The sequence below is a fragment of the Telmatherina bonti genome, assembly GCF_933228915.1.
Source record: "Telmatherina bonti genome assembly, chromosome: 4".
NCBI lineage: Eukaryota > Metazoa > Chordata > Actinopteri > Atheriniformes > Telmatherinidae > Telmatherina > Telmatherina bonti.
Genome location: NC_136622.1, coordinates 6,086,619 through 6,230,797, shown reverse-complemented (window position 1 = coordinate 6,230,797; position 144,179 = coordinate 6,086,619). Strand labels below are relative to the sequence as shown.

Below are 144,179 nucleotides of genomic sequence, written 5' to 3'. Positions count from 1 at the left end.
TAAATACATATAATTTATACCGTGGTCACTAATATTTCCGCAACTTAAATTATTCCATTCAAATTCAAATTTATTCATATACACATTTAAAAACAGCCCCTGTTGACCAAAGGGTTTCACAAAACAGAATATACAGATAAAATCATCACAAGTATGATAAAAATAGAAAAATAAAACTGAAGATCATTAAACAATAAAACCTACTAATAAAATAGCAATAAAATTGTAAGTAAAAATATAAAAAAGATACAAAGTATGAAATAGTATAAAACAGTATAAATTACTGTCTTATCATTCTGTTACGTACATCACCATAGCAACATGTTAATCAGCTGGTTCAGATCAGCTTAGTTATGACACAAACGCACTACTTGATGATTGTGTAGCATAAAAACGACATTGAGGCCAACATAAAATAGTTCCTATACTTTAGCAAATTTAGCGAGGATGTAAAAACAGAAATAAACATTTGTTATAAAATGTTCACCATGTGGGACCATGGTGGGACGCTGCGCATTGTTCTAGACTTCATGTCACAGTGTGAAATTGTCACGAAGGGGTGGTGGAGGTGGACCTAAATGCAGAATTTGGAGGCAGGAAGGCTGAATGTTGACGTTTATTTTCAAATAAGAAGACTTGACACAGGAACGCAGGAAGCTAACAAAATGAAGCAGCAATAAGGAACAGAAACCAAGAGGTGTAAATCCACAGGAACAAAACGAGACACAGGTGAAGTGAATGAACTAAATGAGACCAGGTGAACTAATGAACAGGAAGACATGTGAGCACTAAACAAGGAAAACTACAAACTAAAACAGGAAACCAGAACTAAGATACAAAACAAGACACCAAAACTAAGATTATAATACACACATCATGACAGTACACCCCCCCCCCCCTTTCTGGCGAGGGCCAGAAAGGTTTCCCCAGAAGGGCCAACAAAGACGGACCACCAAGGCAGGGCATCCACAAAACCAGCAAAGAAAAGGTAGGAGCAGTGAAGACAAGGGACCGACCTCTCTGGGGACTGGAGGTGGAGGAGGAGCAACCTCCTCAGACAATGGAGCAGCAAAGGCTTGTGGAGGACGAGCGACCTCCTTGTCGGGCACTGGAACAGCAGGGGCCGGTGGAGGACGAGCGACCTCCTTGTCGGGCACTGGAACAGCAGGGGCCGGTGGAGGACGAGCGACCTCCTTGTCGGGCACTGGAACAGCAGGGGCCGGTGGAGGACGAGCGACCTCCTTGTCGGGCACTGGAACAGCAGGGGCCGGTGGAGGACGAGCGATATCCTCGCTGTGCACTGGGGCAACAGAGCACCGTGGAGGGGAGACCTCCTCGGGCACTGGGACAGAGGGGGCAGGTGGAGAAGGAGCAACCTCCTCGTCGGGCACCGGGTCAGAGGAGGAGTATCCGTTTCTTGGACCCCTCGGGCACAGGGATCTGCGGTGTCGAATGGGATCTGGGCCCTGGATTGGGAGCCTGCATCACCAGACGTTACCTGGGTGAAGGCGTGGAAGGGGCTGGCGGGCATTTTTCCCTCCCTTTTGCAGGGCAAAGAGTATGATTGGTGCTCCATTTCAATGGAAAAAGAAAAGTTGGATGATCCACGGTAGTCTTTGCTTGTTTCTCCTCCCTTGATAACACACAGGGATATACAGCTAAAACATGTAAGGCTAACAAGTTTGTCTCCTTTCAGCTACCTTATTCAAAGATGTATTTATATTGAACTCAATCTAAGCTACGAAAATTTGGTTGCAATTGTGATTTCACTGAGGTAAAATATGTGTTTATGAAAGCTATACATGATTTCTGCTCATAAAAAACCAAATCAGTAACAGACTGTAGCTTTAAGAACCACAATGTTTTAGCGTGATTTCAGCCGCAGTGTTGCTTGCTTAGGGTTAAGTAGGGTTTGGGAAATGTTGTAGTTCAGTTTTAACTTCTGTAAAATATTAAGCCGGTGCTTTGGGTCATTTAATCTTTCCACATCTGCCAACATCACATGTCAGAGTTCTTCTATGGTGAATACGAATCACTACTATCTAATTCTTGTCTCACTACTGTCCCGTTACTGTCTCACTATCATCTCACAACTGTCTAATTATTGTCTCACTACTATCCCGTTACTGTCTCACTATTGTCTCACTACCGTCTCACTACCGTCTCATTACTGTCTCACTACTGTCTCACTACTATCTCACTACTGTCTCACTACTATCTCACTACTGTCTCACTACTGTCTCACTACTATCTCACTACTGTGTCATTACTGTCTCACTACTGTCTCACTACTGTCTAATTATTGTCTCACTACTATCCTGTTACTGTCTCACTACTGTCTCACTACCGTCTCATTACTGTCTCACTACTATCTCATTACTGTCTCACTACCGTGTCACTACTAATTATTGTCTCACTAATATCTCATTACTGTCTCACTACTGTCTCACTACCGTCTCACTACAGTCTAATTATTGTCTCACTACTGTCCCGTTACTGTCTCACTACTGTCTCACTACTGTGTCATTACTGTCTCATTACTGTCTCACTACTGTCTCACTAATATCTCATTACTGTCTCACTACTGTCTCACTACTGTCTCACTACCGTCTCACTACAGTCTAATTATTGTCTCACTACTGTCCCGTTACTGTCTCACTACTGTCTCACTACTGTCTCACTACTGTGTCATTACTGTCTCATTACTGTCTCACTACTATCTCACTACTGTCTCACTACTGTCTCACTACTATCTCACTACTGTGTCATTACTGTCTCACTACCGTCTCACTACTGTCTAATTATTGTCTCACTACTATCCCGTTACTGTCTCACTACTGTCTCTCTACCGTCTCATTACTGTCTCACTACTATCTCATTACTGTCTCACTACTATCTCACTACTGTCTCACTACTATCTCACTACTGTGTCATTACTGTCTCACTACTGTCTAATTATTGTCTCACTACTATCCCGTTACTGTCTCACTACTGTCTCACTACTATCTCATTACTGTCTCACTACCGTGTCACTACTGTCTAATTATTGTCTCACTACTATCCCGTTACTGTCTCACTACTGTCTCATTACTGTCTCACTACTGTCTCACTAATATCTCATTACTGTCTCATTACTGTCTCACTACTGTCTCACTAATATCTCATTACTGTCTCACTACTGTCTCACTACTGTCTCACTACCGTCTCACTACAGTCTAATTATTGCCTCACTACTATCTCACTACTGTCTCACTACCGTCTCACTACAGTCTAATTATTGTCTCACTACTGTCCCGTTACTGTCTCACTACTGTCTCACTACTGTCTAATTATTGCCTCACTACTATCTCACTACTATCTCACTACTGTCTCACTACTGTCTCACTACCGTCTCACTACAGTCTAATTATTGTCTCACTACTGTCCCGTTACTGTCTCACTACTGTCTCACTACAGTCTAATTATTGCCTCACTACTATCTCACTACTGTCTCACTACTGTCTCACTACCGTCTCACTACAGTCTAATTATTGTCTCACTACTGTCCCGTTACTGTCTCACTACTGTCTCACTACTGTCTAATTATTGCCTCACTACTATCTCACTACTGTCTCACTACTGTCTCACTACTGTGTCATTACTGTCTCACTACTATCTCATTACTGTCTCACTACTGTCTCACTACTGTCTCACTACCATCTCACTACTTTCTAATTATTGTCTCACTACTGTCCCGTTACTGTCTCACTACTTTCTCACTCTTGTCTCACTACTGTCCCGTTACTGTCTCACTACTTTCTCACTATTGTCTCACTACCACATAGTTTGGACACATTTCCCATTCAGTCCACAACAAAAGACACAAGAGAAAGTCCCATGCCCTCCTCTTAACAGGGAAGTATCCCACATGGGACCAAGTAGGAAATAATGATCTAACATTTTAATTAAGTTTAATTTAATAATACATGTTTCAGGAAGTCCCATATTCTCCTGCTGTCTTCATCCAGTTGAAGAAGAAAGGATTCAGTCTTACTATGATACTTATTTACTCTGATTTTTATCAAGTTGTGGGAAAAATGTTTAGCAAGCAAATATATCTTTACTCAGTCACCCAAACTCAAAGCAGAAATTTCTCTATAAATGGGGCTCGATCCTTCTTTCTTCCAGGACCTGGGTGCTCTGATGAATCGGAAAGAAAAAAATGATATTCTATTTGTGATTCCTCTTGAGTTTTTCTTCCCATCCTGGTTTCTACTCTAGAAGAAGCATGAATATAGCCAAAAAGAGAATATTCATCTGAATATGCTCCAGAAATATATCAGACTCCCTGCAAAAGTCCTACTCAGGACTAAATGAAGTCGTGGCTTTTCTTTGTGGAGTTGACGTGTTGTTAGCAAGTTAAAGCTGTTATGGGATGTCACTGGTGTGCACTGGTCAGAAACTACTGAGCTGTTCTGTCATGCACATCATAGAGAAGCAGCTGCAGCTCCGACCGCTGAAGAGCTGGACCAGCGGAAAGTGGACCTGCTGTGGATGGTGGCTCTGGCTGAGCAGGTCCATGTGGGTTACCTGGAAAATACTTTGGACCAAGAAAACTGGAAACTCATTTATTCAGATGTAATTTAAAAAGCACCACTTCCCTAAATGTTCAGCAGGAATTTATGGTCTACGGGGATTTGTTTTGTTCTGGAGCCCCTAGTGGATGAAGGGGAGAACTGCAGTTTTTGGCACAACTGTATGGGTTCGCCTTTAACCGCCATAAGTTCCTTCTTGGTTTTACCTCAAAACGTTAAGGAACAGTGTGTAAGAATTATTTACATCTAGTGGTTGACAAAAGCCAAGCACAGCTGTAGATGTACGGTGACCATCAATGACCAAAATTCTTACAAACATAAAGAAATTTTCATGTGAGAGTGGATCCAGCGACGACTAACTACTTCAACACTGTGTACATGTGTGCTTTCTTGTATTATGGTCTATGATTTTATTATAATTTTATTTGAGTTTTCTTATTTGATGGAAAAACAAGAACAAGTTTTTCTACAATAATTAACATCTTTCTGTAGAGGTTTTCCACAGTAAACCTCAATGTAAATACAGGACTAAACAATCAAATAAACATATTCTTCATCCATTCATCAAATATAATGACAAATAGACAAATAAAATGTAAACTTTTGAACCCAGTAGGCATGTCCTCTTAGTTCCACTGGGCTAGAATCAGTCAAACCAGAGGTCTCAGTTCCGGTCCTCAGACCCCCCTCCCCACATGTTTTATTGGTGACCCTACTTTAACACACCTGAATGAAATAAAGCCTTAACAGGCTGTGAAGGACTTGATGAGGAAGTTTGATAATCTTATTCAGGTGCTTTGGAGCAGGATCATGTCTACAACATGCATGGTCTGAGGACTGGAATTGAGAAACACTGATGTAAACTGAAGTCCTACTCCTGAGGTCGCTTTAAGGCATTACTTACTGCAGATTTAAAGACACACTACTGAACTTTTTCCATTTTCCTGCCACGTTACCCCCCCCCCCCCATCGATGGCTAACTCTGCCTCCATCCTGCATCCTACCTGACCTGTCAGCTCTCTCCAGCCAGCAGAAGACCATCTTACCATGACTCCTGTTGTTTCTCTTTCTCTCCTTTAATCTTCTTGTGTTTTGTTGCTGAATCAGTGATGTTGCACATTGGAAACAGCCAGATTGTTTTCTAGAAAACAGACATAAATAAAGTTTAATAGTGTCTGTTTCTCAGCCTCTGGACCCTGCTGGGCAGTAGAGCCTCCAGAATGATAGACGCCACTTTGTGTTTGAACAAGTTTTAAGGTAAAAAAGTTACGTAATGCGTCTATAAGGGATTAAATACCAAAATTAAACAGTTTTCAGTGATCAATTAAATGATTAAACCTGTTTTTTATTTACTGAAATGATGCCAGACAGCAGACCTTCAGGGGCCAGTTTGGTCCACATTCTGATGGTTCAATGCTGTTCAGATGGAGAAAAGGGGCAGACAACCTCGGTATTGTTCAGGTGGTCATCATTTTACAGCTGACTGGTTTTACTGGTGTTAGATTGTTGCAGCTGATGATATAAGTACTGGAAACATCAGGGGTGTACTGGTTAAACTGGACCAGGTGCTTGAACGTACGAAATGGAAACAGAATCTGTAAATATCTGTTAAAACATCAGCAAGAATATCTGATGCATAAAAACCCGTTGTTAAAACTGCATATCTATCAAAGTCAGATGGTTGAACTGTGTGATGAAGCGTTGAAAAAAGTGAATGTTTATGTTTACTTCTCCTGCAGAAAGACGATGTGATCCTCCTCCCGATACTCTTCATGCAGGGGATGAGACGGATCTGCAGTCTGACAGACCATCACAGAAACAGCTCTGCACAGGTCAGAGTGGATGTTCAGCTGGACAGAGAGCCCACACATGGACCTCCGTGTTGCAGGAAGCTTAGTGTGGAGGATCTAAAAGACACAAGGCCCCTCAAAAACTCCTGGTCAAACCACCGGTGCACACACTGGTTCCCCTCCTGGTTAATACCAGAGCCGTGTCAGTGGAGAGTTGGATGAGTTGGTGGTCAGCTGCACTGATGACACAGTCGCTGGAGTAGATGGTGAGCAGCAAAGGTGAGCTCGCACATCCCAGTGATGCTGGGTGAACCCACAGACCTGTTGCTGACCCTCACCAGCTGCCGTCTGGAACACCAACGAATGAGATGTGGCTCAATGTCAGCTGCTGCACTTTGCAGAGAAGTAAATCTGTTTTGACTGAATTGAATGGTGAGGAAAAGTTGATAAACATCCCTCTGGATGTTCTTCTTGTGTCCGGATGTTTAGAGATAAGATGGACAGGCAGCTGCATGTTCAGTGCCACGTCCAGCCCAGAAGCAAGCTGATGAGGGTCGAGTTTGTGCTGAACTGACTGAAACAGCAGAGACGTGACGCTGTGGGAAAACATGGAATTACTTTTGTCACCACATACAAAATGAAAATTTGTCCCAAGTCTTTTAGTGTAATGAAAGTCTGTCAAAGCTGCTGCTGAACATGTGAACTCAGGTGCGCCACAGTGAAACACTGCCCCCTGCTGGCTGATCATCCTCATTCACAAAACTGATCTGAGCATCGTCTGAAGGACCAATAAGTCCTCTTATCAGCTGCTGGTTTCTGATATTTATTTAACTGGTAGATTGAAATCTGCTAGAGACATTTAACTAATGAGTTTAAATAGATTCTTCATTATGTAAATGAGGAAGACAATCAAACAGATTGATGACAATCTCTTCATCACATCATGCTGTATATTTTATGCTGCTTCTTTATTAAAAACACGTCTCGTTACCAAACAGTTGGCTTGTTTTAGACAGATAACACTGCAAAATAACGGATAAAATGCAAAATATCACATCAATCCCTGGTTAATTTTTATTAACATTAATTTGAATTATGTTTTTAAAAAAGACTGAATGATGACATTGGTTTTTTTTTTTATTATTACATTAAACAAAGTAAAATGCATCGAGTTGAAAATATTTTTAAATTTATCAGTTTCAGAGCTGCAGAAGACAATAAAGACAATAATAATGAAAAAAAAACAACTTTATTGTAATATACTACAACATCATTACAGGAGAATTTAAACAACATTAAAATATAAATGTAGGATATAAACTTAAAAAAAGCCGAAACGGAGAGCTGTAGCTGAAAATGAAAATCTTTGGCGTCCACTGTCACACTGACGGAAATGATTGACAGCTGCCCATCATTGCTGTTGGGATAAATGTGATACAGGAGTTTATGGTGGGGGCTGGAAGTTTGCTTCTATTTATTTATTTAGTTAGTTAGCTTGCGGTGTGATGGGTTGTGGCATGTAGGTGGATTATTAAGCATTGCTCCATTATCGAGCAAGCTCCATACATACACACATAGTTTCCATTTAATAAGTGTGAAAATGTTATTTTCATTGCATGCAGACCATCTTCCACCCGGCAGATCAGAGTCGTGGCTCAGGAGACGCAGCAGCAAAACCTGCAAACAGGAAGCCGCCTTAAAAACATCAGAAAACAGAGTAAAAACAAAAAGAAATGCAAGTTTCCCACAGCTGCTGGATATTATTTGATGACTTTTAATACTTGAATTGATGAAGTTAGGTCAGAATAAACTGGTCTAACAAACAGACCGGTAGAAAAACGGGACTGGAAATGAGTGAAAAGGAAGAAAATATCTAAAACCATAAAGAACCTCTAAAAGAAGACAGCGTCAGGCTTCTGGATCAGGACTTCTGAACTCTGACTCAGATATGATTTACTTTATTCTGTGCATAAAAACACAATCTTTAATGTTGGTTTACACGGTCCCTGCATCCAAAAGCCAACCAACAAGCCTAACATAGCAGAGCATCAACGTAATCCCCACTCGTTCAGATGCTACATGCCTCTTTTCACGCTTCTCTCATTATAAGACTTGTTTACTTTGTGTCTTCTTGTTTGTAACCTTCAGCTGTCTGTCAGCACGGCTCAGCCCACTTCATTCCCCACGAATCCTGTAATGAAGTCCCATCTTCTGTTTGAAGAAAAAGTTTCCTAAACAAACCCAGAAACCATGAACAAACCAGAAGATGATTCATATCTGATGATGTGTCACCACGTGACAGCAGACGTCTGTTTGAGCTGGTGTCTTTACCAACATAAAAGCCTCGGTTAGAGCTTCCTTTTCTCTCCAAATCTTTATGGACGTTATTTATTGAGTGCAGACCAAGAAGCCGAATCAGAAAGCACATTTTATTGGCTTGTATAAATTACACAGAGCTGTAGCTTCCTGCTCTAATCCTGCATGTGTTGGCCTTTATCTCCAGAGCACATAAAAATGATGCTTTAGGTTCATCTGAAAAGCATATGAGCCCGTTTGATTTAGGACGTGGCTAATATCTGCAGCTCCCGCTGATGGATGTGCTGCATCGCAGGCCAGACCACAGAGGGGAGTTGCATATATTTGGGAGGTGCATCTGTTGCTGGAAGCTCTGTTAAAGCAAATTAATCGAATAATTGTTATTCTCAACTCTGTGAAAAAAACTTTATGAGGATATAATAGTCTTTGTCATCTCTCTCGGTGCCTCTCTTGTGATTCGAGCTGCAAACAGCAGCTGGAGCAGCCATTTTTAACCTCCCTCGTGGGATTTTCTGTGTCATACTGTCTGGCTTCAGCTGGGACAAAGGGCTGTTTAACGTGCGGTTCTGGGAAGACGCTTCAGCTCTGAGGTGCTCAGCGGGATTAAAGCCAAACTGGTCGATGCAACGCCACAAAGCAAACTGTCTGATGCACCTCAGGGCTTTACTGCAGGTCAGAGGCAGGTTGTGAAAAGATAACAAGTCATTTATGAGTCAACACAGCCGAATGAAGACCTGGGGGTCCTCTCCTCTCACAGCAGGAGGGAGGGGATCATGGAGTCCATCTTTCTCAACTTCACACCCACTCTGACCGCTCCGCACAGGTCTGCATTTACACCGCTGGATGGAAAATTCTCTCATGTTTTTCTTTTCTGGATTTCAGGCTTTTACTTCCAGGCGTTTTGGATTAAATCCTGATAACGTTTATTTTATTCTTTTATACAAAAATCACCCATATGAGCTTTAATGTCTTTGTTATTATCTCATGTTTGGTTCTGTTTGCTGCTCCAGTTTCTGTCTCCTGTTTATTCAACCACACCTGCTTTCCACTTGTTGCACATCTGCCTCCAGCTGAGTGTCATTCAGCTTTAGACCGGTATCATCCAGATCCTGACGTCTCTATGCTGGTTCCCTTGTCAACAAATCTAAAAGAAAATAAGCGGAAATGGCACCTTTTGGATTGTTTTAAATGCAGAGTTTGTGTGAAATGTATGAAACAGTCATAATTGTGGAATGGCACTTTAAAGGTACAGCAGGTAACGTTCCTCAGAGACATGTTCCTCTGGGTGAAGCGGTTCCTCATCCTGATAGTAGTCTCTACATTCTGTAATCATGAACAATAAGAAATATAGTTAGACCCCTCAGTTTACTGTAAATCTGTAAAAACTCTGACCAATCCAAACGTTCCGACCCAAATGGAGTTGTTCATTTCTTATATTCCGTAGCTTCTTCTCCCGGCTCCCCTCCTCCCCCTCCAGCAGCGCATACCTGATAGCCACACCCTGCATATAAACAGCGTGTTAGGATGAAAATACAAAGTAGTGAAGAAGAAACTCAGAAGGCAAACATGGCTGAGAAAATGCAGGAAGGATTTCCCGACCCGGCTCGGTTTATTTGCCTCCTCCCGCTAAACAGCCGAGAAAGAGAAAATTGTTGGTGGAAAAAGCTGCGAATAAAAAAGCCTCAGATCACGCAAGGAGCGGAACCAGAGGGGGAGGAGCCAAGACAGGGCGCCACTTTCACATCATGCTGGCTTCCCAACATTACCTAGCCCAGCTTTAAGACACATTAAGACACTTAACAGATTTCCTGCCCACTAACAGTGATGTCATCAGACGGCACCCAGCAGACTGGGATGTGACCTCATGGAGGATGGATAGACGTTTTAGGATCACGCTCTGCTCATTCCTGGTTCCCAGTCTGTATCATCTCGATCTCATCTCAACCTGCAGGTTGTGTAGCTTCTGTATAAAGAGGCAGCAGCCGTCCAAACGGGCGTTATAAGGTTGATAATAAATGTAATAAATGAGGATCACTGTGAAAATCCAGTACCAGTATGTTTGTGAGAACTGCGTTTTCATCACTTAGATACCGTGCAAGCTTTTCACCTGTTACATGCATAATAATGTAGACTTTACTAATCAGAGGCAGGAAACTGCTTCTCTGCATTTCAGCCCTCCCAGCTGCGCGAGTTGCAACAGGCTGCCCAGTTGTACCACAGCTGGGTGGGACGGGCCTTGCTCAGGGTCCAGGGTGATTCGCCTTTGTTCCCAGTCCAGGAACTTAAACCTGCATCCTCCAGCCCCTTTAACCGCTAGACTACCACCCCCAAAATAGAAACGTGGGCATATGTGTCTCCATAGCCTGTATGTCCCAAAAATGAGAAAATTCTTCTGTAACCTCTCTCACTTGCTCTACTTTGTAGTGAATGTTTGCTCAAACAGGTGAGTCTGAAATTTTTCCCTTTGTGACCTCACAAAGGGGAAAAATGGAGGGGGTGGACAGGCACTACTCATTAGTATTTAAAGTTCAGATGCAGAAACACGCTGTTCTCTATAGGGTCACTACGGACACTTTTGGAACGACTAAAATTAAGAACCAAGGCAGAATTTAGGGTAAAACATTTTGAAAACAAAGTTGTTGGACCTCTAAAACCCAAATGAAATTGTTGAAAAAATGTATAATGTGGGACCTTTAAAACGTTGAACTTCTTATTACTTTGCTGGTTTCATTTATTTATTTGTTGTTCATTTTTACAAGGTTACATCCTCCAGTATCTGTGTTTGTACCATAGACCGTATAAGAAAGATTTAACCGCCTTTGGCGGTTAAAAGTGAAGCCTATGCGGAAGTGCATAAACTGCAAGTTCCCCCTTCATCCACTAGGGACTCCAAAACAGAGCAAATTTCCATAGACTCCCATGTTAAAAAGACCAACTTCACAGCAGAAATAAACATGTTTACAGCAGAAATAAACATGTTTACAGCCCGGTTCAAAAATCCATTTTTGCTTTAATAAGTCAGTCATGAAAAAATTTACTCCCCCCACAGTCATGAAGTGTACCTTCATGACTGTGGGGGGAGTAAATTTTTTTCTAACTCGCCCGTTTAAAAGTAATTTAATCTCAAAGTTCTGCATATTTAGGGTCTTGTCCTTTTGATGGACAGGTACCAGACCTCACCCTTCAAGTAAGAAGAACATAGAACAACCGGATAACAATGTGACTTAGCTTTAGCTCCCTTTTTTTTTTTCTTTTTTTTTTTAACCTGCCCTGTCCAGCATCTCAGCATACAGAACAGCAATCTGCGTGCCATATTTTTGCCAGACAGATTTGCTCTGTCAAGGGAGACATCTCATGCAAATAGCTGCCCTTGATAATCTGAATATTTTTATGATAATTATTTAATTTAATTTATTTATTTATTTATTTATTTATTTATTTTCCTTTTATCACTTTGCAATCATCATCAGTCTTGATATGGCCGAGCTGGACCTGGCAGGGAAAGAGGAAAAAAAAAAAAGAGGAAATGAAAGGAGGAAAAAGAGAGAGAGAAAAGAAAGGCGTGTCTAAGCTGCTAAAGTTACAGTATTTGCAAAATAATATAAAGTACTGAAAAAATACAACAAGACATAAGTAGGATAGTGACAATATTCAAAAACAGACTAAAAGTTAAAAAAGTAAATGAATTAATAAAATAACAATTCCAATACCAACCGTTATTAAACATAACTACAGAGAATCATCAGCAACATTTAGTAGCAAGCAGATGGGAAGATGAGCGCTTTGTGGGCGTGCACGTGTGACTGTTCAACCTGTGATCATGCAATCAAAGATCAGCTGAGTGCTTGTAGGGGAGCACGACCACGACCCGAGGTGTAGGGGAGGAAGCCAAGGCCCCCAGGGCCCGGCAAGCCCACCGCGCACAGAGCCCGGGCAGGCAAAGCAGAGAGAGCCTCCGTCCCCCGAGCCCAGAGCAGTGGAAGCCCCCAGGCAGGCGCCACCCGGCGCCACGAGGCAGGGGCACCGGGTAGCACAGGGCGACGGCACGCCGGCCCGGTGGGCGCCGGGTGCTGAAGCGCGGGCCGCACAGAGAGCCGGCAGCCCACAGGCCCCAGGACCACCCGTTCCCCCCGGCAGAGCCCCGGCCAAGACCCAGCGGGCCCCCACCGGGCGGGATCCCCAAGGACAAGGACACGTCCGTAGACCCTCCCCCCAACAACCCCTCCCCACAACCCTCCCGCTGCTTCCTATCCCCCCTCTCCAGCACCCTCCCCATCCCTCTCCCTCCCAAGCCCTACTGTCCCCAACACTCCCACCCCCCCTTCCTCCAACCCCCCCTCCCCGCCCCACCCCTCCCTCCCATTCCACACCCCCCCCCTCCCTCCCTCCCACACACCTCCTCCCATTCAATCCTCCCTCTCCCTCCCAATCCCCCCCCAGCGACAGCCGGAGCCGGAGGACTGCAGGCCCCAGATCTGAACTCCCCACATTCACACACACACACACTTATGCAGCCAACCAGAGACCCTGCCGGCCCCCCCCATGCGGCCCAGGCATCGCCCAGGACAGAGGGCCCCCCGCAGCGCCCCGTCCCCAACCCCCAGGCCAGCACCAGGCCCGCCCCCCGCACCCCGAGTGCTCCCCATGAAGAGGGGGCATAAGAAGACCCCGGCCCCCCCCACCCGCCTGCCTCTGTGGTGTGTGCATGGGTGGGTCGTGGTTGTAGTGCAAGTAAAAAAAGGGGTGGCCATGGGGGGGTGGGACCAGCTGCTGCCAGACAGCCAGACCCCCCCCCCCTCCCCAGTATTCCCTTGTTTATGTGAGTGTGTGTGTGTGTGTGTTAAGTGTGTGTGCTGCTTGTGTAAATGAAATAGTGTCTGAGTTGTGAGTAAAATTGGGGGGAGAAAGACCCCAATGGGAGGGGATGGGCAAGGGCCACCGCTGTAGCTCCTGTCCCCCCCCCCCCCCCCCCCATGGCCAAGGCGCCTGTCACCTCCAAACCCTAAATGTATATTGGTGTCTATGTTGCAATTAAAATTTAGTGGGGCAGGTGGTCGCCGGGGTCCATCGGAAAATGCCCCTTAGGGTTCCCGGGACCACCGACTTCACCCCCCCACCATGCCCTATATGCTGTATGTATGATGTCGGGTGGCAGAAGAGGAGGGGGGCGTGGGGAGGGGCACAACCAGGGGAGAAGGACTCCTCCCCTGGGCGACCAACTCCTCAGCTGGCCGCAGTAGGTGCCCCCACCTCACCGGGACAGCCCCGGGGCAGAAGGGCAAGTTCCGGCCCGCCAAGTGGAGCAGGAGGCAGCACCCCGGTTGTCCCCCCATCCCCAGCGGCCCAGCGCCAGTACTCCAGGGGCCGGAGAGTCCCCGGCCCCCACCCAGACATCCATCCAGGTCCGGGGCCCGGTGCCACCAGCAACGCCAAGACTGCCACCCCCCCTCCTGCACCGCCCCCCCCTCCCACGCCGCCCTCCTCCCCCCACCTCCTACGCGCCCCCCATGCCCTCCCCTTCTACGTCCCCCCTCCCTCCACCCCCTCCCTCTACCAACCTGCACCAAACCCCATCCCTCTACGGACACATCACAATCCCCAGGGAACCCGCCAGGTAGCATAGCAGCGCGACCCCGAGGGCATGCCCCAGGCGACCAAGGCCCCCCAGGTCCAGGCCAGGCCCCCCCATCCCGGAGGGAGGCAGCCCTGAAACCCGGGGGCCCCGGCCCCCCATGCAGCCCGCACAACAGCAACCCGGCCACCCAGCCCAGGCCAGCCCCCGACCGCCCCAAACTCCTGGCCGCCCCCAAGCGACCCCAGCCCCTGGGCCACCAAAGCTCCAAGCCGGGCAGGCGAGCAGCGCCCAAAGCAATGACCTGCCCAGACCCCTGGCCCGAGAGCTGCCCCGCCCCAAGGACCCCAAGCCCCCCCAATCCACCCCCCAGGGCCGCCAAGGTCCCAGCCCCCAGTCCCACTAAGTGATGTGATTAATTAGCAGGGTCCAGGGAGAGCGAGCATTGGCCGATTCATTTTTGATGGAAGCAGATGTGATCTGGAGACTTATGTGTTCCAACAGGAGATTTTTTGTAGTGATTAATACTTAGACTTCTTTTGGACTTCCAGTTTAATAGGATAGTTTTTTTTTGCTATACATAGGGCCACAAGGATAGTGTGTGGGTTGTTGGGGTCCATGTTGATGTCACTAAGGTCTCCCAGTAAGCAAAGCTTGGGGCATGCAGGAATGCTGCATCTGAGCCATGTTGATAATTCCCCACAAACCTTATTCCAAAAATTTTGAACAGGTGGACAGAGCCATAGAGCATGTAAATAATTATCTACTGCGTTACATGTGCACTGTGTGCAGATCTCTGAGTGATTTAGACCCATCTTGAACATTCTTTGTCCTGTGTAATGTGTTCTATGAAGAATTTTGCATTGGATGAGTTGTAGATTTGAACTGTCATATTAAAAGCATTTAGACATATTTGCAGCCAAGAAGGTTGACTGAGACTGATAGATAGGTCTGCCTCCCATTTGGAAGTTGGCAAGGAATTTGAATCATCTATTTTTGACATCGACCTGTGTATTTTTGAAAGTAACTTTGGGCTACAAAGTTCCATCAATTATGCTACTGTGGGAGGAATTTAGCTTTAGCTTTAGCTCCCTTACCTCCGTTAGCTGGTTAGCTCCTGGTATCTCCGGGTTAGCTCGGTTAGCTCTTAGCTACAGAAAGCTCGGCGTTCACTCGATGTCAATCATCCACCATGACGCTCACAGCCCCCCTCTCAGCTCCACCTCTTTGCCCATTTATGTATTTTCCGGGTGAGACGACACGCATGCCTCTGCCAAGAGGAACATGGTAGGAACCGCCCACCGAGCTTCAATTCAGCTCTTCAGAAACCTACGGGTGACGTCACGGAGGCTCCGTCCATCTCTCTATATACAGTCTATGGTTTGTACTGGTCACAAAAAGTAATAAATAAACAAGACTATTAATTAACAATAAAAATGAGAAATGTCAGATTTTTGAGATAAATTCAACAAGGTGGAAACATTAAAAATAAAGCTCTACCTATGTGGAAGTGCCAAAAACTGCAGTTCCCCGCTCACCCACGGGGCTCAAAAACAGAGCAAATCCCTATAGACTCCAATGTTCAAGTTGGGGTAGGTAATGTTGGCTCCTCCCGCTCTGGTTTTGCTCCTTGCGTGATCCAAGGCTTTTTTCTGACCTCCGACAAGGTGGTTATGTTTTTACCAAAGTTTATCTGTTTGTGTTCAAGATAATTCAAAAAGTTATGGACAGATTTTAATTAAATCTTCAGGAGTTGTTGGAAATGTGAAAAAAGAAGAACAGATTAAATCTTGGTGGTGATCTGGATCACCGTTTGGATCCAGGAACTTTTAAATGCCGTGGTGGAGGTTTGCGCTCTCCAAGTGCTTTTCTAGTTTGCAGCTTTTTCCACCAACAATTTTCTCTTTCTCGGCTGTTTAGAGGGAGGAGGCAAATAAACGGAGCCGGGTCGTCAGCTACGTATCCTGCTACGTTGCCAAATCAGTAACATTCAGCTTTTTTAGCAAGGAATGGATATGCTAAATATTGCACGGAGAAATGGCATTCTTATGCAACAGTATATGGTGAAAATACAAAATGCCTCCAGAATGTGGGCGTTTCTATTTCAATATATATACGGAGCTACGGACGGAGCTGCTCTTTGGCAGAGTTCAGTGCAGCTGAAATCACCCGAAACTGGCAACTCTGACAGGGTCAGTTAGGGCCATCATGACAGCAAAGTTTCTGCAAGCAGCCTGCAGCTCTTGTTTGTGGAGAGAACTGCAGCGTTGAGGATCATTATGACTTGTTTAGATAGCATTTTCAGAAAGCCAGCGGCTGCTTCACGAGCTACAAGTCAAGAGTCAGTGAGCCGCATGTGATGAGGAACACTGTCGAGAAATATGCAGTATGCTACATGCAGGACAACAACCCTCGAGGAGTGTGAGACATGCTTGGGCCAGATTTAGTGGGATATTGAAGGAGGATTATGTACATACATAAATTCTGATATGAAAGCTTGATGTTTTATGTTACTCTTACTGGACCAAATATCTTACTCTTATTTACTTTTGTATTACTTAAGATTGTATTACTCTCTCTCTCTCTCTCTTTCTCTCTCTAAAAGATTCCCATGTCTGTCTAAACTTTCTCTGCAGCAACTGAATATGGAAGAATACAGAGCATTGTGTCGCACAAGACTCAGTCAGAATAACAGGAGATAGATAACGCTAAGACCTTGAAGATAACAGGAGGAAGGATACGATTGACCGTTGAATACACGTTTCAGTGTTGTAGGGGAAAGGAAGACAATTCCATAAATGGTCATGTAGAGAACTTTTTGTGGGAACATTTATCCAACTGTATGTATCGCTCCACCTATGATGATTTAATAAAAACAGCCTGTTGAAGAGAGAAGGCAGAGTCCTGCTGCAGATCCTGGGATGTAGGGAGCTGCACAGGGCTCTCCCTTTGCAAAGGCGAAATATACCAAAGGTACCATCTGATTTTCTTCGTCCAGCATCCAGCGAGCCCTGAACCTTGGAGAAGGCTGAGGATTGATTTCAGCGCTTCAACAATTTGGCGCCCGAACAGGGACTCGCAAAAACGGATGAGCGATTGGCTTTGACTGGTGTGAAAAGACGAAGGAACACAGGCCGGTCACTCAAAGGTGAGCAGAACCTGTTTTATTGAATTCGCATTTGGAAAATCTAAATTGAACGTGTCCCGAGTCCGAGTAATACCGTGTTGCAAAATTTACGAAGGAAAATCAAAAAAACAGTGACGGGGGTCAAGGACCCTGGCAGTCTGAGAAATAGTGACGGGGGTCAGGGACCCTGGCAGTCTGAGAAATAGTGACGGGGGTCAGGGACCCTGGCAGTCTGAGAAACAGTGACGGGGGTCAGGGACCCTGGCAGTCTATGTGTGGGCAGGTGAGACCTGTCCCACAGTCCTCGAGTGTGGTGACTCCAACGTGGTTCGGACGCGGATGCGGTTTTAACTGGGTTAGAGGCCCGAGGAATTGAGGACCCTCAAATTCTACCTAAATTTTAGTTTGCACACATTGGAATGAATGCTGATGGGAAAAGGGACTGGTCAGAGAGAGACTAAGTAATTTTGGTGAAATACTGCCCACTCCTTTTTCCCACATCAGATCACAGATCTAGAAAATTCTGATAAACATAAATCAGAATTTAGCGAATTGGTTAAATGAACTGGATACAGCGTTCCAGGTGAAGGTAAAGATAATACATAAAACGGTGATGAGCTGATGAGCCCATATCAGACATATAAAGTTGAAAACACCAAAAAATATACACCCTAATGTGAATGTGTGTGAAAGGGGAGAAAGAGTGAGTGACTGTCAGATCGGAGAGTCGAAGCAGCAGCACGGCCTGAAACCTAACTGGTGACAACGTACAGCTGTGGTCTGTTGAAGTAGACCTCTGGAATCTGAATATTGTGGATTTATGGTGGACCAGGACAGATTATCATACTCCGATCTGCCTGTAGCTAAGAGCTAATCGAGCAAACCTGGAGTTAACGGAGGTAGGCAGGGTAAAGCTAAATCATGCTGTTAACCGGCTTAAAACTGCGGTAACATTCTGCCTTCTTTCAGGAGCATATTGGGTACTAGTCAATCAAAGGGATACACCCCTAATTATGCCGGATTTCAAGATGAAACTGGTTATAAACGGATAAGTTACAAAAAAATAACTTTTTAAACACTGATTGGTTGGTATTATTTATGTTTACGTATTCTGGTCTGTGAAACAACAATTTACAGTTTAAAGACATGACTTTGGTGTTCCTGTGCACCCAGGAACCTTGCATGGTCCTGCTGTCTCAAGTACAACACGCTTTTTTCAACCTCAATGGCAAGAAAAGTTGATCAATTATAGAAATATACAAAAAGAAACCCTTTGTTTTCCAAGGGCTACACTCTTCTATAGAGTTTTAAAAATTGTTCAGATTTGTTGCTTTACCTTCTAATTTTCTCTCCTTACTGTGAGTAATATCTACAATCAGAGCAAGAACGTTTGGATAATTAGCAAATAATCTCAGACATCACACGCTGCCACTGATATACAACCACACGCTGCCTTACGGTCACCTAAATACATCATCTTCAGTGGATTTAAAACCTTCTCTTTCCCTCTGCAGGTCGACAGCGCGTCACTAAATCAGACAAGATCCGAGCCAACCTGTCTATGGAAGATGAGAACTTGCCTTGGCAATTCATCTATGTGAGCAACATTGGCCTTATAGATAAGACAACTGTTACAAAGTGGTGAAAATATTGGAAAATCTTCCAAAAATTCATTGTGAAATCAGAAAATGAAAGAAATTTTGCAGTGTGTTGGTGTAACAGCAGCCTGTTCAGGTACACAGACATGTTTATGAAGGCAGCCATGGCCCAACAAAGCAGCTGCTGTGTAACTGGTTGTTTAGTGATGGCGCTCTTTGTGTGTGTGTGTGTGTGTGTGTGTGTGTGTGTGTGTGTGTGTGTGTGTGAGTGTGTGTGTGTGTGTGTGTGTGTGTGTGTGTGTGTGTGTGTGTGTGTGTGAGTGTGTGTGTGTGTGTGTGTGTGTGTGTGTGAGATGCGGTGCGCAGACGCGAGCATCTGCATATGAACACCACTGAATCACTGATATCCATTATAAACCAATAAAAACTGTGGATTGATGGTTAAATGCATCCAGTTCCTCTGAATCGTTGTATATTATTGTATCAGTACAGGTGTGTGTGTGTTTGTGATTCCAGTCGTACACACACAACCGCTCCCTCAACGTTGCTATGACAGCAAGGACATCCTGTGAATGCCGAGTCGCTCTGAAACAGACTAGGGGATGGAACCCTCAAACAAGCGAGCGCTGTGTGAGCGTCAGCAGGGTTGGAGGATCATGTGGATGCTATTTATTTGACCTTACTGTGAATCTAAACAGCAGCAAGTTAAACACATACAAACTGTGTTTTAGCATGAGAATCAGTGGGAGGAAACGTAGACTTTCCAACGCTTGGAGCATCATCGGTAAATCCCTGCTGCTTAGCAACCGAGGGACATTTAAAGCCAACTTAAATTCTTCCATTTTAACACATATTTTCCATATCTCTAGACTCAGATATTTTTGACTGAAAAGATGTATTCAACACATATTTATCATTTTTACTTATTTAATTTTATATCATTTTTGATTGAGCTGAAATGAAAGGAAAAGAGGGGAAGGTTGGGGTGGAGGGTTCAGAGAAAAGGTCAACTGAGCTGATTTATGTTGGAAATGCTTTGATCTGATTATTTTTTAACCATTTTCACCATATTTGACAGTAACTACACCCTCAGAGAGCAAAGTAGACAAGTGTACCTTTAGGAGTACAAGGGACTGCTACTGGGGTGGTACCCTTTAAGCTACAACTGTTGTACTCTCAGCAGTACAGCTTGTACCCGATGAAGACCAGACAGCTCCCAGAGGTCCAGTACTGGTCTCCATATGGTAGAAACTTTACTCCTGAGCTGCAACAGCAGTATCTATGAAGGTACCACTCTAGTAACGATCCTTTATACCCCTAAAAGTACATTAACGTACTCCATTTTCTGAAAGTATGGTTATTGTGAGATATAGTGAAAGTCTATATTTTTAGAAAAAAGGTTTTTATCAGTAAATCCATTTAGATGTCAATATTGTCCAAACAAACCAAACTATAATGCTCAGTAGGATGAAAGAGGGGGTCAGGGAGAAAGGTGAAGGGTAAGGATGAGGAAGACGACAGTGTGAAGCTGTTTCACTTAAAGCTTCAGGTCTCAGAAGTGGGACTGAGGTGGATTCTTCAGCCACCTTCCTCCTATCTGGAAGACGTCTGCTTTTGTTTTTCCTCTAGGAACTTCTCCAGATTTGTTATTCTTTCCATCAAGCCGTCCTCCAACTGTTCCTTCGTTTCTTCTTCTGCGAGGGTCTCTGTCAGAGTAGATATCATATTCAGAAGGGAGGACTTCTCGTTCTCCCACTTCTGCCTCTGGTTCTCCAGGAATCGTCGTCTCTCCATCGCTGCTGTTTTGATGATAGATTTGGCTTCTTTCTGCTCGGCGAGGAGTTCACACTCCTCCTGCTGCCACTGGTGCTGCTGGTCTTTCAAGTCCTGTTGGACTCTCTCCAGTGCAGCCTTCATCTGTGATGTTTCCTGTACTTGCTGGGCCAAGCGGGCCTCAGCTCTGGTAGTCCTGGTCCTCTCCACTCTGAGAGCTGCTTCCAGCTGGCTGACTCTACCAGAGACGTCTGCAAGTCGCTGATTCTGTCTCTGCATCTCTGCGTACAGAACAGCCGCCTCCTTCTCAGCTGCAGATCTCTGGCGTCTCGTCTGCTCTCTGAGCTTCTCCATCTCCGCTATCAGAGCTGAACTCGAGCTTGAGTCAGCTGCGTGTGGACTTGGTTTGCTTCCTCCTGTAGCTGAGCGAAGGAACTCTCAGCTTTGTCTTGTCTCATCTTCTCCTCTGCGATGGCTGTTCTCAGGTTTTGCTTCTTCTGGGTAGCCACTGAATGCTTGATGGTGTTCAGGTTAACCTGACTATGCAGCCTCTTCACCTGATCCAGCAGGTCCTTGTTCCGTTGTACTAGTTCTAAGATCTGCTGGTCCTTAGCATCCAAGGTTTGATGGAAGTGGTGCTCTGGGATCATGAGGAAACTTTGGGCCGGTTTGGCAGACTCCTCTGTTGCTCCGTTGGAGAGAAGAGCTTCCTGACCTGAGCATGGATCTGCAGCAGACTCTTCATGTGGGGCATATAGATGGTAGGGGATCAGTCCATGCTGGAGTCTTTGTGCTGTGGTCAGAACCACTGGTGCAGGAAGACCAGCAGGACTGTTGGACTCTGGTTTGGGTCTGTTGGAGGTCTCTGTCAGCTGTGGAAGTTTGACTGGAGTTGGAATCTGAGGTTGTCTCAGTGGGGGGAGTGGAGCCAGCATGGCAGATGGAGGAGCTGCTGCAGGCTTTGCTTTCTGAGCTGCAGATGAAATTTCTGCATTTTCACATAAATCCGCAGCTGATGTGTCTTCTGGGCTGCTGGTCTCTGATGGTTTTTCATCTGTTGGTATGACGGAAACCGTGGGTTCAACAAGGGGCCCAAGAGGTGTTTCTGTCCTTATGTTTGGTTGTCTTGAGGTTTCTGTTTTCTCTGATTCCTCTGTGGCTGGAATCCCAGATTCGGCTGGAATTTCAGCCGGCATTTCACATCCAGGATCAGGCTGCGTTGGGAACGCTGCAGCCTCTGGTTCCCGGGTTTCAGCAGAACATTCTGCTGTACCTTCAGATAAATCCATGTCTGATGAGACTTCAGGATTGTTGGAGGTCTCCGATGGCTCTACGTCTGTTGCTGGGACAGAAACCATGGGTTCAACAGGGAACCCAGCAGGTGTTTCTGCCAACAGGATTGATTGTCTTGAGGTCTCTGGATTATCTGGTTCTTCCTTTAATTCACTATGAATCTTCAAGCTACTTACCGGCTTCTTGGCTCTCCTGCGACGCCGTCTCTGGCCTTGTGGCTTTGCTGTTGGAATATTAACCGGCATGTCAGATCCAGGATCAGGCTGAGACGTGGCTGCTGCAGTCTGCTTATCCTGGGCTTCTGCAGAGACTTCTGCAGCATTTTTGGGGACATCCTCAGCTGAAGTGTCCTCAGGATTGCTGGTTTCTGGATTCTGTGATTCTGTCTTTGTGTCTGGAATTACAGATTTAGCAGGAAGCTGATCTGGCTTTTCAGATTCAGCTGTTGGCTGTGAAGCGGTGCGTGCAGGCTCTGGTTTCTGGTCTGCAGGAACCATTTTTCCAGCACTGTCTTGTACCGCCACGGCTAATACATGTTGAGGAACTCTGACTGTCATCTGTTTGAACAGATCAGACCAAAGCATGTTGGTCCCTGTGCCTGCAGGAGTTCCAGTCTGAGTTTTCACAGGTTCTTGTGGTTTTTCACGCATTTCAGACTCTGAATTTCTGTTCTGATTCTTGGACTCTGGAAGATCATCATTAATCATTGTGCTGGAAGTGCATTCCTCTTTGTCCTGGTACAGTGATGGATGCCAATCTCCAGCATATTCTTGGTCTGTTTCCTTCAGAGATTCAGGGCGAATCCTCCAGCTAGGCTCAAAACGGAAAAGCTTCTCGACTTTCACAGAACTCCATCTGTGAATCTGAGGATCAACTTCTGGAATTTGAGCCAGCATGTTGCTTCCATGATCAGACTGAGATGGAGATGTGAAAGCCTCTATCTCTTGGGTTTCAGCCAAAGTTTCTGCTCTACATTCATATAAATCCACATCTGATGAGACTTCGGGATTGTTGAAGGTCTCTGATGGTTCTTCATCCGTTGTGACAGGAAACAGGGGATCGACAAGCAACCCAAGAGTTTCTGTCCTCAGGATAGATTTTATTGAGATCCTTGGAGTCTCTGGTTCTTTTTCATCCTTTAAATCACATTGAATCTTCCAGCTAGGCTCCAAACTTGAAAGTTTCTTGACTTTCTTACAACACCGTCTCTGAATTGGTGGCTTTACTGCAGGAATGTGAGCCAGCATGCCACATCCACAATTTGGCTGAGAGAGGGATGCTACGGCCTGCTTTCCCTGGCTTTCTGCAGAAAAGTCGGCCGTATCTTCACATAAATCCATGTCTGAGGCGTCTTCAGATCTGAGTAAGGGCTGGATGCAAACGCTCGCCCAACCAGACTTTTTCTTGGTGACTGTAAAAGTTGGTCTTGTCTTCTCAGGTTCTTCAGGATCACATTCGTCACAGAACAAATAGCTCGAGACACACTCTCCGTAATCCTCAAAATCTGGTGGCACATAATCCAGGAAATCCTCACCATGAACTTGGTCCACCGATTCTTCAAAGTCAGGCTGGAAAGATGAAAACTTGCCTTTCTTACCGAGTGTGCTGTAAGTCTGATTTCTACTTGCCATTGTGAAAATATGAATTTCTACTTCTGTTTTCCAACGTTTGTAATCTGACGTTACGACTGATGTGGGTTTCGCTCTCAACTGACGGGACTGAACACCAAGATCAAATCTCTAGCTCTGAGACTAAAGAAATTTGGAATGAGTATAAAAGATGGTGTCATAATGATGTCACAAACACATGAAAGTACACGTTCCAGAGGCTCCCGCCCTCAGATGATGCCAGAGAATTCTGCACCTGACTGGTAATGCCTAGCAACAGCAGCACCTTGACCTGGGCCCACATTCAGCTCAACCAGTGTTTTTCATCACAATGTTGGCATAATTATGGGTGCTAATGCTGTAAGCATTGAGGCACACATATTACTATCGCTTTGCGTTTAATCTGCTTATTATAGTTCTCCCGTTTCCGTCACGATTTTTGACGCCATCTCCTCCCGCAGCTTTGACTCTACCCCCACAAAAGTTATATCAAAACATGCGTCTTGATCGGGAATAATATGGTTTGACTTTCACTGTACAAAAGCCTTACGGTTTTTACGTAATTCGCAAAAAAATGTGAATTTTGTCCCATAGGAATGAATGGGATTTTGGCCGGGAGGAGCGAAGAAAAGCCCAAAACCCAGCCTACAGCTTAACCATACTTTTACCTATAGACATCATTTGAAGATTGAAGGGGTAATGACAAATGAAACTTTAACCATGTCAAAGAACTTGTCATATCTCGTACGGTTTTGATGCTATCGCAAGTTACGTTTTATGAAAATCAGGCAAAATCCCTCTCCACTCTAGCCACACTCTAAAACTGCCTCAAAAATTAATGTCTAAATTCCCCAAACAAATGGCTCTTACGCCCAGAGTTTCTGACATACATGGACAAGCTTTATATCAAAACATCGGGAATCAAGTTGGCTACAAAGTGGACTTGGGCTCCAAAATTTGCGAGGACAGAGTAACAGAGCTCTACTTTTCGTCCCATTGAAGCTCCATTCAAATCTGATAGGGCTGAAAAATTGCCCTCATATTTTTTTTTAACTCACCTCCGTTTAAATTCCTATTACATTAGGGCAAAAATAAAATTACATCCCTGTGTTCCTCAAAGCCTTCTGGTGCTCACGGTTCAAGAATTATTTTGATATGACTCTTCGTTTGCAAACAGTGCTTGGTTGTTCAAGAACTTCATTAAGCGCAGATTCATCTCTGTGCTCTCTGTCTGTGTCAGTTTGAGTGAGATGGCAGTTACAATGTGTCATGGCAACTTTAACGAGGGGGCAGGTAGGTTTGTGTGGAAGACCAGAATCACGCACACACCTGCCCATATACAGTAATATCAAGCGGCAACCTCCGGCGATTAAAAGTGAAGCCTAGTGCATAAAACTGCAGTTCCCCCTTCATCCACTAGGGGCTGCAAAACAGAGCAAATCCCCATAGACTCCCATGTTAAAAAGACCAACTTCACAGCAGAAATAAACATGTTTACAGCCTGGTTCAAAGATCCATTTTTGGTTAATAGGTCAGGTTTACCTTCATGACAACTGTGGGGGGAGTGAAGTTTTTTATAACTCGCCCATTAACAAGTAATTTAATCTCAAAGTTTGGCATATTTAAGGGCATGTCCTTTTGAATGACAGGTACCGGACCTCACCCTTCAAGTAAGAAGAACGAAGAACAACCGCAGTTTTTAGTCAGTTAACAACGTTAGCTGGTTAGCTAATGTTATCTCCTGTTTTCTCTGGGTTAGCTTGGTTAGCTTTTAGCTACAGAAAGCTCGGAGTTCGCTCGATGTCAATCATCCACCATGACGCTCACAGCCCCCCTCTCAGCCCCACCTCTTTGCCCATATTTGTATTTTCCGGGTAAGACGACACGCATGCTTCTGCCAAAGATGGTGATGGTAGGAACCGCCCACCCAGCTTCAATTCAGCTCTTCAGAAACCTATGGGTGACGTCACGGAGGCTCCGTCCATCTCTTTATATACAGTCTATGAGTAATATACAATTATTCAAAGGAACAGCATGTATTTATTGATCTACTCACACTGTTTATTGGTTTATAATTCACACCACTCAATAACTGCTTTCATATAGCGAGTTTAAGCAGACGCATGCATCAACGCGGCTCACCTCTTTTTTTCACACACACACACACACACACACACACACACACACACACACACACACACACACACAGTCACTCCTAGATGTTTTCCATGTATCCCTGGCCCAGCACACACCTGCCTATATACAGTAATGTACAGTGACTCAGAGAACCGGGATGCATTTATTGATCTATTCACACTGTTTATTGGCTTTTGGTTGACATCTCCCAATAACTGTTTTTATTTAGTGAGTATCTGCAGACGCGCACGTCAGCACGCCTCACCTCTTTCTTCCCCCCAACACACACACACACACACACACACCCACAGACACACACACATACAGACAGAACACATCAGAGGTCCCTCCCTCACACTCATTAAGACATTTGCCACACACACTGGGACGCGGACAGCTTCATTGGCACCCATCAAAATTTCTTCTGATATTTTCTAGTTTACCATAAGATCTGCTTCTCATGTCTCAGCAGAATTCAGGTAAAAACACACTTTTGTAAAATAACCAAGGCTTCTCTGTAATCACGGTCAGAAATGGTGCAGATATTCCGCTTTGCAGCATTTGTCGCAAGTCATCACCGTGGTAACACACTTAAACTCTCATATTGCTCGGGTCTGACTTTGTCATTCATCACAGAGGAGCATAACTCCACACACGCTGGTGAGATGAACAAGGAGAAACAATGTCCTGATGGGTTGCCAGTTATGTTCGCCCTGACATGACACACCCGACAGTAATGATGAGCACCGCTTCGCGTCACATTCCTCTCCTGTGCTAATGAGTTTGTCACATTTCAAAGAAAAGGCCATCTCTACCAATTAACTTTAGACTGCGTGGTTATCCTCGTCGTCAGCCGGGGCGGGATGGACATGAAAGGTTCATTTTAACACCACGATAAGAAATCATGGTGGAATAAATGTGAGCTGAGAGAAATCTAATTGCCATTTTGAGGAGCAAGAGATGGTCAAGGTTGCAGCTCATGTTGTGCTGACACCAAACAGAGCATGTTTAACAGAATGACGCCATTGATTAAGACTGCAATCCTTTCACTGATGTTTTAATCAGTGTTATTAAACAAGACTGGAAGTACTGGGATGGAGCACACAGCCAAGGACAAGGTGAAATGACTCAGGGAACGCTTGCTGAACTTCCTATTGTAACCAGATGGAAGGTGGAAATTATAGTGAAATAGTTGAAACGTTTCAGAAATTCAGTGTCATTCTCTGAATTTCTGAAAAAATGAATTATCAAAAGACATCTCAAGGTACAGGAGGGGAAAGGAACTTTTCTGGCACCCGGTGGGACCACTTTTCCCTCCACAACCGACTTCATTCTTTGTGACGGACTGAAGAAGGTGGAAACATTCCTCGGAGATTTGGCTCCAGATGGACATTAAGCATCACACAGGCCTTGCTTACATGAGAGTTTTAATTCTCCTTTAATTCAGCATAAAAAAAATTACATCCTATTTAAAAAAAAAAAAAGATTAAAAATGACTTTCCCAAATGAAAGTGACTTTTCTGAATTTTACTTTAATCCCAACTAAGAGGCAGTTTTTTTCTGATTCTAAATCCATATTTATTAATTCCTCAATCATATACGTTGATTCTGCTTCTGCTATTTCTTGCCGTTCCACACATGATTGTTTCCTTGTCCTGTCACAATGACGTACATATTCCCTTCTCTGGTACTCTATCTCCCCTCTCCTCAGCTGACGAAAGTGATGCTTGTGTTGCTGCTTCAATACTATAATCAAAATCAAAGCGAAAATAGTTCCTATTATGCGTTCTTTCATGTTGCAGCTAAAACGGTACACGCAGGAACTGGAATTAGTTTTTTTTCCCAGTAAATACACCACGTCTGCCTCCTGTCCAATCAGAACCATTCCCAACCCCCTGATCTCAAGCAAAATTAAAAAGACAAGTAAACTTGTTTTTAAACCTCAATTCAGAAAAACAATTTCCATGTGAACGCAAAAGAGAAAACTATCATCCTGAAGTATTTTATTCTGAATAGTTAATTCCATATAACATCATGTGACTGAGGCCACAGGTACTGCAGATTTGTCGGCTGAATGAAAATTCCAGTAAGAGCCTATTTTTCTCCTAACGTTTTACATAAAAAGTCATATCAAGCTAAACTTCTCAAAGTGGTGCTTCCTCACATTATAATCTTTAAACCACCACACACTCATTGCATTTTAAACACATCGGTTTGGTGCTTAAATGTGACGGCAACATCAGTCCAGGTGGGGTTAAATCTTCAGTTTTCGTTCTCAATTTTGCATTTTGGGACAGAAAGCGACATGCTAGCTAGCGCTACTCTTACAACTTCACAACACAACAACACGCGCTGGGGTTAATGTTGCTAGGCAACCAAGTGTTGCATTCATGGTCTGCACAACTGTAGGATTGTAGGCTACTTAATCAGCATAGGAATGACTGAAGGCTCCTGATTAATATCTTTATTCTTTTACATTATTCATTCCATTTGAAGAGGCCTGCTGTAGACTATCTGCTTCAAGGCTGGTTGTGTGTTCAGAGATGAAATTCTGCATATCTTGGTTTGAACCTGTGCTGACTGGACTTCCTGTTGTCCTTCTATCATCTCCAACCAGTCTGTCTATAAGTAGGTGTCAGTGAAAATCCCAGTAAACACTCAGACCAACAACAAGCCACACTAAAAGTCTCTTAAATCTCATTTCTTCCTCTTTCTGATGCTCAGTTTGAACTTGAGGAAATAATCTTCACCATGTCTACATGACTAAATGCATCAAGTTGCTGCCATGTGATTGGCTAATTAGATAGGCGCTATCAAACGGTTGAATAAGTGAACCTAATAGAGTGTTTGCTAATTGTATGTGGAATTTATGGTAATTAATAATTACCTAAATTCAGACACCTATTTCTGAGCGGTAACAACGTGCAATAACAAAAGTGTACTTGCAAAGCTCCAATGGCGAAGCGAAGCGCCAATGGAGTAACTGCAGTCATCTGATGCGGTGAGACTTAAGTGCGACATGCTGTATTTTGTGTTAGTATTACACACCAAATATATTTATATGCAATATCATCCCAAAAGTGTTGAACTCTTCTTGGTCAAAATGTAGAAGTTTAACGGTGAAAAGTCAGCAGTCAGAAAAACTCTGAGGTTCCAAAATCAATGTACATTTAAATATCACAGCAAAACCATGTTTTGTGTTACAGTTGCAGAATCAAATAAAGCATTTGTAACAACCACAGAAAACTTGAGAAGCTGTGGGAAGGGAAGATAGCATTTACTTGCAAAAGACCTGAGCTCAAGCCCAAAGTTTTAAGTGAATTAAACAAATAAAGAGCCCTAGGCAAGTTGATTTTGGGGCCTCTAGTTTGTCAAACTGTGATGAAGCAATCCCTAACCCTTTAGATCAGTGATCCTCACTGTTAATTCAACAAGAGTTGAACTCAATATACTAAGACAAGAGGAGATCCCCCCCCCCCCCAAAAAAAAGCATTTCCCACTACGTATCCTGCTACGTTGCCAAATCAGTAACATTCAGCCTGGAATGGTTATCCTAAATATTGCACGGAGTAATGGCATTCTTATGCAACAGTATATGGTGAAAATACAATAACGCCTCCAGAATGTGGGCGTTTCTTTTTCATGATATATACGGAGCTACCGACGGAGCAGCTCTTTGGTGGAGTTCGCTGCAGCTGAAATCAGCCAAACCTGGCAACTCTGACAGGGTCAGTTAGGGCCGTTAGGACAGCAGAGTTTCTGCAAGCAGCCTGCAGCTCTTGTTTGTGGAGAGAACTGCAGCGTTGAGGATCATTATGACTTGTTTAGATGCATGTTCATAAAGCCAGCGGCTGCTTCACGATCCACAAGGCAAGAGTCAGTGAGCCGCATGCGGCTCGCGAGCTGCGAGATGAGGAACGCTGCTTCAGATGATCTACTAAGATGCCACCATCTATTACACTTCTTGAGTAAAACAGGTTGCAGGTAAAAGTAAAGGTCATTAAAGCTTAGCCACTCAGCAAGTTAAACTGTTTGAAAAAACACGATAATACAAGTTCTGGGATGGACTGGCGACTTGTCCAGGGTGTACCCCGCCTCTCGCCTACAGACTGCAGGGATAGGCTCCAGCTCCCCTGCGACCCTTTATCGGACTCTGTGGTTTGGATAATGAATGAATGAATATAATATAAGGAAAAGAATTGTTTACATATCAATAAACAGAAAATATTAAGGGTTTACAAAAAAAAACGTTTACTTTAAATAAGAAAATCCAACAGACCAACTCTTAAAGTAAAGCTAAGTTACCATAGTCTTACACTTATCGGCAGAACACCTAATAATACACGCATTATTCAGATTAACAGTTACAGTGTATCACCCTCAAAATGTCTGCCTCCTGGCTTTTTTTTTTATTTGCAAAGTTATTGATGATGTCCTCATATGACAGCTGTTTGCCCGGCTCATGGTCATGCCTCATTTGTAAGGTGGAAGCCCAACTGCAGCTACAAATTCACAAATTTTTATCTGATTTTTCTCACAGTTTGGGCAGGGATGTTGTTACGATACAGATCCCTGTCAAACATATAAAATGACGTGCTAAAATATTTTTTATAAAGCTATTTAACAAAGACATAAGGTAGCTACAATATAAATACGTGTATGATTGTTTATTGATGCATTTGGATTTATCTTTTGATTTTTATCTGGTCCAATAACAAAATATTATTTAGCCTTACCTGTGAAATGTGATTCCACACAATCTGCTTTCAATTTGGTTTTTTCAACTGTATGCTGAACAAAATACGGGAATAGTTGCTGTCTTTTTTTGGCTCTTTCTTTTTTACATTTAGTAATTTATCAATATAGAGATGGAGTTGTACTAAGTCTGAAAATAAAGTATTGTATCTAAATTGTACAAATCAAAAGTTAACAATGGAGCATGAACAAAAACAGAAAGAAAAACAAAGAGACCCACATAAAACTTGAAATAAATAAATCATCACTCATGATGGGTAGCATAGGGAGCTAGATGCAAACCGCCAACCATCAGGTAACAAGGAAAGTAGCTCTACCACCCAGGCCAACAACCACACTGTACATGGTGATCTCGCAGTGCCATAACAGAAAAAAACAGCCACAGCTTACTATTGCAGTTTATTTTATTTTGGCCAATGTTTATTTTTAAGCCTATGAGGGGAGTCATAAACATACACAATAGCTTCAGATAAAAATGGCCATATTAATTCTCCCCAGAAGAGGCAGCATCCAGGCCCCCTGGTGGGTTGTGGGCCAGAGGCATTCGCTTAGTTCGCCAATAGCAAGAAACGGCTCTATGCTGAAGACACCCAGGCAAATGACTAAAGTGAGGCTGACGTACGAAGAAATACCCTGGGTCAAAACCCTTCTATAAACTCTAAAACAAAAAAGAACTTAATTTGGAAAAGCTCCCGGACAAGCCCCCACTTCTAAAACCAGGCTTGTGTTTATTAGCAACAAGCAAGCACTAAACACAGTTTAGATCTCACGCATGACCTAAACTAAAGTTATCCTGTGTGATTATGATCAGACAAATCTTAAAACTTATGTGAGATGTAGCTGGTGATCTGTGCAGGACCAGACTGTACGTTTTTACTGATGACACTGCACACATTTGATTTCCACTGCAGATGCCTTAAATCACACGGCCACCCATGGATATGAGTGGTTTGTCTTTTCCAATCAGACTCTGTTGAGCTACTTTCCCATATCATCAATGAGTTACTAACATCACGACCAAAACTACACAGATATTTGCCATCTTGAAGCTGCTTGGTGCTTTATTCTAAGCTGCTGTCTCAAAGTTTCTGTATTCACTGTCTTTTGTAAAGTCTGGGTAGTGATCTGTCCTGCTGCCTCACAGGGAGTCTGGCTACGCTGCAGGTATTTTGATAAATGAGCTAGAAGAATGAACACTCATTTGTTGGCATTTGCAGCGACGCTGCATGAGACATGTAGACAATTTTCTCAACCTCAGGACCACTGGACCTTGTTAAAGTTACACAAAGGGAGCATAAGAAATTACAGAAAGAGTTCATCCAGACACAGAAAAGTCATTCAAGTTTTTGTTTTTCCCATTATCTATAGTTTTATTGCCTTTACTCTGGTAATTTAAAGGCACATGTAGTTAAAATTAATGTCCTCTACCTGCCGGAAACCACATGGGGGAAATTATTTTAGAAATGGAAGGGTTGTCACAGTGTATCTATCTTAATGTGTGCACTCTTGCATTTTCTCAGGATATATTTTGTGTTTTCTCATGAATAATGTTTGTTTTTACTCTTACCTCCAGAGATTGTCCTTCAGAGTTGCGTAAGAGTCATTATATCCCTGCATACATGGTCAGTAGGTGTCTGGTTTTTACGATCATCAGTATCTGAGTTGTTCACTGTTTTGAATTTCATAATGTGAATACGTTTTTGACAGTTCCACTCGAGTTGGAGGTCATGTGAGGTTTTTCTGCTCTGGCTTGTGGTCAGATGGCTTTAAATGAGCTGTTTTGTGTGGTTATGGAGCAGAGGTTAACATCTCCTGGGACTGATGCTGAGTGAGGTCTGCAGATCCTGCAGGCAGGTGTGTGTGTGTGTGTGTGTATCTGCTTCGCAGGTGGAGCTGTGAATTCCAGCTGCAAGGTTTCAGACAGCTGAATCATCTCATCACTGCAGGATTTCAACCCCGCTCTGGTCTGGAGTCTCTGCCAGATCCGGATGGTGAAACCGAAGCCTCTGCTTGTGCTGCCTCGGCTGGTTCACAGAAAGCAGAATAACTAATGAGAATAAATACAGATTCAAACTGCTGTGTGGTCAAAGAAATCAACATCATCTGTGATAATGTTATGGAGATAATTTAGAAAAATATTCTAACATTATTTTGTTGTCAATGTCATCAATTATTCCTGTAAAAGGTCTGATTCAGGCATTTTAATGGCTGCAGAATATTCCTGTTGTCTAAAATCACATTTTCATAACAAACTAGAATCTCCTCTGATCCCAACAAATCCAGCAGAAGACTCTGGTTATGCTCCTTACAGGTCTAAGTTGTTCTTGTTTTGGACATCTTTTTATCTAAACAGACATGAAGGAGCTGGGGATCGAACCACCAACGCTGGTGGAAAAACGCCTCTTCTACGCGGACCACCTCGTGTATCGCTACTGAACTTTACTTCTTGGTAACCAAGCATTTTATATTCAGCCTGTGGCCTTTATTTCAGTGTTCATCATGAAGATGCATCTCTTCAGCGCCTGCAATCCATCATCTGTATCATCGCTGGTAAAATGTGCGTTCATCACTTGAAACATTCGGACAGGGAATAGTTGTTCAAGCTGCTTCATATCAATTTGCACTCCAGACATTTTTATTTCACGAGCCACAGCTCAGATACGACGATGATTTATACTTCAGATTACACTAAGAATGTCTGTCTGATGAACACAGCAGATAGTCAGAGGACTGCACCGGTCCTAAACCTCCTGAAAGACCGAAGCTTCCTTCATAACCAGTCAGACACGTCCACTTTATGTTTACATTGTCACCTTTATCCTGCATGCAGTCAGAACTAAATCATGTTTGCAGTCATCATCTTGTGCATCTGATGCCATTTAAAAGAATGATCACAATCTCAGCTGCACAAGCCGTGCAGGCATCCCATAAAAACTCTGCACCTCAGGGTGAGACCACCCACCCCATACTGGCTGGAATCCATTTCTGTAGAGATTAATAAAAGATGAGATAAGAAGAGCCTCCAATTAAATAAAAACTGATCTCTAAATTTCTTCTCTACTTTAGTGTTAGAAAATGCCATGCACACTTTTTCTGGACCTTTAGGGAAGATGTTGAATGTTGAGGATTTTATTGCTGAAGCAGTTTTGTTTGCAGCGTTGATGATGTGAGACCAGGGAGATGAACCAGGACCGGTTCGTTTATTCCCTTTGAGGGGCACTGGGCTGTGAGAAAAAGACAAATGCATCTTAAAGTCTCCCTTCTTTTCTTCTTTTTCTGCCACTTCATCACCACTCAGACAGCAGCAGCGTGAAATAACTGATGTCTCCATCTGCAGTCTGAGGACTCGTGAATGGAGGCAGTCACTGGGTCAGAACCAGCATCTGCCATGATGACAGTAAATCAGCCGACCCACGGCCGAACGTTCTCCGTGCGCAGGACTGTCTGCATGTTATGAGTTTCACTCCTCCCAGTAATCATATTGTTTTTTCCACGCCTCAAGACTCGGTGTCTTAATTAAATCAGGGAATTAATGTTCATTTCTTTTTTAAATCTACGACCTGCAACACCTTTTAAAAGCTGGGATGGGAGGTCATACTGGGTTTGAGTGTTTTTTTAAAAACCCACCAGTGACCAATCATGGTCTGGAACAAGATCTTTTCGTGGAGGAAAGATGGACAAACTGCCTCCAGTCTGTCTCCACTGTGTGAGAAAATCATCAAGTTAAAAACAATGTTCTTAAAGAAGTTTGGAAGTCATTTTTTTTTCCTGTTTGAGAAAAAAATCCTGTAAAATCAGAGATGCATGAAAGATGTGATGCAGTAAGGCTGAGCTGCAAGCCTCAAGAAGTTCGTCTTTCATGAGCTTCAGAGACAGTTTTATATCGTTTCTGTTGAGCTTGTTATGACGTTCCAGCACAGGTGTGCAGAGATGGTCCACTTTCAGGCCAAGAGCCCCACCTGGTGGAGCTACAGCGCTCTCTGCCAGCAAATCCTGAAAAATGAAGTGAATCTTGGTTTCAGTTTTTCCACATGCAGATTTTATATCAGTTTTATAGCAGAATAAAAGGATGGTTTAATGTTTAACAAATACTGCAGAGTACTTATGGAGTCAGATTTGTTTCAGAATCTCCAAGCAAATATTTTTAAAACTCAAGCAAAAAAACAACAATTAAAACCAAAACTTTCTAAAACTTAAGTAAAATAAATGATCTCAAAATCCAAAATGATCAATCATCATGAAAACTATTAGGCTTTTATTTCGTTAAATTGAGTAGTTTTGTTTGTAGTTTCCTCTTCCTTTTTCACTCTTTTAGCTATTTTGGTTGCAAGGTTTGTGTCAGAAATGAAATCAAACAATCATGAATCAAAACCAAGGACTGTGAAGTACAACCAAAAAAAGGGAAGAGAGAAAAAAGAAGAGAAAAAAAACTCTTCAATTTAACCAAATAAAAGCCGAATAGATATCATCATGATTGATCATTTTTTATTTTGAGATAATTGATTTTACTTAAGTTTTAGAAAGTTTTGGTTTTAATTGTTGATATTTGCTTGAGTTTTAAAAAGTTTTGCTTGGAGATTCTGAAACAAATCTGATTCCATAAGTACTGATAAAGACGCCAATGTGGGTCAAATGTCACCATGACAACAGTCATTTTCACTCACCTGGTTTTTTAAAATTTTGCCCACAGCATCAGTAAATGAGTGTTTGGTGGATTATTTCTTCACCGTTCTTCTTGGAAATAAACGTTGAACCTTTGGAAAGCCTGTCAGCCTGTGAACATGCGTGTTTGGGACGAGAAGCAGAGCTGCTGATTCTGCTGCTGACTCTTGCTTTATGTTTCTGGGATTGGATGAGGAAGAAAGACCGCATGTTGGCAGTTTAATAATTTCATCATTTAACAAACAGAAGCCTCTGTCTCATGTGGAAGATCCATACGCAGCTGTAGGAACTGGTCACCAGCTGGGTACTCCTGTGGGATGGCATCCCATTCCTCTCCCTGCTTTTGTCTCAAGTCAGCCGATGTGGCTGTGCTGGTCACTCTAGGAGGTACAGCATCTCTCAGGGTTAAGTTCTGTCCTGCTGAAAGGTCATTTGATCGTCTGCACTCCTAGACTTGGTGGAAGTCTGTGATAAAACCGGCTTTGTAGGGAACGTGTGCCGTCATCCTGGAGGAAGTGACTACCCATCAACCAGCCTTGTTTTTCCAGGAGAGATCCCTCCCACACCAACACAGTCCTGAGCTGTTGTCCCAGTCAGTGCAGCAATCAGCGTAGCGTTCACTTCATCTTCTCCACCAGTTGACCCAGGAAGGCCACTATGGCAGGCTGAATCTCAGCTCATTGATGAACACATGCCCATTTTTTTTATTTAGTCGATTGAACAGAAACCAAATGCATCAGCATAGATCAGAGAGGAAAATATGTGTTGTGACAGATAGTAGCACTGTGAGCTAATTTCCATCAGCAGTCCCTAAAACACCCAAAAAATACAAAGTGCATTTAAAAACATTCATAAAAAGCTAAATTATAGAACTAGAAATATTACACAGGTTAAAAAGAACGAATAAATTAAGCCTATTTAAACCCCCACCTACCATACTAAAAAGAAAATAAAAATAAAAAGTTAAAAAGTGGACATGTTATGAACAACAACACAAACAGGTCTGATGATGAAGAGCAGGCAAACCCGGCACTGTGAGACACTTGAGGTGTCATCTAATTAGAAAACCCACATTGACACTTATTCTGCCAGTAACAGAATAAGTCACAAAGTGGTTGTATATGTTCCAAATAACAACAACATTGAATTTATGTACAAAAAACCTTTTTATTAATTCATTTCCACGATTTCAGCACACATACAACGCTATGATAATAAATAGGTTTATATGGCCACAATATCTGCATAAAAGGACTATTTTCTGTCCTATCAATCACATTTAGCTTTATTTAACTAATTCCGCAGCGTATGACTGACAATCACACAGATGAGCGGTCGGTCACCATGGCAACACATATTTATAAAAGGTTATTTCTAATTTTATTAACAAGCGAAGTTAGTGATTACATTTGTTTTTCTCACACACTGTACAACACTGTGTCTGCTATTCTGTCTCAAAAAGAGGACTTTGAGGGACTTTCTAGCATTCTTTCTGTTTGCATTTGGCCACCTGGATCATATAGACATAGAACTCCTCATTGAGCACTAGAGAGTGAACCAGCATTGCCGCCATATTGGATGGGTCTTTGCTTTCGAGTCTTGCTGCAGAGTCAAGTTTCCCCACATAACTGTTTTCTGTGGAACAACGTGTATACATTACACACAAACAAAACACTTTTCTATATAACTGGTTTATAAATAATGTTAACACTGTGAAAAATCTACTAAATGCAAATAATAAATTTTACTCCTATGAGGTGTTTATGGAGAAATATGACGCTACCTGTAAGCCATTCCTAGTCCAATGTGAGATACACTTCAGTCTTCGCCCATCTGCTTTTCCCACTGAGGAATCTAAAGTTGCTTTTGTCATTTCCTCTTGTCTAGTCCTGCCGTCAGTGGGGAACTTCTGAATGGTGACGACAGTCTCCAATCTGTACAACATTTAAACACTTCTCTGTTAACTTTGTATATTTGACCCAGCTAAGCCTGAGAAGGAGGCAGCCATGCTTCTGGCTGACATAAATCAAGGATCTAGATCTGTAGCGCAATATGCCATTGATTTTCGCACTTTGGCGGCGGACTGTGATTGGAACGAATCTGTTTTGTACACTGTTTTTGAGAGGCTTATCTGAGAGGGTGAAGGATGAGTTGGCTGCCTGGGAACTAACGACGGGGTTAAATGAAATAATTGACTTAAGCATCCGTATAGATAAACGGTTGGTTGAACGCAGTCAGTTCAGGTCTCGCCCCGCTGGAACCATTATTCCACGCCAACACATTCCTTCCAGATCTGGTAAGGAGACCCTACCTTCTCCCAGTAACAAGAGGGACCATCCGGAGCCTGTGGTAATCGTCACACCCATCTGAGCCAAGAAGAACGAGATCGCAGATACAAGAACAATCTGTTTGTAGTCGGTCAGAGTCATGTTCTGCCCGGTAAAAGGAGGGGCTTCAGAGTTCATGGATCAGAATTTCGCTGCAGCTCTTAAATTGCCTCTGCAGCCCTTATCCCAACCTGTGTAGGTAAAAGCTCTTGATAATCATGTCATCCAATCATGTTCCTCTCTGACACAACCTATTCACGTCTCCCTAGACAACCATCATGAAGAAATCTGATTCCATGTTATCAGAGCTCCTCAGTTGCCTGTTCTTGGTGCCAGCTGGTTGAGGAGACACAATCCCCATATCAACTGGTCATCTGGAATGATTATTGGGTGGGGGGCCCAATGCCTCAACAAATGTTTGCGTGCCGCCGCAATCGTTTCTTGTTAGGTCTCTACCTCTGGGAAGGAAGACTTTCCAGATCTGTCTGGAGTCCCTGAAGAGTATCTAGACCTCAAGGAGGTTTTTAACAAGACAAAAGCTACCTCTCTTCCACCTCACAGACCTTATGATTGTGCAATCGATTTACTCCCTAGAACTTTGCCTCCCCGGGGACGCCTGTATTCCCTATCCGCTCCAGAACGAGAAGCCATGCAGAGCTATCTTGATGAGGCACTGACTACTGGTCTTTTCCGGCCCTCATCGTCTCCGGCTGGGGCTGGTGTTTTCTTTGTTGGCAAGAAGGATGGAGGTTTGCGTCCTTGTATTGACTACCAGGGTTTAAACCAGATTACAATTAAGAATCAGTACCCTCTTCCACTTATCATGTCTGCCTTTGAGCTCCTTCAGGGTTCAATAATTTTCACCAAGCTTGACCTACATAACGCTTATCATCTGGTCAGGGTCAGAAGGGGATGAGTGGAAAACTGTGTTCAATACACCAGTGGGTCACTACGAGTACCTTGTTATGCCTTTTGGCCTTACTAATGCTCTAGCCATGTTCCAAAACTTGGTCAATGATGTTCTGGGAGACACGTCAAACAAATACGTTTTTGTATACCTTGACGATGTCTTTGTTTTTTTTTTGTTTTTTTTTCTAAAACAGAGACTGAACACCTGGAGCATGTTTGACAAGTCCTGCAACAGTTATTTCAGAACCATCTGTGTCAAAGCTGAGAAATGCCAGTTTCATGCAAAAACAATATCATTTTTGGGTCTTGTCTTGTCGGCGGGTGAGATTTCTATGGACAGCAAGAAAGTCGAGGCAGTCAAGGGGTGGCCTACCCCGGAAAGCCCAGCAATGTTTTTGGGGTTCGCTAACTTCTACCAGCGGTTCATCAAAAACTACAGTTCCACAGCTAGTCCCCTGCATTAGCTAACATCCAATAAAAAGTTCTCTTGGTCACCTGAAGCTGCTTCTGCTTTTCAACATCTAAAAGACTGCTTTACATCTGCTCTTGTGCTTACACTACCAGACCCCGAAAGCCAGTTCATCCTGGAGGTGGATGCTTCAGATGTAGGCGTGGGTGTGGTACTCTCCCAGCGTTCTGTGGAAGACAAGATCCACCCCTGCGCCTTTTTCTCTCGTCGCCTTTCCACCGCTGAAAAGAATTGCAGCATTGGCGAAAGAGAACTCCTGGCAGTTAAAATTATCTCTAGAGGAGTGGCGCCATTGGCTGGAGGGGGCAAGACTTCCATTCCAAGTCTTGACTGATCATAAGAACCTCGAATATCTCAACCCTCGTCAGGCGCAATGGGCACGATATTTTTTGATCGGTTCCATTTTTATCTGTCATACGGTCCTGGATCAAGGAACGCGAAAGCAGATGCCTTATCAAGGCAGTTTGAACACAGGAATTGTGATAGGAGACAAAGAGGAGACACATTCACCCAACGTACCCCTCATGTTGGAGCAGTCTGCAAGCTCTGAAGCTGCAATACTTAAAATATAACTTGCAGACAGTAGTTATTGCTGCTTAGTAGCCCAGAGGCAAACAGCAGCAGGCCCACTGGAGCTCATTTCAGCTTGTGTGAGTCTCCACCAGTTTTGCTGATGAATAAATAAGTGGAAAAACTATCTGAGCATCTTTATTCAATATATCTGTGATTGTGTTCAAGGTTGACACTCTGATGTCTCTGATCGTACTGATGAGTATGGGTGGGTGACTACCCGATTTTTTGTCTAAAAATCCCCCTTTGCCAGTGGCATTTAATTGACCACCATGTCACATTTTGGCGTTTCCAGCAGGGCTGCAGACTGAGAGCAGAGAAGTTCCATTTTGTTTTGTTCAAGTTTTTGTTAACTGAATTGTTTGACTTTTTTTCTTTTCCTCCAAAGCAAAGCAGCAGTTGGTTTGGATCCCTGAGGAGTCTGATCATCCCACTTCATTTGTGCTTTTTACGGTAGGCAGGTTGTTGAAAATGGAAAAGGAACTACAGGAACTCAGAGATTTAGTTGCGAAGCTCAAAGCTCAAAGATGATGAGAGGTTGAGGAACAAAAATAAAAATACAAAACTGCTAAAAATGAATTATTATGAAATGAAAAGAAAATGAAAAGAAAAATACTTTATTAATCCACAAAGGGAAATTTAATATTGTAATTTATAAAAATTAACTAGAAGACGTCATGTTCCGGAGGCTGCTGGCAGGAATGATCTTCTGTATCTTTCAGTGTTGCATCGGACCTGAAGAAGCCTCTCACTGAACGCACTTTGTTGTTTCTTCACTGTGTTGTGGAGAGGGTGTGAAGAATCCTCCATCATCTTCATCAGCTTATCAATATGCATACAGATTATATATTATTTTACTTTGGTTTTTTTTATCTTAACTTTTCAGTGGTTTTAAATTAATACATATGTTACAATGTTAGCATTCTTGACTTACACACTTATGTTCCAAAGGGAGGAAGAGCTGCTCGTGTCCTGCATTTAAAGGGTTTTACCCAATTGGTGAAGTGACTGGATGGTACCAAGTATGGGGAGGCGGGAGTTGTATTTTAAGGCAACATGCACCATTGAACAATAAATTCTCAACTTGTTGGAGGACGTCTGCCTACCGCCATCTGTTAGCCACTCTGGCCACGCAACCTACAACATGGACCATGGATTAACACATAAACTGTGACAATGTGCGAGGCAATCAGACTGATGTGTCAAGCCTCACCATGGATCCACTGGCATCTACTGGAAGATCCTGTAAATGGGAGAATTAGGAGGGAAGACATTTTCAGTGATCACCAACATTTCCTGACCCATGATGGTGACTGGTAAAAATGCAGATTCAGACTCCCTACAGCCTTGCTCTTGGATCTGAGTGCTGAACGGGTTTACCAACCTGCCGGAATGCGCCGTCTCTGTTCAGTGATATGTGTTAACCAATAGATTCCCATAATAACTGACTCTTAATAGCTAGAATTAACCAACAGATATGTGTTTAAGATAATCAATAATTAATCAACTCTGTTGTCCATTTTTAGGACCAACATAATTCTGTGAAAGTATCCATAATTCTATCGCAGCAACACTAAGTGAAATAAGTCCTGCCGTCCTGGATGGCATTGTTAGTATGACTAGATGACATCAGCATTTCCTCCTTTGTGGAAGATCAGACCAACATTAATCCACATGCGTTCGACAGAATGTGACAAGACTACACACTTATAGAAAGTATGACAGAATACCAACACTACAGTTTCCTGTAATGTGTTTTGGGGTTACTGTTAGGGTAAGTATCGGGTTAGGCTTCACTAATATTCTGTTTTGACAAAGATTTAGGAAAGATATTGGCCTAAATGGATGTCACAACAATGCGTAGTTTAATATTCTCTTAGTGCTCACACAGTAGAGTTCCAGATGTAGCCCAAAACCAGTGGCACCAGTATCCAAACATCACACCATGGAAATGCAAGATGAGAGGATGAATCTACTTTTACATTAATAATTCCAAACATGAAATAAATGAATAAAATAAACAGAATTGTTGCAGCCCAACATAGTGTGGACCACCACAGCACTAGACCACACTTCATCACCATTCAGAAGGCTGGAAAATGTGTGACTGTACAGAAATTGAGATTATCCTGATGATAAAGTTTGGTTGTTGCCCAGCTTGTATTTGATGCGCATGGCGGGAGTGGCGACCAGTGGTGCTGGTAATGCGTTACTCTACTATAACCACGTACTCTCCGTTCGGTTTCCATGGCGACGAAAACCGCGTCGTTTTAGAGTTTTTTCTACTTGGAAATCCTTGTGACGTCCCGGGGGATAATGTTCGGTGATTGGTTACCTTCTACTGGTTAACAAGGGCATGTACAAATACATCAGGCGGGTGGAAAACGTGGGATAAAGTTATTTCCAACGATGGCTGGTGAGTTTACCAAAGAGAGACATCCTGCTGCATTCGTTGCTGTGGGTTGCTGTTTTCCACTTCGTTTTCAGGCTCTGATTCAGGTTCCAACATGTAGGGCTGGATGCTATGTGTTGACATTGTAGTTTGTTTTTTGCATTTTTTTTTATTGAGTTCATATTAGCCTAATCCTTCTGTTTATGAGATGTTACAATAACGGCGAAAGCAGTTGCAGTGCGCGTTCCCGATGTAGGGCAGTGGCAGGAGGCGGTGTTTAATGCGGAAGAGTCTCAATCCACTCGTTTTGCCCACAGGCTGATCTGACAGCCTACGGAGAGGGTCGGTCTGAAGTAAATAAAGCGATTTGTGACAATAAATCGATCAATCCCAGCCCTTCTGGTCTTAGAAATAAAAATAAATTAGCCTGAAATGCACATAATAGTTCCACATTAATAATTACATTTATGAACAATGTAGACTATGAATGGTACGTTTTGCCACATGTCAGGTCTTAAGAGTATTATGTTAAGTGAAGTCAAGAAAGACTTTTTATTTATTTTTAGTTTTTTTTATGAAAAAAATTATTTTTTCAGTAGATTGTTTTTAAGTTCAACTTAAAATGTCGTAACTGGAGGTATATGTTGATGTTAGAAATACAGTCAGTGTTGGGAAAACAGGTCATTTTTATGTTGAGTTGGTGGGGGTGTTGTTGGCAGCTGCTGAAAGTAACTAATACAGTAACTTGTAATCTAACTTAGTTACTTTTAAAATAAAGTAATCAGTAAAGTAACTAAGTTACTTTTGAAAGAAAATATCAGTAATCAGATTACTTTTTCAAGGTAACTGTGGCAATACTGGTGGCGACTCTGATCCAGCTCGATGTAGTTTGATCATCATCGTTCACTCACTGGAACAGAAGTGAAGTCTGCAGCTTCTGGCGAACAGAAATCAGACCAGCTGATGGAGAGAATAAACATAGAAATGAATGACTGAATGAATTAATGAATGACTGAATGAAATAATGAATGACTGAATGAATTAATGAATGACTGAATGAAATAATGAATTAATGAATGAATTAACGAATGACTGAATTAAATAATGAATGACTGAATGAATTAACGAATGACTGAATAAAATGTGAAATCCACAGGATAAAATCACTGCAGTTCTTTAGCAGCACTTTACTGTTTCTGACAACCTCAACGCTGTACTGTGATGGAAAGCAATAAAAGCAAAGATATGATGAAAAGCTGAAGAGAAAATATGGCAGTGGATGCCACAGCAGTTCTTTCCAGAATGTCAGGAACTAGAAGTTACAGACTCCCTGGTTCCTGCAGTTCTTCCAGAGGACATGGTGGTCTCCACCTGGTGCCACATTCACACTAAGGGACGGTGCACAAACACCATTGTATGTAATCTTGGGGTTGTAGTTCATAAAGTCTGAGGTCCACTGGATTAAACAAGACTTTCTCCATTTGTAAAAGACCTCAAAGGGACATCTGCTGAGCCGAGTGAAAGATGATTAACATCATTGATCACCTGAAAACAAAAGTTTAATTTTCTCAGGTAAAAGCAGCTGAATTAAAAACAGCTGAAACTAAAACTCTGAACAGGTTCTGATGTTGCTGGTCTGAGATCAGCAGGTCAGAGGTTCATCTGATCTGTTTACATTTAAACACTGAATTCTGAAATCACCTGTCTCATGTTGCCTAGCAACAAGGAGACTGGCAGGTCATTTAGTTTTGATCTTAGGATCCATGCAGCATCACGATGACATCACAGCCCTGATTAAAGGCAACGATGACATCAGAAAATGAGATGTAATTCCACCTTATATAAAGGTCAGAGTTCCGGCTCATTTCTTTGTAGGATCATCGAGTGCGGAGACGAGTTGAAGAAGCATCTGGATTGATTTTCGAATCTTTTCAAGATTGTTTGGTACAGAAAGAAGAATTGAAGGAACGGTTTATTGTTGGACATCAAGTTTACCCAAAGACTTTGACGGATCTTTCTTAATTCTTTGAGAAATTTTGCATTTTACAAGAATAATCAAAGATTTTAACAGATCTTTGGGCACCATGTCGAGAAACATCAATTGTTTGAATCCAAGCAAAGCAGAAATGGACGTAAAGAAGAGCCAGACATCAAGGCTTTGGGGCGATATTGTAGAGGAAGAACTGGGCGCCCCTGAAGAGGTCGATCTAGACTCATTTGTTTTCACTTTTGGCAACACTACTGAAGGAAATGAAATGGAGCCCATCACCCTCCTTACGACGCCATATCACGACGGAGAAAATGTCGCCCTGAATGAGGAGCAAACTCCATCTGAAACCTCTGTTGAGGAAGAACTGTGGAGTAGAGATGAGGAGCTGGACTTCCCTGAAGACGACATTCAGGAGACATTTATCTTCAGTTTTGGCAACAGTGATGAGGAAAGAGAAATGGAGCCCATCACCCGGCTAAAACCCTTAAATTACGACATGGAAAATGTTGCTTTTAAAGAGGAGCAGCGCGACAACCTGACTGCACCATCCACGTCTTCAAAGGACACGCTGGTTGGTGACCAGTCCCATGAAGAAACACAAGATCTTCCACGTTCCCAGGACACCACTGAGAAAGCTGGCTGTGTCCAGAGGGAGCAGTCCCATCCAGCAGCTCCTGGAAACCCTGCAAAACCCCGTGCAGAAGAAACCGGGAATGACGGGATACTATCCAAGACAGCTGACTGTGCAGCCGACATCCCACAGAGAGAACGGAGGTTCCCAGATCCTGCAGACAGCGTTCGGAGATCACAAGGCCACCAAAACCAACTGGCCAAACTGAGAAGTGGGGTGGAGGATCTCAGAGCAAGACTGCAGAAGAAAAACCAGTTTCTCACGGCGGAGAAAGAGAAGAGGATTAAAGCGGAGCAAGAATCTCAGTCCACCCAGAACCAGCTGGACTACCAAACCAATGAGGTGGAAGATCTGAAGCTCAAGCTGCAGAAGAAAAACCAACTTCTCACTCTGGAAAAGGAAAAGCGAAATAAAGCTGAAAAGGAATCCGAGAGCTGCTGGAAAATGTTTGCAGAGGCGGACCAGCAACGAGAAAAAGAACGCCGTCTCAGGAAGCATTTTGAGCAGGAGCTGAAGAAACACAAGAACATCATGGAGGAACTGCAGCAGTCCTCCGATGCATCAAACCCAGAAGGGCAGAGTGAACCCAGACTGGTAGAGCTCCAGATCCAGAACCTGGAGCTGGAAAATGTAAAACAATGTTTGGAAAAGGAGATTAAATCCAACCAGGAACTGACGTCCAAGATGACGTGTCAAGAGGAGACGATAAAAGATCTGGAGTGGAAGGTCGCAGAATTTACTGTCCAGCTCAAGCTGGCAGGCAGCAGCTGCTCCGGCGTCCTGGATCTGGTGTCGGAATCAGGCCGTCCCGCTCGGTCAACAGGGCCACAGGCGGTCAACAGGGCCACAGGCGGTCTCAGAACCACAGGCGGTCTCAGAGCCACAGGCGGTCTCAGAGCCACAGGCGGTCTCAGAACCACAGGCGGTCTCAGAGCCACAGGCGGTCTCAGAACCACAGGCGGTCTCAGAGCCACAGGCGGTCTCAGAACCACAGGCGGTCTCAGAGCCACAGGCGGTCTCAGAACCACAGGCGATCTCAGAGCCACAGGCGATCTCAGAGCCACAGGCGGTCTCAGAGCCACAGGCGGTCTCAGAACCACAGGCGGTCTCAGAGCCACAGGCGGTCTCAGAGCCACAGGCAGTCTCAGAACCACAGGCGGTCTCAGAACCACAGGCGGTCTCAGAGCCACAGGCGGTCTCAGAGCCACAGGCGGTCTCAGAGCCACAGGCGGTCTCAGAGCCACAGGCGGTCTCAGAGCCACAGGCGGTCTCAGAGCCACAGGCGGTCTCAGAGCCACAGGCGGTCTCAGAACCACAGGCGGTCTCAGAGCCACAGGCGGTCTCAGAGCCACAGGCGGTCTCAGAACCACAGGCGGTCTCAGAGCCACAGGCGGTCTCAGAGCCACAGGCGGTCTCAGAACCACAGGCGGTCTCAGAGCCACAGGCGGTCTCAGAGCCACAGGCGGTCTCAGAGCCACAGGCGGTCTCAGAGCCACAGGCGGTCTCAGAACCACAGGCGGTCTCAGAGCCACAGGCGGTCTCAGAGCCACAGGCGGTCTCAGAACCACAGGCGGTCTCAGAGCCACAGGCGGTCTCAGAACCACAGGCGGTCTCAGAGCCACAGGCGGTCTCAGAACCACAGGCGGTCTCAGAGCCACAGGCGGTCTCAGAACCACAGGCGATCTCAGAGCCACAGGCGATCTCAGAGCCACAGGCGGTCTCAGAGCCACAGGCGGTCTCAGAACCACAGGCGATCTCAGAGCCACAGGCGGTCTCAGAACCACAGGCGGTCTCAGAACCACAGGCGGTCTCAGAACCACAGGCGGTCTCAGAACCACAGGCGGTCTCAGAACCACAGGCGGTCTCAGAGCAAGTGGACTTCCATCCTCAGGAAGTTTCTGGACCAGTGGAGGACTTCACACCAGATGTGAAGTCTAAAAAACCAAAGATACCGTCTCAGTGGAGAAGTCTGAAAGAATCCACCGGTACATCTCCACCAACACGGTAGCAAAGACCACACCCCAAAAACTGCTGAAGGTCCCCAAAAAAACAAAAACAAAAAAATAAATCAATAATAATAATTTAAAAAAAAAAAATAAAAAAATAAAAAAAAAAAAAATAAAATAAAAAAAAATATATATATATATATATATATATATATATATATATATATGTAAGATATATTTAATAAATACATATAATAATATATATTATATAAAATAACAATTATTATAATAATTATAAGATTATAATCTATAATATAATATAATATAATATAATATAATATAATATAACATAACATAACATTTTCCCCCTCCCTGAGTCGCCACCTTATCGTGGTGGAGGGGTTTGTGTGTCCTGAAGATCCTAGTAGCTATGTTGTCGGGGGCTTTATGCCTCTGGTAGGGTCCCCCATGGCAAACAGGTTTCTAGGGAAGGGACCAGACTAAGTGCTTCTCAGAAACTCCTGTGATAATGACAACTATTGGCTTAAATGTTCCCTTACCCGGACGCAGGTCACCACACACTGACCACACACTACTGCATCCATATTTATATATATTAATATTTCATTTATGAAACTAACACATATGTATAATGTTACATTCTTACGTTAAAATGTTTTTTAAAAAAAGGGAAAAAAGAAAAAGAAAACACGGATCTGCATCAAGGTGAATTTGTTCACATGACATCAGTCTTAGCTCTGGGTGTTTGACGGATGGAAAGGTGATGATGTTTAGTCGAGTTAAAGGTGTGGTATGATGGACCAAAGACCACAGAAACCATGAGGCGCCCAGTTCAGAAAGAGAAGGAAAGAAGAGAAACAGTCTAAAGATAAAGGTATGCAGGTCCCTATGAGGGATGTTATTGTACATGTAATGAAACACTTTTTATTATCTTCTTGCTAACATGCTGCTGCTTCGCCACAGAATATATTAGTTTGTGTTTGCAACACAACAAGTTGACATGTTAGTCTGGGAATGTGGTGAACAACAGTACGTCCTGACTGGAGTGTTTCATGCTCTACATGGGTCTGTGCTCTCTTAAATAACTTATATGATATTCATGGGATGTCAGGATCATTGGTATGACATTTTGTAGCTTTATGATGCTTTTTGAATCATTTTTAGTGTGTTTTGCTTAGTTAATAATAGGATGTCAAACGATAACTTGTGCATTATTATGGTTTGTTTTATTTGGGTAACTGATGCATGTTAAGTATGAAGGACAACACGCACATCAACTCTTTGTTCACTTGAAAGCTCTCAAATTTAGAGATCTAGTCCATTTCAAAATCATACAGTTCATGTATTCAGTAAATCATAAAAAGTAGCACAAAGTATCCAGGGGTTGTTTCAGACGAGGGAGAGTTCAGATGCACTACGAGGTACATGCATCCTAAAAACAGATAAACACACAAACTAAACACCATTGTATCACAACCACTGGAGGTAAACTGTGGAACAACTTAAGTGATGACATGATGTTATGTCCTACTCCTATCACATTTAAAAATATCCTAAAAAACATATATTACAAACATGCAGGACAGAATTACTTTGTTTTATGTATAATGTATGTACAGCTGTGCTCATATGTCTTCATCCCCTTTCATTAAAGAAAAGCTGAATTTACAACAGTCACTCAAATAACTGGAGACTTTAAAAGGAACAAGAACTAAAAATGTGCAAAAAATATCATTTAGTAATATAAGAAACTGTTTTTTCATTTCATTGAGTTGAAGAAAAAACAAACAAACAAACAAACAAATGTGTCCTGGACAAATGAGAGACTTTTCTGTTGAACAGTGGGACAAAATACCTGTCAACAGGTGCAGAAGTCTGACTGAGAGGAACAGAAAACACCTGACTGGAGCGGAAACATTACAGGATTGTTCAACTAAATATTGCTTTATGACTGATGTAATATGTAATAAATTATCTTATTTGTGTACTTTTAAAAATAATATTTCTATTGAACCAGAATTAGAAAATAATGTCATGATTTTTATAACGTTTTTTTATTTAATATTACTTTAGTCAAGTTCAGCTTATTTTACAGGCAGCTGTTTTTTTTCCTTCTTTAATGAAAGGTTATGAATAAATATGAGCACAACTGTATGTGCATGTCAGTCTGTATATGTACATGCTTCATATGTGCACATTTATACATGTACATGTATGTATGTATATACATCTATGTACATGTAAATAACTATATGAATGAGAAATTTAACTTAATTTGTGGAAATTATCACAAAAAGTGAAAATGTGGGAAATTATCCATTTATAAAGTGAACATCTTAAGACATATGGCATGCTATGATATGACAATGATTTTTTTGAGTATCGCTAAGAAAATCAATAACCATTTATTAGTGCGTTATGTTTCTTAAAAAAAAACATTTAAAAAAAAAAAGTGGCAGATATTACAAGAAATTTTCTTTTTCCTGCTCATTTTCGAGCATGGTGCTGTTTGTTTTGTACTGTAAAGTCTTGTTTTACCTTTTGTATGTTGTTGGAGCTGTGGAGCCCGACTCTTGACTTGCGGCTCGTGAAGCAGCCGCTGGCTTTCTGAAAATGCATCTAAACAAGTCATAATGGTCCTCAACGGTGCAGTTTTCTCCACAAACAAGAGCTGCAGGCTGCTTGCAGAAACTCTGCTGTCCTAACGGCCCTAACTGACCCTGTCAGAGTTGCCAGTTCTGGCTGATTTCAGCTGCACCGAACTCCACCAAAGAGCTGCTTCTGCTTTTTGGGGGGTGGCGGCTCTCGGCTGAGTGCGGCTCTTGTTGCATTAACAGTGACTATCACTGTCCTACAACGACGTTCTCTAGTTTTATTTAATAAATAAAACCATGCCATCTCTCTACTGCACCGCCATCATTCAAACTGACCGGAAGGAAAGATCCGCCTTCCCCCTCTCTTTTCCGCCGCGTTTGCCGCTCGCTCCAGACAAGCGGCAAACGCGGAAGGAGCGTTTTTAACGCCCAAAAGCGTTTAGAGCGTTTTTGACGCCCAAAACGCGTTTAGTCTGAACCATAGACTGTATATAAAGAGAGGTCTGAACACACCGTTACAAATAAATGCATTGGAGACCCATCCAAGATGGCGGCGCGATGAGACGTCAGCTCGTAAAGGCAGCGTGATACTATGCAGCGTCTATGTATATGATGTCTATGTTTATATGACGTCTATGTATATATGATGTCTATGTGTATTATGTCTATGGTCAACGTCTGTCTGCGTCAGATTAGTTTCATGGTTGGCGTTTGCGTCACGGCACGTGCTTGGCCCCGCCCCCGTGTTATGGTCTCTGATAGATAACGTGCTGCTATTTTTAGCCTTTTCAGATTATGGAGCCGGAATAAAAAGCGTCTCTGCTCTTTCACAGGAACATAAACACACAGTACGCATACCGAGTTATGATCCTAGTGCTAATTTAAGATGGAAGCGCCAGAAAACCCGCCGGTGGAGGCGGTCAGCATGGAGCAGGAAGCTGCAGCGACCCCCGTGGAAGTGGACGCCGCCGTGCTGCTGCTGGGAGCGGGAGTTACCGCCATCACACACCCGCTGCTTTACGTCAAGCTGCTCATACAGGTAGCTGGATAACGCTGCAAGCCCTCACAGCCGCTGTTGTTTAAAACGCTGCTTTAACCTGCTGTATAAACCCATCTCACTATTACTCCCTAACATGGCTGTCTGAGTCTGTGTCTGGATGGATGTGGTTTATCAGTCTCAGCCCAGTAGCATCCATGTAATCCTGGACTCTGAGCTGCAAGCCAGCACTACTTTACCTGGGATGCAACTCTGACCAGGGCCGGATTAAAAGTGCAGAGGCCCCTGGGTCCAGAGTGTTCCAGGGCCCCCTTCCCCACCACAACATTGGGAAAATTGTGAATGATACACTGTGAAACAACATTTCTAACATCTCTCAGCCAGTGGTACCAGTAGTAAAACACTGGACACTGGTGTAACTATCTGGCTTTTATGTACATTTTGTTTCATGTCCAACCTGCTGGTGTTTTCTCTATGTGGGCCCCATGTGGGTGTGGGCCCATAATGCCCATTGGATAATCAAATCAAATCAATGACACTTTATTCATCCCCGAGGGGAAATTCAAGGTTCAAGCCAGCTCGTCCAACATTTGACATACAGACATGTAACATTAATGACAGAAAAATACAGAACCAAGCTAGAGCTCAGGCCACGCAGCCAGTTTTACCGGCGCCGCCTTATAACAGATGAAAGGTTATGTAACTCCGGGCCGCGCCCCTAGATGATGCAGTCTGAAAATAGAGAAAAAAAACCTTGTACACTGAAGCACAAACTCAAACAAGACACACAAAGTCCAGGGAGGCGATGAGTCCTAATCCAGCCGTGACTCTGACCCCACCTGTAAAGGAGGGGAGAGAGTAGCTCCCACCAGAAAATACTTTCCAGGGTGTCCAGAAACAGTTTTCTCAGTTTGGTATTTCAGCTGTGGGCTTGTTTGTTTTGTTTACATAAAGCAGATATGTTTGCTTCTCTTAGTCCTAATTATTTGCTTATTTCTGTATTAATTAATTAGATTTTATTTTATTTTGGAAATAAATCACCATTAAAAATGAACATTTTGTATTTAGTCTGGTTATGTTTATCTGATATTAGAACTTGTTTGATGATCTGAAGCATTAAAGTGTGACAAACATGGAGAACAGCAAGTAATCAGGAAGGAGTGAAGCGCTGTACATGTCTGCAGGCCTTCAGGGCATCACTGTGGATCTGCAGGTGACGGGAAGGAAATTCCTCGGTAAATTTACTGTTTTATCCTTTGAAGCAGGCGGATGAAGACATGAAGAAACAGTGTTTAATCTCAGTTCTTTCCAGGTGGGACACGAACCTCTTCCCCCCACCGTGGGAACCACCATGTTTGGAAGAAGAGTCTTATACCTGCCTGGCTTCTTCTCCTACGGTAGGAGAATCGGTGTTAACCAACGTCTTCCTGTCTGACTGGGTCGGTTAAGACCAGCTGACAGGAAGGGGATTTGTTTGCAGCACGGCACATCGTGGAGGTGGACGGAAAGCGGGGGCTGTTCCGCGGTCTTTCTCCTCGCATCATATCCAGCGCCATCTCCACTGTGGTCAGGGGGAAAGTTAAACAGGTAAGCGAGAACCGAGACTTACATCTGTCCCCAAAATGTTTGAAGGAACCTGAAAACACCGTAAAATGTAGTCCGTTGTTGTGAGTTTCTGACTGGAAGCGTCACAGTGTGACACGGTAAACAACTGTTTAGACTTCTGTACGATGAAGCAGGAAATCTCTGGCTTAACCTACCCAGCCACAGTCCAGACGAGCGGAACGACACAGCTGGTTATCCACGCAGTGATTCAACGCAGCGTTTTCCATCACGCTCCCCTAAAAGGGGCGGGGCTTGCTGCGTCTGACCAATCACAGAGACGGAGAATCCCTGCAGAGCAGCAGACAGTTCTTCACACATATGAAGGATTTAAACACATCATCCGGGACACAAGCAACACCGTTACCGTAGCAACAGCCATTAAGAAATGCTGGCCGAAGTCTGATCATTAACACTAGAACCGCCGAGAAGGGTAATTTTTACCGCCCCCTGCTGCAACAGCGCAAATAACACAAAGATGCTTTGAAGTTGTTTGATTCCTTTTATTATGTTAACAGTTATAATTTAGACTTTAAAAAAAAATAGCTAAATAGTAAAAAACATAGTATATTAAATAACAAAATAACTTATTTCAATATTCTAATTAATTTTACAGTAAGATAAATAAACGCTGCTCTTCAACTTATTTTTCATTCACTCGCATACAAACACGACGTGTGATGTGGCGATGTGTGATCAGCTCCTCATACTCGCTAGATGACTCGTTATCAGGTAAAAGAGACGGATCATCACCTTCTCCAGCTACTGACTCCTCCACCGTCTCGTCAGATTCCTCCACCTCATCCAGAGCTAGTTCTCCGTCACTCCGACTCTCCGTCACTCAGTTCTTGAAATAATAACCAAGCTTCTTTGGCATTTATATATCTCTTATATTTATCTATTTCTTAAATTCAGCGATCATAAATCCCTCTTACTCACTCTTTGACAGCTGTCAAACTCACATGCGTTACTAAGCAACCGGGAGTGGCGCGAAAACATCTGACAGATGAAAACAATGCGTTTCATCAGGCGGTAGAAATGACCCCGTTGGCGGTTCTAGATATTTATGCTCAGGTTTCTTTTTGTTGTGATCACACACTCACCAAGATTCACTAGAAGTTCACTGGACCCATTTCAGGAAAAGTGATGAATTTGGAGCAATAGGGATTTTATTTTACCAGAGATATAAGTGTTTGAAGAGCCAAGGAGGTAAAAATGACCCGCTTGGTGTTTCTAGTGTGAAATCATGGGGCAGGATAAAGAGACAGGACTGTTTCAGACGGCGCTTCCACAGTTCCTTCCTTTCCTTCGTGTTTTCCGTTCAGTTGTTTTGAGGCTCAGCGCCGCGTTTGAACACGTTTTGTGTTGGAATATTAGCGTGACCCTTCGGCCTTGTGTGGCTGGAGATGCAGCCTTGCAGAGCTGAACCGACTCGGGAACAAAAACATCCAGTTCAGTGACAAGACTTTGTTTCCTGCATCTGGAAGCTCCTTGTCCTCTGAGCTGCTCCCACTATCCGCCAGCCATGTGGACCTAATGGGCCGCCTTTTTCCTAGAGATCTGATTGGTCAGGAGGCGGCACTTTTATTCTCGTTGATCTCTTATCCGAAGCATAACCTGCTCCGGAGCAGGTCAGCCTTTCAACACAAGTTACCATGGTGATTTCTCCCGGTAAGAAGCAAACCAGCGACGTAGTGCAGAAAAGCTGGTTCCCCGGCGTTCATCAGAGACAGTCAGCTCCGTGGTGCGGGTCTCTGATCCACCGTTTACAGAAGATCCCTGCAAATGTCGGCACAACCGCTGAGGTCTTGTTTTATCGCAGCATGTATGCAGCCTTCTGCACTGATCTCCACATGCACAGTGAAGGATTGTGGGTATGCAGGTTGTGTCATTTTAGCTTTTATTTGTCTGGAACAGTTTTTACTCTGAAGGTTTTTACTCCTCTTTTCTCAGCAGGTGCAGCTTCGATGGAAGAAAGACGAACAGCAGACGTCCCTCCGGAGAGTGATCAGAGAGGTGAGCCCGGCTTCAGGATGGATTATATGGGTGGGAAAATCTAATCGAAAAATCGGACATCAGAATTTTTTTTTCCACAATTTTAAAATCGATTTTTTTTTTTTTTTTTTTTGTTAAAAAATCTATTTTTTTTCCAAATACAAAAGATGAATGTACTATAAAAATTTGGTCATTTTTACTGTTTTTATTGATCTATTTACTTGTCTTCTTGGGCATTACAGCAGCAGGATGATGGTCTGGCTACTCGGTTGTTTTTTCCTCATTGAAATGTAGAAAAATGACGAGTAAAAAAAGTTTCATACATTTTTTCTTTGTTTTTAATCTACAAAATTCAGCAATATTGGAGAATTGTGAGAATCGCAATTTAAATCGAATCGGCACCAAAAAATCAGAATCAGACCGAACTGGGACAAAAGCATGTCGTCACAGCCCTACTGGATCATCACTGATCCAGATGTTTCTTAGACCTGGTCCAGATGGACTTGACTTCCAGTTTTCTGGTTTGTTTTCTCAGACTTCACACGAGATGATCATCCAGTGCCTGTCCAGAGTGGCGACGCATCCTTTTCATGGTACGTCCTCAGACCTAGAAACCACCGACCAGACCAGAGATCTGCTGTAGCGCTGGACTCAGACTCAACAGCGTCGTCAGCTTCCTGTCACCTTCAGATCATATGAAGGGAAAAGATCTGCTGTCCCAGCAGGACCTGGAAACTAGTCCAGACTTTCATCCTGAGTGGACTGGGTTGCTGTAGCGGGGTCTTTATGGATCTCACTCAGAAGTCAGCTCATTCAGAACTCTGCTGCTCCAGTCCTCTCTAAGACCCAGAAAGTGGACCACATCGGTCCAGATCTGAGGTCTTTAGACTGGCTGCCGGTCCATCAGAGGAGAGACTTTAAAGTTCTGCTGCTGAAAGGTTCAGGACCTCCTGTCCCAGTATGAACCTTTCAGATCCCTCAGGTCATCTGGATCTGGTCTTTTATCAGTTCCTAGAGTCAGGACCAGACCTGGAGAAGCTGCATTCAGCTTCTATGCTCCACCTGTCTGGAAGAAACTCCCAGAAAGCCTCAGATCAGCTGGAACATCCAGTGAAAGACCCTCAGCTGCAGTTCAGCAGGTTTTATTTGAAGGTTCGGGTCCGCTCTGTTTCTTTAAGCTGGAGTTTTAAACAGGATCAGGTTTTAATAGTTTTTATGTCTTTTTCCTTCATTCTCTTCTCTGAATTTGCAGTTTGAGTCACAGCGTTGGTGAAGTTGCTAAACTTGCTTCGCCTCGCATGTCGACGGAGGAAAGTCACTTATGAAGTCATAATCATATTTACTGATGACAGTTTGACAAACTAAGACTAAAAACAGAGCATGAGGAGAGAGGAGGTGCTGCTTTAACCCAGAGCGAGCAGCAAACCCCAGACGTCTACCAGGGAGACGAACCAAAAGCCGGGTGGAAACATTTCATGTCCGGTTCGATGTTTCCAGCAGCGGTAACACGACACCTCACTTAAAACAAGCTGCAAGGGATGCAGCGAGAATGGACACGCTCATTTTCTCTTTCCAGAAACACATTTATCCGCCTTAACGTCTGAAACGGACACGGAGAACTGGGAAAGATGCTGGACGTTACCATCTCTGCTCTGCTGTGCAGAGTTTACATCCCAGTTCACTGCAAAGTTATACGTTTCATCATCTCAGAGCAGGGGCGCCCAAGTCCAGTCCTGGAGATCTACCATCCTGCTGTTTTTAGGTGCAACCCTTCTCCAACACACCTGGATCAGATAAGTGTCTCGTTAGCAGGTCTTTGCAGAGCTGGATGACATGCAGAAGAGGAATTCAGCTGCTTGACTCAGCTGTGCTGGACAGGGGTTGCATCTAAAGGTTGCAGGATGGTGGATCTCCAGGACTGGACTTGGGCACCCCTGGCACTAGAAACACTCAGCGTTGCCATAGTTACAGGCTCCTCCCCTAGCAGGTTAGACTAAAAAACACACCTGTGACATGTTTTTTTATTTTATTTATTTTTTTGTCTTGTCCAGCGTTTAAGCAAGCAGAATGATTTCCTGGATGCCGTGTTCTGATGGGATTTATCGATAAAATGCTCCCCTTGATATCCTGGTTTCTTCTTTTATTTTTCTATTTATTTTACATAATTGTTTGTGTTACAAAGTTTGTACTGCTGGACCGGAGAGGACAGAAGAGGGACAGACAGAGAATCAAGAAGAAGAGAAAACAGAAAACACCCCGTAGAGAGAAAAAGAGAGGAGATGTTTTTATTATTGATTACAGATGAGTTGCTGCTTTCTTTGCATTAGTTTGGTAAAATGTCCTGGTGATAACCTCAATGTCTTGTTTAAACAAACCAAACTATTAAAGTCTCATAAAACAGATAAAATCCGGTGTATTGAAACCAGTCAACTGCTGCCATTTTCTAATGGCTCTGAAGTGGTCAAACCCCGTCCATGTGTGTCCTCTCTGCGCTGTCGTCAGTCTTATTACAGCTGAAAACACAGGAGACATGAAGCTTGAACCGTGCTTGTTTATCTCGTCACCTGTTGTCTTGTCGTTGGCAGTCGTGTCGGTTCGCTGCATGGCCCAGTTTGTCGGCCGGGAGCTCGAGTACAGGTGAGACACCGTCACTCCTTCAATGTATTTTCTCTCTCCTACATCTCCAAATGACTGGTTTGTGATTACAAAGCAGGAACTGTGGCGTTCCCATCAAACAGCAACATTCAGGTCCAGATCCACATCTGTCATCTTGGAAAACCTGTTGGGAACGTCTCCTGGATTTCCTCACCATGTATTGTGGAGTTCTATGCAGATATACTGAAAATGGTTCGATCTCACAATGAGGAAGAATCCTTCACAACATTCCTGATCCAGATGCTGATCCGGATTATTCCCAACATTTAATTTTACAGCAGGACCGGTTTTCAGAAACGCATCATGGAAATCCCTCCAGGAGTTTTTAAATAAAGTTGCAAACAGACAAAGCTGGTTGAAACACGACCCCCACCACGGATTTATTAAAACGCTGATCAATAATTCTGACAAACATAAAAGTTGGATCCATAAGTCGGAGTTCCCACATCCATCCCACGTTTTGCAGGTTTAAGATTTACACACGAAGTGGCAGCAGAAGGAAGAAATCCTGTATTGATACTAGAGTTTGCGATTATTGATTCCAGAATATGTTTATATTTGAGTTTAGATCAAAGCTTTTATTCAGAAACGGTTCTGGAGCAACCATGCAGAGCGTAGAGGAAGGAATCTTTCTGGATCCGACGTGGGAATCCCAACGATGGTGGAATATCATGTCCGTTCTCCCAGTTCCTCTGTGTTTGACTCTTGCAGGGGGATGATCCGCTCTTTTATTAAGATTTTTAAGGAGGAAGGTGTAGCTGGATTATATGTGTAAGTCAGACTCCATCTTTACACTCCTCCAACACCTCCATCTTTACCCCCCCCACCAGTCTGACCGGTGCTTGTGTGTTCACAGTGGTCTCATTCCACATGTACTGGGAGAGGTCCTGTTCCTGTGGTGTTGTAACCTCCTGGCACACTTTATTAACACCTACGCTGTGGATGAAAGTGTAAGTCCACCGTCTTCATGTCAGAAAGAGAACGTTTTTCAGCATCAGGTTTACTGATACAGCAGCTCGTAGATTCCAGCTGTCAGTGAAAGTAAAAATGCTGCAGATTTGTTTCAGGTCATCCGCTGATTCAGACCAGTCTGTCCTGTGTTCAGTAGATGGCGCTGTTAGCTGCACCCACACAGCCAGAATAAACCAAGTTAACGGCTGTTTAAGCTGCTTCCATGTTACAGTGGAAACCAACTCCCTCCAGACAGACTCAGTTTCCATCTAACTACTAATACTTCAGCTCCAGATGGACAGACTGATGGGTGGATGGATGGATGGCCGGTCAGACGGATAGATAGATAATGGATGGGTGGATGGACAGATGGATGGTTGGATGGATGGATGGATGGACGGACGGACGGATGGATGGTTGGATGGACGGACGGATGGATGGTTGGATGGATGGACAGATGGATGGTTGGATGGATGGATGGATGGACGGACGGACGGATGGATGGTTGGATGGACGGACGGATGGATGGTTGGATGGATGGATGGATGGACGGACGGACGGATGGATGGATGATGGATGGTTGGATGGATGGACGAACGAACGGATAGATGATGGATGGTTGGATAGACGGACGGATGTATGGTTGGATGGATAGATGGTTGGGTGGACGGATGGACAGATGGATGGTTGGATAGACGGACGGATGTATGGTTGGATGGATAGATGGTTGGGTGGACGGATGGATGGATGGTTTGGTGGACGGATGGACAGATGGATGGTTGGATAGACGGACGGATGTATGGTTGGATGGATAGATGGTTGGGTGGACGGATGGATGGATGGTTTGGTGGACGGATGGACAGATGGATGGTTGGATAGACGGACGGATGTATGGTTGGATGGATAGATGGTTGGGTGGACGGATGGATGGATGGTTTGGTGGACGGATGGACAGATGGATGGTTGGATAGACGGACGGATGTATGGTTGGATGGATAGATGGTTGGGTGGACGGATGGATGGATGGTTTGGTGGACGGATGGACAGATGGATGGTTGGATAGACGGACGGATGTATGGTTGGATGGATGGGGTGATGGAGGGATGTGAAAACCTGAATTTATTCACAGTGATATCAAACAAAATAAATCCAGTAAAAAATAAGATCAAACTAATAGAATTGAATAAAATACAATTAAATGTTGAAATGTTGCCGAGGAGATGGACGTCTGGGCTTCCCTGCTTCAACTGCTGCCCCCACAACCCTAATAAGAGATTAATGATCAACAGAAATAAGTGATAAATAAATCTGTGAATAATAGTAAATAAATGAATTATTGATGTAAAAACAAAGAAAATATAAAAACTCCCAGAAGCTTTTTTTCTGAAGCTGCATTCTGCCTCCCGACCACCAGCCTTACAAAGGAAATTCAGATTGGAAATGCAGCATAATTATGTATAATTACCAAATTAATTAATCTGAAAAGACATGATGCATTTTCAGGTGATCCAGTCTGCAGTCAGAGGGAACGTCGGGTTGGTTTCTCTCCTCTAGACCATCCCAACCTTCTCTGGTTTGATGTTTAAAATGGACAGTAAAGCTGAGACTGCAGATCTGAATTTAGTCCTCTCCAGATTTCCACCTGGTGAATTCGTAGACGTTTGAGGTGCTTCTCTGTGTCTTCTCCTGCAGTTCAGCCAGGCCTCGGCAGTAAGAAGCTACACTAAGTTTGTGATGGGCGTAAGTTCTCCATCAAAGCCGACATTTCTCCCACCTTCTGTGACGTGTCAGCAGCTGTGCTAACGGCGTGTTTCTGTAGATTGCAGTGAGTGTTCTGACCTACCCGTTCATGCTGGTTGCTGACGTGATGACGGTCAACAACTGTGGGTGAGTTGCCGCCGTTTACAGGCAGCTCGTTCTGGAGGACAACCTGTTTGTTGGGAGGCGTCCTGCAGATGATGTCAGCACAGATCACCTGTTCGGCCATCTGCCCTGATGCTCGACTCTGATTGGTTGTGCTTTATGATGTCAGTCTGGCTGCAGGTCTTCCTCCTCGCTCTCCTGTCTATAAATCCTGGTTGCACTGCTGGAGTCACCTGAACCACAAGGTAAACCGCCCCCCCCCTCAGGCAGTTTGCTCCATTTTCCTCACATGTCTTGGTGAACATTTATGCTGGTTTTGGCAACTGGTGTAAATTTTAGCAGTAAATCTACTTTTTCCACCTTTTTTCTTTAAACCATGTCTTTTTCTATCACATAGTGATTCCTTTCAGTCCTACAAGAGCCACCATCCAGCAGGTTTACAAAGTATTTGTGCTCCAACACACTTGATTCAGATGAAATAAATCTAACGGCCTTTAAACTTTGGCACAATGACTCAGTTTGAGTCAGGCGTGTTGGAGCAGGGATGCATGGAAAAGATGCTGGATTGCTGTTCTATCATGTCTTGTCTGGTGTCCATGCACAACAACTGCTGTAAAATATTAGAATTACTGATAATTAAACTGGAATCTGAAGGGTTAAACGTCTTTAAATGATTGAATTTCTTGTCGTTTTGATCAGGATTGATGATGTTTAAGTGATTTATGGGAAAAAGCAGAGAAAAATACGAATGTTGGACCATTTTATAGCAGTTTTGTCATGAAGTTTTTAACTCCACATGCTAAATATGATTTTAATCACATCAATGTTCCTGTTAATCTTTGACACGTATAGGTGTGTCATCCCCAGCAGAGACCCATCTCTCTCTGTCTCTCTCTAATATTTATTATAACCAGAGCTGGCAGTTCCTGGTCCAGAAGGTAAAAGTCCTGTCCGGCAGCTGCTCCGACCAGTCAAATCAGCTGAATTTAATGAGTTCATTTACCAGGTAAATGAGCCTGTTGGTGAAAACACCTGTTCTAAATGTACAGGTAGATCCAGAAACATGGCATGACTTCTACTTTCTGGACCAGGAGTTGCCGCCTCTGGTTAGCAGAATAAATGTTGATGTATGAAGATTTTATTGCTGCTTTTTTTTTTTTTTTTTTACACTTTTGGCCTCGAAGTTCACCTGATGATGATGATGATGATGGTGATGATGTCATTTCCTGTCAGGGTTACCTCTTCAGAGGATCCAGCTTCTTCTTCCGTCGGGTGCCCATGGCCTCGCTGCCGTCCCTGGAGGAGTGACATCCTCATCCTCCTCAGCAGCCACCGGGATGTTCTTCCTCATCCCAGTCTGAAACGCCCCCCTCCCTCTGCCGCCTCCTTGCCATATCAACCAGACATCCAGACGTAGCCGGAGCACCAGCACCGCTCATGGAGTGCCAAAGGAACTTCTGCTACTTTCCAGAAATCAGGGATGCATTCAGCAGAATCAGTTCAGGAAGTCTGGAGATCCAACCGGATCTTCTGGCCTTCATCGTTAAACACACTGAGATGTCATCCTCTTCCTCCTCAGCTTTCCCAGTCTTCTGTTTGGCTCCACCATCCTTTAGAGCCTGTAGTAGATAAAAGCTTCAGAAATATTCTCCCATGATCAACTGAACCCAACCCGGTTCACACGCGCAGGTTCGCCTCTGATCCCGGTCCCGACAGACGTGTCAGGTCTCTACAGACGTGTTGGGTCTCTACAGACGTGTTGGGTCTCTACAGACGTGTTGGGTCTCTACAGACGTGTCGGGTCTCTACAGACGTGTCGGGTCCCTACAGACGTGTCGGGTCTCTACAGATGTCTCGGGTCTCTACAGACGTGTTGGGTCTCTACAGACGTGTCGGGTCTCTACAGACGTGTCGGGTCTCTACAGACGTGTCGGGTCCCTACAGACGTGTCGGGTCTCTACAGATGTCTCGGGTCTCTACAGACGTGTCGGGTCTCTACAGATGTCTCGGGTCTCTACAGACGTGTCGGGTCTCTACAGATGTCTCGGGTCCCTACAGACGTGTCGGGTCCCTACAGACGTGTCGGGTCTCTACAGATGTCTCGGGTCCCTACAGACGTGTCGGGTCTCTACAGATGTCTCGGGTCTCTACAGACGTGTCGGGTCTCTACAGACGTGTCGGGTCCCTACAGACGTGTCGGGTCTCTACAGATGTCTCGGGTCCCTACAGACGTGTCGGGTCCCTACAGACGTGTCGGGTCTCTACAGATGTCTCGGGTCCCTACAGACGTGTCGGGTCTCTACAGATGTCTCGGGTCTCTACAGACGTGTCGGGTCTCTACAGATGTCTCGGGTCTCTACAGACGTGTCGGGTCTCTACAGATGTCTCGGGTCCCTACAGACGTGTCGGGTCCCTACAGACGTGTCGGGTCTCTACAGATGTCTCGGGTCCCTACAGACGTGTCGGGTCTCTACAGATGTCTCGGGTCTCTACAGACGTCTCGGGTCCCTACAGTCGTGTCGGGTCCCTACAGACGGTGTCGGGTCTCTACAGATGTCTCGGGTCTCTACAGACGTGTCGGGTCTCTACAGATGTCTCGGGTCCCTACAGACGTGTCGGGTCCCTACAGACGTGTCGGGTCTCTACAGATGTCTCGGGTCCCTACAGACGTGTCGGGTCTCTACAGATGTCTCGGGTCTCTACAGACGTCTCGGGTCCCGACAGACGTGTCGGGTCCCTACAGACGGTGTCGGGTCCCTGCAGACGTGTCGGGTCCCTGCAGACGTGTCGGGTCCCTGCAGACGTGTCGGGTCTCTGCAGACGTGTCGGGTCCCTACAGACGTGTCGGGTCCCTGCAGACGTGTCGGGTCTCTACAGACGTGTCGGGTCCCTGCAGACGTGTCGGGTCTCTACAGACGTGTCGGGTCCCTGCAGACGTGTCGGGTCCCTGCAGACGTGTCGGGTCTCTACAGACGTGTCGGGTCCCTACAGACGTGTTGGGTCTCTACAGACGTGTCGGGTCCCTGCAGACGTGTCGGGTCTCTACAGACGTGTCGGGTCCCTGCAGACGTGTCGGGTCCCTACAGACGTGTTGGGTCTCTACAGACGTGTCGGGTCCCTACAGACGTGTCGGGTCTCTACAGATGTCTCGGGTCTCTGCAGACGTGTCGGGTCCCTACAGACGTGTTGGGTCTCTACAGATGTCTCGGGTCTCTAAAGACGTGTCGGGTCCCTACAGACGTGTCGGGTCCCTGCAGACGTGTCGGGTCTCTACAGACGTGTCGGGTCCCTGCAGACGTGTCGGGTCCCTACAGACGTGTTGGGTCTCTACAGATGTCTCGGGTCTCTGCAGACGTGTCGGGTCCCTACAGACGTGTTGGGTCTCTACAGATGTCTCGGGTCTCTAAAGACGTGTCGGGTCCCTACAGACGTGTCGGGTCCCTGCAGACGTGTCGGGTCTCTACAGACGTGTCGGGTCCCTGCAGACGTGTTGGGTCTCTACAGACGTGTCGGGTCCCTACAGACGTGTCGGGTCTCTACAGATGTCTCGGGTCTCTGCAGACGTGTCGGGTCCCTACAGACGTGTCGGGTCTCTACAGATGTCTCGGGTCTCTGCAGACGTGTCGGGTCCCTACAGACGTGTTGGGTCTCTACAGATGTCTCGGGTCTCTAAAGACGTGTCGGGTCTCTACAGATGTCTCGGGTCTCTGCAGACGTGTCGGGTCCCTACAGACGTGTTGGGTCTCTACAGATGTCTCGGGTCTCTAAAGACGTGTCAGGTCCCTACAGACGTGTCGGGTCTCTACAGACGTGTCGGGTCCCTACAGACGTGTCGGGTCCCTACAGACGTGTCGGGTCTCTACAGACGTGTCGGGTCCCTGCAGACGTGTCGGGTCTCTACAGACGTGTTGGGTCCCTACAGACGTGTTGGGTCTCTACAGACGTGTCGGGTCCCTGCAGACGTGTCGGGTCTCTACAGATGTCTCGGGTCTCTGCAGACGTGTCGGGTCCCTATAGACGTGTTGGGTCTCTACAGATGTCTCGGGTCTCTGCAGACGTGTCGGGTCCCTACAGACGTGTTGGGTCTCTACAGATGTCTCGGGTCTCTGCAGACGTGTCGGGTCCCTACAGACGTGTCGGGTCTCTACAGACGTGTCGGGTCCCTGCAGACGTGTCGGGTCTCTACAGACGTGTTGGGTCCCTACAGACGTGTTGGGTCTCTACAGACGTGTCGGGTCCCTACAGACGTGTTGGGTCTCTACAGACGTGTCGGGTCCCTACAGACGTGTTGGGTCTCTACAGATGTCTCGGGTCTCTGCAGACGTGTCGGGTCCCTACAGACGTGTTGGGTCTCTACAGATGTCTCGGGTCTCTGCAGACGTGTCGGGTCCCTACAGACGTGTTGGGTCTCTACAGATGTCTCGGGTCTCTGCAGACGTGTCGGGTCCCTACAGACGTGTCGGGTCCTTACAGACGTGTCGGGTCTCTACAGACGTGTCGGGTCTCTACAGACGTGTCGGGTCCCTGCAGACGTGTCGGGTCTCTACAGATGTCTCGGGTCCCTACAGACGTGTCGGGTCCCTACAGACGTGTCGGGTCTCTAAAGACGTGTCGGGTCCCTACAGACGTGTCGGGTCTCTAAAGACGTGTTGGGTCTCTACAGATGTCTCGGGTCTCTACAGACGTGTCGGGTCCCTACAGACGTGTTGGGTCCCTACAGACGTGTCGGGTCTCTACAGATGTCTCGGGTCTCTGCAGACGTGTCGGGTCCCTACAGACGTGTTGGGTCTCTACAGACGTGTCGGGTCCCTGCAGACGTGTCGGGTCTCTACAGACGTGTCGGGTCCCTACAGACGTGTCGGGTCCCTACAGACGTGTCGGGTCCCTGCAGACGTGTTGGGTCTCTACAGACGTGTCGGGTCCCTGCAGACGTGTCGGGTCTCTACAGACGTGTCGGGTCCCTACAGACGTGTCGGGTCCCTACAGACGTGTCGGGTCTCTAAAGACGTGTCGGGTCCCTACAGACGTGTCGGGTCTCTAAAGACGTGTTGGGTCTCTACAGATGTCTCGGGTCTCTACAGACGTGTCGGGTCCCTACAGACGTGTTGGGTCCCTACAGACGTGTCGGGTCTCTACAGATGTCTCGGGTCTCTGCAGACGTGTCGGGTCCCTACAGACGTGTTGGGTCTCTACAGATGTCTCGGGTCTCTGCAGACGTGTCAGGTCCCTACAGACGTGTCGGGTCTCTACAGGTCCCTACAGACGTGTCAGGTCCCTACAGACGTGTCGGGTCTCTACAGGTCCCTACAGACGTGTCAGGTCCCTACAGACGTGTCGGGTCTCTACAGGTCCCTACAGACGTGTCAGGTCCCTACAGACGTGTCGGGTCTCTACAGGTCCCTACAGACGTATCAGGTCCCTACAGACGTGTCGGGTCCCTACAGACGTGTCGGGTCCCTACAGACGTGTCAGGTCCCTACAGACGTGTCGGGTCCCTACAGACGTGTCAGAACCCACACATGTGCCGCTGTGTATCAGAGTAAAGTGACCTGGAACTCGATAGAAAGCATTAACGTCATCTCCTCCTGCGGAAAAGCACGTTCTGTCAGTGGAAGCCAGAAGACATCTGAATTATCCTCTAAAATGATCCGCTGGTCTGAGCACATTTGTCCCAACGACAGCTTGTGATTTATGACCAAAAATCTTCATGTGTGGGGAAGGCGACGACTCGTGGCTTTGTGGGCGGAGCCTATGAAGAGAGCGAGCCGACTGGCGAAATAGGAAACGGTAACAAGCATGGCCGCCGTGAAGGTCCGGAGGAGCAGCTCATGGAGCTGTGGGGGAGAGACCGAGTCGTTCTGGGGGTTTTACCGTCTTTCTGCTGCGTTTGTTAGATCACGTGAGATTTCTGGCTCGGAGGACGAGACGGAGATTATCCGAGCATCACATCATTTCCTTATTTCAGTCTTCCTGTGGGGTCTGACAGGTAAAACACCTCTTCAGGGTAAAACACCTCTACATGTGTATCCAGCTTCAGCATGAGGGTCCAGAAAGACGGGAAGCCAACTTAGCTAATGACAGGAAGAGATGATACTTCACTACAAAACCCCCTTCATCTCCATGTAAACTAGCCGGAACTTCATCGCCATGGAAACTGGCATTCATTCAGATGAAGGCCGAGTCAGAGGAGACACGTTAGCAGAGTTTTTAGAGCTGGAATTAAGCTTTTCAGGAGGTTAAAGTTGCCGATCATCTGCAGCGTTACAACTACCTTCAGCAGCAGCAGGTCTGGGTGGGCGTTGGGTAAGTCGTCCTGAGTGGAGGTGGGGCCAGACAGGCAGATCAGTGTCAGGGTAAACGAAGCTCTCGGCTAGTCAGGCATAGCTTTGTCATCAGAGAGGCTTTGCGTCCGGACATCTGCTGCAGTTCCCGACCTTCCTGACTGCACCCGAACCGTCTGACCTGCATGCTTTTCATAACGTCAGAGCTAAGAGGGAAGGTCCACGTCTGAGACTCTAACGCTGCAGCTGATATAACGTGGAGTCTGCGGTGGTTTTAATGCTGCTCATCAGCTTCTGTTTAACTCGGCATGCGAGTCTAAGGACTAAGCAGGTTCATGTGGGTAACGTGATGTTTTTCCAGCTGCTCTTCCGTTCACATGGAGCTTCGGCTGTCTCTGCAGGTGTCTGATCTACTGTCTGTCCGATCCTAACAGAGAAGAGATATTTTTTTATTTCCGCTGCAGTATATGATATAATATAAATATGTATGAATCATAAAGAATGCATGGAAGATGTTTGCATATGATAGAAACTGTGTAAGACTATAGATGTACAGGACAAGCTGGGGTCCGCTGGAGATGCAATAATATGTAAAATATGAATAAAATATAATCAAATGATCAAAAAATTGTTTAAAATCTAAAAGAACATAATTTATTGTCTAACAGAAGTTTTATTGCCTTTTTTTTTATCTGTAAATGTGCTTTTTATGAATATATCAAACAAGTTAAATGTCAGTAGCGTGACAGAATCACAGAGGTTGTTCACAGTGGAAATTTTTTATTTTTTTAACAGGAATAAAACAATCATAAGCCACTTTATCAGTTCCAGCTTCAAGTATAAGGTTGTACTTCCTTTTTTCTCCCGAACATCTTTAATTCTTACTGCCATAAATTCAACAAGAGATTTAGTTTCTTATTGACATGAAGATTCCTACAGTTGCTGCACATGATGAGAATCTCCCGTTCCACCCAAGCAGCAACTTCCAGTGGTAAAAAGTGAAGCCGATGTGGAAGTGCATAAAACTACAGTTCCTCCTTCATCCACTAGGGGCTGCAAAACAGAGCGAATCCCCATAGACTCCCATGTTAAAAAGACCAACTTCACAGCAGGAATAAACATGTTTACAACCTGGTACAAAAATTCATTTTAGGTTCAATAGGTCAGGTTTACCCTCATGACAACTGTGGGGGGAGTGAATTTTTTCTAACTTGCCTGTTTAAAAGTAATTTAATCTCAAAGTTTGGCATATTTAGGGGCGTGTCCTTTTGATTGACAGGTACCCGATCTCCCGTTTCAAGTTAGAAGAACGTAGAACAGCCGCGGTTTTTAGCCGGTTAACAACGTGACTTAGTTTTAGCCTGCTTACCTCCGTTAGCTGGTTAGCTCCTGTTATCTCCGGGTTAGCTCTTAGCTACAGAAAGTTCAGAGTTCGCTCGATGTCAATCATCCACCATGATACTCACAGCCCCCCTCTCAGCTCCACCTCTTTCCCCATATTTGTATTTTCCGGGCGAGACGACGCGCATGCCCCTGCCAAGATGGCGATGGTAGGAACCGCCCACCGAGCATCAATTTAGCTCTTCAGAAACCTACGGGTGACGTCACGGAGGCTCCATCCATCTCTTTTAAATACGGTCTATAGATGTTACACAGTGTCCCAACTTGTTTTAAATTAGGGTTGTAACACTGTATGTCCTCACATTCTCTTAGACAAGCTGCTAATGTATATTCACACAACCTCACATAAAAAAAAACAGTGAAATATCCCTTTAAATGTTTGTATTTGGACTTTCATGTTATGTTCAGGGCTGTTCTCACTTCTCTATTTGGGGTCAGGAAGTCCCTAAACTTTGCTGTGTGTTGAAATAACTGACTTTAAATGAAGCAATTTAACGTTTCCGTGTCCAGCCTGAGTCAGACGTCTGGAAGAAAAAGTCTTAACTTAAATCACACACGGCTGGAACCATGTGGGACTTTTCCTCCAAACAGCTCCAATTTTCCTGCCATTCCTCAAAGCTGGAACTCAGAATGTGACATATTTGACAAACTTATCCACAGCTTCCATGGAAAACCATAAACAGATGATGGTCACCAGGATGAGTCCTACAGCCACGTAGACCAGTGTGGTGGTCCACAAAGCAAACAGGTACATGGTCCTGCTGCAGTGGGGCGCTGCAGCCGGCTCCGGGCGCGTTGGCTGTGGGGTTGAACCTTCTCTGTTCATCTTCCTGTTTGAGTTGCTCAAAGTTTGGCTCTGGTTGCTGCTGATGCTCCGGGTCTGGTTGGGCTTCAGAAGGTTCTGGATCTCAGAAGTGAGGTTGACTTTGCTGTAGGCACTGCTGTTGGAGCTGTTGGTGCTGTTGGTGCTGTTGGAGCTGTTGGTGCTGTTGGAGCTGCTGGTGCTGTTGGGGTTGCTGGTGCTTTTGGAGCTTGTGGCGTTCCTCTCATAGTTGGGCGGATATATGGAATAAATCTGGAAACTGCCTGCGAGCAGAGACACACAGCAGTTTAAGGAAAAGCAGCTCGGGACTCATCATGATGTCAACATTTCCATCTGAGACCAACCGAAGAGGAGCCAGGCGAAGAAAAACACGAAGAGGATGGTGATCCACACAGTCCACACCGTGTGACTTGAAGATGCCGAGTAGAGGATCTTCAGCAAAGCCAAGGAAGCCATCATCACCAGGGCCCAGATCCCGGACACCATCACATACACTGGGATAACTGGTGCTACTGGACACTCGTGCATGTACATTACACCTGTCAACAAAGAAGTGTTTGGAAAACTGTTCAGAAGAGTTTTAAGCACAGTGAAATATTCTGGCGATATCTCAGCTTTGCTCCAAAAAGCCGTTTATTCCCTCACATCGTATAAGGCTGGTGTGACGAGTGGTACCAGAACCAAATATTTCCTTCTGGACCAGTTCTCCAGACTTCTGAAGGACTATCCAAAGTTCTCCTCTGGATGTTTCTGTCTTTTCTTCTGTTTTCTGTCCAGATGATCCCACAGCGCAGGCCCTGCCATAAACTGGCGACATGTCCGGGGTGTACCCCGCCTCTCACCCAATGGCTGCTGGGATGGACTCCAGCTCCCCGCAACGCTTCATCGGATGAAGCGGTTTCAGAAAATGAATGAATGATCCCACATCGCTTCAGGTCCTGGTTCTGGGTAGGATCCATCCCTCCATCGGGACCATTATGGTCCTGGTTCTGGGTAGGATCTGTCCCTCCATCGGACTGGTTAATGTCCTGGCTCTGGAGAGGATCCGTCCCTCCATCGGGACCGTTATGGTCCTGGTTCTGGGTAGGATCCATCCCTCCATCGGAACCATTATGGTCCTGGTTCTGGGGAGGATCTCTCCTTCCATCGGAACCGTTAAGGTCCTGGACCCATTGAAGTCCTGGTTCTGGGTCGGATCAATAGGATGCTGAGCTCAGCTGATGAATTCTGATGTGTGTCGGGTGTCGGTTGAGTTTCAGCAGGGAAACGTTTGCAGGACTGCAACCCTCGAGGACCGGAGTCTTCCACACCTGGTCTACGTAACGGGGTCGGTTGGTTCTTTGGCTGCAAGCTGGATCCACACCTGTTACCAGCCTCTCTACACTGTGACAGAACCGGGACGAGTCCGTAGGAAGGAGAGTGGAGCTGAGAAAGCTGCTGAACATCAGAATCTGAATCTTTTCTGAGTCTGCACATGTGCAGAACTCCCAGCGGGGAGGAGCCACCATTTGTTGCACAGCTGGAGGCATATTAAAGGTTCAGCGTGTAGAAATGACTGACATCTAGTGGTAAAGATGGAAATTACTTCAAATACCAAACACAGAAGAGACTGGACAGGCGAGGAGCTGTTTGTCCATTCAGAGACACCGTAGTAAAAATGGTGGCAGAAAGATGGCAGCTGATCATGTGACTCAGCTGGCACGTCCTCAGACGTCGTGTGGATGCTGGAGGAGAAGTTTGCCAGTTTTTTAACGCACATTGTAGAATTTCACAGCAAAAATATGAACATCTTTCCATGTTTTATCTCATCCAGCTTCATCTTCCACAGAAACACATCCTCTCACAGCTTCAAACGGCTTTTTTGTGCTTTTAACCCAAATTTATCAGCTTTACAGTCTATAAAGCTTCTCACAACATCGACCAAAACTAATCAAACCTCCAACTTTTCAACACTATTTCACAAAAAACAAACGTTTACCATCAACTCCAGACTCCTGGATATGTTTTAACAAACACAAGCATCTATCACCATGGAAACGGTCACCTGGAGACCAAACATGGCGTTCTTTTATTCCTGTTCATTTTGTCACATCAAACTTGTAAATTATCCAAACTTCGTTATGACAGGAAGCGGTTTTAACTCCACAAATAAAGTCAAACTCCTCTTTAGAGGTGTGTAATCCGAACCCAGATCACATCCAAACACCAGCAAACTCCAGTCACCGCGTTTCTGCAGACTCTAAAACCCAACTTACCAAAAGTGATCTGTGCAATGGGGAAGGTTACTGCCAGTGTGAGGAGGAATCCTGCAGAGACAGGTGAAGTTCGGAGTCAGTAGATGAAGCTTCTCCTCTGTGATTCGTGTTTCCCAGTACGCACCTGCCATGCACATTCCTGAGATGAGCATGCTGCAGAGACAGATTCCCTGGATATTTCCTGCCATTGTGTCTCCGTTTGTCTGAAGGTGGAGCTGCGAAGCAGAGAGAAATCTCCATCAGCATCCAGGTAGAACACCTGAGAGCTGCCAGGTCCGTGGTTTGAGGAGGACTGGGGCTTCTGGTCTGGAAGGCAGGATGTTAGCTGCGCTCCAACACGTCTCCAGTCTGCAGCGTTTCACCTCAGAGGTGCCTTTAAAGGAAACCATTACAACACCTCAGCCAGCACGCAAGTGTGGGTTTTCCTCTGCTGAGTCGACATCATCTGTACATTTCCCTCTTTGCATCAGACAAGAGCAACGCCCTGATGAAGCACCAGTCCTTCTCTCCTCCTCTTCGTCACTTATAAACCCAACTTCCTCCACTCCAGGGAGGAACTCACCAGATCTGGATCCTCACAGCCTGCATGCTGTAGACCTATCCATGGCTTGGAGACCAAACCGCATCGCCTGCAGGAACCGGAAAAGCCAGTCAGACCCTCACTGCACCTCCAGATCCGGTCCACGAAGACCACAACCAGGATCTGCAACAGGGGAGTCCAGCATGACTGAACCTGAAGCTGGTCCTGATGCACCATGAAGGTCTCATTTTAGTTGCACACAGAAGAGAAGAAGGTCGAGCAGGCAGAAGGATTCCGTTTAGTCCAGGGGTCTGTAGTCCAGGGGTCCAGGATGGGATCTTACGCAACACTGGCTAAAAACATAAAGAATCACAAATGTTTTTAGACATAAATATAATAACAAATGCAGCTTTTAGAAGTTTTTCTCATTTTATTTTCTAATTGGATGGAATTACAACGTGGTGACACTACGATCAGTTTCACCAGACTGTGTCCAGGCTCTTGTTTTTAATTTTCCAAAAATATCTGCACCCCATGGAAGAAAATGTATCATTGCTCTTTTTGCAAAAGTTTTATGTTCATTCATTCATTCATTCATTCATTCAGCAGTTTTCGGGCGAAAGGCAGGGTACACCCTGAACAGCTCACCAGTCCATCACAGGAAAAGTTTTATGCATTTTTTTCTCATAAATATTTTTGAATTGCAAATTTCCTACAGTAGATATTAGTGAGAAATATTAGTTGTGATTTTAGCAAACAGTCGTCTGTGTCTCTAAAGGAGTTTTATTCAGCTGGGCTGATGGGAGATAATCTCATGAGAGGCTCCAACTAAAGTTCAGTTTCTTTCTTTTTCTTTGTTTTTACATATAAATATCTCCTGCCAAATCGTTTCCATATAACCAAAATAGTCTCTTTTTGTGAGGCTTCTTTGTCCCACAGAAGGAAATTTCATTTTTCCACAATGACAAACCGTAAGTGACAAACAGGGTCAAAACTGTAAGAAACCAAAGCAACATTTGCTTCTAACAGGGAGAAACTGCACAACAGAGCTGAGAAAGGAGATGGAAACATGTTGGAGCACAAAGCTGAGAGCATGCATCACAAGGTCCTTTTACTCTGGAAAGATCCCATCTTTGTCCCAGTACCTGAATCTGCATCTCCCACACCTCCAGACAACTTTAGGCGTGTTGTCCTGACCTCCCGGGTTATCAAGTCGTTTTAGAACATTGCCAGGGAGTCACGCGTGTCCAGGATCATGCAGTGGGCTCACAGGTCAGGCAGAGGTGTTGAGGATGCAGACGGCCTCCTGCAGTGTTTAGTTTCAACCCACCAGGTCCTTCAATCGTCTCTCATTCAGACTTTTCATCTGCTATAACATTTAGTAGGAGGACGGTCTTGTAGCCCGGCTGAGTGACAGACTCTTCCACTGGATCACCCCATGCCATGTCCCTCCATCCTTGTCTTTGTTTTACATCTGAGAGCTGCAGCCAACATGTAGGTCGTAACGTTGTCAGATTCATGGACGACTCCGGTTCTCGTGTCGTCGCTGATCACAGGCGTGTGATGAAGGAATTCACTGCCTGCTGCAAGTCTGAAATATGAACACAGAAAAAGAGAAGAGATGCTTTTTGTCTTTGGCAGACTTCTCTCTGTCAGTATAAACACCTCGGCATTCACTGTGGGACGAGCTGTCCTTTGGTTACCATGGTGATGATGTGTTCAGGAAGGCTCATCGATGCAAGTTTTTTATTTTTGGTATCTTGGAAGTTTATTGTTGATACTTTTAACCCTTAGAACCTTGAAGGCCCCAAATCTGGGGCCTTTTCTTCATCAGTGACATTTACACTGTATTTTACACATTACGCCAAATCTTACAATATGACATTAAAAATGTTCAAATCCACCTTGTGGTTGCAGAGAAATAGTCATTTTCCAAAAAGCCTTAGGGTTCAAAAGGTCTTTTATTTGTTGTTTCGGCTTCCTTTCCCTCAAAAACAATGACAGGTTGCAGGAGATGGTGCAGAAACATTGCAGGCATTATCCTGGGTCACCTCTCAGCTCTGCTGAACATCTGCTACCTGTTTTTATTTATTCATTGTCCTTTAGCTGTTTCCTGTTGCTTCCATGTGACTGTTGCATCTGCTGGTTGTTTTACTGCTCGCTGCACAGAAAATCACCCCAGAGAGAAAACCTCATGTCGCTATCGAAGGGAAATGCAACCTGCCATCACTGTCTCATATAAATCCTACAGGGCTGTGAACAGTATTTCCCCCTTTCCTCATTTTATACTAGTTTGCAAATTTGTCACACCTAAATGTTTCAGATCATCACACACATTTTCTGAATCCTGAGAGAATTTAAAAAATGCTGATTTTAAATGGGGATTTTATTTATAAAGGAAAAAAACATGAAAAAAGTGTTCATCATATTCAGTTCATCGCCTCAAGCTCAAGTTGAGTTCTGCAACAGGACGATGACCAGCAAGTCCAGCTCTGAAGGGCTCCCAACAAACTAAAGGAAGGAATTGGAGCGGCCCAAAGTCCAGACTTAAATCCAGTAGAAATGCTGTGGTGGGATCTTAAAGGAGCGATTCCTTAGTGTCTCGACCGTGCACATTTCAGGCTGATTTATGTTAATACACAAGTCCAGAAGGGCAGGAAATAACCAAGCATTTGTCACAAACCCCTTCATTCACTTTTTTATTGATCCTCTCAGATCTGCCAGCAGCAAGCTCTGCTCTAAGCCCCGCCTTCCTGTTCTGCATGCTGCATCTGATTGGCCAACCGCTTGGCGCGTTTGTCAGCAACGTGCACATCAGCTGTTTTCCTCATAAAAACACAGGCAGAAATGATAAACAAACTAAATTACTCTGGAAATATTAACACCAAACATCCAGCCGAACACGTTCGAGCCCGGATCGGACCCTGGCAACGAGAGTGAACAACTCGGCAGCAACGAAAGCAGCAGAATATATCTGTTTGGTAAACACTCGCTACCAGCTGTAGTCTAAAATAACGCCGTTTTTCCACTCATGCACAAGTAAATAAAAAAACAATGCAACATGTTTTTAAATACAGTATTTTACCTCTACAGACATATATGCCATCATACTTTATTATTTATTAGTGATATTTAGAATTTATCATGATTTATGATTTGTTTTAATGTATTCTATAATATATTTATAAAATAATATATAATCCTAATAATAATATGTAAATGTTGTATAAAATATAACAGTATCATTTTCTTTTTCTATTTATCGCAAAGGCAAACTTGTGTAATTACATCATGAAAAAGAATGAAAATGAAAAATACTTCATTAATCCCCAAAGGAAAATTCAATATTGTAGTATAAAATAATTAATATGAGGTCTTGTTCCGGAGGCTGATGGCTGCTGGTCAGCAATGATCTTCTGTATCTTTCAGACTTACAGCGGACCTGAAGAAGCCTCTCACTGAACACACTTTGTTGTTTCATCACTATCAGCATATCTATGATATGATCATATCTATCTATCTATGATATGATGAACATCATAACTATCATGTTCAGTTATATCATACATTTATTTTTCTCCAGTGAGTGGAAATGCATCAGATGGATAGATAGATAGATAGATAGATAGATAGATAGATAGATAGATAGATAGATCCACTGAAGTGGTTTATTTACAAATAATACCCTCCTCATTCATAAATATACAAGAAAAAGCTTGTAAATAGGTGTCCACTATGTAACCACTATGCATGAAAGGGTTAATAATTGTAAGTGTCCCTGTTAATAGGTGTACATGTGGCACATGCAGCACGATGCCATCTCCATCTACATCTGTTGTTTCACACAGCTCCTAAAAACAAACTCCATCCACTGCTGTCTGGTTGTTGTTTCATTGGGAAAGTTGGAGAAATGTAGCTTTCCTTCGCAGCCAAGAAGCATTTCTGTGTGACGTTTGCACCGAAAATGTCCTGTGTCCACCAGTTTTATCCTTTTATCCTCAGTGAAAGTGAGTGTGGCTTTCTTTTTGTGAACGTGCACACGGTGGAGGTGACAAATCACTCTATAATCGTTTTCCTGTTATAGTTTTAATAGTTGCCCAATGTAGTGATTGCCAAACTTTTTCAACCCATATGTTGGTGTTTACTAGAATCAGCGGAAGCCAGGGACACAGGAACCTGAAAAATTAAACAAGAAACCAGAAAGTAGAAACTAAAAACGAGAAGCTAAAAACAAACTAACTGGTAACCAGAAACATGACACCAGGAGCAAAACTATTAACTAAAAAACAAAAGTTTGAAACCAGAAACCATAAATCAATAAACAATCAAATAAACTGGATAATATTTGCTTTACAATGATGTGGCGACCTCCTGAAATGATCTTGGGACGCCCAGTTTGTCAAAGGTTGATCTAATCAAAGAGTTATCAGATTTGAGGTTGTCTTTTTATCATGCTAATGATTTTAGCATTGATTGTTTACATTATGAAGATGAAACATTCCAATATTTTAAGTCTCTTTTCGTTCCTGAAGGCGGAAACTGGATTTATTTGACTCCTGAACTTTCCTAAGGGATCCACCACGGCGTGAACACGGAGACGTCTGTATTTATACTGTCTCTGAACGCAGCCAGGAGGACGCTTTGCTGTGATTGGCTGTCAGGTTTGACGTTCTACTTTAAACTCTTCTATGATTGGTTAACATGTTTTACTTCCTTATTTTTGATCTCTGTGATTGGCTGAGCAGTTAGACTCCTCCCCCAGTCACGTGTTCATCACACAAGCTGCGGAGCTGAAACAGACCGCTGTTCTGCGCTCAGAGAGCTTCTCCAGGATCAGAAGGTAAAAAAACAAACATTTTATCTTAATGTTTCCAGCACGAAACAGTCCGACATCATCAGAATAAAGATCACTGTAAGTCTCTGTAATATAACCGGAAATATATTTAGTGTTTTAAAGGAAGAAAATGGAGAAAAATCAGAAATCTTTGGATGGATTAACGGTATAAAATCCCAAAGTGTTTCAGTTTAATGTTCATTTTAACAAACAAAGATGACAGTAGCTGTCTTTGCGATGTTTCTCACATTTGCTGCGTCAGGATTAAAGTTTGAACGTAGTTTCATTAAAGAAACAGAAACTTGCTGTTAGATTTAGAGTGTTGAAGATATTTTGCGTTTGCATTGCAAAAAAGATGATTGTTTTATATTATTAAAATATTATTATATCCATGTCAACATATCAGCAGTTTTGTAATGTTATAAACAGAAAAAATAGACACAAAATTATTGTTCTTATCTGCTAGTCACTGTAACCAAAGATCTTCTATACAAACAAGAGAATAAACTACAATATTGTAATTCTAGTTGGTTTTAACAAACCAAAGTCGTTTGGTTGCATTTATAAACTGAAGACAATTCAGGTTTTTTATTCACTGTGAACAACTATCAGATGAAGTAACACACCAGACAGATGGTCAGTTAACGGGTTTAACACACGTAGTGAAGCAGAAGGTGTGTGTGAAATGGCAACCGGATTTTACTACAAACCGGGTGGGAGTGGGCCTTGATAATCTTCTGTTAATCAATTATTTTCATGAAAACCTGTGCCTTTACCTGAAGTGAGCTGCGTGAGCAAGCTTCGTTAGCAGAATATTTAATGGTAATGGTTGTCTATGTCACAGGTGTCAGACTCCAGTCCTGTTTGGTCGGTTTCCTGAAGGTTTTGGTTGTCACCATGCTCCAAAAAACATGACTGAAATTATTAAATAGGTTGACAAGAAGCTGCTGGATCCATTTGATTTGAATCAGCTGTGTTGATAATAGGAAACAACAAAACTATGCTGGATACCGGCCCTCCAGGACTGGAGTCTTCCCCAACGTTGCTTCATCTCACTGAGGTTTGCAGCTCTATGAAGGTCCAGCACAGCATTTCCATCACGTGCACGCCATGTCAACACCATAATTCTTGTCTTTTTCACTCATTCTGTTGTAAATCTGCTGCTGTGTTTGGGATCTTTGTCCCAGTCCAGACACTTTAGACTCCATGATACTTTAGCATCCAGAGGGGTTCGTGGTCCGTCTGAAGACGGTTAGGCGTCCAGGTCTTGAAGCTGCAGAACAGACCTGAAAGTTGCTGTGAGGTGTTTGTGCTGTTATGTTGTGTTTATTTTATTGTGCTTTGTGACCAAACATGCCCACTCTGGTCTGTCCCAACACACCTTTCGGTGCAGCTTTGCAAACCTAAACCATGCTGCCATTATGAGCATCAGCGTCTTTCTTCTTGCTGATGTCTTTCCTCCTTGGCATTGTGTAAACACCATAGACCGTATATGAAAGACGGACTGAGCCTCCGTAGGTGACAAAGTGAAGCCAATGCAGAAGTGCATAAAACTGCAGTTTCCCCTTCATCCACTAGGGGCTGCAAAACAGAGAAGATCCCCATAGACTCCCATGTTAAAAAAGACCAACTTCACAGCAGAAATAAACATGTTTACAGCCTGGTTCAAAAATCCATTTTTCGGTTTAATAGGTCAGGTTTACCTTCATGACAACTGTGGGGGGAGTGAATTTTTTTCTAACTCGCCTGTTTAAAAGTAAGTTAATCTCAAAATATGGCATAATTAGGGGCGTGTCCTTTTAATTGACAGGTACCCGATCTCCCGCTTCAAGTCAGAAGAACGTAGAACAACCGCGGTTTTTAGCCGGTTAACAACGTGACTTAGCTTTAGTCCGCTTACCTCCGTTAGCTGGTTAGCTCCTGTTATCTCCAGGTTAGCTCGGTTAGCTCTTAGCTACAGAAAGCTCAGAGTTCGCTAGATGTCAATCATCCACCATGACGCTCACAGCCCCCCTCTCAGCTCCACCTCTTTGCCCATATTTGTATTTTCTGGGCGAGACGACACGCATGCCCCTGCCAAGATGGCGACGGTAGGAACCACCCACTGAGCTTCAGTTCAGCTCTTCAGAAACCTACGGGTGATATCACAGAGCCTCTGCCCATCTTTTTATATACAGTCTATGGTAAACACACACATGAACATCCTCATGTATAAAACCTTCCATTTGGCAGATGGCTTACTTTGTTTTCCACATGGTGACATGGATCTTTATGGGATTACAATCTATTTAAGATTACATTTAAAGGTTTAGAGTACATTTGATCAACTTTTATTTAATGTAATCCACCTTTTTTCTGTGTCACAGCCCTCCTCACAGCTTGGTAAATAATCCCACTAGCACATGATCGTTTACAACACGGTTTACAAGCTGGTTGTGGTGTTGTCTTTTAAAGGAATCATGTCTGTGGCGAAGCTGGAAGAGTGTCGACAACACATCCGGGAACAGCTGGACAATGTTGTGGACTTCTGGCTGAAATACTCTCACGACACGGTGCATGGGTACTGCAGTCACACCTCTGTACAGCTGTTAGAAGCCTGCATGCAGCCTGTGTCCTTCTGATGGATCTGTTTATGCTGCTTACAGAGGCTTCTTCACCTGCATCGGGCGGGACGGGAAGATTTATGATGAGCTGAAGTATGTTTGGCTGCAGGGCAGACAGGTTCGTCTCCGCTGTGATCGTTGTCTCAGACGTGAAATGTGGTAATCAGGTGCTGACTAAAGGTTTCTCTTACAGGTGTGGATGTATTGTCGCCTGTATCGAACTGTTGATCGATTTCACAGACCTGAAATCCTGGAAGCTGCAAAAGCTGGTGAGTCTGATTTCTTCCCATGATGCCACGCAGGTACGGACAGATATCAGGTTAGAACTAGTCAATAACAATGAGTCGGTCTGCGGCAACGCTAGAGACCATGACTCATCGTTAAAGTTGGTGCATTACAGCAGTCTGGGTGGTTTGAACAGATGTCTGAGAACTGTCGTTAGGACTGATTGTGTCTTCGCTGCTCTGTGAACTTCAGTGACAAAATGCTAAAATGCTAACAAGCTCAAAGTTTACGGCGGTTGCAGCGTTTATGTTGTTCATGATAACATGCTAACATGCTCACAATTTACGGCAGTCGCAATGTTGATGTTATTCATGCTAACATGCAACATGCTACATACTCACAGTTTAAGGTGGTTGCAGCGTTTATGTTGTTCATGCTAACATGCTAATAAGCTCACATTTTAAGGTGGTCGCAGCGTTTATGTTGTTCATGCTAACATGCTAACATGCTCACAGGTTAAGGCAGTTACAGCGTTTATTTTGTTCATGCTAACATGCCACATGCTGAAAGTTTAAGGCGATTGCAGCGTTTTTATTGTTCATGCTACCATGCTAACATTCAACATGCTCACAGTTATAGGCGGTTGCAGCATTTATGTTGTTCATGCTAACATGCTAACATGCTCACAGGTTAAGGCAGTTACAGCGTTTATTTTGTTCATGCTAACATGCCACATGCTGAAAGTTTAAGGCGATTGCAGCGTTTTTATTGTTCATGCTACCATGCTAACATTCAACATGCTCACAGTTATAGGCGGTTGCAGCATTTATGTTGTTCATGCGAACATGCTCACAAGCTCACAGTTTAAGGCGGTTGCAGCGTTTATGTTGTTCATGCTAACATGCTAACAAGCTCACAGTTTAAGGCGGTCGCAGTGTTTATGTTGTTCATGATAACAAAGCAAATTCCTTCTCAAACTTAGTAATAATGTTAGCAGTTCCTGATGGAACTACAGTTAATTATCATGCTTCATCATACCTCATCATCATAGATAGATAGACAGATACTTTATTCATCCATGAAGGGAAATTCCAGTTTCCTGTACAACCTGTCCAAGATCAGACAAGCATACGCAACAATACAGAGAAAACAGGATCAGGCAGACTGAGGCTTTGCTGTCGCTGAGCCAGCACCGCCGTTCAGCACACAGGAAACATTAATGCTGAGCATCAGACACCATTACATTCCAGGAGACTTTATCACCAGCCTGCCAAGGCCGGTGCAGGGAGGCAGATGCAGATAACGGTTTTGTTTTGGGTCAGGCTGAGCGTCGTTTAACTCAGCCTTAAGTCCTTAGTGGTTCTCCAAGATGTTTCCTACCCAACGGATGAGCTCTGGAACCGCAACCAGCTGTTGTGGTTCATCATCCTTTATCATTATGCTTCGTCATGCTTTATCATTATGCTGCATCATGCTTTAGTGACAAGGCGATGTGTGTCAGTTGAACCATTTCTAAGCTGAAGCATTAATAATAACACTAACAGGACACTTCATGAGCTCCACCTGCTCACCCAACCAGCCAATCACAAGGCAGCAGATGGTGCTGCACCGTGCTGTTTGTAGACTCCATAACAGCAATGATGGTCTTTGCTCTGCTGTCACAGCTGGTTGCTGCTCAGTTACAGCAAAGTTCAGCATGGTTGGCTGAAAGGCTGAATGTGGAACACGTCAACTGACCCGAGCAGCAGCGCTTTTAGCTCAGTCACCATCAGTAATATGTGATTCTGGAAGCTCCACAATAAAGAACGCTCAGTGGGGGAAAATGGGCCGACTCGGCAAATTAAACCTCTTAATCATGTCTTCTGATTTACCTGAAGCGTTTTAAGTCTAATTTTAAATTCTGTACGCTGGTTGGTGTGTCTAATGTGAGATTGTTCATTTAAAATGTAGAATAAATAAAAAGTAGTATCCAGTCATTATTAAAAGCCTTCATTCTTCTAAAAGTGGTGAAATATAGAGAGATTTCTGAATAAATAAGACTTATAACAGCTGGACGAACAGGTCAGGGCTCTGATTCAACCTGCGCTGTTTGCCCTGGATGTGTCATACGTGTTCCAGACCAACACGTGAAGACCAGCAGACGCTCAGTACTGAGACTGGTGTTGAGTTATTCATTCGTTTTAAGATGACGACTGAAAATTGCTTTTATCAAAACGGTTTCCAGGGCCTGGTATGGAGACATGGTATCCTCATGCCAAGTCCTTTTTATTGTCCCTACGAGGAAACTCGCTACAGCAGGCGTGGGCAACTCCAGTTCTGCAGATGTCATCACCAGACTGCTGCAGAGCTTGACATCAAACTCTGCTAATTATCCATGGATCAGAGTCAAGTGTGTTGCAGCAGGAAAACTCCTAACATCTGCAGGACTGTAGCCCTCCAGGACCGGAGTTTCCCACCCCTGCTGTACAGCGAGGTCCTCCCAATGTCCAGACATCAAACGGTAAAATCCCCAGCATGCATCCAACATAACTATCGACTGAAATGACCAATAAGAAGCCAGGAAGGAAATAAAACACTGAAATGAAAGAAAAGAAGGAAACGATGCACCAAAAGGCCGTTAAATAATTAAAAATACTCTAAATAAAACACTGTAAATAAGAATAGAGGTCCTCCAGGGCCACCTTCCTGCAGGGTTTCCATGTATCCCTGCTCCAACACACCTGGGTTCCATTAAAAGTACCACACAGCCAATGAAGTTCTGAACAGTGACAGATTAATTTGAGTCAGGTGTGTTGGAGCAGGAATACATGGAAACCCTGCAGGATTGAGGCCCTCCAGGACTGGAGCGGGACACCCTCAGCTCTCTGTCAACATGTTGACGTTAATAAAACCAAAACAACACTGGATCCGTTTTAAACCAAAACAGATCCGACAGTAACGTGAATTCAGTTCGCTCAGATGTGCATGTTCCCGCGACGGACATCAGGAGCAACGTATCAGTTAATCGTACCGTTTCCTGTTTTACACCTGCAACTTAATGAGTAAACTGTGTTAACATGTAGACACACCAGCAAGGTTTATGTGTGAAAAGGACTTCTAACTCTTTGATTATATTTACTAACGGCACCGTTCGCTCTCCATCTTAGGAGGAGCATTCCTGAGAAAGTTTGCTCGCCTGTCCAGTGACAGCGGCCAGTGGAAATGTGCCTTCTGTTTAACAAGAGACGGTAAAGCTGTCAAAGTTCAGAGGACCATTTTCAGCGAGTGTTTCTACATTCTGGCCATGGATGAACTGAGCAGGGTCACTGGCGACAAGGACATGCAGGTATGAAACAAACAATGCACTTCAGTAGTTATATGTTTTCATCACCTCTGCTGTATTTCTGACTCAAAAAGCCTGGTGACAGATGTCTGAAAAGGCATCTTAGCCATGAACACAAGTATATCAGAATCTAATTAGATGTTGCTAAAAACCAAGATGGTTGTTCAAAAATAACTAATGCCAGGTTATCTGCCTTATAAAGCTATTAAACCTTCCCATGATGAATTAAATGACGTGAAACTGGGCCCAGTATGGCACCTGGAGGGACACCGCAGGTTAGCTGTTGTTTCTTCAAGCTGATAATAATATGTGATCCTCTGCTGCATGAACAAACACCAGGACTGTCTGTTCTGTCACACAGATTATGGTTCTGATTTAATAAGACGCTAAATAAAAGAAATACTGATAAAACATATTTCCCCTCAGACTGAAAGAATATTTTCAGTTATGGAGGGTTAGAACTTTTTATGCACAAGTCGGCCATTCGCAGGTTGAAAGGTTTTCCTGCCTCGTCGGACTTTTCTGTCTCAGGAAACGGATTTCATCACAAGCGGAACGTCTGGAACCAGCATCGCAGATGTCTTCCAACACCTCCACCTTGAGACACTCAAACTCTCACCTCGGCTTTAAATGGTGTCCAGTCTTTCGGTTTACCTCTGGACTTTGTCTTCTTTGTGGTTCCTGGCCATCCTGACCACGTCAGGAATGTTCTTAGTCACTTTTTACTGACTCATCAACGACTGAAGCATAAAAACTGTTCCAATAAACGGCTCACCGAAGAGCTAAATAAGATTTGCAAAGACTTTGTTACTGGTACAGGAACTGGACTGAAGATCAGCGGAAACTGGTCTGATGGAGGGACGGATCTTCTTCAGAACCTGGACTTCAGCAGGTCCGATAGAGGTACAGATGACCCCCAGAACCCGGACCTAAATCTGACTGAAACTGTGTGGGATCATCTGGATAGAAAACGGAACAAAAGACAGAAACATCCAGAGGAGAACTTTGGAAAGTCCTTCCAGAACTCTGGAGAACTGGTCCTGAAGGAATTTTTTTACTTCTGGTACCGTTTTGTCACACCAACCTTCATACGATGCCAATAACAGCTGGCGGTCGTTGCCATAGCAACTGAGACACAGATGATGTGGATGAAATGTCGTTGCTAACAACTTCGTGTGTGTTCTGCTGCAATCTAGATGGAGGCTGAGAAGATGATGGAGCAGCTGATCTACTGGGTTAGGGTGGACCCATCAGGCCTGGGACGACCTCAGCTGCCAGGAGACGTTCCCACCAATGGCATGGCGGTTCCCATGATGCTGCTGTGTCTGGTGCAGCAGCTAACCGAGGGCCGAGGGCCGGAGGTGGCCCAGAAGTACGGAGAGGTGTCCAGCTGGTGTGTACAGCAGATCCTACAACACATCCAGGTATGTGAACGGGATGTGGTGAAATGAGGATTGCATAGTTCCAGGTGAATGTGGCGTAAAAGCTAAAACTAGCAAGGCTGCAGTCTGTAGATGACTTTCTTTTAACACAATAACACGTTGAACTAGCTGCTGACAGATTTCCTGTCAAAGGTCATCACAGCTTGAGATAAAGACTTTCTGATACTTTAACAGAGGTGTACATCGACTCGTCGGCTAAACTTTATCTGGTATCCTGCGGTAAACAAGCTATTGTTTATTCTCTGCTCTAACCAAACACATGGTACGACTCACTGGTGCCCAGTTAGCACGTAGGTACGACTCACTGGTGTCCAGTCGGCGCATAGGTACGACTCACGGGTACCCAGTTGGCGCACTCACTGGTGCCCAGTCGGAGCATAGGTACAACTCACAGGTACCCAGTCGGCACGTAAGTACGACTCACTGGTGCCCAGTTGGCGCACTCACTGGTGCCCAGTCGGAGCATAGGTACAACTCACTGGTACCCAGTCGGCACGTAAGTACGACTCACTGGTGTCCAGTCGGCGCGTAGCTACGACTTACTGGTGGCCAGTCGGAGCGTAGATACGACTCACTGGTGTCCAGTCGGCGCGTAGGTACGACTCACTGGTGCCCAGTTGGCGCGTAGGTACAACTCACTGGTACCCAGTCGGCACGTAAGTACGACTCACTGGTGCCCAGTTGGCGCACTCACTGGTGCCCAGTCGGAGCATAGGTACAACTCACTGGTACCCAGTCGGCACGTAAGTACGACTCACTGGTGTCCAGTCGGCGCGTAGCTACGACTTACTGGTGGCCAGTCGGAGCGTAGATACGACTCACTGGTGTCCAGTCGGCGCGTAGGTACGACTCACTGGTGCCCAGTTGGCGCGTAGGTACGACTCACTGGTGTCCAGTCGGCGCATAGGTACGACTCACGGGTACCCAGTTGGCGCACTCACTGGTGCCCAGTCGGAGCATAGGTACAACTCACTGGTACCCAGTCGGCACGTAAGTACGACTCACTGGTGCCCAGTTGGTGCACTCACTGGTGCCCAGTCGGAGCATAGGTACAACTCACTGGTGCCCAGTCGGCACGTAAGTACGACTCACTGGTGTCCAGTAGGCGCGTAGCTACGACTTACTGGTGGCCAGTCGGAGCGTAGATACGACTCACTGGTGTCTAGTCGGCGCGTAGGTACAACTCACTGGTACCCAGTCGGCACTTAGATACGACTCACTGGTGCCCAGTCGGTGCATAGGTACGACTCACTGGTGCCCAGTCGGCGCGTAGGTACGACTCACTGGTACCCAGTCTGAGCGTAGGTACAACTCACGGGTACCCAGTCGGCGCGTAGGTACAACTCACTGGTACCCAGTCGGAGCGTAGGTACAACTCACTGGTACCCAGTCGGAGCATAGGTACAACTCACTGGTACCCAGTTGGCGCGTAGGTACGACTCACTGGTACCAGGTCGGAGCGTAGGTACAACTCACTGGTGCCCAGTCGGCGCGTAGGTACGACTCACTGGTGCCCAGTTGGCGCGTAGGTACGACTCACTGGTACCAAGTCGGAGTGTAGGTACAACTCACTGGTGCCCAGTTGGCGCGTAGGTACGACTCACTGGTGCCCAGTTGGCGCGTAGGTACGACTCACTGGTACCAAGTCGGAGTGTAGGTACAACTCACTGGTGCCCAGTTAGCACGTAGGTACAACTCACTGGTGTCCAGTCGGCGCGTAGGTACGAATCACTGGTGCCCAGTTGGCGCGTAGGTACGACTCACTGGTGTCCAGTCGGCGCATAGGTACGACTCACTGGTACCCAGTCGGCACGTAGGTACGACTCACTGGTGTCCAGTCGGCGCGTAGGTACGACTTACTGGTGGCCAGTCGGAGCCTAGTTACGACTCACTGGTGTCTAGTCGGCGCGTAGGTACAACTCACTGGTACCAAGTCTGAGCGTAGGTACAACTCACGGGTACCCAGTCGGCGCGTAGGTACAACTCACTGGTACCCAGTCGGAGCGTAGGTACGACTCACTGGTGCCCAGTTGGCGCACTCACTGGTGCCCAGTTGGAGCATAGGTACAACTCACTGGTACCCAGTTGGCGCGTAGGTACGACTCACTGGTACCAAGTCGGAGCGTAGGTACAACTCACTGGTGCCCAGTCGGCGCGTAGGTACGACTCACTGGTGCCCAGTTGGCGCGTAGGTACGACTCACTGGTACCAAGTCGGAGTGTAGGTACAACTCACTGGTGCCCAGTTGGCGCGTAGGTACGACTCACTGGTGCCCAGTTGGCGCGTAGGTACGACTCACTGGTACCAAGTCGGAGTGTAGGTACAACTCACTGGTGCCCAGTTAGCACGTAGGTACAACTCACTGGTGTCCAGTCGGCGCGTAGGTACGAATCACTGGTGCCCAGTTGGCGCGTAGGTACGACTCACTGGTGTCCAGTCGGCGCATAGGTACGACTCACTGGTACCCAGTCGGCACGTAGGTACGACTCACTGGTGTCCAGTCGGCGCGTAGGTACGACTTACTGGTGGCCAGTCGGAGCCTAGATACGACTCACTGGTGTCTAGTCGGCGCGTAGGTACAACTCTCTGGTACCCAGTCGGCAGGTAGATACGACTCACTGGTGCCCAGTCGGAGCGTAGGTACAACTCACTGGTACCCAGTCAGAGCGTAGGTACGACTCACTGGTACCCAGTCGGCGCGTAGGTACAACTCACTGGTACCCAGTCGGTGCGTAGGTACGACTCACTGGTGCCCAGTCGGCGCGTAGGTACGACTCACTGGTACCCAGTCTGAGCGTAGGTACGACTCACGGGTACCCAGATGGCGCACTCACTGGTGCCCAGTCGGAGCATAGGTACAACTCACTGGTACCCAGTCGGCACGTAAGTACGACTCACTGGTGCCCAGTTGGCGCGTGGGTACGACTCACTGGTGTCCAGTCGGCGCATAGGTACGACTCACTGGTACCCAGTCGGCACGTAGGTACGACTCACTGGTGTCCAGTCGGCGCGTAGGTACGACTCACGGGTACCCAGTCTGAGCGTAGGTACGACTCACGGGTACCCAGTTGGCGCACTCACTGGTGCCCAGTCGGAGCATAGGTACAACTCACTGGTACCCAGTCGACACGTAAGTACGACTCACTGGTGCCCAGTTGGCGCACTCACTGGTGCCCAGTGGGAGCATAGGTACAACTCACTGGTACCCAGTCGGCACGTAGGTACGACTCACTGGTGCCCAGTTGGCGCGTAGGTACGACTCACTGGTACCAAGTCGGAGCGTAGGAACAACTCACTGGTGCCCAGTCGGCGCATAGGTACGACTCACTGGTGCCCAGTTGGCGCGTAGGTACGACTCACTGGTACCAAGTCGGAGTGTAGGTACGACTCACTGGTGCCCAGTCGGAGCGTAGGTACAACTCACTGGTACCCAGTCGGAGCATAGATACGACTCACTGGTACCCAGTCGGCGCGTAGGTACAACTCACTGGTACCCAGTCGGTGCGTAGGTACGACTCACTGGTGCCCAGTCGGCGCGTAGGTACGACTCACTGGTACCCAGTCTGAGCGTAGGTACGACTCACGGGTACCCAGATGGCGCACTCACTGGTGCCCAGTCGGAGCATAGGTACAACTTACTGGTACCCAGTCGGCACGTAAGTACGACTCACTGGTGCCCAGTTGGCGCGTGGGTACGACTCACTGGTGTCCAGTCGGCGCATAGGTACGACTCACTGGTACCCAGTCGGCACGTAGGTACGACTCACTGGTGTCCAGTCGGCGCGTAGGTACAACTTACTGATGGCCAGACGGAGCATAGATACGACTCACTGGTGTCTAGTCGGCGCGTAGGTACAACTCACTGGTGCCAAGTCGGCACGTAGATACGACTCACTGGTGCCCAGTCGGAGCGTAGGTACAACTCACTGGTACCCAGTCGGAGCGTAGGTACGACTCACTGGTACCCAGTCGGAGCGTAGGTACGACTCACGGGTACCCAGTTGGCGCACTCACTGGTGCCCAGTCGGAGCATAGGTACAACTCACTGGTACCCAGTCGGCACGTAAGTACGACTCACTGGTGCCCAGTTGGCGCACTCACTGGTGCCCAGTCGGAGCATAGGTTCAACTCACTGGTGCCCAGTCGGCACGTAAGTACGACTCACTGGTGCCCAGTTGGCGCGTAGGTACGACTCACTGGTACCAAGTCGGAGTGTAGGTACGACTCACTGGTACCAAGTCGGAGCGTAGGAACAACTCACTGGTGCCCAGTCGGCGCGTAGGTACGACTCACTGGTGCCCAGTCGGCGCGTAGGTACGACTCACTGGTACCAAGTCGGAGTGTAGGTACGACTCACTGGTGTCCAGTCGGCGCGTAGGTACGACTTACTGATGGCCAGACGGAGCATAGATACGACTCACTGGTGTCTAGTCGGCGCGTAGGTACAACTCACTGGTGCCAAGTCGGCACGTAGATACGACTCACTGGTGCCCAGTCGGAGCGTAGGTACAACTCACTGGTACCCAGTCGGAGCGTAGGTACGACTCACTGGTACCCAGTCGGCGCGTAGGTACAACTCACTGGTACCCAGTCGGTGCGTAGGTAAGACTCACTGGTGCCCAGTCGGCGCGTAGGTACGACTCACTGGTGCCCAGTTGGCGCACTCACTGGTGCCCAGTCGGAGCATAGGTACAACTCACTGGTACCCAGTCGGCACGTAAGTACGACTCACTGGTGCCCAGTTGGCGCGTAGGTACGACTCACTGGTACCAAGTCGGAGTGTAGGTACGACTCACTGGTACCAAGTCGGAGCGTAGGAACAACTCACTGGTGCCCAGTCGGCGCGTAGGTACGACTCACTGGTGCCCAGTCGACGCGTAGGTACGACTCACTGGTACCAAGTCGGAGTGTAGGTACGACTCACTGGTGCCCAGTCGGAGCGTAGGTACAACTCACTGGTACCCAGTCGGAGCATAGGTACGACTCACTGGTACCCAGTCGGCGCGTAGGTACAACTCACTGGTACCCAGTCGGTGCGTAGGTACGACTCACTGGTACCCAGTCTGAGCGTAGGTACGACTCACGGGTACCCAGATGGCGCACTCACTGGTGCCCAGTCGGAGCATAGGTACAACTTACTGGTACCCAGTCGGCACGTAAGTACCACTCACTGGTGCCCAGTTGGCGCGTAGGTACGACTCACTGGTACCAAGTCGGAGTGTAGGTACGACTCACTGGTGCCCAGTCGGAGCGTAGGTACAACTCACTGGTGCCCAGTCGGCGCGTAGGTACGACTCACTGGTGCCCAGTTGGCGCGTAGGTACGACTCACTGGTACCCAGTCGGCGCGTAGGTACAACTCACTGGTACCCAGTCGGTGCGTAGGTACGACTCACTGGTGCCCAGTCGGCGCGTAGGTACGACTCACTGGTACCCAGTCTGAGCGTAGGTACAACTCACGGGTACCCAGTCGGCGCGTAGGTACAACTCACTGGTACCCAGTTGGCGCGTAGGTACGACTCACTGGTACCAAGTCGGAGTGTAGGTACGACTCACTGGTACCAAGTCGGAGCGTAGGTCCAACTGACTGGTACCCAGTCGGAGCATAGGTACGACTCACTGGTATCCAGTCGGCGCGTAAGTACAACTCACTGGTACCCAGTCGGTGCGTAGGTACGACTCACTGGTGCCCAGTCGGCGCGTAGGTACGACTCACTGGTACCCAGTCTGAGCGTAGGTACAAGTCACGGGTACCCAGTCGGCGCGTAGGTACAACTCACTGGTACCCAGTCGGAGCGTAGGTACGACTCACTGGTGCCCAGTTGGCGCACTCACTGGTGCCCAGTCGGAGCATAGGTACAACTCACTGGTACCCAGTTGGCGCGTAGGTACGACTCACCGGTACCAAGTCGGAGTGTAGGTACGACTCACTGGTACCAAGTCGGAGCGTAGGTATGACTCACTGGTGCCCAGTTGGTGCGTAGGTACGACTCACTGGTGTCCAGTCGGCGCATAGGTATGACTCACTGGTACCCAGTCGGCGCGTAGGTACAACTCACTGGTACCCAGTCGGCACGTAGATACGACTCACTGGTGCCCAGTCAGAGCGTAGGTACAACTCACTGGTACCCAGTCGGAGCGTAGGTACGACTCACTGGTACCCAGTCGGCGCGTAGGTACAACTCACTGGTACCCAGTCGGCGCGTAGGTACGACTCACTGGTGCCCAGTCGGCGCGTAGGTACGACTCACTGGTACCCAGTCTGAGCGTAGGTACGACTCACTGGTGCCCAGTTGGCGCACTCACTGGTGCCCAGTCGGAGCATAGGTACAACTCACTGGTACCCAGTCGGCACGTAAGTACGACTCACTGGTGCCCAATCGGCGCGTAGGTACGACTCACTGGTACCAAGTCGGAGTGTAGGTACGACTCACTGGTACCAAGTCGGAGCGTAGGAACAACTCACTGGTGCCCAGGCGGCGCGTAAGTACGACTCACTGGTGCCCAGTTGGCGCGTAGGTACGACTCACTGGTACCAAGTCGGAGTGTAGGTACGACTCACTGGTACCCAGTATGAGCGTAGGTACGACTCACGGGTACCCAGTCGGTGCACTCACTGGTGCCCAGTCGGAGCATAGGTACAACTCACTGGTACCCAGTCGGCGCGTAGGTACGACTCACTGGTACGAAGTCGGAGCGTAGGTACAACTCACTGGTACCAAGTCGGAGTGTAGGTACAACTCACTGGTGCCCAGTTGGCGCGTAGGTACGACTCACTGGTACCATGTCGGAGCGTAGGTACAACTCACTGGTACCCAGTCGGCGCGTAGGTACGACTCACTGGTGCCCAGTCGGCGCATAGGTACGACTCACTGGTACCCAGTCGGCGCATAGGTACGACTCACTGGTACCCAGTCGGCGCATAGGTACGACTCACTGGTACCCAGTCGGAGCGTAGGTACGACTCACTGGTACCCAGTCGGCGCATAGGTACGACTCACTGGTACCCAGTCGGCGCATAGGTACGACTCACTGGTACCCAGTCGGCGCGTACGTACGTCTCAGTGGTGCCCAGTCGGCGTAGGTACGACTCACTGGTACCAAGTCGGAGCATAGGTACGACTCACTGGTACCCAGTCGGCGCATATGTACGACTCACTGGTGCCCAGTCGGCGTGTAGGTACGTCTCAGTGGTGCCCAGTCAGCGCGTAGCTACGACTCACTGGTACCAAGTCGGAGCATAGGTACGACTCACTGGTACCCAGTCGGCGCGTACGTACGTCTCAGTGGTGCCCAGTCGGCGCTTAGGTACGACTCACTGGTATCAAGTCGGAGCGTAGGTACAACTCACTGGTGCCCAGTCGGCGCGTAGGTACGACTTACTGGTCACCAGTCGGCGCGTAGGTACGACTCAGTGGTACCAAGTCGGAGTGTAGGTACGACTCACTGGTACCAAGTCGGAGCGTAGGTCCAACTCACTGGTGCCCAGTCGGAGCGTAGGTACAACTCACTGGTGCCCAGTCGGCGCGTAGGTACGACTCACTGGTGCCCAGTTGGCGCGTAGGTACGACTCACTGGTACCCAGTCGGCGCGTAGGTACAACTCACTGGTACCCAGTCGGTGCGTAGGTACGACTCACTGGTGCCCAGTCGGCGCGTAGGTACGACTCACTGGTACCCAGTCTGAGCGTAGGTACAACTCACGGGTACCCAGTCGGCGCGTAGGTACAACTCACTGGTACCCAGTTGGCGCGTAGGTACGACTCACTGGTACCAAGTCGGAGTGTAGGTACGACTCACTGGTACCAAGTCGGAGCGTAGGTCCAACTGACTGGTACCCAGTCGGAGCATAGGTACGACTCACTGGTATCCAGTCGGCGCGTAAGTACAACTCACTGGTACCCAGTCGGTGCGTAGGTACGACTCACTGGTGCCCAGTCGGCGCGTAGGTACGACTCACTGGTACCCAGTCTGAGCGTAGGTACAAGTCACGGGTACCCAGTCGGCGCGTAGGTACAACTCACTGGTACCCAGTCGGAGCGTAGGTACGACTCACTGGTGCCCAGTTGGCGCACTCACTGGTGCCCAGTCGGAGCATAGGTACAACTCACTGGTACCCAGTTGGCGCGTAGGTACGACTCACCGGTACCAAGTCGGAGTGTAGGTACGACTCACTGGTACCAAGTCGGAGCGTAGGTATGACTCACTGGTGCCCAGTTGGTGCGTAGGTACGACTCACTGGTGTCCAGTCGGCGCATAGGTATGACTCACTGGTACCCAGTCGGCGCGTAGGTACGACTTACTGGTGGCCAGTCGGAGCGTAGATACGACTCACTGGTGTCTAGTCGGCGCGTAGGTACAACTCACTGGTACCCAGTCGGCACGTAGATACGACTCACTGGTGCCCAGTCAGAGCGTAGGTACAACTCACTGGTACCCAGTCGGAGCGTAGGTACGACTCACTGGTACCCAGTCGGCGCGTAGGTACAACTCACTGGTACCCAGTCGGCGCGTAGGTACGACTCACTGGTGCCCAGTCGGCGCGTAGGTACGACTCACTGGTACCCAGTCTGAGCGTAGGTACGACTCACTGGTGCCCAGTTGGCGCACTCACTGGTGCCCAGTCGGAGCATAGGTACAACTCACTGGTACCCAGTCGGCACGTAAGTACGACTCACTGGTGCCCAATCGGCGCGTAGGTACGACTCACTGGTACCAAGTCGGAGTGTAGGTACGACTCACTGGTACCAAGTCGGAGCGTAGGAACAACTCACTGGTGCCCAGGCGGCGCGTAAGTACGACTCACTGGTGCCCAGTTGGCGCGTAGGTACGACTCACTGGTACCAAGTCGGAGTGTAGGTACGACTCACTGGTACCCAGTATGAGCGTAGGTACGACTCACGGGTACCCAGTCGGTGCACTCACTGGTGCCCAGTCGGAGCATAGGTACAACTCACTGGTACCCAGTCGGCGCGTAGGTACGACTCACTGGTACGAAGTCGGAGCGTAGGTACAACTCACTGGTACCAAGTCGGAGTGTAGGTACAACTCACTGGTGCCCAGTTGGCGCGTAGGTACGACTCACTGGTACCATGTCGGAGCGTAGGTACAACTCACTGGTACCCAGTCGGCGCGTAGGTACGACTCACTGGTGCCCAGTCGGCGCATAGGTACGACTCACTGGTACCCAGTCGGCGCATAGGTACGACTCACTGGTACCCAGTCGGCGCATAGGTACGACTCACTGGTACCCAGTCGGAGCGTAGGTACGACTCACTGGTACCCAGTCGGCGCATAGGTACGACTCACTGGTACCCAGTCGGCGCATAGGTACGACTCACTGGTACCCAGTCGGCGCGTACGTACGTCTCAGTGGTGCCCAGTCGGCGCGTAGGTACGACTCACTGGTACCAAGTCGGAGCATAGGTACGACTCACTGGTACCCAGTCGGCGCATATGTACGACTCACTGGTGCCCAGTCGGCGTGTAGGTACGTCTCAGTGGTGCCCAGTCAGCGCGTAGCTACGACTCACTGGTACCAAGTCGGAGCATAGGTACGACTCACTGGTACCCAGTCGGCGCGTACGTACGTCTCAGTGGTGCCCAGTCGGCGCTTAGGTACGACTCACTGGTATCAAGTCGGAGCGTAGGTACAACTCACTGGTGCCCAGTCGGCGCCTAGGTACGACTTACTGGTCACCAGTCGGCGCGTAGGTACGACTCAGTGGTACCAAGTCGGAGTGTAGGTACGACTCACTGGTACCAAGTCGGAGCGTAGGTCCAACTCACTGGTGCCCAGTCGGCGCGTAGGTACGACTTACTGATCACCAGTCGGCGCGTCGGTACGACTCAGTGGTACCAAGTCGGAGCATAGGTACGACTCACTGGTACCCAGTCGGCGCGTACGTACGTCTCAGTGGTGCCCAGTCGGCGCGTAGGTACGACTTACTGGTACCAAGTCGGAGCGTAGGTACAACTCACTGGTGCCCAGTCGGCGCGTAGGTACGACTTACTGGTCACCAGTCGGCGCGTAGGTACGACTCAGTGGTGCCCAGTTGGCGCGTAGGTACGACTCACTGGTACCAAGTCCGAGCATAGGTACGACTCACTGGTACCCAGTCGGCGCATATGTACGACTCACTGGTGCCCAGTCGGCGTGTAGGTACGTCTCAGTGGTGCCCAGTCAGCGCGTAGCTACGACTCACTGGTACCAAGTCGGAGCATAGGTACGACTCACTGGTACCCAGTCGGCGCGTACGTACGTCTCAGTGGTGCCCAGTCGGCGCGTAGGTACGACTCACTGGTATCAAGTCGGAGCGTAGGTACAACTCACTGGTGCCCAGTCGGCGCGTAGGTACGACTTACTGGTCACCAGTCGGCGCGTAGGTACGACTCAGTGGTACCAAGTCGGAGTGTAGGTACGACTCACTGGTACCAAGTCGGAGCGTAGGTACAACTCACTGGTGCCCAGTCGGCGCGTAGGTACGACTTACTGGTCACCAGTCGGCGCGTAGGTACGACTCAGTGGTACCAAGTCGGAGCATAGGTACGACTCACTGGTACCCAGTCGGCGCGTACGTACGTCTCAGTGGTGCCCAGTCGGCGCGTAGGTACGACTCACTGGTACCAAGTCGGAGCGTAGGTACAACTCACTGGTGCCCAGTCGGCGCGTAGGTACGACTTACTGGTCACCAGTCGGCGCGTAGGTATGACTCAGTGGTGTCCAGTTGGCGCGTAGGTACGACTCACTGGTACCAAGTCGGAGCATAGGTACTACTCACTGGTACCCAGTCGGTGCGTAGCTACGACTCACTGGTGTGCAGTTAGCGTGTAGCTACGACTTACTGGTGTCCAGTTAGCATGTAAGCTACAGAGCGAGCCCGGACACAAGGCAGGCCGAGGCGTCAGACCGACTCTGACGCTGCAGTGCATCATGGGAGCGTGGTTGCAGCCAGTCTTGTGCATTCTGGAAGTTTTTTAGGTAGTTTTTTAGGAAGTTTAATAGATGACGACACAGTGTGTTTCAGCCAGTTTCCTGTCTTAGTCACGCCTTCTCAGATCTGCTTCAGGGACTTCATGTTTCGTTTGTTCCAGCGAGCGGGTTCGGCTGTTCTGGAGAACGTGTCTGTGGATGGAGCAGAGCTTCCGGGTTGTCTGGGCCGGCTGCAGAACCCAGGTGACCCAGCTGACTCTGTCAGATAACGCGAGGCTGTGAAGGCTCAACTTCACTCTTTTCCTGCTTGTTGTTGCTTACTGCAGCATTTTGGTCTTCCTCATGTCCTGCTTCTGACTCAGGCCACGCTCTGGAAGCAGGCTGGTTCCTGCTGCAGTACAGCGCCGAGAGGGGCGACAAGGACATCCAGGCAACCGCCATCCACAAGTTCGTGGAGCTTCCTTTCCAGCGCGGCTGGGACAAAGAGCACGGCGGCCTGTTCTACTTCCTGGATGTGGACGGTCACTGCCCCACGCAGGTTAGAGGTGATCCCAGCGTTTTGTAGCACGCATCAGGTGGGCTGAGAGTCTGACGGCAGTTTATGTGTCTGAGCAGCTGGAGTGGAATATGAAGCTGTGGTGGCCTCACTGTGAGGCTCTCATCGCCTTCCTCATGGCCTACAGTCAGACCAATAGGTCTGAGCTGCTGCAGAGATTCCTCCAGGTTTACGAGTACACGTTCGGCCACGTGAGTTGACTTGGCATGGTTAACATGGCACATAAACACAACCGTACCGTTGATATCAGTTATATAAGATCTGAATGGGCTTTAAAATGCTGGAAAACCTGAACTCAGCCTGAAAAACATGATGAGAGTGTGTGTGCGCCCACAAATGTCATCCTAATGGTTTTTGTCTCCATGTAATGTCCCAGATGCCTTCTTACGTAAATGTGCAGAAAAAATTAATCTACAATCATTTACAAGTTACAATGAACTGAAACATTTTGTCATTTCGTAGAAACTCTGAACACATCTGTAAAACGTGAGAACAGATAGTAACGACAGGCTGTAGGATGAATAAGGAATCAACAGGAGGAGCGTTTACCAACTAATCAGGTTAATTATCAGCAGGCGGTAACATGAACGGGCATAGAGGCAAACTGGCTCTAAAAATTGTGGAATAGTTTCAGAAAAGTGTTTCTCAAACTTTGAGATCCCACCATTTACAGTGAGAAATGTCACCGGAAGATTCAGAAGGAATCGCTGTGCGCTGGGGAAACAGGCAGAAGGTCACTGTAAATCCCTGCATGGGCTCAGGAACACTGAGTCTGCTCAGAAAAGAGATATGTGACTGAAAATATGAGCAGATTGTAAATCTGATAGCAGCAGCTCATTATTACCTTCATTATAACTCATCATTCACTGAGGTTTTCCTCGTTTACACGGACGCGTTTACAGCAACACAATCATAAACATAAAAATAAAATCAGAACAAATTTACTAAAATAAAACCATCGTTTGACTTGGATACAATTAACAGTAAAAAGTTTAAAATCCATGGTAGTATAAATACTGTAAAACAATTAACTCAGACAACTGCATGATGAATTAAAAAATCTGACTTTAGACGCTTAAATTGAGTAGAAGATGGGATGATCTCCAGCTGCTCCGTGTATTCGGAGCGTGAAAAGAGAAGGCTGCGTTTCCGAACATCTGTAAAAACCAGGCAGCAGAAGCAACAAAAGGCCTGAAAAGTCATTGATGCAAATCAGAAACAGCAGGTGAAAATGCATTTGTTTATAAAAGAAGGTTAAACAGCAGAGCCAGTCAAGCCCGAGGCAGTCGGATCATCCTGTATTTCTAGTATCAAAGTTATATAAGTTGTTATTGAAACAAAACGCTGATGATTGATCTGCCAATAAACCCATCAGAGATGAGCGATTGTTGTCTTTCACAACAGCGCCACCATGAGGTCCCACTGGAGAACCCTGCAGACCTGCTGCTCTTCAGTGTCTGGACATCCGCAGATTCAGAACAAATGTGAATAAAAGAAGGAAAATATTTAATTCCTGAAAAATATATTTTCATACATTAGAATATTATTGAACCAGGATCATTAGAATTTGTTCTTTTCACTCAGAAATGTCCTCGATTTTCTGGATCTCCTGGTTACTTCATGCTGTCTGAGCTCATCCTGAATGCATGGCGTAAGATATTGTGTGTATGTGTGTGTGTGTTGCAGTTTCCTGACTCTGAAGGCGGCGAGTGGTTCGGCTACCTTACTCAGGAAGGGAAGGTGGCTCTGGATTTTAAAGGAGGTCCGTTTAAAGGTAAGAAGTCGGTCTCAGTGTGAGCCTGTCTGTCTTCACTGATGTGAATGATGTCATCACTGATGTAAATGATGTCATCACTGATGTGAATGATGTCATCACTGATGTGAATGATGTCATCACTGATGCTAATGATGTCATCACCGATGCTAATGATGTCATCAGTGATACTAATGATGTCATCACTGATGTAAATGAAAAAAGCCAACCCGTGTTTACTTTTCATGGTTTCATAGTAAACAGAAGTTGGGTTGGAGCAGTGAGCCTGTGACCTCCTGCAGAGGAGGAGCTGATATCTGTGACTGTAGTTATTTTACTTTTAATAAATTATCTTTACTTTTTTTTTTTTCTTTTTTAAAATAGGAAACAAACCCATCAGCCATCGTGGTAAAATTACACGTACAACCAGAAGGTAAATTTGATTTAGGATGATTTTTACATGATTTAGAAGAAGAAAAGTAACGTTTACTCCGAACACATTTCAGGCCAATTATTTCAGATTTTTGCAGATTTTTTACATCATTTCTGAAAAGTTGAAATGGTTTCGCCTCCTCTTCCATTGTGGTTGATGTTCTTCCTCCTTTCTTTTCTCATGACACGGCCCGTTGTCTCGTCGACCGACCTGTAGACGTCTGTGTGCGCCGCTACAAGTCACTTCAGAAGGCTTTTCTTCAGGAGCTTGTAACAACGCACCAGGAAGAAATACTGCCTTATTGTTTGTTAAAATACATTTTTACGTATGGGACGTTCCAGTTGGCCGCAGAACTTGGAACTCTTAGAAAAGTTTTTGCCAGAATTAACGAAGCTATCTCGGAAACTCGTAAGTTTCAGAGCATAGACATATATACGTAGACGTCACATTGGTCCCCGCCGCGGACATCAACAGCGCCGCCATCTTGGTCCTGGCAAAGTATGAACTTCTGCAGAACGGAGGAGAAACAGCTGGAAGTTCTGCATTTGGTGGCGGAACAAACCAGAACGCTGGTGTAGCTTGTTCACCAGGAGTAAGTTTTAATAGAAAGGTAGAACTGGGATTTTAACTTTTATTCCAGCATCTCCAGTTCTTCTGCTTTTTATTGTTGATTTTATGCCGAAACCTTTAATCCCACATCAGATGTGATCTAACTGTATTGTAACTGATCCATGAACGTTTTCAGGATGACAGGACTTAAGGTAAGAACATGTAATACGGTAGAGGTGTGCGGGGGGCGGAGGGGACACACGTGCGATCCATTGCTTGGAAACCTTAGTAAGTGCTTGTATGGTATGTTTGCAAAGACGCACCTCCATCGTTCAGCTCCCTGGGAAAAGTCTCATCTTCTGCAGATTTACAGATGTCATTTCTTCTCTCCTCCAGGCTTCTTCCACGTCCCGCGCTGCCTCTACATGTGTGAACGCATTCTGGACGATCTGCTGGAAACGAAGGGCTGAACATTCAGATGAAAGGATTTCATTTGATTTGTAGGGATATTCAGCAGATTAATTCTATAAAAAAAACACTTTTAAAGCAGAATATCACAAATAAAACCACACCGTAAAGCTGAACTGGTGATCTAAATGCTTTCTGGCGGTCTGAGAAAGATGCTTCTCCTGCTCAGACTGCCATGTTGTTATCGTCTTGCACTGATTCTTCTCTCTAAATGTGATCAATCCTTCCATACCGAGCTGCTCTGCTACTTAGATGTCTAAAAGCCTCCAGGATCCGTCGTGGAGTCAACATTTTACCCTCCCATAATCTCCTCATGCTGCTTGGATCCTGATTGCTTGTCTGTAGATGATGAAACTAAATCCTTCCAGGCAGAAAGTCTGACATTAAAATGTGCCTTTCTTCATGATTATTATACATTTATCCTCCATTATGTTCATTCCACTTTATAACAAGTACCAGAAATACTCTTCTGATGAAAGGAAAAAGGGAATCTCAGTGTGTTTTAGTTGAGAATATCTGTAGATGCCAGAAAAAGACTTTTTATGTTGGAACTGATGAATAAATATGTCATATTCAGATGATGTGCTTGTTCTCGTTTGTAACGTGTTGGAGATGACATGCGATGCCACACTACTGCAGAAAACAAGGCGGTTCGGGTGAGTTTGGATCTGCATGAGGAGATCTCTGGTTTACTGTGGAAATGAAGCAACAGGTATGAACAGGTCAGATTCCTCCACCGTCAGGAGGAGCAGCAGCCAGAGGCAGGTTGTTTACTCACCAAACACCCGTCTGAGTAACTGTTCTACGAAACGCTGAGTAATGAAGCTGTTTCTAGGTTCATGTCTGTGGCGTGTTTTAACTGGTAAACCAAACCCACCCAGTTCCAAGAACCAGTTCACCGTTCCTGTTCATAACATCAAAGATTCCTCGTAAAGCAGGAAAATTCAGGTTTTCACTTCTTCGTAGTCCAAGTAGAAACACGTCTCCTTACTAGGCTCTTCCTGAATGAAATGCAGAGAAAAAGAGCGTTGCTATAGCAACAGACACTTGTCGCTTTGCGTCTTACAAGACTTACTTTCGTCTAAAATAAAGCTTATATTGTAGTAAGTAGTCAGCACATGCTGCAGCATGTGTGTAACAAGACATATAGGTTTCTACGGCAACGACACAAACTGCCCTGAACATCTAAGTCAATCATAATATAATGAAACTATGAAGAGGAGGAAGAGGAGGGGAGAAGAAGATGCACAACTGGAGTCCTTTGATACTGCAGGCAGGTACTATCAGATACTACCAGGTATATATACACATGTATGTATACATATATTTACACATATACATGTGCATAAACAGCGGCTTGCAAAGTATTTATACCCCTCGAACTTTTCCACATTTTGACAAATTACACGCCACAAACAGAAATGTATTTTATTGGAATTTTATGTGAAAGACAACACAAAGTGTCACACACTTGTGAAGTACAATGAAAATTACAGATGATTGTAATTTTTTCACAAATAAAAATCTGAACAGTGCAGTGTGCAAAAGTCTTCAGCCCCCCTGAGTCAATACTCTGTGGAATTCCTCTTTGCTGCAACTACAGCTGCAAGTCTTTTGGGGAACGTCTCTACCAGCTTTGTGCATCTAGAGACTGACATGTTGGCCCATTCTTCTTTGCAAAACAGCTCAAGCTCAGTCAGATTGGATTTGTGAATGGTGGTTTTCAGATCTTGCCACAGATTCTCGATGGGATTTAGGTCTGGACTCTGACTGGGTCGTTCCTGCACATGAATATGTTTGGTTTTAAACCATTCCCTCATAGTCCTGGCTTTATGTTTAGTATCGTCCAAGTGGAAGGTGGACCTCCGCCCCAGTCACAAGTCTTTTGCTCTGTTTTGGCTCCATCCATCTTCCCATCAACTCTGACCAACTTCCCTGTCCCTGCTGAAGAGAAGCATCCCCAGAGCATGATGCTACCACCACCATGTTTGACAGTGGGGATGGTGTGTTCACGGTGATGTGCAGTGTTTCCGCCACCCATGATGTTTTGCATTTAGTGCCAAGAGGTGACAAGAGCAGCTTCTTCCACATGTTTGCTGTGTCCCCCACATGGCTTCTGGCAAACGGTACTTCTTATGGTTTTCTTTTAACAACGGCTTTCTTCTCGCCGGTCTTACATAAAGGCCAGATTTGTAGCGTGCACGCCCAATACTTGTCTTGTGGACAGATTCCCCCACCTGAGCTGTGGATCTCTGCAGTTTGTCTAGAGTCACCATGGGCCTCTTGGCTGCATCTCTTGTCAGTGCTCTCCTTGTTCGTAAGTTTAGGTGGACAGCAGAGTCTTGGTAGGTTTGCAGTCGTGGCATTCTCTTTCCATTTCCGGATAATGGATTGAACGGTGCTCCATGAGATGTTCAAAGCTTGTGAGATCTTTTTAGATCCTAACCCTGCCTTAAACTTCCCCCAAACGTTATCTCTGACCTGTCTGGTGTGTTCCTCTGACTCCATGGTCTGTTTGCTCCCCAACATCCTCCTAACAAACCACTGAGGCATCACAGAACATCTGGATTTGTACTGAGATGAAATTACACACAGGTGTACTCTATTTAGTCAAAAGGGCAAGTTGATATATATATATATATATATATATATATATATATATATATATATATATATACATATATATATATATATATATATATATATATATATATATATATATACATATGTGTATACATATATATATACACACACACACATATATATACACACACACACACACACACACAGACACACACACACACACACACACACATACATACATACATACATATATATATATGTATATATATATATATATATATATATATATATATATATATATATATATATATATATATATATATATATATATATTGAAAATTAATTAAAAATGAATTAATCACAGGCTTTGTAATAATTTAATCTTGATTAATTGCAGAATGAAATTTGCCCAAAAAAATCCAAGATTTTGTCACCTTCTTGCAGTTGGAATCGGGTAATTGTCCGTCATAAGGACACACTCTCAATTATGTAGAATTTCGAGATTGAAGTACTTCTAAAGAGATTAGTTAAATAAATAAATAAATAAATGAATAAATAACTCACTGCCCCACAGTTGTATTGTTAACACAGTAAACCTAAACTGTTTTTATACCAGGCTGTAAACATGGTATTTTATACAGTCTATGCTTTTAATCGCCAGAGGTTAATATTTTCTTGTTAATTTAGATTTAAAAAATTAGGTTGAAAAAATAATAAAAGATTATAAGAAGGAACCGGAAGCTGTAACGTTGTACCGGAAGTTAGCATAAGGGGTTTTAAGTTGCTAATGATTGTCAACGTTTTTATACATCCTTTGTTTTGCCTTATAATAACATCAACACGTGTTAGTAGAAAGACGTTAAAAACACACCGATTCCAGTTAAATAATTAAGTTATGATAAAGCTCTTTGCTAGTTTTAAATGTAAAAACTGAGCCTGAACTTTGAACGCTTCGCGTGTAACAAACCGGAAGTTACACGCTACGGAAGCCGAGATGAGAATTCCGCTGATGAGCTGAAGCAGAAAATGTAACGCCAAGCAAATGTTCATCTTCATTTCAAACAAAGCGTCATTTTAATTAGAAAGCAGCGGAAATGGAGCGACTAAAGACGCGCTGTTGATGCTTTTGGAGCGGGAACCACAGCCGACGCGCCTGGAGGTGGATGTGGAGCCACACCAGGAATTATCCTGTTCCTCCCGGGATCTTCCCTACCTCCACGGTCTGGTTTCAACACTGTAACCTGCAGCTCAAACCTCCCTACATCCACAGTCTGCTCGGAAATCTGCAGTGTATTTAACATCAGACAACATGGATCGAGTTCACAGGTGTGTTACAGATCAATAGACCTGATAAAAGTGTTACTACTCATTGATCTTTGGAGAAGTGTTTTGTGTTTTAAACGTTTGCACAAAAATTTTTTGTACTTATTTAATTGTAAACTTAAATTAAGTCTGAACAGTATCGTAGTTTCTTCCTGAAGCTGCAGCCCTGCAGGTTTTCAATGTGTCCCTGCTCCAACACACTTGTTTAACCCTTGTATTATGTTGGAGAAAAATCACATTGATTATGTTGCGGGTCATTTTGACCCACACTATAAATCTACTCACAACATTAAAAAAAAAAAAAAAAAACTAGTTAAACCAAGAATAACTTTTTTCAGAATATGTAAATGTTTAGAAAAGAGACTTTTAATACAATCTTTTAACTACAACACCATATTTAAAAACTATCTTTGTTTTTCCCTCTTCACAAACACTTTTAACTTGCCCCATTTTCTCTGATTTTTCCGTTTGAACATTTCCTCCAGATGATAGTAACTGTGTTTTCTGCAGATGTAATTCTTACAAGTTCTGGCTTATTTTTTCTGACTGTTACAAACATATAGCTTTCTCTTTCGAAGTTTGTCTCCAAGGCAGTAGGATGTAAAGAAGTTGTCATGTGTGATGTTACGCACCTCCAGGTGGCTTTCCAGTGTATACTTACATATTTTATGCATAGCCAGATGTTGAATCACAGGCTATCCATATTTTTAAGCCATACTTGGCAGGATTTTCAGGCATGTAGTGTCGGAAAGGACAGCGCCGCCTGAATGAAACAAGGCGCTCATCGACAGTAACGTGCAAACCAAGATCGTACAACAAGGTAGAACTTCAGTCCATTTATCCCGAACATCTGATCGCAGCTAGCTTGTCTGTTTCATGTCAATTCGCTCTGGTGTCGCGGTTGTGAAATCAGATGATTCGAGATTTTATGTCAAAGGTCTCCAGAGACATTGTTGCTGGAAAGATCTTCATTCCACAGACTTACAGTACAGGGGTGAGAAGTTTTATCCCCAGGACACACCTGAGTGTCTGCGGACGAATGTCTATTCTAAAGCATTAAGAACATAAATAACCTATCAAAATTAAGTACATTAAAGAGACATTTTTTTTACTCTAATCAGCAACTTACCCACACTAAAGTGTCTGGGTCAAATTGACCCCCAACATCGTCTTTGTATACAAACACTGCACAGATGTTCGACTACTCATCAAAGTCTCCAAATTTCACTCCAAAGTTCTTGAACCCTGAAGAGGAAAAGTCACTAATTTTCATGAAGAAAAAGAAAAGTTAACCGATAATTTGTTCATCATGAAAACTGAAATGGGTCAGATAGACCCTTAACATAATATAGAGGTGAAGCTTAATGATTCCAACACTCTATTAATTTCTTCCCAGCAACTCATTAATAAGCAACCCTGGTGTGGAGGATCTCAGACTTTCATTTTCTGGCCGTGCACATCAACAGGACATCTTGACACCACTGTTGTCATGAATAAGGCAGAACAGAGATTAAAGTTCCCGAGAATCAGGAAGAACTGGGAGTTAAACTGCTGTTTTCTGTCTCCTGCATCCATCTGTGGTTCCCTGCACCGCACACAGACGCACAGTTCTACATGGTTTAAAAAAAAGCCTCCAAACCCATAAAAGAACTGTCACACCGTGGACAGCCTGTTTGGAGAGCCGCCTTCAGGCAGACGGTTCAGCACAAACCTGACAAATGGATGGAAATGCAGCTTCTGTCCCGAAGTAGCAAAGAGACGGGCTGCAGGATCTCCATGTCATGAGCAATACCAGCCAGTATTTTCAGTACTGTTTTCAGGTTTTAGGGTATTTGTCACTTCATCTCTGATATTCAACAACAGAATTAGTTTGGAGATGTTCCACCATTTATATGACTTCATATATTCCTCCTTGTCTGGAAGAGTTATCAGTCTTTTCTGTCAGGCTACAATTAGCAAAATAACTAAAATGGTTTCCCTAAAACCTGTAAGAATGTACAGTAGCCTGATGAGACCAGTGTTCAACAGTTTGTCCACATTCCCAAAAGAAACATTACCTAGAAAACAACAACAAAAAGAAACACATTACCAACGGTGAAGCATATCAGGACTCAGACCAGCTTTCTGCAGTGGTTGCTTTGGTGAACTTAACCAGTAAAACCAGTAATACCTTATGTGCACCCACAGGGTCTCTCACAGCAACACTTTTTTTTATACATATAAACATTGTAATTACACGTAGACAGACTTTTTTTACACATATAATTGATATGTATATTTATTTTATATTTTGATATTTATATTTATGTGATATAAACATTGTCATTTGATCGTTACACATAGACATTGGGGGGGGGGGGGGGGGGATCTAAATAATTGTGGCACTGATCAGGTTTTGGAACATTTTTGTCCACATTTGAAGCTTGAATGTTAAATAGAGAAAAAGTTTTAGCTTCGCTGAACTGAATGAAACTATTTCCAACGTTTAAACCGCTCGTCATGCGGAGCTGCTGCTTCCAAATTTTCCTGTTTAATCTTTTTCATGATGTTTTTCTTCTTTAACGTCAGTTTTGCTTTAATATAAACCACATTTATGGCTCCTAAAACCGCCGGAAACGTCCCAGCGTTTTGTTATTGGTTTTTTTATTTTTATTATTTAAACATAGCAGCATCTCATGGGTAAATCGATCTTTACCTGACTTCTTCTGTGACAGGCTCAGAGGTTTGTGTCAGTAATTAAATAGAAAGAAAGCTAACTGTGTGTCTATTAGATATTAGTTTTTCCAGCCATGATTACTATTTATTCTTCAGGACGTCTCCAGTTACATCTCAGAGGTTATTGGTGGCTGCTCTGGTGTTCTGGAGACGTTTATCAACCAGAATATTCTCACCGTAAAGCAGGGATTCTTCAACCCGCTCCTCCAGGGCCGGTGTCCTGCAGGCATTTAATGTTTCCCTGCTGCAACACACTTGATTCAAATAAAACTGACAACCAGCTGGTTGTCCAGTGCTGCTTAAGTCTGTTGATGATTCATTCATTTGGATCAGGTGTGTTGCTGCGGGGAGCTGCTTTCCATGAAGACTGTATACACAGTTGTCCTCATATTTATTCATCTTTATTCATCCCCTTTCATTAAAGTAGGAAAAAAAACAGCTGCCTGTAAAATAAGCTGAAATTGACTAAAGTAATAATAAATAAAAAAGTTTATGAAAATCATGACATTATTTTCTAATTTTGGTTCAATAGAAATATTTTTTTAAAAAAAGCAAACAAATAAGATCATTTATTACATATTACATCAGTCATAAAGTAATATTTAGTTGAACAATCCTTTAATGTTTCCGCTCCAGTCAGGTGTTTTCTGTTTCTCTCAGTCAGACTTCTGCACCTGTTGACAGGTATTTTGTCCCACTGTTCAACAGAAAAGTCTCTCATTTGTCCAGGACCCATTTGTTTGTTTGTTTGTTTTTCTTTCTTCAACTCAATTAAATGAAAAAACAGTGTCTTATATTACTAAATTATAGTTTTGCAAATTTTTAGTCTTTTTTTTTTTTAAAGTTTCCAGTTATTTGAGTGACTGTTGTTAATTCAGCCTTTTCTTTAATGAAAGGGGATGAAGACATATGAACACAGCTGTATATTCAGGTCCAGATGTTCCCCGCTGATAGACTCCTGCAGAAGATCATCAATAGTTGTGATTAAATAAGGATTACAGTAGTTTAAGTAGAGATGGGAAAATCAAATAGAAAAATAAACTATTGGGATTTTTTGCTTCACAATTTTAAAATAATTTTTTTTTTGTTAAAAAATAGATTTTTTTTAAATAAATAAAAATAATCCATTATAATTTCTTTTGTCATTTTTATTGTTTTTATTGATCTTTTTACTCGTCTTCTTGGGTGTTACAGCAGCAGAATGATGTTCTGGCTACTGTGTCGTTTTTTCCTGATTGAAATCAAGAAAAATGACAAACAGAAAAAAAGTTTTGTACATTTATTTTGTTTTTAATCTACAAAAATTAGCAATATCGAAGAATTGTGAGAAATCGCAATTTAAACTGAATCGAGACCCAAAAGATCAGAATCTAATGGGGACAAAAGCATGTCGTCAGAGTGCTCATGTTTAAGGTTGTCCACGTTTACAGCCGGCTTGTTGCAGAGAACAGATTATAGATCGGACGGTAAACGCTGTTAAACAATCAGTTGTTTTTTATTAAATAATTCAGTTCAACTTTATTTATATAGCGTCAAATCACAGCAAAGCCGTCTCAAGATGCTTTACAGACAGAGAAGAAAACATAATGAAAGCCAATTCATAACAGCCTATATAAGGAAACCAACAGATTGAGTTGGTGGTCCAACTCAATAAATCCAACCCAATAAAAACCTGGTATCGAAACAGGCATGCGAACAGTCTTTATAACGGATTTATCAGCTTTCCCTGATGTCTACAGATCCGTTTTAGGGAAACTTCTAGCTGCAACCTGACCCGGTGGAGCAGAATTTACTCCCAGTTCTACGTCTGCAGCTCGGCATGCTGGCGAGTTACAGAACATTCTCAAAACGCTTCATTTATTACAAGTCACAAGAACACACCTTCTCCGTCCTACGTCCGGCCAAAGTGTCTCCAGAGTATTGGTTATGATGCTGATGTAATGAAGACACTTTTAGCGAATTGTTCAGCTTTCATCTGAGATCCTACTGTAGCTCCAGACCTGCAGCGTTTGGAGAGTTCTCCACCTGGCGGGTCGTTTGATCGTCTGTCAGAAGAGTTTACGTCTGGGTGACCCCCCCATCACACATCCAGCTGGTGTTTCCATAAGAGTAAATTATTAAATAAGTTTGTATTTTCTGTGATCGTTCCTGTTTTTGTCTCGTCCCAGTGGGACCGGTGTCTTCTACCAGGCCATGCCAGCCATCGGAACCAACGGGAAGAACATCATGAAACTGATTCCTGTCCAAATGGTCAACGGCCGGTTTGTCCAAACGCAGACAAGCAAACCCAAAACCAGCCCAGCTCCGCAGAAGGAGGTCACCTTCAGCGCCGCCTCCGCGATTGCTGAAATAGCCAGAAAGGAAGCTTCGTCTCAGCAGCGGATGGAGAAGCAGGTTTCTCTTCTGAACGTTTTTCCGAACCAGGTGGCTTCAGCTCTCGGCAGCTCAGCCAATCAGCAGCCGGCTGTTAAAGTAATCCCACCGGCGCTCAACCTTCTGAGCTCCGTGAGACTTCCGTTTCAGCTTCCAGTGACGGTGAAATCTCCAGTCCTCCCCAGAGGACAGTGCCTACAGATCCCCCCCACCGCTCAAGTCCAGAGAGTCCCCGCATCCCAGCTGCCTCCCCGTGTGAAGGAGCAGATCTTCACCTCCTCCACGGGCTGTCCCGCCTCGGGGTCCAACAGTGTGGTCTACGTGTCTCCTGTCACCACTGTGGTTCAGGCCGAACCGAGCGGCTCTGCGTCTCTCAGGCTGCCCTCCCAGACGTCCCATCCGGCCTCCCCACATCTAAAACTCATCCCTAAAGTCTCCCAAAGGCCCAACAGCCCCATCAGGTGGGTGATCGAGGAGGTGGACAACGCCACGGCCGACAACCTGAGATGTCCTCTCTCTCCGTCAGTCACCTCAGAAATCATCCAGTCTGTAACGGAGAGAGAAAACCGAAGGAGAGGGACGGTCTGCCCGCCGGGTCAGAGGGACGTCCGCGGGCAGGAGAACGCTCTGGTGATGTGCAACGGGAAGGTGTTCTTTGTGGCCAACAAGTCCAGCTCCTCTGTTAACTCCAGCACCACGCCTCCCCCTCCTCCTTATCGTCCTCCTCTTCCTCCTCCTCCTCCTCCTCAGCACCCTCAGGAGTCAGCTGCTCCTACAACAAAGCCAAACCTCAGACCTCCAAGTGAAGTCATTGATCTCTGTGATGATGAAGATGATCCTCAACAAGCTTCTTCGTCCCTCACGTCCTCTGTCTCTCATCCCGACGAAGACAACGTGATATTCGTGTCTTATATTCCACCCAAGTCTGAGTCGCTGCCGGTCCCACAGGCGGGGGTCGTAGACCGGACGACATCGAGCAGCTCCGTCGGCAGAGTGGACGTTTCTGCTCAGAGAGGAGGAGACGGTGAGCAGGAGAGCCCCACCAGACGGGAGTCACATGATGGCGGTCCAGACCCGGGGAGTCGGAGCGCCGCCACGCAACTGGACAGCATGGAGGTGGACGGAGCGAGTCCAGCAGACCGGAACACGCCAGGAGAACGTCCTCAGACTGAGGAGCAGAAGGGGGTGAGAGAACTTCTCCAAGCGCTTTATCTCGTGGTTTAGTAGAAATAAAGAGAAATTCAGGTTGATTTCAGCGTTTCTGTGGCAACCGCTTCACATTAAAATACGGTTATGCCTCCATGTTTTCCTTCGTCAGATGAATGACACGTTATGGGTATGAACTAAAATATTTGTTTGTTAGGAAACCTTTCGATCAAAAGGACACGCCCCTAATTATGTCGAATTTAGAGAAAATTGGTGAAAAATGGAGGAGTTATAAAAAAAATTCTCCCCCAAAGTTTTCATGAAGGTAAACCTAAACCTTAAAAAGGGGGACCACCACCCCAGTTTGCCAGTCCAGCGGTACTGTCCCCGACGTCCACACGATGCTGCAGAGGCGTGTCAGCCAGGACAGCCCAACAGCATCCAGAGCCTTAAGGAACTCCGGGTGGATCTCATCCGCCTCCGGGGCCTTGCCGCCAAGGAGCTTTTTGACCACCTCAGCGACTTCAGCCCCAGAGATAGGAGAGTCCACCCCTGGGTCCCCCAGCTCTGCTCCCTCATCGGAAGACATGTTGGTAGGATTGAGGAGGTCTTCGAAGTACTCCCTCTGTCAGTAGCTGAGGGAATTTAAATACAACTACAAAGCTTAATAAAACAAAAGTCTGCCCTCGTAGCCACAATAATACTCCTAAAAAGGCAGGGTGAGCAGAGCTGAGGCCACACTGAAAAGTTAAATAGTCAAATCAGTTTATTAAAATCCAGCATGTCCCCGTGGAGTCCTCTGATGTGTTTAGGTGGCTTCGTTGTCTCTCCCTCGCAGCGCAGCCACACTCCCAGCCCACCTGCGGAAAAGAACAAATGCGGCAGTCCACCGTTCTATAAAGAGCTTCCTCACTCCTTCCACCTGGCTCCACAGCCAGCCTCCCGTTCTAGGTCTGAATTGGTTCAGCTCACGCTTTTCCCGGGCCACGCAAGGTTTCTGGCGGCCCAGGGTTGAGTAGTCAGGCCAAAGACCTCAGAACTGCAGCGCTTCAGGTTCCCGATCCTGCCTCCGCTCCGGCTCTGTTCCTTTGCCGTCTTCTCTGCCACAGCTGTGGCTCTGCTTAAATAATGCCCAGGCGCACACAGCTGTTCCTGCTTATTAATTAGCTGAGGGATGGATGGGCCTCAGAAAGAAAGGATTGGTGGCAGCACACAATTTAACACAATGCACAGCAAAACCATTTAAAACAAGCATGCGCTTGTAACACTTCAGTAAACTATTCTTTGGCCCAATCCTTCCACCGACCCACTACGTCCCGAGTTGAGGTCAGCAGCTCCCCACCTCCACTGTACACAGTGTTGATGGAGCACTGCTTCCCCCTCCTGAGCCGCCGGATGGTGGATCAGAATTGCCTCGAAGCCGTCCGGAAGTCTTTCTCCATGGCCTCGCCAAACTCCTCCCATGCCCGAGTTTTTGCCTCGGCAACAGCCGAAGCCGCATGCCGCTTAGCCCGCCGGTACCCATCAGCTGCCTCCAGAGTCCCACAGGTCAAGAAGGCCCGATAGGACTCCTTCTTCAGCTTGACGGCATCCCTCACTGCTGGTGTCCACCAACGAGTCCTGGGATTACCGCCACGACAGGCACCAACCACCTTACAGCCACAGCTCCGGCTGGCCACCTCAGCAATAGAGACAACAACACAGCCCACCCAGACTCAATGTCCCCCGCCTCACTCGGGACATGGTTGAAGCTCTGCTGAAGGTGGGAGTTGAAGCTCGCTCTGACGGGGGACTCAGCCAGACGTTCCCAGCAGACCCTCACAACACGTTTGGGTCTGCCAGCTCTGACCGGCTTCCTCCTCCACCATCTGAGCCAACTCACCACCAGGTGGTGATCAGTTGACAGCTCCGCCCCCCTCTTCACCTGAGTGTCCAAGGCATGTGGCCGCAGGTCCGACGATACTACTACAAAGTCGATCATTGAACTGCGGCCCAGGGAATCCTGATGCCAGGTGTACATATGGACACTCTTATGTTGGAACATGGTGTTCGTTATGGACAATCCATGACGAGCACAGAAGTCCAATAACAAAACACCATTTGGGTTCAGAGGGGGGGGACCATGCCTCCCAATCACTCCCCTCCAGGTCTCACTGTCATTGCCCACGTGAGCATTGAAGTCCCCCAGCAGAACAATGGAGTGCCCAGAAGGAGCATCGGAGCCGGGGATCGGACCGCCAGGGTCCCCGCCTCTTGCTCACATTGCACCCGACCCCTACGGCTCCTCCTGCAGATGGTGAGCCTACGGGAGGTGGGGCCCATGTAACCCTTTCGGGCTGAGCCCGACCGGGCCCCATGGGCGAAGGCCCGGCCACCAGATGCTCGCTCTCGTACCCCGCCTCCAGGCCTGGCTCCAGAGGGGGTCCCGGTAACCCGCGTCCGGGGAAGGGAACATTTACGCCCAGGTTTATATTCATCATAGGAGTCAATGAGCCGTGCTTGGTCTGGTCCCTCCCCTAGACGCCATGGGTGACCCTACCAGGGGCATAAACCCCCAGACAACATAGCTGCTAGGATCTTCGGGACACACAAACCCCTCCACCACAATAAGGTGACGGCTCAGGGACCCCTCCACCTCCTTATCGTGATGGAGGGTCGCAGGATTTCTGCTCTCCCTTCTCCTCCTCTGGCTTATTTCTGCAGACATGACGAGCGTTTTACTGAGCAGGCGTCTTCATTGTGAAGCCCTGCAGGAGGATTCATTGTGAGGAAAGTTGTCTCCATCCCGGAGACCCTTCAGTTCAGGTAGCGGTTTATCTGTTAGCGCTGATCGCCAGGCTGAGCTGTGGGACGCTGCTAAAGGGATCCATCAGACCAGCTTGTCTCTGCTGTTTATCCACGTATGTTCATATAAAGTTTGTTCTCTTCTGCTTGCAGAGCGCGCAGCCTGCTGTATTTGAGTGGACATCTCCAGTCCCACGGCTCCGTCAGACGTCTGATGTCCTGCTCAGGAAGATGTTTGGAATCACGGCTGATGTGAAAATTTGCCTACAAAAGATCGATGAAGCAACAGCGGGGTGTGTCTCCGCCCACCTCCTCCATGAGTCCAGCTGGGTGGAGGAAGAGACGCCAAAACGCAGCTTTTCGCTGGACATGTGCCGTCAGGAGGACCGGGGTGTTTGCAGCAGCATCGAAGCGGGTGTGAAAACGCTGAGTGAACATCAACCATCAGCTTCTCTCCACACCAGAATGACTCCTCTCAAAAGTTCCCACTTCAAGCTGAACTCCGAAGCGGCCTCTGCCTGGAAGGAGAGCTGCTGTTCAGGTCAGAGTTCCCACGCCAGGATGTGCCACGCCGAGCCCGACCCAGTTCTTGGCTACGTGGAGCCGATCGACGAGGATTTCCCAGATGAAAACGACATCCCCAAGTCGCAGAGCTCGCCCAATCATCCCCAGACATGTGCAGACATGAGCAGCAACACCAGGAGGCTGGGGCGGACCAGGAAGCGCACCATGTGTCCATGCTGCGTCCCCGCTGCGCTGCATCCCGCCGTGAAGGTCAGCGGCAGGTCGGAGGAGCCGGAGACGACCACCGCCGAGCAGACCGGCAAAAAACCAGGACGAATAAGAGCTCCAAGAAAAGATGGAAGGACATCTGGAAGGATCGGCTGTCTGGAAGCGAGAAACAGGCAGAAGTGTAAGATGCACGAAGCTTTGTCCACATGTCAGCGGAGACACGACAAAACCGAAAGACTCAGACGTCTTCTAGACGAGGAGGAGACAGAAAAGAGTGGAATCAGCTGAGACCAAACGTCCAACGTTTCCTCATCCATGTGCCTTCATACGGTTGTTTCTAAAGCGCTCTGCGGCGTGGACGTTGAGACGAGCTGCTCTGTGTCGTGGACGTTGAAACGAGCTGCTCTGTGTCGTGGACGTTGAAACGAGCTGCTCTGTGTCGTGGACGTTGAAACGAGCTGCTCTGTGTCGTGGACGTTGAGACGAGCTGCTCTGCGGCGTGGACGTTGAGACGAGCTGCTCTGCGGCGTGGACGTTGAGATGAGCTGCTCTGCGGCGTGGACGTTGAGACGAGCTGCTCTGCGGCGTGGACGTTGAGACGAGCTGCTCTGCGGCGTGGGCATTGAAACGAGCTGCTCTGCGGCGTGGACGTTGAGACGAGCTGCTCTGTGTCGTGGACGTTGAGACGAGCTGCTCTGCGGCGTGGACGTTGAGACGAGCTGCTCTGTGTCGTGGACGTTGAGACGAGCTGCTCTGCGGCGTGGACGTTGAGACGAGCTGCTCTGTGTCGTGGACGTTGAGACGAGCTGCTCTGCGGCGTGGACGTTGAGACGAGCTGCTCTGTGTCGTGGACGTTGAGACGAGCTGCTCTGTGTCGTGGACGTTGAGACGAGCTGCTCTGTGTCGTGGACGTTGAGACGAGCTGCTCTGTGTCGTGGACGTTGAGACGAGCTGCTCTGCGGCGTGGACGTTGAGACGAGCTGCTCTGCGGCGTGGACGTTGAAACGAGCTGCTCTGTGTCGTGGACGTTGAGACGAGCTGCTCTGTGTCGTGGACGTTGAGACGAGCTGCTCTGTGTCGTGGACGTTGAGACGAGCTGCTCTGTGTCGTGGACGTTGAAACGAGCTGCTCTGTGTCGTGGACGTTGAGACGAGCTGCTCTGTGTCGTGGACGTTGAGACGAGCTGCTCTGTGTCGTGGACCTTGACACAAGCTGCTCTGCGGCGTGGACGTTGAAACGAGTTGCTCTGCGGCGTGGACGTTGAAACGAGTTGCTCTGCGGCGTGGACGTTGAAACGAGTTGCTCTGCGTCGTGGACGTTGAGACGAGCTGCTCTGCGGCGTGGACGTTGAAACGAGTTGCTCTGTGTCGTGGACGTTGAGACGAGCTGCTCTGCGGCGTGGGCATTGAAACGAGCTGCTCTGCGGCGTGGACGTTGAGACGAGCTGAGCTGCTCTGCGGCGTGGACGTTGAGACGAGCTGAGCTGCTCTGCGGCGTGGACGTTGAGACGAGCTGCTCTGTGTCGTGGACGTTGAGACGAGCTGCTCTGCGGCGTGGACGTTGAGACGAGCTGCTCTGCGGCGTGGACGTTGAGACGAGCTGCTCTGCGGCGTGGACGTTGAGACGAGCTGCTCTGCGGCATGGACCTTGACACAAGCTGCTCTGCGGCGTGGACGTTGAGACGAGCTGCTCTGCGGCGTGGACGTTGAGACGAGCTGCTCTGCGGCGTGGGCGTTGAGACGAGCTGCTCTGCGGCGTGGGCGTTGAAACGAGCTGTTCTGCGGCGTGGACGTTGAAACGAGCTGCTCTGCGGCGTGGACGTTGAAACGAGTTGCTCTGCGGCGTGGACGTTGAGACGAGCTGCTCTGCGGCGTGGACGTTGAGACGAGCTGCTCTGTGTCGTGGACGTTGAAACGAGCTGCTCTGTGTCGTGGACGTTGAAACGAGCTGCTCTGTGTCGTGGACGTTGAGACGAGCTGCTCTGTGTCGTGGACGTTGAGACGAGCTGCTCTGTGTCGTGGACGTTGAGACGAGCTGCTCTGCGGCGTGGACGTTGAGACGAGCTGCTCTGCGGCGTGGACGTTGAGACGAGCTGCTCTGTGTCGTGGACGTTGAGACGAGCTGCTCTGCGTCGTGGACGTTGAGACGAGCTGCTCTGCGGCGTGGACGTTGAGACGAGCTGCTCTGCGGCATGGACCTTGACACAAGCTGCTCTGCGGCGTGGACGTTGAGACGAGCTGCTCTGTGTCGTGGACGTTGAGACGAGCTGCTCTGTGTCGTGGACGTTGAGACGAGCTGCTCTGCGGCGTGGACGTTGAGACGAGCTGCTCTGCGGCGTGGGCATTGAAACGAGCTGCTCTGCGGCGTGGACGTTGAGACGAGCTGCTCTGCGGCGTGGGCATTGAAACGAGCTGCTCTGTGTCGTGGGCATTGAAACGAGCTGCTCTGGACGTTGAAACGAGTTGCTCTGCGGCGTGGACGTTGAGACGAGCTGCTCTGCGGCGTGGACGTTGAAACGAGTTGCTCTGTGTCGTGGACGTTGAGACGAGCTGCTCTGCGGCGTGGGCGTTGAGACGAGCTGAGCTGCTCTGCGGCGTGGACGTTGAGACGAGCTGAGCTGCTCTGCGGCGTGGACGTTGAAACGAGCTGCTCTGTGTCGTGGACGTTGAGACGAGCTGCTCTGCGGCGTGGGCGTTGAGACGAGCTGAGCTGCTCTGCGGCGTGGACGTTGAAACGAGTTGCTCTGTGTCGTGGACGTTGAGACGAGCTGCTCTGCGGCGTGGGCGTTGAGACGAGCTGCTCTGCGGCGTGGACGTTGAGACGAGCTGCTCTGCGGCGTGGACGTTGAGACGAGCTGCTCTGCGGCGTGGACGTTGAGACGAGCTGCTCTGCGGCGTGGACGTTGAGACGAGCTGCTCTGCGGCGTGGACGTTGAGACGAGCTGCTCTGCGGCGTGGACGTTGAGACGAGCTGCTCTGTGTCGTGGACGTTGAGACGAGCTGCTCTGCGGCGTGGACGTTGAGACGAGCTGCTCTGTGTCGTGGACGTTGAGACGAGCTGCTCTGTGTCGTGGACGTTGAGACGAGCTGCTCTGTGTCGTGGACGTTGAGACGAGCTGCTCTGCGGCGTGGACGTTGAGACGAGCTGCTCTGCGGCGTGGACGTTGAAACGAGCTGCTCTGCGTCGTGGACGTTGAGACGAGCTGCTCTGTGTCGTGGACGTTGAGACGAGCTGCTCTGTGTCGTGGACGTTGAGACGAGCTGCTCTGTGTCGTGGACGTTGAAACGAGCTGCTCTGTGTCGTGGACGTTGAGACGAGCTGCTCTGTGTCGTGGACGTTGAGACGAGCTGCTCTGTGTCGTGGACCTTGACACAAGCTGCTCTGCGGCGTGGACGTTGAAACGAGTTGCTCTGCGGCGTGGACGTTGAAACGAGTTGCTCTGCGGCGTGGACGTTGAAACGAGTTGCTCTGCGTCGTGGACGTTGAGACGAGCTGCTCTGCGGCGTGGACGTTGAAACGAGTTGCTCTGTGTCGTGGACGTTGAGACGAGCTGCTCTGCGGCGTGGGCATTGAAACGAGCTGCTCTGCGGCGTGGACGTTGAGACGAGCTGAGCTGCTCTGCGGCGTGGACGTTGAGACGAGCTGAGCTGCTCTGCGGCGTGGACGTTGAGACGAGCTGCTCTGCGGCGTGGACGTTGAGACGAGCTGCTCTGCGGCATGGACCTTGACACAAGCTGCTCTGCGGCGTGGACGTTGAGACGAGCTGCTCTGCGGCGTGGACGTTGAGACGAGCTGCTCTGCGGCGTGGGCGTTGAGACGAGCTGCTCTGCGGCGTGGGCGTTGAAACGAGCTGTTCTGCGGCGTGGACGTTGAAACGAGCTGCTCTGCGGCGTGGACGTTGAAACGAGTTGCTCTGCGGCGTGGACGTTGAGACGAGCTGCTCTGCGGCGTGGACGTTGAGACGAGCTGCTCTGTGTCGTGGACGTTGAAACGAGCTGCTCTGTGTCGTGGACGTTGAAACGAGCTGCTCTGTGTCGTGGACGTTGAGACGAGCTGCTCTGTGTCGTGGACGTTGAGACGAGCTGCTCTGTGTCGTGGACGTTGAGACGAGCTGCTCTGCGGCGTGGACGTTGAGACGAGCTGCTCTGCGGCGTGGACGTTGAGACGAGCTGCTCTGTGTCGTGGACGTTGAGACGAGCTGCTCTGCGTCGTGGACGTTGAGACGAGCTGCTCTGTGTCGTGGACGTTGAGACGAGCTGCTCTGCGGCGTGGACGTTGAGACGAGCTGCTCTGCGGCGTGGACGTTGAGACGAGCTGCTCTGCGGCATGGACCTTGACACAAGCTGCTCTGCGGCGTGGACGTTGAGACGAGCTGCTCTGTGTCGTGGACGTTGAGACGAGCTGCTCTGTGTCGTGGACGTTGAGACGAGCTGCTCTGCGGCGTGGACGTTGAGACGAGCTGCTCTGCGGCGTGGGCATTGAAACGAGCTGCTCTGCGGCGTGGACGTTGAGACGAGCTGCTCTGCGGCGTGGGCATTGAAACGAGCTGCTCTGTGTCGTGGGCATTGAAACGAGCTGCTCTGCGTCGTGGACGTTGAGACGAGCTGCTCTGCGGCGTGGGCATTGAAACGAGCTGCTCTGCGTCGTGGGCGTTGAGACGAGCTGCTCTGCGGCGTGGGCGTTGAAACGAGCTGTTCTGCGGCGTGGACGTTGAAACGAGCTGCTCTGCGGCGTGGACGTTGAAACGAGTTGCTCTGCGGCGTGGACGTTGAAACGAGTTGCTCTGCGGCGTGGACGTTGAAACGAGTTGCTCTGCGTCGTGGACGTTGAGACGAGCTGCTCTGCGGCGTGGACGTTGAAACGAGTTGCTCTGTGTCGTGGACGTTGAGACGAGCTGCTCTGCGGCGTGGGCGTTGAGACGAGCTGAGCTGCTCTGCGGCGTGGACGTTGAGACGAGCTGAGCTGCTCTGCGGCGTGGACGTTGAAACGAGCTGCTCTGTGTCGTGGACGTTGAGACGAGCTGCTCTGCGGCGTGGGCGTTGAGACGAGCTGAGCTGCTCTGCGGCGTGGACGTTGAAACGAGTTGCTCTGTGTCGTGGACGTTGAGACGAGCTGCTCTGCGGCGTGGGCGTTGAGACGAGCTGAGCTGCTCTGCGGCGTGGACGTTGAGACGAGCTGAGCTGCTCTGCGGCGTGGACGTTGAAACGAGCTGCTCTGCGGCGTGGACGTTGAGACGAGCTGAGCTGCTCTGCGGCGTGGACGTTGAGACGAGCTGAGCTGCTCTGCGGCGTGGACGTTGAGACGAGCTGCTCTGCGGCGTGGACGTTGAGACGAGCTGCTCTGCGGCGTGGACGCTGAGACGAGCTGCTCTGCTCTCATCATCACGTTTATCCCCGCAGAGTGACATCATCACGTTTATCCTCGCAGAGCGACATCATCACGTTTATCCTCGCAGAGCGACATCATCACGTTTATCCTCGCAGAGCGACATCATCACGTTTATCCTCGCAGAGTGACATCATCACGTTTATCCCCGCAGAGTGACATCATCACGTTTATCCTCGCAGAGCGACATCATCACGTTTATCCCCGCAGAGCGACATCATCACGTTTATCCTCGCAGAGCGACATCATCACGTCTATCCTCGCAGAGCGACATCATCACGTTTATCCCCGCAGAGCGACATCATCACGTTTATATCCGCAGAGCGACATCATCACGTTTATATCCGCAGAGCGACATCATCACGTTTATATCCGCAGAGCGACATCATCACGTTTATCCTCGCAGAGCGACATCATCGCGTTTATCCCCGCAGAGCGACATCATCGCGTTTATCCCCGCAGAGCGACATCATCGCGTTTATCCCCGCAGAGCGACATCATCACGTTTATCTCCGCAGAGCGACATCATCACGTCTATCCTCGCAGAGCGACATCATCGCGTTTATCCTCGCAGAGCGACATCATCACGTCTATCCTCGCAGAGCGACATCATCACGTCTATCCTCGCAGAGCGACATCATCACGTCTATCCTCGCAGAGCGACATCATCACGTTTATCTCCGCAGAGCGACATCATCACGTCTATCCTCGCAGAGCGACATCATCACGTTTATCTCCGCAGAGCGACATCATCACGTCTATCCTCGCAGAGCGACATCATCGCGTTTATATCCGCAGAGCGACATCATCACGTTTATCCTCGCAGAGCGACATCATCACGTCTATCCTCGCAGAGCGACATCATCACGTTTATCCCCGCAGAGCGACATCATCACGTTTATATCCGCAGAGCGACATCATCACGTTTATATCCGCAGAGCGACATCATCACGTTTATATCCGCAGAGCGACATCATCACGTTTATCCTCGCAGAGCGACATCATCGCGTTTATCCCCGCAGAGCGACATCATCGCGTTTATCCCCGCAGAGCGACATCATCGCGTTTATCCCCGCAGAGCGACATCATCACGTTTATCTCCGCAGAGCGACATCATCACGTCTATCCTCGCAGAGCGACATCATCGCGTTTATCCTCGCAGAGCGACATCATCACGTCTATCCTCGCAGAGCGACATCATCACGTCTATCCTCGCAGAGCGACATCATCACGTCTATCCTCGCAGAGCGACATCATCACGTTTATCTCCGCAGAGCGACATCATCACGTCTATCCTCGCAGAGCGACATCATCACGTTTATCTCCGCAGAGCGACATCATCACGTCTATCCTCGCAGAGCGACATCATCGCGTTTATATCCGCAGAGCGACATCATCGCGTTTATCTCCGCAGAGCGACATCATCACGTTTATCTCCGCAGAGCGACATCATCACGTTTATCCCCGCAGAGCGACATCATCACGTTTATCCCCGCAGAGCGACATCATCGCGTTTATCCCCGCAGAGCGACATCATCACGTTTATCCTCGCAGAGCGACATCATCACGTTTATCCCCGCAGAGCGACATCATCACGTTTATCCTCGCAGAGCGACATCATCACGTTTATCCCCGCAGAGCAACATCATCGCGTTTATCCCCGCAGAGCGACATCATCGCGTTTATCCCCGCAGAGCGACATCATCGCGTTTATCCCCGCAGAGCGACATCATCACGTTTATCCTCGCAGAGCGACATCATCGCGTTTATCCTCGCAGAGCAACATCATCGCGTTTATCCTCGCAGAGCGACATCATCGCGTTTATCCCCGCAGAGCGACATCATCGCGTTTATCCCCGCAGAGCGACATCATCGCGTTTATCCCCGCAGAGCGACATCATCACGTTTATCCTCGCAGAGCGACATCATCACGTTTATCCCCGCAGAGCGACATCATCACGTTTATCCTCGCAGAGCAACATCATCGCGTTTATCCTCGCAGAGCGACATCATCGCGTTTATCCCCGCAGAGCGACATCATCACGTCTATCCTCGCAGAGCGACATCATCACGTTTATCTCCGCAGAGCGACATCATCACGTCTATCCTCGCAGAGCGACATCATCGCGTTTATATCCGCAGAGCGACATCATCACGTTTATCCTCGCAGAGCGACATCATCACGTCTATCCTCGCAGAGCGACATCATCACGTTTATCCCCGCAGAGCGACATCATCACGTTTATATCCGCAGAGCGACATCATCACGTTTATATCCGCAGAGCGACATCATCACGTTTATATCCGCAGAGCGACATCATCACGTTTATCCTCGCAGAGCGACATCATCGCGTTTATCCCCGCAGAGCGACATCATCGCGTTTATCCCCGCAGAGCGACATCATCGCGTTTATCCCCGCAGAGCGACATCATCACGTTTATCTCCGCAGAGCGACATCATCACGTCTATCCTCGCAGAGCGACATCATCGCGTTTATCCTCGCAGAGCGACATCATCACGTCTATCCTCGCAGAGCGACATCATCACGTCTATCCTCGCAGAGCGACATCATCACGTCTATCCTCGCAGAGCGACATCATCACGTTTATCTCCGCAGAGCGACATCATCACGTCTATCCTCGCAGAGCGACATCATCACGTTTATCTCCGCAGAGCGACATCATCACGTCTATCCTCGCAGAGCGACATCATCGCGTTTATATCCGCAGAGCGACATCATCGCGTTTATCTCCGCAGAGCGACATCATCACGTTTATCTCCGCAGAGCGACATCATCACGTTTATCCCCGCAGAGCGACATCATCACGTTTATCCCCGCAGAGCGACATCATCGCGTTTATCCCCGCAGAGCGACATCATCACGTTTATCCTCGCAGAGCGACATCATCACGTTTATCCCCGCAGAGCGACATCATCACGTTTATCCTCGCAGAGCGACATCATCACGTTTATCCCCGCAGAGCAACATCATCGCGTTTATCCCCGCAGAGCGACATCATCGCGTTTATCCCCGCAGAGCGACATCATCGCGTTTATCCCCGCAGAGCGACATCATCACGTTTATCCTCGCAGAGCGACATCATCGCGTTTATCCTCGCAGAGCAACATCATCGCGTTTATCCTCGCAGAGCGACATCATCGCGTTTATCCCCGCAGAGCGACATCATCGCGTTTATCCCCGCAGAGCGACATCATCGCGTTTATCCCCGCAGAGCGACATCATCACGTTTATCCTCGCAGAGCGACATCATCACGTTTATCCCCGCAGAGCGACATCATCACGTTTATCCTCGCAGAGCAACATCATCGCGTTTATCCTCGCAGAGCGACATCATCGCGTTTATCCCCGCAGAGCGACATCATCGCGTTTATCCTCGCAGAGCGACATCATCGCATTTATCCTCGCAGAGCGACATCATCACGTTTATCCTCGCAGAGCGACATCATCACGTTTATCCCCGCAGAGTGACATCATCACGTCTATCCTCGCAGAGTGACATCATCACGTTTATATCCGCAGAGCGACATCATCACGTTTATCTCCGCAGAGTGACATCATCACGTCTATCCTCGCAGAGTGACATCATCGCGTTTATATCCGCAGAGCGACATCATCACGTTTATCCCCGCAGAGTGACATCATCACGTTTATCCTCGCATCATCACGCCCGGTGCTGAAAATGAGACGTTTCAGATGGAAACACCTCTTAGATGCTGATGATGAAGTTTTCTACATAATGATGAACAGAAATCTGAACTATGAAGGTTCTGCATTCAGACTCCAGATACCAGATCAGATCCCAGTCTGGGCAGCTGTAGAGCCCAGAGGTTCTCCGGAGGGATCGCCTGCCAGACCTGGATCAGGGCAGCAGTCTGTGGATGGAACCAGACGCCTCGGAGGCGCTGGACTGGATCCAGGTCTGGTGAACTGGAACCAGTCCACTGCAGCAGGTTCTGGTCTGACAGCAGGTCTGAGATCTCCTCCCGATACCTTCAGGCAGTCCGCGTACCTCTGGCGAGCACGTGGAGGTCTGTGGAGCGCCTCTGCCTCCCCACACCATCTGGGAGACACAGCAGCTTGGTGTTCTTCCTGGATGAGCTGCACCACCTCTAGCAGCGAGGACTCAGAAAGGAGACAGGGAAACAATCTCTGACTACTCGGTTCTGTCCTACGAGGACTTCCATCCAGCAGGTTTTCAATGTATTCCTGCTCCAACACACGTGAATTAAATGAATGAGTCCTTGTGCAGGATTTGATTGGCTGTTTTATATTCATTTAATTTATTTTAGGTGTGTTGAGGGTGGCTTCACTAGGGGCCTGCTGGACAAGCCCTGGTCTGGACTCCACCTGCAGGACCGGTCCTTTACAGAGGTTGTCCCGGTAACTGCCTCATTTCCACCAGTTATCTGACCCATCCAACACTGAACCACTGATCCACCCTCAGCCTTCCTCGCTGGACCGACCCAGTGGAACGGACTTCCAGGTTCACGCTAATCGGCTCGTTTTGAATCTGATGGCAGCAGCACAGCTGTGAAAAGTAGTTCCAGGGTGATCCAGCATCCCCTCTTCTCTTAAGAACTGTCTGGGAAGTGAGGAGACCTGTTCTGGAGTTTTAGCCTTCCCTGCCCCACGGCGCACAGAGATTCCTCCAGATTCTTCAGATCTATTGAGGATCTTGGATATTAATGTTGGAATGTTTAAAATCCTGGTGGTTTTACAGAGGATCTTGTTTCTGGGGACAGCGTGGTCCTCCTGAGTCTGCGTTGAGGCGTGGTGGCGTTTGGCCTGAAGCCTGGAAGGTCTCGCTCACGCAGACGTGGTTTCTGTCCGACTTCCTGAAGCTGTAGATGCTTCTCTTTGTTTTCGCTCATTGATGACTCTACCTCACCGTTCACCAGCTGATCTGTGGAATCTTCCAGAAGTCTCTTGCTGTTTCTGCCATGAACTTTTCAGCAGTTTTGTAGTGTTTCTGCATATAATAAATCTTTTCCTTTATATTTTCTACGTATTATAAAGCGAGCCTGTAAACACTCTGAAAATCTTTTCTTTGTATTTATGTCTATAAAATAAAAACTAAAAATGAAAAAGATCAGACTTCTTTCTTTTCTGTTTAAGAATGTTCTCTATTTCTATATTTAAGCTTTTATAAGTTTAATTTTAATTTTTTAATATTAAATCCACTCATTTTTGCATTTGAAGATAAATATTTGTCAGGAATCTGACATTCTACCTCCTCTTCACACCCACACAAGTTTTACTGCTTAGTGGGCGACGAGGGTGTCATATCTATATGAAATAATTTGGTGTTTTAAAAAAAAAAAAACTTAGATAAATTTTATGCTTTTAAAAATTCTGCGAATGAAGCTCAAAATCTGTCACTTTAAATTCATCAACCTCCAACCAGAAAAAGCAGCTGCAGACTTCTGTTTTTATTGACCATAAGGAAAATTTAATATCCCCAGTGAGACAAAGTCGGGCAATTCCAGCATTTTCTGGAGCAGATTCCAGGACAAAGAAGCTTGATAACAAAACTGTCTTCACAAATTCAGTAAAGACACGAGGGACAGAACAACTAGAAGCTCTGGGAGGGCAGGCTGTGTCTACTGGAAGAGTGAAAGAGGAGGCCATTCAAATAGCCAGGGAGAAACACTAGTGGGGCTTTGTAGATAAAAATATGCCCGTGGAGCTTCTGAGATAACCTCCTGATTCCAGACCAGAACCTTCAAATAAAAGCCTGACGGTGTGAGATTTAGCATTCAGAAGGAAATGAAAGGCATCATTACTAAAACATTAGGTATGTAGCAGCGGCATGCATTTAAAGAGCATCACCATGATCAGTCTGTAGAAGGAAGGTGGCCATGAGAAGTCTCCTTTTAGCAGCAAAGTTAAAACATTGCTTTTTTTCTGAAATAAAATCCTCATGTCATCCTGAGTTTTTTTTACATGTCTATCTAAATGAGTAGAAAAAGTAAGTTTAGACACCAAGCTACCTTTAGGATTAAAAATAATTTTTTTAATTGCCCTGAACTGAGATAAATGCCTTTTTTAGGTGCTAAACAGGTCAAGAAATACAGAAAGAGTGGAAATAAACAATAGTTTCAACTGCTTCTATGAAGTTTAGACTTACCAGAATGTTTTTTATATATACGCCAATAAGACTGTGAACAAGACTGGTGCTATTTTATTTTATTTTATTTTATTTTATTTTATTTTATTTTATTTTGTTTCATTGCTTTGGATGAAGTTGTCGTTAGACGCTTTATTTTGAAAGAGAAACCGGAAGTCTGATTTCCCGGAAAAGTGACGTCACGCAAGCCAACACGAATTGGAGTTTGTCAACCGAAGAGGAACTGAGTTATTCAGGTAAAAAGTAGTTTAATGTGTAAAAACCAGTTTTCTGGGTCTTCTGATAACATTTAGTTACGTGCAGATGGATGTTTGTCGTTATGAAAAGCCTCAACTCCTCCCGTTTCATTGATAAATGTTTGGTTTCTCTTCGTGTCGAATATGTTTCAACAGCTGACGAACCCCTAAACTTGTCTTACAGTCTGTCCTCAGTATTTAATGTTTGACAGCAAAATATGTCTAAATAAGCTGTCATTAACTGTAGGCTTGATGAGGAACTTCAACGACAGTCTCCTTAAACTCCTCGGTAATAATTACATCAGGTTATAAAATAAACATTCACACATTTCTCACGTCATTTTTATTTATTTTATTCAGTGTTTAACTGAATGTTGCAGAGCAGCTGAGAAAAGTCTGCACCACAGACAACCTGGTTTCCTTAGAAACCTGACCCGGAATTGATCAACCTTCATATCCTGTTTGATCCAGTTCAATCAAAATGATCTAAGAAGTTAGTTCATCTCAGAAGGGTTTGCCCTCTCATTTTTTATTTATTTATTTATTTATTTTTTTACCATCGATTGATATGATAGTACATAGTATTTGTTCCTTTTCCATTGATACCTAAACTTTTACCTCCCTAAAGTAAAAAAAACAAATCATTAAATTAAATGTGCAATAATATCTGGCTTTGAAACAACTAAACCTGATGAGCCCAGACTTCCCTCTCCCCATCCACATTTGCCAAGTTGTCCAGGTGTTCCCAGGCCAGCCAAGAGATGTAGTCCCTCCACGGGGTCTGGGTCTTCCCTGAGGTCTCCTCCCTGTGGGACGTACCTAAAACATCTCACCATGGAGACGTCCAGGAGGCATCCTGACCAGATGCCCCAGCCACCTCATCTGGCTCCCCTCGATGTGGAGGAGCAGCGTTTCTTCTCTGATCTCCTGCCAAATGACCAAGCTCCTCACCCTATCTCAGAGGGAGAGCCCGGCCACCCTATAGAGGAAACTTATTTCTGCCATTTGTATCCACAATCTCGTTCTTTTGCAACCTCCGGTGGTTGAAAGTGAAGTCACTGCAGAAGTGATAAAATGCAGTTCCCCCCTCATTCACTTGGGGCTCCAAAACAGCAAATCCCCATAGACTCCCATGTTAAAGCTACAGTAGTTAATGTTTCTCAGAGATATGTTCCTCTGGGTGAAGTGGTTCCTCGTCCTGATAGTAGTCTATACATTCTGTAATCATGAACAATAAGAAATATAGCTAGACCCCTCAGTTTACTGTAAATCTGTAAAAACTCTGACCAATCCAAACGTTCCGACCCAAATGGAGTTGTTCATTTCTTATATTTCGTAGCTTCTTCTCCCGGCTCCCCTCCTCCCCCTCCAGCAGAACATACCTGATAGCCACACCCTGCATATAAACAGCGTGTTAGGATGAAAATACAAAGTAGTGAAGAAGAAACTCGGAAGGCAAACATGGCTGAGAAAATGCAGGAAGGATTTCCCGACCCAGCTCGGTTTATTTGCCTCCTCCCGCTAAACAGCCGAGAAAGAGAAAATCGTTGGTGGAAAAAGCCCTCGAATAAAAAAGCCTCGGATCACGCAAGGAGCAGAACCAGACGGGGAGGAGCCAAGACAGGAGGAGGAGCCAAGACAGGGCGCCACTTTCACATCTTGCTAGCTCCCCAACATTACCTACCACAGCTTTAGAAAGGCCAACATGTTTCCACCGGGTACAAAAAACATTTTAGGTTTAATATGTCAGGTTTACCTTCATGACAACTGTAGAGAGAGTAAATTTATTTTTTACGTAACTCCTCAAATTTAGAAGTAATTTAATCCCAAAATACTTCGTAATTAGGGGCATGTCCTTTTGATTGACAGGTACCCGATATCCCTCTGCAAGAAGGCAGAATGTAGCACATATTTTAATTTTTAGCTTTCATCTGCCTAACTCTGTTAGCTGGTTAGTTTCTGTTAACTCCAGGTTAGCTCGGTTAGCTCTTGGCTTTAGGTAGGTCAGAGTTTGCTCGATGTCAATCATCCACCCCCACGCTCACAGCCCCCCCTCTCAGCTCCATCTCTTTGCCATTTTTTGTATTTTCTGAGAGACACGACATGTGTGACGCTGCCAAGATGGTGATGGTAGGAACCGCCCACCGAGCTTCAATTCAGCTCTTCAGAAACCTACGGGTGACGTCACGGAGACTCCGCCCATCTTTGATATACAATCTATGGAACCAGTGCTTATTTAACTTCCTTTTGCCTTTCTACCATCTCCAACCAGTCTGTCCATTCTCCTCTGACATCAACAACTGGATATGTGTCCATATGACCACACTGTGCCATGTGATTGGTTGATCAGATATTTGTGTTTGCACACAGATGAACTGCTGAATCTGATAAAGTCGCCAGTGAGTGTAAATATGGATGTTTGAGAAAATAACTGGAACTGTTATCACTTCTGAGTTATGTCAAACAATCCGTAGTCGTTGGATAAAAAGCTCTTTGTGTCAGATTAGATTATTTATCTGTTTAAACAACAATATTTGTGTTTTGACTGAGACTTATGACAAAGTACACTCTGATCTTTGACATGTTGTCATAACATGATATCTGGTAGCAGCGGAGATGGAGTAACAAGCACAACACATCATCCTCAGAGGAGCTGTCGTGTTCAGAAAAGCCTTTAGGTTGATAAGATGAGTTGGTGTTGCAATTTTTCTGTTATCTTGTCAACTGAACTTTGCATTAAACTGCCATTTAGCTAGGTGTGTTGGAGCATGGAGACAACAAAACGCTGCAGGTTACTAGCCTTGATCTGTCTTTCCTGTCCTCTTCACCCCAGTCGAGGCAGATGGCTGCCCTCCCTGAACCGGGTTCTGCCGGAGGTTTTCTTCCTGTTAAAGGGGAGTTTTTTCCTTCCCACTGTCGCCTCGTGCAGCTCAGGATGGGGAATTGGATCGAAGTCATGACTTGATGCAATCAGTTGGTTTCTATTATATAACATGTATGAATTGGCTTGAAATTATGTGTATGTTGATTCGTGTATGTAAAGTGCCCTGTGACAACATTATTGTGAAGTGGCGCGATACAAATAAAGTTGAATTGAAAGTTAAATCGCCATAGTCAGCTTCAGTTTTCACTAAATATCTTCTACATGTGTACAGGTGAACACGCAGCATGGATGCCTGGAGCGAACTGGAGATCTACATCCCAGTGGAGGCGGAGGTGAAAAGCATCCCCCTGCAGAGTTTACCCAGCTCAGTTCTCAGAAGAATGGGTCTCCCCGTTACTGACTCTGAAACCCCCAGAAAACCTGCAGACTCTCAGGAGGTCATATGGATTTGTCCGACTGTCATCGGGAGGAAAGGTCAGGCATCATCTTCACGTCAAGGAAGCGCTGCGGCAGAAAATGCACGCTCCCTGCTGGGCACAAAGCTTCAGGACAGGCTGGACCCCCTGCAAATGTCTTTCGTCTCGTCCAATCGTGCAGCTTGGGAGGTGCTGAAGGGCGTTTCACCGGGAACACGCACTTCGAACACTCGGCTGTTACCTCAGGGCTCTGCGCCGCCATCTAATCAGAATGCTGTTGTCATCTACAGCGGACGTGTTTACCTGTGCATCCGGAGCAGGGGTCAGAAGAAGCCAACTTCAAATATGGCCTCTAAAAGCTCCAAGAAGGTAAAAACTGCTGGTAACACAGGAAAAAGCAGTGGGAAGAAACCGTCCACATCCATGTTAGCAGCTGATGTTAGCAGCATAGACTGTATATAAAAGATGGATGAAGCCTCCATGATGTAACCCGTAGGTTTCTGAAGAGCTGATTTGAAGCTCGGTGGGCGGTTCCTACCATTGTCATCTTGGCAAGGGCATGCGTATCGTCTCACCAGAACGAATTAGAAAAAAATTCACTCCCCCACAGTTGTCATGAAGGTAAACCTGACCTATTAAACCTAAAATAGATTTATGAACCAGGCTGTAAACATGTTTATTTCTGCTGTAAAGATGTTTATTTTGGCTGTGAAGTTGGTCTTTTAAACATGGGAGTCTTTGGGGATTCGCTTCGTTTTGCAGCCCCTAGTGGATGAAGGGGGAACTGCAGGTTTATGCACTTCCACATAGGCTTCACTTTTTACCGCCGAAGGCTTCGTCCATCTTTCATGTACAGTCTATGGCAGGGGTGTCAGAATCCAGTCTTCGAGGGCCGGAATCGGGCAGGTTTTTGTTGTTTCCCTCCACCAACACAGCTGATTCAAATCAATGGATCCAGCAGCTTCTTGTCAACCTGTTTGAGTGTTGGTCAGGTGTGTGTTGGAGCACAGAGACAACAAAAACCTGCAGGATACCGGCCCTCCTGGACTGCAGTTTGACACCCCTGGTCTATGGTTAGCAGCTAATGTTAGCAGCTAATGTTCGCAAATAATGTTGGCAAATAATGTCATCAGTTGACGTCAGCAGCTAATGTCAGCAGCTAATGTTAGCATCTAATGATAGCAAGTAATGTTAACAGCTGATGTTAGCAGCTGATGTCGGCCGCTAATGTTAGCTTCTAATGATAGCAAGTAATGTCAGCAGCTAATGTCAGCAGCTAATGTTAGCATCTAATGATAGCAAGTAATGTTAACAGCTGATGTTAGCAGCTGATGTCGGCCGCTAATGTTAGCTTCTAATGATAGCAAGTAATGTCAGCAGCTGATGTTAGCAGCTGATGTCAGCAGCTAATGTCAGCAGCTGATGTTAGAATCTAATATTAGCAGCTAATGTTAGCATCTAATGATAGCAAGTAATTTTAACAGCTAATGTTAGCAGCTGATGTCAGCCGCTAATGTTAGCATCTAATGATAGCAAGTAATGTTAGGAGCTGATAGCAGCTAATGTTAGCATCTAATATCAGGAGCCAAGTTTTGCAGATAATGATAGCAGCTAATGTTAGCACTTGATATTAGCAGTCGATGATAGCAGCTAATGTTAGCAGCTAACATTAACAGCCAATAGCAGCTGCTAATGTTAGCAGCTAATAGTAACTGGTTGGTTCAGCAAACAACCAACATCTGGTTGGAAAGTCTCCAGACCCCTGTAGGAGGATGGTTTAGACCAGTGCTTCCCAAACCTTTAGAGCCATGACCTCCAAGGTAACAAATGTTGGTATTTGTGCTTAGCAATGTGATAGTGTTTCCTGGAGTTGTCACTGCATGCATAGATATATGTATGCATGTCGTATACATACACACACACACACACACACACAACTTACCAAACTCAGTGATCAATTCATATAATTTCATCCAGAATTGGCTTTGAAAGGAAAAGCAGAACTAACATGAGCACATGCTTTACAACTCTGGAAAAATAAGTCAGGGAATGTGTGCGGCTGCCAAGGCTGAGCAAGAATAATAAAACTTTCACAGATCCGGATCCAGATTAGGATCCACCTCAAAAGGTAAAACCTTTGTCCTCCGGTGAACTTTTCATTCCAGCTGCTGATATGTTCATAAATAATCCTGCAAACAGACAACAAAGCAAACCAGTTACAGAACTGCTAGCATGGAGGTGATAAAGCACCATAAAACAGCACAATCTAACAGCGATCCGCTCACTTCATATTTACAGCTCAACAACTCGTCCTTTTCTGCTTCATAAGAGATCAATCTTAGACATTTTTCCAAGTAAGTCATATGACTCCAATCAGCAAGTTCCTCTGATCCTGCAGGCAGGCTTTAACGTTGGAATCTGTGCTGATTAGTTCTGAAAATGTTTCCTGGATTCAGCCACGGTGCTGGTCGCTCCACCCTGAGCTGTTCTCCATCACGCAGCTCCCAGGTTTCCATCTGATGCCGGATGGAGACGATGAATGTGACTTTCCTCTCTTCTGTGTCATTCAGGAGCTTCTGCGTGACAGCAGACCTGCTGGGAAGCGTGCAGCTAAAGCGAAGCCCCACGAGAAGAAGGATGTTGTACTAAGCAGAAAAAGTGTGATGGCTTCAGGGAAGACTGGAGATCCTTCCCCTCCGCCCTCCGACGGCGAGCGGAAAGAGTACAGCCAGTGTGTGGCGGCTGTGAGTGGACAGCGCTCCTCAGCGGAAGCAGATCTACAGTCTGAGGAGGAGCAGAACGCCGTGGGCCTCGGTGTGGGGGGGGGATACGAGATGCAGGAGGACGACGACAGCGCTGCCTGGGACAATGACCAAAGCAGCAGCCACATGTGGACCACGAGCCAGCCCCTGGATGCAGCTGCTGCTTCCACATCTGTCGGCATGGAGTTTGACTTTAATGAGCTGGAGCAGGAGGAGAAGATCGCTCAGATGAAGGCTCGATTCATGCAGAGCGAAGCTGCTCTCAAAAACCTGCTGTCTTAGTGCTTCTCTGTCAGGGAGAACGATGACAAAGACTCATTTAGTTAGGAAGAGTCTCTTTTCTGGGCTGTTCAGGAGGAAAAAAGGTTTGATAAAACATTGATTTGTTTTCTATTGACTTCATGTGTTCATACGTATTTATTATCATCATCATCATCATCATCATCATCATGACATGAGTCAGTTTCCTCCTTCAGACTTCCAGTCTGTTTCTGCAACTTTCCAAAAGCAAAACGCAACGGATGTCCTGAATCTGTTCATTTAAATAATTCGTTCTGTGTCTGGCTGATTAAAAGAGACAAAACAGAAATAAATGTGGTTCGTTTGTCAGTCCCATACTGGGGAGATTCCAGTTCCTACTGGGGTAACTAAACGGCTGAAATAAATTCCATTAGATGCAGAGTTTTATTCAGACTAAAGTCCAAACACCCCACAGTTCGCCGGAGCTTTGGACACATTTGTTCATGTGGTGACTGACATGTCTGGGTCCATACTGGGAGGATCGACCACTGCCTTGCTAAGAAGATTCCCAGTTTGAAACAAACACACAAGCCCAGTTTCCTGCCGTGCGTCATAAGACTTTCTATTGCAGGTGTTCTCATCGCCAGCGATGCCACAGCAGAGGGCAGTGCTGCTGAAGCCATGGAGGACCACGCTGCAGATCTGGTATCTCAGACTGTGTGGTATCAAGGCCAGTCTCACGGTTAAATCCCAGTAACCACTGGGATTTAACCACTGTCACACTTTTCTATTCCTCCAGAGATGAAAGGGAGAAAATTTCCTGATATTTTTTAGTCTTCTAAATGTACTGTATGTGAGCCGTGGATGCTGCTTGTCTCCAGCTGCTGAGGCTGCGTCCGCGTCCAGCTCCCGGCTGCGTTTGCAAACCCGACATAATGACTTTAAACATTACTTTTATTTAAAAGGCTTTTTGTCATCTGAAGCTTATTTCTCCAACTCTGCTCCGATGTCTGGCAGAAAACGTTCTTCCTCGCTGAGAGCTCAGCTTGTAATTCAGACTGAACATGGACTCATTCTGCCAACGTCGCGCTGCACTTTTCTGACCAGCTGGAGTCGGGGGGGAGCTGAAGGACCGCTAGAAGATCTCCTTAGAAGTTGATTCCAATCATGTTGTGATTCTGTCAGGACACAACACAGTGCTGAATAATCTGACAGTAGTTGTAGATGAGATTTGAGCTGAAAACAATGCAATGAGAGGAGGGAGCAAGCGTTGCTGTGGACCTCCCCTCCCACTGCCTCACTATAAGACTGCAGGTCTCCTGAAGCCCGTCCACTCGGACAGGATGCACCCCTCACGCTGCCGCCCTGCCAGACCACTCACACTCAAGGTAAGACGGCTTTATCCTGCAGCTTCTCCTAACTGCATAAAGAAACTTCAGTTTCTCACCGTGGAGTAGAAATAAAGTGCAAACATCGTGACGAGGATGTTCTGCTCTTCATCACCGAGTCCTCTGGCACCACGGTACTGACATCACCGGCTGAAGCTGCACAGCGGCTCAGGTTATTGTAAAGAAGTCGAGTAGTTAACCTCTGTATGCATGTTAAAGTTTCCAGCAGTGTGAATCTAAAAGCTGACTGTGGTTTGCATCAGACAGTGCAGCCCAGCAGGATTCCCACGCCAACGCTGCTTCCAAAGTCCGGACAGGCGTCCAGACACGGTTCACATATTCAGATCATAAATCAGTTTTCTCTATTAGAAGCTGTGCATTCCAGGCTGCAGCTGCCTCCCTGTGCTGCGGAGGTTACCGCTAAACAAACCACAACCTCCTCAACCAGAACTGTTTTCATCACAACACTGACCACATTCTTCCTTTTTCACAAGAAAGCTTCGATTAAAACTGTAAATGTTTCTAAACTTGGAGGAAAATAGCCCTGGTGCTGGATTAGGGTGAGAAGTGACTGAAACTGAATTTAAACTGGAATAAAAGGTGCAACGTGAGTCAAACGAGTCCAGAGGCGTGTTTGGATCTGCTGACCGGATCTCTTCCTCCAAGGTGTAAAAACTAGATCCGCCTTAACCTGAGCGCTTGCAGCTTCATTAGACAGAAGGTGTGTTTCCAGATCGTGATCACTGAGGAGAAGATCTGGCAGAGAGATGGAGACCGTGGTGCATTCACCGATAAGGAACCAGCTATTTACAGCAGCTCACATTTATCACCGACTATCTGCACCGTGGCTTGTCTTTAGCTGTACGATGGAATCAGAGATAAGAAGATGCACGTTCTCATTGCTCTGATCATCTTCCATGTTTTTTTTTTTACTTCTCTTTTTCCATCTTCCAGTGAAATATGTCCACTCCTTCCTTCCTTCCTCCCTCCGCAGCTGCTACTTTCAAAGTCCACGATGCAAGATGTGTAGTTCTGGCTGCAAATCACATTTTCATTCATGCTTTTGGCCTGAAACCACTGGAGCAGTGAAAGGTCCTGGAGTTCCTTTTCCACAGTCTGAAAATCACAGTTTTCTAGTCACGTTTAGTAACTTTAGTCACTTTTAAAACGGTTGTTAATTAATTTCACACATCTACATCAGTCTAAAGAAAAATGACCTCGTGTGTCAGGATCCTGTCTGATAAGTTCTGATCAGAGATGAAGAGTCATTCTTGAGCAGCAGAATCGTACACAGGTCAAACAGACACATCTTTTTTTTATCATTTACAGTTTATCATGAAGACCTGCTGGACTAACAGTCACATCGCGGAAAAGTTGACAAAAATACCTGGTTTTATGGATTTGTTTTATATACAGAGTAAAATGCTGAGAACATCAAATATAAAAAATAAAGTATTTCTGTTCTGCTGAAATCTAATAAAAAATTATTGATCCAAGAGGAGAACTATAATTTGTAAAGTCTGAAATCAGTGAAATGATGAAGCTGTGATGGAATAAAACATATTGTCAGCTGCTTCCTGCAGTGGATTTTTATCCTATTTCTCTTTCTGGGGAAGGATTTTTTCAGATGTCATTCATGCGGATCATTTTCCCTGTTCCCAGGTGTTGTGTGTTCGGATCTGCATGTTCTACTCCAGCATGTGTCTGGCGGGCTGGCCGCTGTCGTCCGAGGCAGCCAAACCGCGCTGTGGCGCCGAGCTCCTCAGTGACCTCATGTTTGTCTGCGGGGATCGTGGAATCCATTTAGGTGAGTCTTTGTTTCCCACCTGTTTGTGAGCGAGAAGACAGAGGCTGTTATTACCGGAGTTTATCTGTCTGTTCACAACTTTGTATAAAAAAATCCTGGAAAGATCTTTATCAAGTTTACTGAGAACGGATCGGCATCTGGATCAGGAATGTTGTGAAGGATTCCTCCTCATTGTGAGGTGGAACCATTTTCCGTAAATCTGCATAAATCTCCACAATACATGGTGAGAAAATCCAGGAGAAGTTCCAAACAGGTTTTCCAAGATATTAAAGATAGATGTGGATCCTGGCAATATTATGGATACTACCATCCAGAACAGGAGCAACATTCTGGATACTACCATCCAGAACAGGAACAACATCCTGGATACTACCATCCAGAACAGGAACAACAGTCTGGATACTACCATCCAGAACAGGAGCAACATTCTGGATACTACCATCCAGAACAGGAACAACATTCTGGATACTACCATCCAGAACAGGAACAACATTCTAGATACTACCATCCAGAACAGGAACAACATCCTGGATACTACCATCCAGAACAGGAACAACAGTCTGGATACTACCATCCAGAACAGGAGCAACATTCTGGATACTACCATCCAGAACAGGAACAACATCCTGGATACTACCATCCAGAACAGGAACAACATTCTGGATACTACCATCCAGAACAGGAACAACATTCTAGATACTACCATCCAGAACAGGAACAACATCCTGGATACTACCATCCAGAACAAGAACAACATTCTAGATACTACCATCCAGAACAGGAACAACAGTCTGGATACTACCATCCAGAACAGGAACAACATTCTGGATACTACCATCCAGAACAGGAACAACATTCTAGATACTACCATCCTGAACAGGAACAACATTCTGGATACTACCATCCAGAACAGGAACAACATTCTGGATACTACCATCCTGAACAGGAACAACATCCTGGATACTACCATCCAGAACAGGAACAACATTCTAGATACTACCATCCAGAACAGGAACAACATTCTGGATACTACCATCCAGAACAGGAACAACATCCTGGATACTACCATCCAGAACAGGAACAACATTCTGGATACTACCATCCAGAACAGGAACAACATTCTAGATACTACCATCCAGAACAGGAACAACATCCTGGATACTACCATCCAGAACAAGAACAACATTCTAGATACTACCATCCAGAACAGGAACAACAGTCTGGATACTACCATCCAGAACAGGAACAACATTCTGGATACTACCATCCAGAACAGGAACAACATCCTGGATACTACCATCCTGAACAGGAACAACATTCTGGATACTACCATCCAGAACAGGAACAACATTCTGGATACTACCATCCTGAACAGGAACAACATCCTGGATACTACCATCCAGAACAGGAACAACAGTCTGGATACTATCATCCAGAACAGGAACAACATCCTGGATACAACCATCCAGAACAAGAACAACATTCTGGATACTACCATCCAGAACAGGAACAACATACTGGATACTACCATCCAGAACAGGAACAACAGTCTGGATACTACCATCCAGAACAGGAACAACATTCTAGATACTACCATCCAGAACAGGAACAACAGTCTAGATACTACCATCCAGAACAGGAACATTCTGGATACTACCATCCAGAACAGGAACAACATCCTGGATACTACCATCCAGAACAGGAACAACAGTCTGGATACTACCATCCAGAACAGGAACAACAGTCTGGATACTACCATCCAGAACAGGAACAACATCCTGGATACTACCATCCAGAACAGGAACAACATTCTGGATACTACCATCCAGAACAGGAACATTCTGGATACTACCATCCAGAACAGGAACAACATCCTGGATACTACCATGTAGAACAGGAACAACATCCTGGATACTACCATCCAGAACAGGAACAACATCCTGGATACTACCATCCAGAACAGGAACAACATTCTGGATACTACCATCCAGAACAGGAACAACATCCTGGATACTACCATGTAGAACAGGAACAACATCCTGGATACTACCATCCAGAACAGGAACAACATTCTGCATACTACCATCCAGAACAGGAACAACATTCTGGATACTACCATCCAGAACAGGAACAACATTCTGGATACTACCATCCAGAACAGGAACAACATTCTGGATACTACCATCCAGAACAGGAACAACATCCTGGATACTACCATGTAGAACAGGAACAACATCCTGGATACTACCATCCAGAACAGGAACATTCTGGATACTACCATCCAGAACAGGAACAACATCCTGGATACTACCATCCAGAACAGGAACAACATACTGGATACTACCATCCAGAACAGGAACAACAGTCTGGATACTACCATCCAGAACAGGAACAACATCCTGGATACTACCATCCAGAACAGGAACATTCTGGATACTACCATCCAGAACAGGAACAACATCCTGGCTACTACCATCCAGAACAGGAACAACAGTCTGGATACTACCATCCAGAACAGGAACAACATCCTGGATACTACCATCCAGAACAGGAACATTCTGGATACTACCATCCAGAACAGGAACAACATCCTGGATACTACCATCCAGAACAGGAACAACATACTGGATACTACCATCCAGAACAGGAACAACAGTCTGGATACTACCATCCAGAACAGGAACAACAGTCTGGATACTACCATCCAGAACAGGAACATTCTGGATACTACCATCCAGAACAGGAACATTCTGGATACTACCATCCAGAACAGGAACAACATCCTGGATACTACCATCCAGAACAACAACATTCTGGATACTACCATCCAGAACAGGAACATTCTGGATACTACCATCCAGAACAGGAACAACATTCTGGATACTACCATCCAGAACAGGAACAACATCCTGGATACTACCATCCAGAACAGGAACAACATCCTGGATACTACCATCCAGAACAGGAACAACATCCTGCATGCAACAAACACCACAATGTAGCCGAGACACTGTGGAATCACTATCCATGGATCTGGAATCTGATAGTGGATCCATATGAGATGGATGTAGGACCAGAACATCAGCAGTGTGAGATGCTGATGGAGGTTTTAGCTCTCTGGGTTTTTTTTTTTAACTTTGTTTTCTGTGGCTCTGGTGTTGAAGTCATGTTGAGGAATCATGCATGAGTAAAAAATCCAGATAGAACAGGATAATATTGACATTATTGAGCTGAAGTTTGTGCAAAATGCCCAAAAGTTTCTCTGACTGATGTGCAGTTTGATAAAGTTTAAAAAACCAGGATTCTGTTGAGGAAGAAGAACTTAAAGGTCAGATTTTCCTTCATTAATGGGATTCCTTCATGTTTAATGAGTTTCACAAAACGGCATGAGGTTTCCTTCTGACTCCGGCCTCATGCTGAACAAATCCCGGAACTGTTCACAAAAACCCACATTCAGTGCCTCTAAATGTTCCCGAACGCCGTAGATTTGACCTGCATGCAGTTCAGATTCAGAGTTCTGATTTGATTTGACTCCTCGAGTCGTCTGAAGCAGGAAACGTGTGAAACCTGCAGGACAGCGCTGGTTAGCCCTGGATTAACACTCAGCAGTATCTGAAGGAGACTCCAGTTGATTTCATCGTGGATGTGAAAAAAGCAGCATGTTGACTTAAAGTTGTTTGTAAATTTGAGACGTTTTTAAATCTTCTCCTCAGCCTGATCTCTCCGTCATGGCAGGCCTCATATCTGCAAACCGCCTCAGTCCAGGAGTCGCTGAAGAGCAAACTGCTGCTTGCAATAATCTGATCAGACAAGAACCAGGCGACGGGCTGCATCCGTACCCCGCTGCTTTGTCTGTCAAGTTACAAAACGTCCGTACCAGTGGTGTGGGCGCTGATTGGGGTCGGTTACGGCTATCGACCGGTGGGCTCGGTCTAATTTCAGTCCTCCATCCTTTGTTTTCTTCTAGAGAAAAGCAGGGATCCACTTTGCCGTCTGGCAAGCTGTATGCTGCACCTCCGGTTGTCTAAAACTCTAAACCAGGGGTGCCCAAGTCCAGTCCTGGAGATCTACCATCCTGCAACCTTTAGATGCAACCCCTGTCCAGCACAGCTGAGTCAAGCAGCTGAATTCCTCTTCTGCATGTCATCCAGCTCTGCAAAGACCTGCTAACGAGACACTTATCTGATTCAGGTGTGTTGGAGAAGGGTTGCACCTAAAAACAGCAGGATGGTAGATCTCCAGGACCCCTGCTCTAAATCATCGACCCCAGGGGTCACCAGCTCTGGTCCTGCTGGTTTTACTGTTTCCCTGGAACAACTCGATCATGTGAGCCACTGATGTGGGAGAAGGAATGAATATTTACAGACTTCTCCTGGGTGTGGTGTAGCTCCAGCAGCTGGTACAAACGGAAATCTTCAGGCTACAAACAGTGAGATATTCCCACCGCACATTGCAACACGTGAAGCGACCCACCATTTGTACCCTACGGTGCTTCTTCCAGCCTCTCCTGTTTGCCTTTTGGCTGGCTGCTGCAGAATTCCCATCAAATGGTCCCTCGGTAAGAACATTCAGGTCTGCAAACATTAAAAGTCCAACGTAACGTAAAAAGTCTGTTTTGTCACCAGAAACAGAGAATTTCAGCAGGTTTTGCTTTAAAACGCAGAAATTTTAAAACAACAACACATCCTGCAGCTGCAGCTCAAGCAGATCTGATGCTTGTAGGGGGATGACTTGTTCCTGCTTTGTTCTGTCATTATTCTAGTATTTTCATATAAACTCTCCCACCACAATTACCCAGAAGCCCTTTTACCTGATTACCTTTGGCCCTGCTCTGACCAAGGTCACTCTGTGCATCTGCTATCAGGCTGATGGCAGTCCAGCCAGCGTAGCCTGCAGAACACTGTGCCTCGCTGTGTGATAGCGTTATCTCACAGCAGCTCAGCTTTCTCTCCAATAACAAAGAAAAAGGTGCAAAAAAACCAGGAGGAGAAGCTGCAGCTGAGAAACGATGAGCTCAAAGCAGCAAAGTGGAGGAATTTTCACACATACTTACTCCTTTTTAATCAGCAGAACAAAGACTTCCGCTGTCGTCTTGCATTATTTCTCCACACATCTGGCTGTGCAGAGTCCAGTAAACTTCACCTGCTGCACATTCTCCCTGTTTATGTGGGAATGGCTTTCCTGCGTCCGTCCTGTCTGAGACGAATCCGTCAGTCGGAGACGACCCCAAGTGAGTGAAGTTAAACTGGGCGGTTTTGTCTTGTTTGAACTGCAGGAAGACCGTCTCGTTACGGAGCGCGGCCCCGAGGGAAGGGCATCGTGGACCAGTGCTGTAAGTCGTCTGGATGTGACCTCCAGCAGCTGGAGATGTACTGCGCTAAACCGAAGAGCCAGGAGAGGACCACAGCTTCCCCGACAGCCACAAGCGCAGCGCCGCACACCGCCACACAGCATGACATGGTAGGACATCATCCCTTCAGATGTCTCGCTTCATGCCCGTCTCTACGTCCGTGTCTGAAGTCCTGCTCGCCGTCTGTCTCTCAGTTCCAGGCGGTCTTTCAGAAGAGACTCCTAGACCACATGGGGGCTCCAAACAGTCCAAAGAGGGAAGCCTACAGAAAGAAAACGCAGCCGCCACCTCAACGGAAAGGCAAAGTTTCCTCGTCACGCAGGAGGACGAGCACGCAGAGCACCACCAGCAGGGCGCCGTCCGTCTCCACGAGTCCCCTCTAAACAACAAGACCTGAACTTCATGAAACGCTTCATATTTATTCTTCTTGCACTAAAGCCAGAAAGTCTGACAGATGATGCCGGCAGGGATCAGAGTGACGTCCTGGAGCACGGTCAACACAAAGCTGACCATCTGCACCGGCCTCAGCTCCAGAACCAACCAGCGTCCACATCCATGTGGTTCTGGTTCCTCTTCAGCTGTCCTGAAGTGGAAACCAGAGACATCCAGTAAGGAGCTTCTGGTTTCCAGTTCAACACCCATTAGCATGTTTAGCAGCCGTGCAGCAACATGTAGTCGTTTGGTTTGGGTCATCGTCCCTTCTGCTGCCTGTCTGACTGCAGGCCCCTCCTGGTCCTTTCAGGTCATTTCAGCCTGTTCACCGTTTTCCCTACGTTACACAGAATCACGCGTGTTTCAGGTAAAATGTGGGATATCCCTGTAATACGTTTTGGGGAAAGAAAAGTTTTATTTAAAGATGAAAAATAAAGGTTTATACTCATTTTTTAGTACATTTAAGTGATAATTTCATGTTTTTTAAGAAATAAAATTAGTGACATCATCATTAATCAGGTTTTTACACTGCAAAAACTGAAATCTAAGTAAGATTAAAAATCCTAAACTGAGTACACATATGCTTATTTTCTTAAAGGTAAGATAATTCTTAGTTTTTATGCCAGAGAATTCCTGTTTTAAGAGTATTTTTACTTGTTTTGGGAAGTCTTGACAAGCCAAATTTTCTTGTTCTGTTGGCAGATAATTTTTCTTATTTAAAGCAACATTTAACTAATTTTTGTTTATTTTTCTTGTTTTTTCAGGCTGAGTTTTTGCAGTGTAAGGGGTTCAGATCATTTTGATAATTCCATAGTTGATAGTTTACTGTTGGCTGGAAGATCAGAGCAAGTAAAAGTGGAAAAATCTTATCCTGTGAAGTTTTTCTGGCAGTTTTTATTCGTCCTGGAATGACCTGAAAGGATGATAAAGTGAAGCGGCTCACGAGGGTTAAGTTGGATTCCTGCAGCTGAAAACGTCTCTGCATGTAGTTTAACACGTCTCACTTCATATTTCTGTTGCTGTTAAGCATCCATCATATGTTTAAAGTTTCTGTCGTGTCCTAAAGGTCTGCAGACTTCAACACATCTTTGCTTTTCACACTTCTGACTGAATGACAGCTCGTAGCTTTAGCGCGTGTGGCTAACGCGCCGTGTTTTTATACTGACTGAATGAGTCATGTGAGGCTGCTTTTACGTCGACATGTTTGATGTTAGAAATGTTTCATCCACTTGTTATTTATTTCACAGTGACACCTTGCAACTAAAATAAATCCAGCTACATTCATGTTTGTGTCATGTGATGTTTGAGCTATCAGGCCTGATGAAATGTCACAACACATCTGACTTGACATGACATTGAAGCGTGATCACAAGCGGCTGCTTCCCTGTTCTGTGACATGGCTGAGCTCGTATCTAACCAGGAGCTCCGAAGGCCATCGCAACGTCTCTGCAGAGGCCTGATAAACGGAGGAGATTGCTGCTGAACCAGCATTATTCACACATTAGAGGGTAAATTTAACTAGTTCATGTTTGCCAGCAAAGTATCTCGCTGATTCAGCGATTTTCCAAACATCTCTGACTTTTCTTCTTCTGATTATAACTCTTTATGGAGCAATAAGACAAACTTCACAAAGATTTTCTGATGAAACAAGGTTGAAAATGTAAAACTTAGACCACAAAATCAAGGCTGGTTCACGCCATAGTTGAAGATATGAAGTATTACCTCGCAGCAAGTTCAGTGTTTCCTCTTATAAACAGTGAAAAGCAGGTTCTGAACCTGAGACTGAATATCCAGGCATTTAACTGCTGATCTGACATCTTATCATCATGCTGCAACCTCAGTTTGGAATTTAATCACAGTGCAGCGATGAGAAGGGATAGCGGTGCCCAGCCGAACCAGAAAAACAGAAAAAGTACAAGAGATGGAGCTTTAATCACTGCATGTGAAAAGAGTTTTCACATCACTGGCTGTCCTCTGGGAATGAGCTTCAGATTTTACACAGAAACTTCCTGCAACGGCTCAGACAGCGTGAAGGACACTGATGCCTCTGTGGCCTCCAACAATATATCCCAGATCCATTAATACCAAGAATGATGCATGAATGTCACTGAATATGTCCAGTTCCAACCCAGTATAGGGACATCTCACCAGAGGAAAAGTTGAACAGCTTTGACCTGAAATGAAATGAAGGAAAACTGTAAAATAATTTTCCTAAACCTGAAACTAAGAAGAAAGTGCTGAAAATGGAAATATGTGGCGGCTGACAAGCATCAAACACATTTACGTTTAAAACAAAATGATATTTTAGGAAATAAATGATAGTATCAGAGATGTTAACAAGTCCAAGTCACTAGTAGTTGTCCTGAGTGATCCGCCGTGGCACGCCTTATATCCCAGGAAAATCTGTAAAGTGTGTATTCAGTCTTCATCTGCCAGCATTTCCTAACAGCTCTGATCTTCAGCTGAAACTGAAACCTACCCACCCCGCTCCTCCATCTCCTCCGGAGGATTTCTTTACTTCACTGAATCCAGAAAACCTGTAGAGGAACACGGAAATGCATTCAGATCAGTAAACAGACCAAACACGTCTTATCCAGTAGTTTCTAATGAGAATAAAATCCATCTGGACCCACAAAGACATGTTTAAAACTTTTACTGCCGTTTTTATTCCTGAATGTAGAAGAGCCAACATGCAGGATCACCGACAGTCCTGCAGGTTTTACACGTTTCCCTGCTGCAACACACCTGATCCACGTCACACCTGATCCACGTCACACTGATCCACGTCACACCTGATCCACGTCACACCTGTTCCACGTCACACCTGATCCACGTCACACCTGATCCACGTCACACCTGATCCACGTCACACCTTATCCACGTCACACCTTATCCACGTCACACCTGATCCACGTCACACTGATCCACGTCACACTGATCCACGTCACACTGATCCACGTCACACCTGATCCACGTCATACTGATCCACGTCACACTGATCCACGTCACACCTGATCCACGTCACACCTGATCCACGTCACACTGATCCACGTCACACCTGATCCACGTCACACTGATCCACGTCACACTGATCCACGTCACACCTGATCCACGTCACACTGATCCACGTCACACCTGTTCCACGTCACACCTTATCCACATCACACCTGATCCACGTCACACCTGTTCCACGTCACACTGATCCACGTCACACCTGATCCACGTCACACCTGATCCACGTCACACCTGATCCACGTCACACTGATCCACGTCACACCTGTTCCACGTCACACCTGATCCACGTCACACCTGTTCCACGTCACACTGATCCACGTCACACCTGATCCACGTCACACCTGATCCACGTCACACTGATCCACGTCACACCTGTTCCACGTCACACTGATCCATGTCACACCTGTTCCACGTCACACTGATCCATGTCACACCTGATCCACGTCACACCTGATCCACGTCACACCTGATCCACGTCACACTGATCCACATCATACCTGATCCACGTCACACTGATCCACGTCACACCTGATCCACGTCACACCTGATCCACGTCACCCCTGATCCACGTCACACTGATCCACGTCACACTGATCCACGTCACACCTGATCCACGTCACACTGATCCACATCACACCTGATCCACGTCACACTGATCCACATCACACCTGATCCACGTCACACTGATCCACGTCACACTGATCCACGTCACACCTGATCCACATCACACCTGATCCACAACACACTGATCCACGTCACACCTGATCCACGTCACACTGATCCACATCACACCTGATCCACAACACACTGATCCACGTCACACCTGATCCACAACACACTGATCCACATCCCACCTGATCCACGTCACACTGATCCACAACACACTGATCCACAACACACTGATCCACATCACACCTGATCCACGTCACACTGATCCACATCACACCTGATCCACAACACACTGATCCACATCACACCTGATCCACGTCACACTGATCCACATCACACCTGATCCACATCACACCTGATCCACGTCACACCTGATCCACGTCACACCTGATCCACATCACACCTGATCCACATCACACCTGATCCACATCACACCTGAGCCACATCACACTGATCCACATCACACCTGATCCACATCACACCTGATCCACATCACATCTGATCCACGTCACACCTGATCCACGTCACACCTGATCCACATCACACCTGATCCACATCACACCTGATCCACGTCACACCTGATCCACATCACACTGATCCACATCACACCTGATCCACGTCACACCTGATCCACATCACACTGATCCACATCACACCTGATCCACGTCACACCTGATCCACGTCACACCTGATCCACGTCACACCTGATCCACGTCACACTGATCCACATCACACCTGATCCACAACACACTGATCCACATCACACCTGATCCACGTCACACCTGATCCACGTCACACCTGATCCACGTCACACCTGATCCACGTCACACTGATTCACGTCACACCTGATCCACATCACACTGATCCACATTACACCTGATCCACGTCACACCTGATCCACATCACACTGATCCACATCACACCTGATCCACATCACACTGATCCACATCACACCTGATCCACGTCACACCTGATCCACGTCACACCTGATCCACGTCACACCTGATCCACGTCACACTGATCCACATCACACCTGATCCACGTCACACCTGATCCACGTCACACTGATCCACGTCACACCTGATCCACGTCACACCTGATCCACGTCACACCTGATCCACATCACACCTGATCCACGTCACACTGATCCACATCACACCTGATCCACATCACACTGATCCACGTCACACCTGATCCACGTCACACTGATCCACATCACACCTGATCCACATCACACCTGATCCACGTCACACTGATCCACAACACACTGATCCACATCACACCTGATCCACGTCACACTGATCTACATCACACCTGATCCACAACACACTGATCCACATCACACCTGATCCACGTCACACTGATCCACATCACACCTGATCCACATCACACCTGATCCACATCACACCTGATCCACGTCACACTGATCCACATCACACCTGATCCACGTCACACCTGATCCACATCACACCTGATCCACGTCACACTGATCCACATCACACCTGATCCACGTCACACTGATCCACATCACACCTGATCCACGTCACACTGATCCACGTCACACCTGATCCACGTCACACTGATCCACGTCACACCTGATCCACGTCACACTGATCCACGTCACACTGATCCACGTCACACCTGATCCACGTCACACCTGATCCACATCACACCTGATCCACATCACACCTGATCCACATCACACCTGAGCCACATCACACTGATCCACATCACACCTGATCCACATCACACCTGATCCACGTCACACCTGATCCACATCACACCTGATCCACATCACACCTGATCCACATCACACCTGATCCACGTCACACCTGATCCACATCACACTGATCCACATCACACCTGATCCACATCACACTGATCCACATCACACCTGATCCACGTCACACCTGATCCACATCACACTGATCCACATCACACCTGATCCACATCACACTGATCCACATCACACCTGATCCACATCACACCTGATCCACATCACACCTGATCCACGTCACACCTGTTCCACGTCACACCTGATCCACGTCACACTGATCCACGTCACACTGATCCACGTCACACCTGATCCACGTCACACCTGTTCCACGTCACACCTGATCCACGTCACACTGATCCACGTCACACCTGATCCACGTCACACTGATCCACAACACACCTGATCCACAACACACTGATCCACATCACACCTGATCCACGTCACACTGATCCACGTCACACTGATCCACGTCACACCTGATCCACGTCACACCTGATCCAC

General features: G+C 46.3%; 5 protein-coding genes across 5 annotated transcripts; all 5 read left to right on the top strand.

Annotated features, from left to right (window-relative positions):
• The first annotated feature begins 49,852 nt into the window (after positions 1-49,852).
• LOC306754948 (mitochondrial carrier homolog 1-like) lies at positions 49,853-60,805 on the top strand. The gene is made up of 12 exons (XM_079239126.1): positions 49,853-50,091; positions 51,362-51,446; positions 51,530-51,636; positions 53,605-53,667; positions 54,182-54,239; positions 56,232-56,283; positions 57,013-57,072; positions 57,158-57,251; positions 58,945-58,992; positions 59,072-59,139; positions 59,285-59,360; positions 60,349-60,805. Exons 1-12 carry the CDS (start codon positions 49,939-49,941, stop codon positions 60,421-60,423), a joined length of 939 nt encoding a protein of 312 aa, XP_079095252.1. The 5' UTR covers positions 49,853-49,938; the 3' UTR covers positions 60,424-60,805.
• A 14,385-nt stretch (positions 60,806-75,190) lies between these two features.
• renbp (renin binding protein) lies at positions 75,191-97,989 on the top strand. The gene is made up of 11 exons (XM_079238418.1): positions 75,191-75,235; positions 77,684-77,789; positions 77,875-77,950; positions 78,026-78,101; positions 81,204-81,382; positions 82,576-82,803; positions 93,914-93,995; positions 94,115-94,290; positions 94,368-94,499; positions 95,995-96,082; positions 97,440-97,989. Exons 2-11 carry the CDS (start codon positions 77,689-77,691, stop codon positions 97,511-97,513), a joined length of 1,212 nt encoding a protein of 403 aa, XP_079094544.1. The 5' UTR covers positions 75,191-75,235; positions 77,684-77,688; the 3' UTR covers positions 97,514-97,989.
• A 3,130-nt stretch (positions 97,990-101,119) lies between these two features.
• lrif1 (ligand dependent nuclear receptor interacting factor 1) lies at positions 101,120-111,540 on the top strand. Its single transcript, XM_079239133.1, has 3 exons — positions 101,120-101,420; positions 106,301-107,690; positions 110,589-111,540. The coding sequence occupies exons 1-3, from the start codon at positions 101,404-101,406 to the stop codon at positions 111,453-111,455; spliced, it is 2,274 nt and encodes a 757-aa protein (XP_079095259.1). The 5' UTR covers positions 101,120-101,403; the 3' UTR covers positions 111,456-111,540.
• Positions 111,541-122,874: 11,334 nt separating this feature from the next.
• LOC306754775 (uncharacterized protein) lies at positions 122,875-129,489 on the top strand. Its single transcript, XM_079238856.1, has 3 exons — positions 122,875-122,938; positions 126,094-126,607; positions 128,809-129,489. The coding sequence occupies exons 2-3, from the start codon at positions 126,107-126,109 to the stop codon at positions 129,280-129,282; spliced, it is 975 nt and encodes a 324-aa protein (XP_079094982.1). The 5' UTR covers positions 122,875-122,938; positions 126,094-126,106; the 3' UTR covers positions 129,283-129,489.
• Positions 129,490-130,516: 1,027 nt separating this feature from the next.
• On the top strand, positions 130,517-138,478 carry igf3 (insulin-like growth factor 3). The gene is made up of 4 exons (XM_079239808.1): positions 130,517-130,628; positions 132,291-132,435; positions 137,711-137,895; positions 137,980-138,478. The coding sequence occupies exons 1-4, from the start codon at positions 130,584-130,586 to the stop codon at positions 138,166-138,168; spliced, it is 564 nt and encodes a 187-aa protein (XP_079095934.1). The 5' UTR covers positions 130,517-130,583; the 3' UTR covers positions 138,169-138,478.
• Positions 138,479-144,179: the final 5,701 nt, after the last annotated feature.

What these genes read in the sequence shown, in the direction of transcription:
- LOC306754948 (XM_079239126.1), top strand. Translation starts at nt 49,939, where the DNA reads ATGGAAGCGCCAGAAAACCCGCCGGTGGAGGCGGTCAGCATGGAGCAG. An exon ending in TCAGGGGGAAAGTTAAACAG is followed by an intron (nt 51,637 to 53,604) that starts GTAAGCGAGAAC and finishes CTCTTTTCTCAG; the next exon opens with CAGGTGCAGCTTCGATGGAA. An exon ending in GGCCGGGAGCTCGAGTACAG is followed by an intron (nt 56,284 to 57,012) that starts GTGAGACACCGT and finishes TGACTCTTGCAG; the next exon opens with GGGGATGATCCGCTCTTTTA.
- renbp (XM_079238418.1), top strand. Translation starts at nt 77,689, where the DNA reads ATGTCTGTGGCGAAGCTGGAAGAGTGTCGACAACACATCCGGGAACAG. An exon ending in TTTGGCTGCAGGGCAGACAG is followed by an intron (nt 77,951 to 78,025) that starts GTTCGTCTCCGC and finishes TTTCTCTTACAG; the next exon opens with GTGTGGATGTATTGTCGCCT. An exon ending in ACGGTCACTGCCCCACGCAG is followed by an intron (nt 94,291 to 94,367) that starts GTTAGAGGTGAT and finishes GTGTCTGAGCAG; the next exon opens with CTGGAGTGGAATATGAAGCT.
- lrif1 (XM_079239133.1), top strand. An exon ending in AGACTGAGGAGCAGAAGGGG is followed by an intron (nt 107,691 to 110,588) that starts GTGAGAGAACTT and finishes TTCTGCTTGCAG; the next exon opens with AGCGCGCAGCCTGCTGTATT.
- LOC306754775 (XM_079238856.1), top strand. Translation starts at nt 126,107, where the DNA reads ATGGATGCCTGGAGCGAACTGGAGATCTACATCCCAGTGGAGGCGGAG. An exon ending in CCTCTAAAAGCTCCAAGAAG is followed by an intron (nt 126,608 to 128,808) that starts GTAAAAACTGCT and finishes TGTGTCATTCAG; the next exon opens with GAGCTTCTGCGTGACAGCAG.
- igf3 (XM_079239808.1), top strand. Translation starts at nt 130,584, where the DNA reads ATGCACCCCTCACGCTGCCGCCCTGCCAGACCACTCACACTCAAG. An exon ending in GGATCGTGGAATCCATTTAG is followed by an intron (nt 132,436 to 137,710) that starts GTGAGTCTTTGT and finishes TTTGAACTGCAG; the next exon opens with GAAGACCGTCTCGTTACGGA. An exon ending in CCGCCACACAGCATGACATG is followed by an intron (nt 137,896 to 137,979) that starts GTAGGACATCAT and finishes TCTGTCTCTCAG; the next exon opens with TTCCAGGCGGTCTTTCAGAA.